Source organism: Paralichthys olivaceus, chromosome 3, assembly GCF_024713975.1.
Source record: "Paralichthys olivaceus isolate ysfri-2021 chromosome 3, ASM2471397v2, whole genome shotgun sequence".
Lineage (NCBI taxonomy): Eukaryota > Metazoa > Chordata > Actinopteri > Pleuronectiformes > Paralichthyidae > Paralichthys > Paralichthys olivaceus.
Window position 1 is genome coordinate 18,155,924 of NC_091095.1, and position 138,736 is coordinate 18,294,659.

General features: G+C 41.0%; 13 protein-coding genes across 28 annotated transcripts in view; 9 read left to right on the forward strand and 4 right to left on the reverse strand.

Annotated features, from left to right (window-relative positions):
- The window catches only part of pip5k1ca (phosphatidylinositol-4-phosphate 5-kinase, type I, gamma a), a 44,331-nt gene extending 19,396 nt beyond the window's left edge, over positions 1-24,935 (forward strand). The window contains exons 6-19 of one of the 5 annotated variants that reach the window (XM_069522299.1): positions 1,255-1,407; positions 4,574-4,873; positions 5,679-5,887; positions 7,596-7,679; positions 7,912-7,960; positions 10,232-10,316; positions 10,743-10,904; positions 11,411-11,552; positions 11,805-11,837; positions 12,104-12,223; positions 14,519-14,759; positions 17,753-17,826; positions 19,386-19,475; positions 21,501-21,710. In XM_069522299.1, coding sequence (XP_069378400.1) covers positions 1,255-1,407; positions 4,574-4,873; positions 5,679-5,887; positions 7,596-7,679; positions 7,912-7,960; positions 10,232-10,316; positions 10,743-10,904; positions 11,411-11,552; positions 11,805-11,837; positions 12,104-12,223; positions 14,519-14,759; positions 17,753-17,826; positions 19,386-19,475; positions 21,501-21,561 — 1,803 coding nt within the window. In that variant the 3' untranslated portion in view covers positions 21,562-21,710. Of the gene's footprint in view, positions 1-1,254; positions 1,408-4,573; positions 4,874-5,678; positions 5,888-7,595; positions 7,680-7,911; positions 7,961-10,231; positions 10,317-10,742; positions 10,905-11,410; positions 11,553-11,804; positions 11,838-12,103; positions 12,224-14,518; positions 14,760-14,948; positions 14,994-17,752; positions 17,827-19,385; positions 19,476-21,500 lie in introns of all 5 variants that reach the window. The other 4 variants (XM_069522300.1, XM_069522301.1, XM_069522302.1 and 1 more) reach the window with 4 other exon arrangements.
- Positions 24,936-25,970: 1,035 nt separating this feature from the next.
- LOC109625461 (ras-related protein Rab-11B-like) lies at positions 25,971-29,486 on the forward strand. Its single transcript, XM_020080684.2, has 5 exons — positions 25,971-26,157; positions 27,098-27,293; positions 27,389-27,582; positions 27,773-27,853; positions 27,941-29,486. Exons 1-5 carry the CDS (start codon positions 26,118-26,120, stop codon positions 28,084-28,086), a joined length of 657 nt encoding a protein of 218 aa, XP_019936243.1. The 5' UTR covers positions 25,971-26,117; the 3' UTR covers positions 28,087-29,486.
- Positions 29,487-30,439: 953 nt separating this feature from the next.
- marchf2 (membrane-associated ring finger (C3HC4) 2) lies at positions 30,440-39,578 on the forward strand. Of its 2 annotated transcripts, none has more exons than XM_020080679.2 (5): positions 30,440-30,830; positions 33,453-33,750; positions 34,422-34,617; positions 34,901-35,110; positions 35,242-39,578. In XM_020080679.2, exons 2-5 carry the CDS (start codon positions 33,569-33,571, stop codon positions 35,398-35,400), a joined length of 747 nt encoding a protein of 248 aa, XP_019936238.1. In that variant the 5' UTR covers positions 30,440-30,830; positions 33,453-33,568; the 3' UTR covers positions 35,401-39,578. The 2 variants fall into 2 exon arrangements, with proteins under 2 accessions (XP_019936238.1, XP_019936237.1); XM_020080678.2 differs by having other exon boundaries at positions 30,481-30,830; positions 34,422-34,626.
- Positions 39,579-40,663: 1,085 nt separating this feature from the next.
- LOC109625460 (ras-related protein Rab-11B-like) lies at positions 40,664-44,089 on the reverse strand. Its single transcript, XM_020080683.2, has 5 exons — positions 43,929-44,089; positions 42,338-42,533; positions 42,049-42,242; positions 41,879-41,959; positions 40,664-41,408 (listed from the first exon to the last, which is right to left on the reverse strand). Exons 1-5 carry the CDS (start codon positions 43,966-43,968, stop codon positions 41,263-41,265), a joined length of 657 nt encoding a protein of 218 aa, XP_019936242.2. The 5' UTR covers positions 43,969-44,089; the 3' UTR covers positions 40,664-41,262.
- A 2,046-nt stretch (positions 44,090-46,135) lies between these two features.
- LOC109625392 (signal-transducing adaptor protein 2-like) lies at positions 46,136-53,817 on the forward strand. The gene is made up of 13 exons (XM_069522306.1): positions 46,136-46,338; positions 48,238-48,309; positions 48,405-48,524; positions 48,607-48,663; positions 48,808-48,956; positions 49,629-49,760; positions 49,933-50,002; positions 50,620-50,722; positions 51,052-51,141; positions 51,873-51,920; positions 52,031-52,066; positions 52,173-52,295; positions 52,956-53,817. The coding sequence occupies exons 1-13, from the start codon at positions 46,255-46,257 to the stop codon at positions 53,024-53,026; spliced, it is 1,155 nt and encodes a 384-aa protein (XP_069378407.1). The 5' UTR covers positions 46,136-46,254; the 3' UTR covers positions 53,027-53,817.
- fsd1 (fibronectin type III and SPRY domain containing 1) lies at positions 53,698-62,788 on the reverse strand. Its single transcript, XM_020080676.2, has 13 exons — positions 62,655-62,788; positions 61,777-61,872; positions 61,512-61,643; positions 60,497-60,598; positions 60,225-60,247; positions 59,164-59,285; positions 57,494-57,703; positions 57,300-57,398; positions 57,064-57,211; positions 56,866-56,948; positions 56,457-56,708; positions 55,434-55,522; positions 53,698-55,352 (listed from the first exon to the last, which is right to left on the reverse strand). Exons 1-13 carry the CDS (start codon positions 62,667-62,669, stop codon positions 55,242-55,244), a joined length of 1,482 nt encoding a protein of 493 aa, XP_019936235.1. The 5' UTR covers positions 62,670-62,788; the 3' UTR covers positions 53,698-55,241.
- On the forward strand, positions 62,777-68,949 carry LOC109625459 (uncharacterized). Of its 5 annotated transcripts, none has more exons than XM_020080681.2 (5): positions 62,777-62,909; positions 65,251-65,592; positions 65,983-66,027; positions 66,311-66,427; positions 68,465-68,949. In XM_020080681.2, exons 1-5 carry the CDS (start codon positions 62,897-62,899, stop codon positions 68,629-68,631), a joined length of 684 nt encoding a protein of 227 aa, XP_019936240.2. In that variant the 5' UTR covers positions 62,777-62,896; the 3' UTR covers positions 68,632-68,949. The 5 variants fall into 5 exon arrangements, with proteins under 5 accessions (XP_019936240.2, XP_019936241.2, XP_019936239.2 ...); XM_020080680.2 differs by lacking the exon at positions 62,777-62,909 and adding an exon at positions 64,893-65,048; XM_069522308.1 differs by lacking the exon at positions 62,777-62,909 and adding an exon at positions 64,894-65,048 and having other exon boundaries at positions 68,468-68,949.
- A 497-nt stretch (positions 68,950-69,446) lies between these two features.
- On the forward strand, positions 69,447-86,781 carry LOC109625391 (semaphorin-4E). Its single transcript, XM_069522310.1, has 14 exons — positions 69,447-69,586; positions 76,896-77,390; positions 77,690-77,832; positions 79,066-79,128; positions 79,492-79,590; positions 81,128-81,227; positions 81,532-81,642; positions 81,794-81,945; positions 82,392-82,564; positions 82,912-83,068; positions 83,179-83,401; positions 83,957-84,072; positions 84,665-84,884; positions 85,064-86,781. Exons 2-14 carry the CDS (start codon positions 77,282-77,284, stop codon positions 85,828-85,830), a joined length of 2,433 nt encoding a protein of 810 aa, XP_069378411.1. The 5' UTR covers positions 69,447-69,586; positions 76,896-77,281; the 3' UTR covers positions 85,831-86,781.
- Positions 86,782-88,380: 1,599 nt separating this feature from the next.
- scamp4 (secretory carrier membrane protein 4) lies at positions 88,381-95,600 on the reverse strand. Of its 3 annotated transcripts, none has more exons than XM_020080883.2 (7): positions 95,182-95,600; positions 94,668-94,693; positions 94,353-94,481; positions 94,100-94,256; positions 91,181-91,282; positions 90,118-90,235; positions 88,381-89,974 (listed from the first exon to the last, which is right to left on the reverse strand). In XM_020080883.2, exons 2-7 carry the CDS (start codon positions 94,672-94,674, stop codon positions 89,786-89,788), a joined length of 702 nt encoding a protein of 233 aa, XP_019936442.1. In that variant the 5' UTR covers positions 94,675-94,693; positions 95,182-95,600; the 3' UTR covers positions 88,381-89,785. The 3 variants fall into 3 exon arrangements, with proteins under 3 accessions (XP_019936442.1, XP_019936441.1, XP_069378412.1); XM_020080882.2 differs by having other exon boundaries at positions 95,104-95,263; XM_069522311.1 differs by lacking the exon at positions 94,668-94,693 and having other exon boundaries at positions 95,182-95,270.
- A 536-nt stretch (positions 95,601-96,136) lies between these two features.
- chaf1a (chromatin assembly factor 1, subunit A (p150)) lies at positions 96,137-107,857 on the forward strand. 2 transcript variants are annotated; one of them, XM_020080879.2, is made up of 16 exons: positions 96,137-96,439; positions 97,886-97,933; positions 98,393-99,024; positions 99,315-99,377; positions 99,507-99,760; positions 99,912-99,993; positions 100,073-100,141; positions 100,619-100,836; positions 102,553-102,721; positions 102,917-102,997; positions 103,388-103,486; positions 103,614-103,860; positions 105,154-105,319; positions 105,588-105,909; positions 106,051-106,135; positions 107,002-107,857. In XM_020080879.2, the coding sequence occupies exons 1-16, from the start codon at positions 96,376-96,378 to the stop codon at positions 107,112-107,114; spliced, it is 2,712 nt and encodes a 903-aa protein (XP_019936438.2). In that variant the 5' UTR covers positions 96,137-96,375; the 3' UTR covers positions 107,115-107,857. The 2 variants fall into 2 exon arrangements, with proteins under 2 accessions (XP_019936438.2, XP_069378413.1); XM_069522312.1 differs by lacking the exon at positions 96,137-96,439 and adding an exon at positions 97,135-97,656.
- A 452-nt stretch (positions 107,858-108,309) lies between these two features.
- ubxn6 (UBX domain protein 6) lies at positions 108,310-113,687 on the reverse strand. Its single transcript, XM_020080880.2, has 11 exons — positions 113,437-113,687; positions 112,835-112,992; positions 112,484-112,542; positions 112,245-112,373; positions 112,024-112,121; positions 111,843-111,918; positions 111,654-111,738; positions 111,264-111,483; positions 110,546-110,676; positions 110,288-110,436; positions 108,310-110,109 (listed from the first exon to the last, which is right to left on the reverse strand). Exons 1-11 carry the CDS (start codon positions 113,517-113,519, stop codon positions 109,984-109,986), a joined length of 1,314 nt encoding a protein of 437 aa, XP_019936439.1. The 5' UTR covers positions 113,520-113,687; the 3' UTR covers positions 108,310-109,983.
- A 6,672-nt stretch (positions 113,688-120,359) lies between these two features.
- Positions 120,360-130,999, forward strand: uap1 (UDP-N-acetylglucosamine pyrophosphorylase 1). 3 transcript variants are annotated; one of them, XM_020081397.2, is made up of 11 exons: positions 120,360-120,498; positions 121,635-121,941; positions 123,210-123,414; positions 123,942-124,117; positions 124,211-124,383; positions 127,199-127,392; positions 127,511-127,651; positions 128,643-128,831; positions 129,084-129,125; positions 130,165-130,231; positions 130,323-130,999. In XM_020081397.2, the coding sequence occupies exons 2-11, from the start codon at positions 121,659-121,661 to the stop codon at positions 130,413-130,415; spliced, it is 1,563 nt and encodes a 520-aa protein (XP_019936956.2). In that variant the 5' UTR covers positions 120,360-120,498; positions 121,635-121,658; the 3' UTR covers positions 130,416-130,999. The 3 variants fall into 3 exon arrangements, with proteins under 3 accessions (XP_019936956.2, XP_019936958.2, XP_069378414.1); XM_069522313.1 differs by lacking the exon at positions 120,360-120,498 and adding an exon at positions 120,853-120,876; XM_020081399.2 differs by lacking the exon at positions 129,084-129,125.
- Positions 131,000-132,655: 1,656 nt separating this feature from the next.
- The window catches only part of ddr2a (discoidin domain receptor tyrosine kinase 2a), a 31,422-nt gene continuing 25,341 nt past the window's right edge, over positions 132,656-138,736 (forward strand). For both annotated transcript variants that reach the window (XM_020080514.2, XM_020080515.2), the window contains exon 1: positions 132,656-132,790. The gene's annotated coding sequence lies outside the window, so the exon portion shown is untranslated. The remainder of the gene's footprint in view (positions 132,791-138,736) is intronic.

A 138,736-nucleotide genomic window follows, 5' to 3' on the forward strand; every position in this document is an offset into this window, starting at 1 on the left:
CATGATTCACTGCTGTGAGCAGTCTAACAAAATATACACACACTGCTTCGTCAGTGTTTATGCATGTTGAACGTGTACTCACCACGTGGAAGAGTCAAAGAGTGAATTGTCGAAACAGGCAGCAGGTGAACGTGTTCTCTTTGATGTCAGTGAATAACAGTAACAATAAGGTCATGTGCATCTTTATCTGTCTGTTTGTGTCAGTAACTGAGCAGGTTAGCGCCTCTTAGCCTGTCTGTCTTCCACCTCAGCCACTTCAGGACTGTTGGGTGACTTTGTGCCTCACAAAAGTGTGACTGTAATACAACTTTATCACATTTGATAAAAACCAATGAGTAACAGTATTTATAAACTAGATTTTGGAAAAGGTAACCGTGTCATGTGTTTGCTTGTGTGTGAACGAAATGAAACTCTAGTCATGACAATTAATGGGTTTACTTCATAGGCGCACATCATTTTAAAAAAGTACATGATAATCTAATTCTCAGTCAATTTTTAATAATGCAAAATGGTAAAAGGCATTTATTATCATGAATTTATTCATTGATATAATTGATGTAATATTGAACATAAAATGTTGATTCTTTGAGCCTACTGGGCAATAGGGATGCACATCTCTCAGTATATGATAACCAAGAAGTATTCAGCCACTCGTGCTACCCAGGAGAACAGTTTTCCATGGTGGTTTTATTGAGTTGCTTGGGAGGAGCTTCTTTGAAAGAGCTTTTATTCATTCATTCATGTGTAAGACGTTTGGCATGTGTGCTGCTTTGGGTGTAACCAGGTTTTTGAGTAGGAAACACAAAATCTTTAAACACGGAGGAAGAAAGAGGCAAAGACTAAATCAAGAGCAACCTGAAACTATGCATGTACTAAATGCAGGTATAACTGATGTAAAATATCCTGACGAGGTTCACATTAATGTTCACAACTCATGTGACAAATTGTCATGAATTAATTAGCTTTTTTTAAATTTGTCAAAAAACCCAAAAATAATTTATTCAAGCCCAATATACTTGTGTTTGCTTCTAGATTGTTTGATTTCAAGTGTTTTTAAATGATCCAGTGATTAAAGAGGACTGTAGGATTGTTTTATCTGGAGATGATGAGCATGGGCTTGTGATTGTCAAACTGGAAACTGGAAATTTCCATAAACACTATACTATGTTTGTTACTAAAATATCCTTAAAACAACTATACTTTTGTCATTTTATTTCCCTAAATCACTGTGTTTGTGTCTGTGTGTCCCTGCAGTACTCCCTGTGTAACGAGCCCCTAATTGAGCTGTCCAATCCTGGAGCCAGTGGTTCAGTCTTCTATCTCACAAAGGACGATGAGTTCATCATCAAGACTGTGATGCACAAGGAAGCTGAGTTCTTACAGAAACTGCTGCCTGGATACTACATGGTGAGCAAAGACTACGTGTGTTACTGGGTATGAGTGGGTGTGTTAACAAGGTGCTCTCGTCTGCAGTGAATCATGTCCATGTCCATGTCTGTATAATGTCAAAGGTTGATGAAAACAAAATTGCAGCTCCTGATTTTCATTTCTATTGTTTTTTTACTCTTACTTTCAGGTTCAGTAGTTTTCCTTTTTTCTCTTCATGGTAGGATTCACACATGGTGTAGGATAATACATGGTGAATAACTGTTGCTCATGCGTACAAATATAATCTCATGCAAACCAATAAGCCTGTCTTGATACCATCTAGTTTTCAAGGCACGTGCACATAAAGTGAACATAGATTCATACATTGGAGAAGCCTGTCGGTTATTACGTTTACATGGATACAAATATTCTGATAAAACCCAGATGAAGACGATAGCCTGAATCAGACACTGCTGTAATGTCGATGTGAGTCATAATCAGATAATGCTCTGTGCCATTTAAACAGGAATATGAATGCAATATTCAATCGGCACTCGGCAGCTCATGTGAATATGATATTAGAAATAATGTCTTATAAATAAAAGGTCAATCTGCGTAATGTTGCTTTCAATGTAAAAATAGACAGTGTTCCTGTGTCTTGGTCTGAAAAGGCCACTAAATACATGAATAACTCAGACTTTCATTTAAATGCCAACTTCCTGTTATGTTGTTATTTTGAGGATTTTCTCCATTTTATGTCTGGAAATCTCTCCTCTGAGCATGAAATCCTTTTTATATAAAGCAGCAGACAAAACAGCTTTTTCTGACTGAAACCTCAGGCCATGCAGTTTCATAAGAGAGTGGCCGGTGTATTTCAGAAACCGGATGTACTCTACTCCAACCTAACAGAGCATGACTTGCACCAACAGTAACATTCCCTCCTCCCCATCTCTACAGTCTGCAGGCTTATTGTGAATGAAGTCAACCAGCAACAGCTCCATGTATGTCCATACTACTAATCCAGCCTCTCAGGGTCACAGCCCTGGGCCTTGTGTTTATTCATGTTCCGTCAGGCATGGCCAAAGACTACTGTGAGAATTCATTTAATCATTTAGGGACATTAAAGGCTCGGCACATTTGCTGTGACCTTTTCCGTCGTTTTGGTTGGTTTTCGCTGGTGTAATTGGTCTGAGAAGGAGGCATAATGAAAGTGGAGATATTGATGCTCATGTAGGATGGCTGTAGCCTCAGGTCAGAGAAGGTGGACTAAGGGAATAAGACTTAAAACATAACATGTACATACTCACAACCTAGTGATGTGATGAACAAAACAAAGTAAGTGGAAAAACCGACAGCATGTAGGCAGTTATTGGTGGAGCTCCACATGTCTTCCACAGCTGACTAGCGGACGGTAGAGGGCTGGCTAAGGAGTCTCGCTCTGGGCAGCATACAGAACACTGTGATGTAACCGACTCTTTTCCTTCTGTGTATTTGCCCTTCTATTCTACCTCATCTTCCCATCCTCCCTCACGTTTTAACGTCTTATCACTCTCCCTCCTGCTGTGCTGCTCTTGGGGTAATTTATTTGTCTTATCTCTCACTCTACCCCATGTTTTAATCCACTCTTTCCACTGCTTTCCTTTCACGCTCCTCTCCATCCCTTCTCTCTGTTCTCTCCTCTCCCTCACGTGTCTGTGCTGTTGGCTCGTCAACACTCTGCCCTCTTAACATCGACAGAAGGGTCGTGCATGGCTGACGACAGAGGATGCTTTCTCTTTCTCTCCCTCTCTCGCTCGCTCGCTCGCTCGCTCTTTTTCTCTAAATCGTTTCTGCTGCTCTCTCTACCAATTTCTCTCAGCTGAAGGTCGTTCAGTGCTGAGCCTTTTAGCCACACTTCCACATTCATCCTTCATCTCTCCTCTGTCTGCTCCTCTTTCTTTCTCCTCTTGTTGTTACTTCCACTCCTGGATGCTGTGTGCTACCGATGTATGGACTACAGCTCTCTCTGTCTCTCTCTCTCTGCTCTCATTTCTGTAATGGGACTGAACTGGCTCAGGTCCCAAGGTCAAAGCAGGTTTTAAACTGAGCACACAGCCCGACTAACCTCATTTGTGTGGATTGACTACTGAAAATCCACACAGAGTCATGTAAAATAGGAGATGGTAGTTTTCGATGTTATAGTAATGGTAGTCTGTTAAAGATAAATTCAATTTTACAGTTTGATAAATGAAAACTACTTTTATTTTAGCTTTTCTGTTGTAAAATGTCAGTTTACTGTGTGATCTATTGAGAGAAACAAATTGATCATCATTTTGAGAGAGAGAGAGCCTGACAGTGACTGACTGGAATGGAATATGGGGTACCTGTCTGAATTTCTCCACCCTCAGGGCATGGTGTGTAACATAGGGCATGGAGGTGAGGTAAATCATGCGTACCAGTTTGTGACCAGAAAAGCAGGAAGTTGTTTTCTGATAAACTGTAAATATAAATATTTTCAGTCCTTTTTTTTGTCCTTTAATCCCATAAGGGGGTTGTGAGATGACAAGAGATACTGAAATAAAACTCATACGTCTCAAACTGGGTTGAAAAGAGGATGTCTATACTAACTCTCCAGTACATAATCCTCCATCATTTTCCTTATTCTGGCTGAGTGACTGTGGCTTGATTGTGACCAGGCAAGAAAGAATTGTAATCACAGTTTGAGTCTTTCCACATGTATCACTGCACCGTGGGTAAAAAAATCTTGGTCTGTGGTTACTCTCAGTTATGTAATGCACTCTGATGTGATCAGATGACAGATGTGACTCTGTAACCAAAGTATGTGTACACAGAGAATCGTGTATTGTTAACAAATTAACTGTTTGCACGATGTTTATCATCGTACTGCTCATTTATTTTTTATTCTCGAGGTCCCTAGGAATGAAAAATGCTTCATGTGTTGTTGTTCCTGGATATTCTGTGAAAGAAAACCCTCTCTGATCCTTCAGAGTGTCAAGAATAATTTCTTTAGCACTGCTTCCTCACAGGTACATACGTACCTCAAACCTCTACAATGTGATAATAGCTTGTGCCAACATTTCCCCGCACATATCTCACATTCCACTGTAAAGTTCTTCCTCAACGTCCTGTCAAAGCACAGAAACTTACACATATTTATGAGCCCCTTTAAGATCGTTTGTTGTCTCCCTCTCTTCTTTCTCTCCAGAACTTGAATCAAAACCCTCGCACTTTGCTGCCCAAGTTTTTCGGTCTCTACTGTGTCCAGTCGGGCGGGAAAAACATCCGTGTGGTTGTGATGAACAACGTCCTGCCCCGTGTGGTTCGCATGCACCTCAAATATGACCTGAAGGGCTCCACCTACAAGAGGCGAGCATCCAAGAAGGAGAGGGAGAAGGCCAGGCCCACTTTCAAAGACCTGGACTTCATGCAGGACTTGCAGGACGGACTGATGCTGGACCAGGACACATACAACGCGCTCGTGAAGACACTACAGAGAGACTGCCTGGTAAGACGAGCAGAATTGTATAGCTGCTGTGTAAAGAATTTACACTTTTATGTTGAAATAGAAATGAGAGAGCCATGGCAGGGTAGAATGAAATTAGCTAAGGGGCAGGTGGCAAGGGTGGTTTTCTAATTCTGAGGATCCATATGACATCCTGATCAAGAGTCCCTAGATATAGGGAGTAGATGCTATGCAAGGAGGTAAGAAATAGAGGGAGGGTATAAGGAAAGTGTAAGTGATGCCAATGCAGTGTCCCAAAGCAAATGAGGGAAATAATAAGACATGAATGAACTCTATAAAAGGAAATGGAGAAAAACTCCAGGGATGATGCTGATGTTGCCCTGATCAATACAAGAGAATGACTGTAAGTCGTAGGACTAGAGGAGGGAGATGGGAGAGAAGAATGAAAAAGAGATAAAGCTGTTCATGATAGTATTTGGCATTCCCACGATCCCTCACTATAGATTTGAGCTTTGTTATGAGTTAGTTTTCAGATCTGGAATCAGGCCGACCATTGACTTGTAAATCACCACCATCTCATGTTTACATTTCCAGAGTGTGTGTGTGTGTGTGTGGGAGAGAGTGTCTGCTCCCACACTTGCTCTCTTACACATGTTTTATTAGCATGTACATGCTTCAGTGTGTGCAGCACTGTGTGCTGTGTGTGGCACAAACATCTCCACTGTTACAGGTCTCCTTCCCTCTAGTGCTGAAGCTGTGATCCACCACAGATAAAACCTTTCATCTGAATTTATACGCCACATTTCTGTCACTCACCGGAAACTCACATGTGTCTGTATTTGCTCAGGTGCTGGAGAGCTTCAAGATCATGGACTACAGCCTGCTGCTCGGCGTTCACAACATGGACCAGGCGGAGAGGGAGAGGCAGATGGAGGGCTCCCAGGGCGGCAGTGATGAGAAGAGGCCCGTGGCCCAGCAGAAGGCCCTGTACTCCACAGCCATGGAGTCCATCCAGGGAGGAGCAGCCTGCGGAGGGTCCATCGACACTGATGACACGTGAGTATAGCCAGAGAGACATTGGGCTGTTGGCAGCGGAGGCCAGTGGTAGATGTACGGCTGGCACATATTAATAATAATAAACATAGTGGGAGATATATTATCAATAATAAACTTTTATTAGTTGGAACTTTTTCATCCTAAGTGCTTAATCTTTAACTGCGGCTCCCTAGAGTACTTTACCTGTAAATTATTAATGCTTCTGAAATCTGCAATATAAAATGAAAATTGAGAAAAGATTTTAAAGGTCATGCTGGAGCTGGTTCCCCTGGTTTCAAGTGACCCTGATAACAAGCTTGATATTTGCCCATCAGACAGTTGGTAGTGTTAAGGCAGACAATCTTTGGTCTGTTGGTTCAATGTGGATGAAATGGTCGATAGATAATTTGAATGCTACTATGGCTTGAATAAAGGAAGTTTATTATAAACATTAAAAGTATTGACCCACTCCAAACGATTACACATTCAGAGTTCCGACACTTTGACTTGCTTTAATAAAAACTACCTCTCAGTTTCCAGATGAATTGGTATCAGATTTTCTGTCAGCAGTTTAGAAGATACAGTAGAGCACGGTATCAGCACCTTCACAGTGCAGTGGGACGCTGCTTGGTTATAGGATTATGGATTGTTTGGTCAAAGTTGAACCCTTACACTGACAAGGATTAGATCAAGTGTTGAACTGCAGGACTGTGTGTGATGTACTGCTGCCTCTTAATCAAGGCAGGTAATCAGGACTTCCATAGATCTACAGTGTGGAATGAATATAATTAATTGGATCGTACAAAATTTAAAAAAACACCATGTGAAGTGATGTAAGTTTGTGACTTAATATAATGCTTAAAATGTGAAACACTTCCTTTAGCTGTCGTAAATTAATGGTAATAGCATCCAAATATATGTACTGTGGGAATCCAATTTAATACTACAAGTTAAATACATTTCAGTCAGGAACACTTTAAATGTTTTAACCATTTATTGCACAAATGGGAATACAGTTATGTTTGGGGCGGATGGCTCAATTCTTTGGATGTTCCCTGGATTAGCTAAGCAGCATGCTAAGATAAAACAGGGAACACGTGCAAAACCCCCGAGTGGGTGTAAGCAGGCAAGATACATTTGTTCAAGATGAATACCATTTACCACAACCATGTTTGGATTCAAAAGGTGGAGGCTGGGGTGGTGGAGCATGCAGCAGAGCATGAGTGGCAGTGTAGCTGAGCAGGGATCAGTGAGGAGGAGGTTGTATTTTAAAGGACCGCTTTATTGAGAGAATGTGCTGCGATTGGTGAGTGACTGACGAGCAACCATGAACCAGTAGCTGACAGCATACGACAGCTGAGTTTATGACTCCGTGTCCTGCAGGAACTAATACGATGCTTCATTAAAATGGTATAAATTCCTCTCAGATTCATATGGTTTAGGTTAAGCCTTGTCACGCATATAGAATAAATGTTTCATATAATGCAAACTAATTAGAAAAAACATGAATTATTAATAACTAGGGTTTTAATACCATACAGAGAAAAAATTACTGCAGGATGTTTGCAAAATCTGGTAAAAACCTGTGTCTGAACTCTGGTTTTGCTGATTAAATTTTGACAGATCAATTATTGATTCACATCTCGCATCAAATCACATCAGCTGAAAACAGTCCTGCAGTCTGATTGACAAACTCAACTGTGCCGTTTTATTTTGCTTCTCATTTTAGGATGGGCGGTATCCCAGCTGTCAATGGAAAGGGAGAGCGACTTCTTCTTTACATCGGGATCATCGACATCCTGCAGTCCTACAGGTGATCATCACAGAGACCATGTGATTATATGTAGTCACTCCTTCAGCTTTATATTCTCCAGTGTGTCACAGGCTTCAGATGTAGGACGAATGTCTGTGTGTTGATACGTTCTCCTGCTGCAGACATTTTTTGTGCATAAACTTAAACAACATAACTGACAGCACGTTTCATAGGCATGTTGCTCATTTGTGTATGTACCTAATACATAGGACATGTTTCTTTGCCTCTGCAGGCTAATCAAGAAACTGGAGCACTCGTGGAAAGCTTTGGTTCACGACGGGGTGAGTTTTTAATAGCACTGTACATAGAGACAGCCAATCAGATGTAGGAACAGGAACTGCTGTATATTGTACACACAAACAATCAACAAACTTCAACTCTGTTGTGATCTAACGATCATTGTGTGTCAGTCCGTCCTTACATTTGTCCATCCATAAGTCCCTAAGTAAATACAAATATATGTTTTATTATGATATTATTCTGACATTATTCATGACAGACCAGGTCCTCCTCTGGGACAGTACACAAAGGAATCACTGTAACCTTTAACTTGTACCAAACGTGATTAACTGGAGCCTCAAGCTTGATTTGTTTTCAGATCTTTGTGTGTTTGAGGACTTTTATTAGCTTCAGCTCTGGCAAACTTTATTGGTTTGACGAAGCTCTTATCTGTCGGTGTGGATTTTCATCTCTGTCTGCTCATCCCCTTCCCCATCTGTCCATCTTACTTACTCTTAACCTGCAAATCCAAGAATATGCCCATGGCACAGTCGCTTCACCCTCCCTGTCTCCTCACACGTTGATTTAAGACTTTCAGCTAACAGGTCTGTTTATATATTCATGTTTATGGGTTTGTTTATTAGAAGCAGCTTTAGGCAGAACTGTGGATTACGCACATGTTGATTATAAGCCTGTGACCAGCCACAGTTGTCTTTTATGAAGCAAATATTTTATTATTGGTGTACACTCCATCTGCATTATTTTCTGTCATTGTCATTAAGATTGGACACGTCTGAGCTTTGTCCACAGTAAATCATCTTTATGAGCAGTCAGCTTGTCACTGCAGTAATAGAGAAAGAGAGAGAGCGACACTGTGTTGTGTCAACCTGAATCAATGGCTCAATCTCCTTCTGTCATGGATAAATAATGCATGATTACTATTGTGCACTTTGATTACTGAAACAATCCCCTTACATTTTGAGAAGTGTGTGAGACTCAAAATGCAACATGGGACATTTTAACAACAACAAACCCTGAGCATATTAATTAAGAAATATAAGTTTACTTCCATAAACAAAGCAAGACTATAGTAGGGATACCATTGTGTGGTAAAGTAGTAAAGTCACGCTAGCACCAGTGTTACAGATTACACCGGTAAATTGTAATCTTGTGGTGTGCTTCAGGTGTGTGCAGGGTTTCCTATCAATTACATAGATTTGGTGGCCACTTCTCATGATAACATAAAGGTTCTTCATTGTAGAGCTGTGTGCAGCGCTCTGCACTGCTGTTGCTTGCTCACGCCTTCTCTCACTTATAAATAAGTTGATCTGTCTGTCGAGATACAGAACCACTGGACCTTAAAAAATGTCCATGTTTTTACTGTCCTTATACACAAAATCCCCATCGCTGTATAAGACTGTATGAAAACTTGTATTTTACAAATTAGAGATTTTTTATTTGATGAGCATAGGCCCTACAGCCGATACACAGAAATTTACCCAATAGGTTTTAGTTTTATCTCATCACCCACAGATCCCTTGACTCCATCGCACCTCCCATCTCACATACACTTGTGAATTTACTCTGCAGATTGTCACCAGTCACCTACTCTCAAGACGCAATCAGCCATATCATTACTCCCAACCACCAATCCAACCAACCCACCCTCACTTACTCATGCTATTCTCCCTCTCTGAGCACACTCATACGCAAGATACGAGTGGGAGAGCAACTAACCCTGTAACAGCCTCCTGCACTATAGTCTTCAATGTGTTATATGCAATTGGCCCAGTTGTGTGAACGCCTTTAAAGATGTTACTCATCATGAACTCCAGCTGTACGTATACAAAAGGCTAATAATAACTGTGTAGGGAGGCAGTGGCTTCACTTCTGCCCCTCTTATCCCTTGCTCCTTTCTTCTTTTCTGTCTAAACCAAACACTAAGTGTCATCTGTCAGTCTGCTGGCAGTGGGATCTCCGTCTGCTGCAATATAAATAATGAAGAGATGTGTCTGTTAGCTTCGTCATTTGTCTCTGTGTGTGTGTGTGTGTGTGTGTGTGTGTGTGTGTGTGTGTGTGTGTGTGTGTGTGTGTGTGTGTGTGTGTGTGTGTGTGTGTGTGTGTGTGTGTGTGTGTGTGTGTGTGTGTGTGTGTGTGTGTGTGTGTGTGTGTGTGTGTGTGTGTGTTGCTCAGTCTGGTGGGTTGACCCAGAGAAAAGAATGACTTAAATGGGACACTCAGAGACTAATAAATAATTTATCTACTTAAAGCTTTGATCATTTTATTCGTGCACCACTTGTCTCATTAATCTCTGTGTTTCTGTCTCTCCTCAGGACACTGTGTCGGTCCACCGGCCCGGCTTCTATGCAGATAGGTTCTTCAAGTTCATGAGCAGCACGGTTTTCAAGAAAAGTTCCTGTGAGTTTAACTTTTCCCTGAGACACTGCCTTACATAGTCAAACAAAGTCATGTGGGAAGAACCACTGAGTCAATGTGGGATGCCAGGCTTTTTGACTCTTTTACTGCCGAGCTTTGACAGGACTATCAGACACAGTAGCTAACTGCCTTATTAGGTGCTGCTTCATGTCATGTGAGAGAACTACATCCATTTGAAGCCTGTGCAGCTTTCTTTTTCATCCCTTTATAAGGATTTTCACACAAGCAAAGAATTCACTGCAGTAGGGCTTCAAGAAAATATGTGATTTCCTGGTTATTCCGTAATGAGCTCCAACTAACGTGCTAGAGAGGGAGTGGTTAGGAAAATGGCTTAATTAGAGAGAAGTAGATTTTTTAATTTGACAGTTTTTTCAAGTTTAACATGTTTAACTTTCTTTTTTCCCTCAGCTCTGAAGTCTTCTCCATCTAAGAAGGGTCGAGTGTCATTGATGGTGCCTAAGTGCGCTGGTCCTGGTGCAGCCTGGTCAGCCAGCCAGCTGCCCTCTGAGAGGGATGAGAACATCTACGACCTGAGAGGAGCTCGCAGCTTCCCAACGCTGGAGGACGAGGGTAAATAACGCAGTCTTGTGAAAACAGTGACATAACCAAGATGACCAAGATGACCAGAAACAGATAGTAGGAAAAGAGGACATGTACAGATCCAGAATTTACCAACTGCAGTCACGATGGGCCATTACTATTAGGAGAGTTTAGCTTTAACTTAGCTTTTGGTCTCTGTACAGGTCTGAGTGAAATATTCAGAAAACGTGCAGCTTCTGTCCACATAACATGAAAATGTTTAACAGTCTTCTTTGATAAACAGTAGCACTGATGATCTTTCCATGCTATAGTCAACAACGGACTTATAGCTTTACCATGGGAATTAAAATTGTACACAAGCATTACAACACCTTAGAAATAAATCTTATGCAAAGCTATAATATTACTGGGCTCCAGCTATCTCATCATCTATCCATGCAGCCATCCATTATCTATACCGCTAATACTTTGAGAGTCAGTGCGGAGTCTGGAGCCAATCCCAGCAGAATAATTTGTAAAATCTCTGTTTCCTCCAGGTCGACCAGATCTTCTTCCATGCACTCCTCCATCATTTGAAGAAGCCACCACAGCATCAATCGCCACCACTCTGTCCTCGTCCACCTCTTTGTCCATCCCTGAGAGATCCCCATCTGACACAGCAGAGCACCCCCGCTACAGGTACACACACACACACACACACACACTTAAATCTGAGCCTTTACTCCCAAAGTGCAGTTGATATTCTATTTATAATTTATTTATTTTTATTATTAAATCCTGAAAGTCTGATCTCAATCATAAAAAACTCACATTTTACATCAATAGTTACCCGTGAAGGTTTTAAGAGTTTCTCCTCATATGCCAAATGTCGGCGTGAATACTGCAGTTCTCATATGCAGCTTGTACTGACACTGTGCTCTCTGTCTCCAGGCGACACACCCAGTCTCTCAGCCATGATGGGAGGTGAGTCAGAACTATGAAAGCTACTTTCACTTCATAAACCATTTCTAACAGGATAAACTCAGCTGTTAAAATGTGTTGAGGTTTGCTAGCTTTATGTTTTCACAGCATTACATGTTGCTGGGTGTGGTGGGAGGTTAGAGGAGAAATGCGAGGACAGACTGTGGGACAGTGTATTTATGAGTAGAGCCATTCTTCCTGTTGCTAGGATGTGGCTGTGTTTTATATCCTCTGTGTGTGTTTTTATAAATGTGTTTGTTTGTGTTCAGAACCCAGGAGGAGCTGCGTGTGCGTGAGGAGGATCAGCAGACCATCACAGTGGAGGTGGAGTTGAAGAGACACGACAGTGAACCCACCATCTCTCTTCCACAGCTTTCACCTCAACCCAGGTACATAAAACAATGGATGGCATTCAGTAGAGCATATACATAGACCAAGGCCGAAAAGTCCCCTTTAAAGTCAATCAAGCTACCTCAAATTGCACACACTTATCAAAATCACCATCATCATATGTTAAAAAGCTCCCTATATCTACACGTGAGGGCCTTTCAGCGGTTTTAATAAGAGAGCCTTGATTGTTTGGGCTCTTCAAGAATATGAAGAGGTGAAGTTTTTGTTTCTGCATTTGTATTTGTTTCACAAGAAAAGGAATCCCTAATCTGTAGCTCACCCTCAAACACTGCAACTTTCTATAATCTTGAATGTCTGTAGATACTAACAGTGGGCCTCATTCACCAATATCTTATATCGATAAACTGTTTTTATGAGAAAATATTCTCTTCTCCAACATGTTCATGTGTTTTAAAAGTGTCATCTTTTGCAGTATAGACCAAATATTCTGTGTCTGTATTTTCTTAAATAATTTTTTTTATGGTAATTTGAATCTTATTATACAGCTGTAGAATTAAAAGTAAAAAAATGCCATTACTGATTATTTTAAAGGAGCATTTCAGCTGTCAATTGTGCTTAAAACTGCTCTTCAGTGTGCTTAGATTTTGTTCTTATACAAGAACAAATCCCAGATAAGGAAACATCGGTAAATGTCAAAATCTTTGTAAAAACTGTGTAAATGGGTTTTAAGAAGAGATTTCTCCTGACACACACAGCTCTCTATAATTTTTACCATAAACAATGAGAAGAAGAACTCTGTCAGCTCTGTCATATGCTCCTTGCAGACATGTGACCCTGATAGAGAATAGATAAGCTGCAGAGCTGCAGTGAGCCCTGCATGACCCAAATCATCAATATGACTCAGTTTGATGTGACTATATAAATAACCTCCTGGCAACCTCACCTGCATCACACACACACACACACACACAAACACACACACACACACACACACACATACAAACAAAGTTTTTAGCACAGAGGTGAACACTGAAAGCAGCTTGACCCATTTGCTTATTGGGCTCAGGGTCTACTGTTCTAGACAGATAAATGCTGCAGGCATCTACTGTACAACAATTAACCTGAGAGTGCGCACATGCATTTTGATATGTATTGCGTGTGTGTGTGTGCGACCGTTAATTTTTTTAATGGGGTGACACTGCGAGGCAGACAAGGGGCTTAAGGAGCCCTGACATGGGGGAACCAGCCATTAGAAGTAGGCCAGCGGGACAGGAAGGCTGGAGGCCTGAGGCTGCTCAGGATGACCTGACTCATTTTAACCTTGTTTTTAATTGATTCGAGTTTATTGTTTTGGGATTTTAGCTTCACATAACTATGACAATGCATCGAGAAAAAAAAAAGCTGGAGACATAACTCCAAAAAGCTGGCAACTTAATTAAAAAATACATTATGAGTAAGCTACATGAAATTTTAACAGGAGATGTAAGCCCCATGGCCTGCACATTGCATAAACTGGCTGTGGGGCTTACATATATGATGGGGTTATGAGGATGAAGGGTGTGGTTGCTGAGTGAAACCAACTGAATAAGTGGGTCTGATGCTGGCTAGACACGTGGCCTGGGGGGTCTGGGATCTGTGAGAGCAGCTAAAACAGACAATCAAATTAAGCGGCCTCAACTCACCTGAAGCTGTGGAACTGTTCGGATGCAAGAGATAAGAGGCAGATCCAGCTGTGGAGTCTGATTTACTGCGATTTACAAATGTATATGTATTGTTTTATGAATATATATTGAACAGAAATGACAGATGGTGTGAAAGAGACTTTCTGCATGGCAACTATCATCCCGCCCCCCCCTCAATTATTCAGCCAATCAGCTCCTTCTCTAAAATGCGAACTCAGCTTTTTTGCCTCAGTGGCCAGCAGACAGGCTTTTCCTTTGGTGGAGGTATGATAAACACAGAAGCTGAGAAATTAATGTGTCTGTCCCTAAATCCTCCCCAACGGTTAGTGATGTGACCAGGCCGCACCAATGAAGGAGTGTGGCAGCACACGGCCTACTGGCAAATCTTTGAGATTAAGCCGCTCAACAACACACATACACACACTCACACACTCACACAGCTGTTGAATTTTAGTCAGAGCCACTTTACTCTAATAGCTTGGACATGTTTCTGTGGCCTGCTGCAGGAAAATGGCTTTCGGAAAGTGACCCAATTAATTAAAATGAGACCTACAGAACTTGCCCAAGAATCATCAGTGTGTGATGTGTGAGTTTTGTCTGAGTGTCAGCCCACAGTGACTTTAAACAACCACACATCTGTTTATTCCACAGTGAGGTTCAGGAAGTAGCCGGCGCCGAGGCTCCTGATGCAGTTGAGCCTTCCACCTGTTCGTCGGTACCTGAATCTGCCCCATCGTCTGCCCCAGCTTCTTCCTCCTCTCCTGGGGCAGCCGGCGCATCCAGTCCCAAGTTGGTGGAAGCGGATCGGGCGAGTCAGGTGTCAGGCTCAGGCTGCACCAGCCAGGCTTCAGTCGACGATGACGATGATGTGCCAATCACAGATATCTACTTTGTAAGTAAAACCACTTCACACATGCACATTTATGTAATCACATGCTTTTAGAAACTGTTTCTGTAAAGATGAAATTAAACTCGACTCAGACAAGCATTATTATTTAGCCATCAAATAATTCCAGAATCAAGGTCAGTGTATTAATGGTTGTGCAGTCACTGGACTGAGCCATATGATGCTCTCCTACAGAGGCGTTGATACAAGGACCACAAAAGCAAGTGGAGAATCAAGCTGGTATGGGAAGTTGTTGCTGTGTGCGTGTGTGTGGTGCATTCCCTTAAACGACATGTTTGACAATTTGAGAAATATGCTGAAAATAGGCTTCTTGTTGAGAGTCCTTTCTTTATGACAAGCTAAGCTACACTCCAGATGTCTGAACTACTCACCCTCATCTCTAATGCTGATAGGGTTTTATTCGCGATCTCGTTCTTTCAGTCACTACCCAGAGTTCGTGACCATAGGTCAGGCTCAGAATGTAGATCGACTTTGCCTTGCAGCTAAGCTGGAGGTGAGCTGGAGGAGCTCCAGGGCACCCGGAGGGAGCTCAGAGACAAGCCTCTGCTTCATCACATCAAAAGAGGCCAGTTGAGAGGATCCAGACATCTAATCAGGCTCCTGAGTGCCTTCCATTAGAGGTTTAAGGGGTAGACCCACTGGAAAGGAGAACCAGTGGTAGACCTCAAACTCACTTGAGGGATTTTATCTGGCCTGGGAAAACCTCACATACGATAAAAATCTCAGATAAGAAAATCGATGCAGCTTCATATTTACTCTCAGCAATAAAATAAATAAGCATATTCCCTCAAATGTCAAACTATTCCTTTAAGCACAGCGTTTTGCAGTGTGCACTCTCGTTTGGAGTGTTTTGAGTGATAATAGCATGTGCACCATCACTTTGTCTGTTCCTGTCTTGTATAATCTTCTACAGAGCCACACACACACTTTTACTAAATAACAACTAAAGCTTTTGCAGTTTGCGTCTGTTCAGTCTACAGCGGCTAACTGGCTACCACCAGACAGTGTTGGGTTGGCAGGTGTCAATGTGCACGACTATAAATTAATGTATGAGTGTCAGTTGCTGCACGGAGAGCAGAGCCGCTGATCACAGATACAGATAGAAATGTTCTCACCTGGCTATACTCCCACTTGGTGTCCACTATCAGGAATCAATCACCGCCTAATGTGGCATGAGAAAAGGCCAACAGATTAGTCAATGAGCTCCCTCAGTTATTTAACAGCCCTCTCAGCTGACCGCCGCTGGCCGATGCCCAAATCATGCTTCTCTGTACACAGGAGCAGGGGTGGGGTCTGTAGTGCTGCATGACGCCAAGTAACACTGCACGTCCTGATATGTAACTACACACACGCCGCAGGCTGTGTGTTCACAAGTGGCCTCGAGGGAATAACCAAGAATGCCGATAAGTGTGAAAGCTGTACATGCCGCGAATATGGGTGGTACTTTTTCTACTTCACTCCTCAGTTTGGTCATTTAGCAGCTCCGTCAGCCAACTCTTCATTTGATCATCCTGTCATCGTCATCACTTCTCCTCCACGACATCCCACGGAAATCAAGTTTCTGCATCATTGCTCAACTGAACCTGCTTTTTCCATTGATAAATGCTTTAAGGTGTTGATTCACAACACTCACAGAGGAGAGCAAGAAACAAAAAAGGTATTACTGCATTTGTATTAGTGAAATAGTTTTACTCGCTTCAGGAGCTTCAGCTACCAGATCTAATCTTTTTTATTACCTCAGCCAAGGAGGACAACAGTGTGTTTTTATCACTGTTTGTTTGTCTGTTTCTTAGTTAGCAGCATTACACAAAAACTACTTAACTGATTTCCATGAAATTTGCTGGTTGAAGGGTGAAGCTATGGCAAAGGGAAGCTAAATGGATGTATCTAAGAACTTTTTTTCTTCTTCATTTTCTATGACTTGGTGACTGGCGTTAGTATGCGCTCTCTCTAATCACCCCTCTGGTTGTGAATTCTATAGGAGGGAAAATTATTTCTCAGACAGAAATCCTTTGCTTACTTCATTGCTGCTTATGCACAAGAGTTTTTTAAAGTTGCAATGAAAAGCAAACACAAAAAGTAAGTTGTGCTGGGATTTCAAAAACTCATTAGAATCCAAGTTCAATTTAAATGGAATGAGACATCTTACTTTTATCTTTCTGTTAACTTGATCTACTTTCCTTTATTGTGTATTTGGTTTTGGTTTGTTTATGTTTATGCTACATACAACATGCACACCACAGCATGCTAGATACACAATCGAAGTGAATCAGGTTTCATTTCTTTGAGCCCGATACTGGCCTCTGTTACGTGTATCAAATACCAGCTGGGGTTAAGAACCATATTTACATAAGGTATGTATGGAGGAACGGGAATACGTTTGAATTTTAATAAGAGACGGCTCGTGTCTAAATTATTCAGCCACTATCAGCACTCTCCACATTCACTTTTCAAGATTCTCTCCATCACGTCTGTTTTCTTACACATTTTATTGTCCTTTTTTTGTCTTTGTCTACTCTCCATCATTTTCACCTCCATCCTTCTCTCCTCTGTTCTCTCATTTCACCCCAAACTCCCCAAAATAATTCTCACCTCCCTCTGTTTCATCTAGTCGTGAATATTTCCTCTCCACACCTCTCTCTCTTTCTCTAACCTCAACTCTCTTCTCCTCTGCCTCTCTGTGGTTGTCATCATGCGTCATAATGACAGCGGTGCGATGGCAGCATGTTGTGTGGTAGGGGGAGATGAAAACAGATTGGCTGCCATACTTGTGAATCTATCTGTCGCCACTCACATTCATCCAGCGTATCTAGGTTACACTGCTGGGTTACACTCATCCAGAACTGTCTTTTCCATTTTCACCTCAGCCTGTTTCCTTTTGTGTTATTTTCACCTTTCCTCACTCCTCTGTCCTTCATTTCTGTTCGTCATGTCTCTTTTTGTTTCTGTCATATACCACGTCCCCCTGTTGTTGTCAGTTTCCTGATGGGAGGACCTGGGTGGTCTCTCCTGTGCGACAGAGGAGGAAATGCCAGTCCAGAAAGCCAGTAAGGTTGGTTGTTGTGGTGTGAGGGTAGAATAGTCCTGTGTACTTGTTTGTTATATGAAACATAAGATGACAGTGTTGAGAAAATACAAGGTTTCCCTGGATGTATCGCAGGAGGCTCATACCTGGTGTGATTTATCCACTGCTGGGGTTTTTGTGATTGTGTTGAAACTAAAAACCAACGCCTACACTCCCCATAGTGAAGACAAAGAAGTGTGGGAGGTTTGTAAAACAAAAGTCTGGCAGCATCTAACTCAGTGTCTGTATTTACTCTTGTATTGATCTTCCTTTAAATTTGTTTCCTCATTCACTGACACTGGCTTCATCCCTCGTAGGACCATATGTGTGTGTATGCTTGTGGTTTCCGATATATATCTTCTTTTTAATTGCAATGATTCCAAAGATGTGTCAAACTTTTTCAGATAAATAAATGTAATTGATATTTTACAGTTCAATTAATTATAAATAGCTATAAATGTAAAGGAAACCCCCAAAACCAACCAAATATATATAAAGCTGGAATTAAGACACTAAAGATGAATGCGAAAATTTTCATATTGAAATTTTAAGCTGGACTCATTCGTATGTGTTGCATTAACAGGTGTCAATGGGCATGCTGCATGCTAAGTGCTGACACGATCGTCATAACACACGCAGTTTCATGCTCAGGATACACGTCATAGCTGGCTTTCATGCTAACATGCGATGCTAGCCATCAATAAAATGCTAAAGAGACGTGAACAGGAAACAAAATCCACAACCAGATGAAAACAGACCAGGTTCTCCAGCTTCCTTTGCTTTCAAATTGACATGATTTGATTGAACGCATGATGTCAGAGCAGCATTTCGGTTGATGCAACCAACGCATATGTGTGAGTCCAACGTTATCGGCCAAACGGTTAATCGGTCGTGCTCTTTCTCTCTCTCTCTGTGTGTGTGTGTGTATTTCCATCACCAACATACCTTGATACCGTGATAATAAACAGACTACAGCTTTCATGGACTCTATAGAAAGAGTGCTTCTGTTTGTTGGAAAAGAAAAGAAAACATCTGCTTGTGTTTTGCTCAGACTGAGGATGCTTTCTGTGTCTACTGTCCTGGCATCCTGGCTTTCTTCCCCTTCCAACCTCTTATTTCCTGCTCCTCATCCACCCCGTTTGGCTGACGCAGCGTCTCATCCCTCGCTCTCTACCCCTCGCTTCGCTTCCCAGGAGCTAAATGGGGCAAAACAACCACCAAGACACATGCTTCTAACAGACCCATCATATTTACCAGTACCGCCAGTTATTTTTGATATGTACATCTATGTTCAAGTCTGCTAACCACTGAAAGGATTAACACATCCTTTGAACATTTGCTCATATATGTTAGTTTCACACTTTCCGATGTGTCTCAGCAACATTTCCTCCTTTATGCATCCCTAATTTTCATTTCCTGTCTTGTCCTCTCTTCTCCTGTGATCTCCCGTGTCTTTCTCTCCTGCCTGCCCCTGCTGCTTGTCTCTGTACCTCTGGCTTTCCTCTGTTCCTCTGGCTCCCTCTACTGTGGTGGGTGTGTAAAAACAGCCTCCAGAGGACAGGACCTGGGTGTACTCTCCGCTACACTATGGCTCAGAGTCTAAGGCCCTGCCAGATGGGGATTGGGAAAGAGAGACAGTAAGTGAGAAGCATCAGACTAATATAACCAGTACAGGGAAAATCCCTTAGACGAGGAGTATGATCAGTGGTCGACCATGTTGTGTTTGGCAGCGATTGTTCATCCAAAGATGGAGAGGATGAGTTGTAACTGAGTAAGAAGCTTCTGCAGCAAATGTACAAAGTCTATTACGATTCTAAGAGTAGGTTTGTTGTGTGTTCAGAAACCCTCCACCACATGACAGCATTCATCTCTCATTGATATGTGGGTGGAAATGTTCACTGGTCGCCTGCGTGACCATTTAGTCCACAGCCAGTCATCCTGTTTCCCTCCGACAACAGGCTGCTGAGAGTTTACTACACCATGATACCGCAACAGCCTGTGTGACGCCATTACACTCATGCATCAACCCACACCCACAGCTCACACTGACTGCTCAATGTTCACAGTTAGACTGCGGACATTAAACCTACAGAGGAGTCACACTTTACTGAACATGTTCATCACACATTTCGCCTCTCAGTGTAAATTACATTATTTCTTAATTCATAATATATTGATAAATTTTTTCTTATTTAAAGAAACAGAAAATACTGACAAATACACATACATAAAACAATCCCGAAACAAGGTCATTTGCCTCATGTTTTAAGCCTTAAAGTCCACAGGAAGTGGCTAAGCTAGCGGACGTAGGTGGTGTTTTGTCCGAGGGTCCGTGAATTTGACCTCATAGGAAGATATCAGCGGACTTTTAGGCTAAAAACACGATGTTAATTACCTTGTTTTGAGTCGAATATGAAAGTCGAGTCTTGCGGACACTTGGACGACAGCACACGAGCAGTATGGAGGCATGTTATTTTACTTCTGTTGTTTTATTACGTCTGAAGAAGTGGTCACCATTTACATCAATTGTATTGGACTCTACTGCAACGCCGTTTACCCCTGAAACTCCGAAAGTGTTTTGTAGACTCATACACTTCTCCCACCCCTCCATCGGCATAGTAGGTCGTGTAATTAAGGAGTATTTAAGGAGGAAATAATGGGTCATTAAGCAGTTATTAAGGAGTCATTCAGTAGTTATCAAGGAGTAATTAAAGAGTTTACTATTGTTTTTGCTGACTCATATCCAGTCTTCTTCTCACACTAGAAACGTGACTCTAGGTTTTTAGTTTCACATGTGACAAAAGATTTTTTTATTTTTGTTATTTTCCAGTCTAAAATTATTTCTAACGTAGATTTTGTCAATCCCAGTAAGATTAAATCCATGATTTACTTAAATGTGGATTGGAATAACGTTGAAAAAAATATTATAAATTAAAAAAAATATAGTATTTAAATTATGCTGGCTCGGGACATCATTATTTTACAGCATAATTTAATCTAAAATTATCCACAAAATCTATTTCAGATGTTGGGGTTAATGTGAACAGACTCAATTGTCTGTCAGACTTCTTCACTTTTCCTGTTTTCAGGTTCACATGGGTGTTTGTATGTTTATGAGGTTTCTTATTTTCTTACCTTTCTTCCTGTTTCTTCTTTTATAAATGCACTTTGATTAGTAGGCTTAGTATTTTTACCAGTTAATGCATGAGAAGATTTACACTGTACCCACAAAAACTGTGAATAAAGATGGACGAGGCATCTGTGCCTCCCAGACATGAAGCGCTCCCAGATGCGGGCGCCACTATCTCGTGCTTTTGACGTCAGTCGTGACGTTTCTTATAGCATCAAATAACAAATTAAACCATGTTACTGGAAAAACGACTTAAACAAACAGCAGTGCGATAAGAACTGAAACCATCTTTGAGAAATTGTATTTGATGTGTACTTTAATTTTTACTTTTATCCATGTCCCATACACTAATATGGATAAGGCAGGGTTAATGACCTATACTGTAGTCAGCCACCGGGTGGCATTCAAGATGCTTTGGCTTCCCTTTTTGGGAGCTGTCATGTCGTCCATCTTTATGAATAGTCTATGTTTACTCTCAGCAATGTGTGTGTGTGATCTGTACACTCATGCGTTCACTCTGTGTCTCCATCAGTAAACCCTGTTCTCTGGCAGAGAGGAGTGGACGTCTTGGTGGAGGGGACTCTTTGGTCTGAAGTCCAGACCTCAGCGGTAGCAGCAGGATCTTTGTCCCACCCAGGATTTTTAACATGCATACAGAACACGAACACACCAAGAGAAAACAGTGACTGAATACCAGAGGGGGAGAAGATCCTGACAGCGATGAAACCCCTGCCTTTCACCCTTAACAAATGAAAATGATATCACTTTAATGAATATGTGTTTGTGCGACATAGTGCATATAAGGCTGTAGTCTTATATGTTTGATATACATGGAAGACAGTTGTACTGTGTGTTATGTTCAACACTAGCACAGCCCTCCAACAGCTTCTAAACAGGCTTCTCCACTCACTCCAAAGAGCAGCACACTGAGATGTGATGTGAGAAGAGCTCATGTTGTTGCCTTTGATTTTCATTATTTAAACTTTGTTTCTGAGAGATCATGTTTTTTTACATAAATGAAACCAGATAAATACAACACAACATGAAAAATCCACATGGCAAAGAGCTGTGACAACTTCAAATTACTTGTTGTTGCATTCCCAACCCTGTCCAGACCTGGTATCAAGAGTTTACAGATGTGTCTGTGTATATATGTCTGTGTCTGTCCGAGTGTGAGCGAGAGCGAGCAGCATCAGGATCGGCTAAATGACAAAAAAATAGAAATCATTATTTTGTGGTCAGTGCTGATATTGTGGCCGCAAACAAATCAGCATATGGGACCTGCGAAGTGTAAAAATATGATTCATTGTGAAACTGTTGCGGATGTCAGCTGAGTTAGAGGTCCTCCAGGACGGATTTGAGTTCTCACAGAGAAAAGAATGTGGTCTGAGTGGTTGGATCTCAAGATGCACTGAGGACACATTTGGGTGCATCCACACATGGATTTAGCGCTTGACATTTGTGATGAAATCACTTGGGACAGAGGTTGATACCAGGTCTAACCAGGGTCATAGTTTCTGAATGAATCCAGAATCTGAAAATTCATAATTTTATAATGGGGCTCTGAGATCTGTTTCATTGACCCCATGATCATTAGCTCTCCGCTGCCGTTAGCAGTGCATGTACGATTTCTATTAGCTCAGTGATAAGATGTGAAGTTTCCAAAATGTACACATCTAACATCTTATTTTAACATTTGCTGGTTGTATCATTAATCTAACATTTACTAAGACAGTTGTTTAATCCAGGACATCTAAGCAGTAGAAGTGCTCATCATTATTGTCAGTGAAGACAATGTGGGGCTAAGACTTCCTGTGGCGGCTCCTACCACCTCACAACTCCACTAACGCTCACATGTACGAGACGTTTGACCGTTCAGGAGGAGCCATGGTGCTGCAGATTTCACGCTGTGGTGAGGAGAGAGTGGTCAAACCTGCAGTGTTGGAGGTCTGTGCCTGTGATCATAGAACCGGAGTTAGAATGATAACCATGGTTAGACCAATCAAAAGAGACCATCTAGACGTAGTACGTCATCCTCACATTTCCAGTAGTGAAAATAAGCAGCTTAGTTAATAGAAGAGATATTTGAAACACTTGATTTCCTTTAGTGACTATACGTGATAAGACGTTTTTTAATTCATAATCATTTATAAATGATATCAAGTTTTTGCAACATTTTTTATTTCTGATAATTCAGCTGTTATTACTATTGTGAAGTTTTATTTGTTTATCTGTCCGTGTTTTATTATTTTCTTTTAATCTAAACTGTTACTTTTTACTTTATAACACTTTTTAGAAATGTTTTTTTGAATTTGCATCCAAAGAAGTTACCTTTCAGTTTTTACAATCTGTTCACTGCAGCTTTTCACAAGTAGTTTGTTTTAACATCACGTTTTGTTGTGTGAATTCAGTGTTAATACTTTCTTCACTGCATCTCTTGTGGAAACAGCTGAGGCTTATGACTATTTCCTTCATAAGATGGAGTTCACTACAACGCTGAGGCAGCAGACTTTTCAGTCATCACAGTGATGATCACATCATTACAGTGTCTTCCAGTGTTGCCCTATATTTGGATCAGATGCACACAAAAAAATACGTCTTCATTTAAACTCAAAAATGACTGAGGGCAAAGCCAACGTTTGTGAGAGTAGAGTTTCACTCTTCTTTTGTAGATGGAAGAATTATCAGTAGATGAGTGGCATTTGCCGTATCCGATCGCGTCACCTCCTCACAACGACAAAGCCACTGACTGGGCCATTTCTGATGTTTGTAGACATAGAGCAGCAGTTGTCGTATTTGCCGTCAATATCGTAGCTGTTATCTGTATATTCCAACAAACGTGGTGCGTTGCAGTGATGATATGTTGAGACGCAGCGGTTTGTTAAAAAAAAAAGGAAAAAAAAGGGTGAATGTTGTTTGCACTTCTTTAGAGGACCTGAAAATGAACTAGTGATAGAGGCCAAATAAACATTACATCACAATATCACACTCTTTCAGTTGTTCGATAGAGTCTCTGCTCACAAAGCCTGGTGTTCAGACAGCGTTTATTTTATTAACTGTGTGTGTGATGGTGAATCACAGTCATTGTAGGGTTGGTGTTTACTGTAGTCTCTCTGTGGCTGACGTCTCTCAACTACGTTAAACTGATTTATTTATTGTAACTTCAAAAGGTGTGTTTTTCCGTTCCTCTGTGTGTTTGTGTGTAAAGGAGGACACATCCATGTCAGACATTGTAAAAAGAGAAATCAGCTCATTCTCATGATGTGCAGTAGCCAGTTGTGATCACTTTGCTGTTGTTCAACAGATGGAAACCATAGCAGCAATATTTTGTACAGTTTTGCTTTTCAGTTCATTTTGATTGCCTTATTGAGAGATCTTACTAGTAGGCCTATCGTTTGTATTTTTTTTTTTCACGTGCTGTTGTATTTATTTGCTTTCTCATAGTTGTGCTCCTGAGAATGTGTACATAAAATTATAAATACATATATAAAGATATACAAATATATTTTCCATTTGAATCGGAGAATATTATTTTTATTTGGTTTTATTTTTGCTGCTGGGCAAGAGACGATTGCAATCTACATGATTTACTGTAACATATTTCAGTGTGTTTATCGAGACGCAGCTGCTGTATATTTATGGTATATAAACCACAGCTGTTTCTTTTTAAGATATCCAAACATGGAAACGATTTGTGGGTTTTTCTGTACATGCAAATCAATAGGGATTCTTCCAACTGTTCAGCTGTGTTGTGTACGTGTTTTCAATTTGCGGTGTGCCCTCATCCAATAGGGAGATACCATTGCAGAGACATAGCATGATTTCAAAATGAATATGCATATCAGAAGTGTGTATTTATGTATATCTGTGTATATTCATCTATTTATACCTGAGGATAAATAGATGGCTGTATGTGTGTGTGTTTGGACTCATTCAGAATGAATACAAAATAAAGCAGTTCTATGAATTGTTGTCCATGGAGATAATGACATGTTATATTTTTATCTTTCTCTTGTCGAAACCGGAAACAAGTCACTTCTACCAGTGACCTCAAATTTGGTAAATAGTGTTTCATCATTTCAACTTCACTTAAGAGGTTTATCAGTATCGACTGCATTAACTTCTACCACTGGGTTCACAAAAAAACACTAATTGGGTAATATAAGATCAATAACTCATAATACAATGTTTGATCATCATTACAGATCTAAATCACTTTTTCCTTCCAAGTATTGTGGAATATGATGAACAGATTTTTAAAATTTGAATTTGCTTTAGTGTAAATCTTAATAGTCCGGTCGATGTGTGTGTGTGTGTGTGTGTGTGTGTGTGTGTGTGTGTGTGTGTGTGTGTGTGTGTGTGTGTGTGTGTGTGTGTGTGTGTGTGTGTGTGTGTGTGTGTGTGTACGTACGTACTTCCGTGTGCGTGGGTGGTGTGGCTGTAAAAGAGAGAGTGAATTTGCTGATGCAAAACACAGAGGGGTTAAAGGTCGGACCACATGAAGTTATTTCTGTTGAGCACAGATAAAAGACCATTAAATCTCCATTCCTAAGAGATGAGAGTAAACTCAACATGACAGAAATCCAAAATAAATATCTTCATGAGATTGGATCGTCATGTAAAATGTATACAACAGCAACAGAAAGAGCAAGAACACATGGTTGTAGCCTCTTATATTGTTTGTTTTCACCATAGACTGTATATAAAATGTATTTATATTTTTTTATTTCACATGGGCCTTGAGACTTCTGTGTTTGGATGTGGCTCATCTGATTTCCTAAATAACACAGACATGGTGTATCCACAGTACAACAGGGTGAGCTGTGTATTCCAAAGTGTGGTGGGTCACAGTGAACAAACTCATCCAGCATGAACACATGGGGCGTTACAGTCTGGAGAACAAAGGGTGCACTGCCTCACTGCGTCATCTCCCGCGCATGGTGATTGGTTCGGCTCTTTTCAAGGAGAGCACGTGATTGGTTAGTCTACCTGTCAGTCAATAGGATTACTTCTCCTATTGGTGCGAGTGGACGTTGCTGACCTCACGTGCTCGTGCCCTGTATCTGAGGGCGGTGCCTGATAGTAGCCGGTGCGGAGGGTTGTTGTTGTTTAGAAAGTATTTGAAAAGTCCATAAAACCGTGTCTTGAGATGGGAACTAGAGATGATGAGTACGACTACTTGTTCAAAGGTGAGTTCTTCTGTAAACGTGGACGAACGAGCCTCCTCTCTGTGGCTGTCCGATGAGGAAGTCCACCAGCGAACCAGCGCTAATGCTAATGTTAGCTCCGCCAGTGGCAGAGTGGTGATCGATAGCGTGATTTCTGCTGACCGTCGAGCTAACTGCGGCCGCTGCTACACGCTGCTCCGCCGTTCACTTGTACGTGACATCGCTGCCACTCATGTTCAGTGGTCTACACTTTAACATCGCAAACCGACCAGCCCACTGCTGCTGGTCTGCGCTAGTGAATCAGCAGGCTAACGTTGAGTTTAGTTAAGTCGCTAGCATGCTAACATGGAAGCTACATGCCTGGCCTCGTTAAAAACAACCACCTGACACCACAGAACGTTCACCTGAAGAGAAATACAATGGCTGCTCCGTACATGTTGTTTCCCTCAAGAGTTAACTCGTGTAACGCCCCCTGCATGTCTGTGTGGCTGTCGATCGCTAACTTCTCACTTCCTGTCAGTTTATTTTATATACAGTAATGGATATAGTCCCTGTGAGAAGTGGATGTGACACAAATCATAAAGAAAAAACTGAAATTAACTCAAGCTCAAACCACAATGTAAAAATGACTCTTTTTATTCCAAGAAAATTTAATTTATAAAACAATTACTTTATCCAATTTATGAGGTCACCCCTGAGGATTATGGGAAATGAGGTCCATCTCTTCAATACAATATCAACTAGAATGAAAGGAAGACCCAGGACCCTCCTGTGTGTAGATCTTGTTTATAGTCTGCAATGGTCTCATCTTTAATGACTTAAGTTCCTCACAGGCTGGACTGAAGCACTGTTATTTTTTTAATTGGGGATCATACTGTTTAACTAAGAGCTTTAAAACGACATGAGAACAATTTCTCTGTGACGTGTATTAAAGGAGATGGGATGTGTATTTTGGCTGTAGTTGTACTAATTGGAGACTCTGGAGTGGGGAAGAGTAACCTGCTCTCCCGGTTCACAAGAAATGAGTTCAACCTGGAGAGCAAGAGCACCATCGGGGTGGAGTTTGCCACCCGCAGCATCCAGGTGGACGGCAAGATGATAAAGGCTCAGATCTGGGACACAGCTGGGCAGGAACGCTACAGAGCAATCACCTCAGCGTGAGTTTGTGTTTTTTATATGCGTGTAAACAAGTGTTAACTGTGGGGAAAACCAATAGAGTCGATGTACTTATCTGTTTTTATGCTGTAACCAGGTATTACCGGGGAGCAGTCGGGGCTCTTCTGGTTTACGACATTGCCAAACACCTGACGTATGAGAATGTTGAACGCTGGCTGAAGGAGCTCAGGGACCACGCTGACAACAACATCGTCATCATGCTGGTTGGAAACAAGAGCGACCTCCGCCACCTCAGGGCCGTGCCCACTGATGAGGCCCGAGCCTTCGCAGGTTGGTGTTGCTTCTACACTGCTTTTAGAATAAAGTCATGTGATTAAAGGAGATTTCAGTTATCAAGAAACACTCTTCAGTTACACCAATTACACAAAACACTTATTTAAAGAATTTTCTGTTAACCTCGAATGTTCTTATCCGAGGTGTTCACATTTAGATGACATGTTTTTCTCTTTCTCGTCATCAGAAAAGAACACCGTCTCCTTTATTGAAACCTCAGCCTTGGACTCCACTAATGTAGAAGAAGCCTTCAAAAACATCCTGACAGGTAAGAAAAGTGTTGAAGTGTTGGATATGATGTGCAGCTTGACGTCAATCAAGCTTGTTTAACTCCCTGTTTTTATTTTCATCACAGAAATCTACCGTATTGTATCTCAGAAGCAAATATCGGACAGATCTGGACATGATGATTCTCCAGGCAACAATGTAGTGGACATCAGCGTCCCCCCTACAATGGATGGGCAGAGGGGCAACAAACTCCCCTGCTGTCAAAGCCTGTGATACTTGTATTTTCCTCTTTCTGTCAGTCCCTCCTTTCTTTGCCTCTGCTTTACTCCTTCTGTCATGCTGCTGTCAACATGATCCTCTCATTGGTTTAGATGCATCTGATCCAAGACTCTTGTAGCTGACATTCCTTTTTGCTGGTTTCTTCTTTGATTTTCATTGTTTATTTGTCTTCCTCTGAATTCAGGAGAGCCTGTGTCTCTATAATTGTATGGCCTCATTAAAGCCTTGAAAGGGGGGAAGTGTTTCCTATCATGGGGCTGATCTCAACGCTGTAGTAAACTACAATTCTTTTTAATTAACTCACCTCTATGGTCCTATTGACCCGCTCCTGTTGCAGGAACGGTGAAGGATTACTTGGCATGTTTACCAGTGCTCCAAGTCGTTTCTACTTGCCTCCTTTTCTCAGCCTGAGGATACAGACTCATGACATGATCTGCTAAAGTGGAATCCCAGTTTAATGTCTGGTAGACCTGACTCTGCCAATCATGCAGTACGGATGGAGAAAAGGAGATGAGAAACCTGTGATGCATCAGTACTTTGGAGTATTCATTTAAACTCTTTCTGAAGTTTCTGGTCGCCTCTTTAGTTTTTATTTCCACCTCCCAGCCCTGTGCCCACCGTGGCATTAAGTTAGCGTGAGCCAGGGACCAGACTGGCTGTGACTGTCAGACTTACTATGGGCAAGTGTGTTTTTATTTGTGTTTGCATGTGTGAATGTTAATCTTAGTGCACAAAGATACCAAAGGACACAGATGCAATTGATATCAGTTTTGGATTTTCTCTTGCAAGTGTGTTTGCAGCTGCTAAGATGACAGATAATCTGTATTTGGCAAAAATGTAATGCAATATAGCAAAAGTATTGTTAAAAATTGTGATTGTTTATTGTGAAATGATTAGAACCCAGAAGCTACACTAGGTAGTTCCTGTAAGTGAGTTGGCTCAGGTCCAAATTCTTTCATCAGGATGTCAAAATGAAAATCTTTCTTGCACTTATGTACAAACATTTCAGTGAAACAAATCACCTTATAGTTTTAAATACACTCTTCCTTCCTTACAACTTCCTTATTAGGTGACATTTCCTATAGTTTTTGAGGGAGGCATTGGCTGAAAAGAACAAAATGCACTGTTATATAGATTGAAAACACTTCTCTGAAGCCAGACACAGTTTAGCTGGAAAATGGAACTGAAAATGAGAAATGCAAATTGTTTACATGGTTGGCTGAAATGCCACTCTTCACCCATCTGCTAGAAATGCTGTCATGTGTGATAAATCTGATGCATCATGTCTGTTGTGATATTTCACATTTCTTCAAACAATATATGTAAAATCAGCAAACCTAAGATTGTTTGCACAGAAGATACTGAATCATAAATAAATCTAATTTACATAGCCATATTTGTTTTTGTTTTACAAGCCTTTTTTACAACCATTCCTGTAGAATGAACACCACACAATGTAGATGACTGTAGACAGGCTTATTTTGGGATGCATTACTCACTCTGTACCCAGGGCACAACACTGTGTCTGCTGCTGTTGTTTTAGCAACTCAAGTGTCAACTGGACGTGTGATCTTAGTGTCAGTGTTTGTACACAGTGTGCTGCCTCACTTGACAGTCTGACTTAACTCATCTGCACTTATAATAACCTGCCACCATTACAGCAAACACAACCATGTAACACTTCATTACCTCTATGCACCCAGGACAGGCCTTTTACAATTAGGATAAGATAAGGTAAGATAATTCCTTATTGGTCCCACGGTGGAGAAATACGTTGTGTCGCAGCAGCAAAGGTGACAGTCAAGTGGTTGATTCAAGTATTGATAGTTGGTTTCAAAATAAATACTGTAATTGCAGTTCAACACTGCTTAATTTGAACAAACTAGGTGTATTATGTGAATAAATGAGTTGAGTTTATTGCTGCCTGGCTTTACATGATTTTGTTCATTGTAAATAATAGTTCATATTTATTATGCAGATGTAAAACCAGCTCTATAAAATAAATATGTGAAAATAGTGCGTGTTGACTTAGAATAAGTGAGGATACCCTCCTTAAAACATTATTATTTTTATAATAATCTTTGCCTCTGCTATTATTGTTAGAGTCATGATTATTAACATTAATATTGCACAGACAAATTGCCTCTGATATTATTATTATTAAAATTATGATATTATTCTTAATATGGTGATATTATTCTTAACATGATGATATTATTATTAACATGGTGATATTGTTATTAACATGATGATATTATTATTAACATGGTGATATTGTTATTAACATGATGATATTATTATTATTGTTGACCTGCCTCTCAGTGAGGCAGCCCCTGGTGTGTTTTGGCCCCTCCCTCTGTAAAGCTGTTGTTATTCCCTGTGACGTTTGCAGTGGTGGGTCTGATCCTGGCCGACTGTCAGTGTCTCAGCGTCAGTGTCTGTGTGTCAGTGTCTCACAGTCTGTGTGCATGTGTTCTCTGCAGCAGTCAGACAGCTGGTGATGAGCCTGCTGTGTATTTAAAGCTCGGGGGGAAGCGGAAGTGTGGCCCGCTCCGTGTTATCAACCGAGAGAGCCGCTAGCTGTGTTAGCACGGAGCTGCACAGGGTTTCTAACATCACCCGGCGGACTGCTGTCACGCTCACTAACCACACACAGTGATATGAGACGAGGACACGGTGAGGGGACAGCGGGGCGGTGATGTCTGTCGAGGTGAAGCATCAGTGAGAAGACGACACGGGTGAGTGGAGCTGTGTTTCGGTTCTTACTTCCTCAGTTAGCAGCTCAGTGTGGCTAGTGGCAGCTAGCACACAGCACAGATGTGACAAGTGAACGCGTTTATATCCCGGGTGATGCGACCACATGTGGACAAACTCGAGCTGGTACAGCCTGTGCCATTCACCTGTAAATCTACAGCTCCGTTAGGCTCAGATCATTTCGGTTTTGCAGCATTTCGAGATATTGACGTGATACAACCCTCTGCGCCAGATGATAGTCTGATCCAAAGCGGTAACATCTGGCTGCTGCGCCAACAATAGCTGCTTTTAGTCGCAATGGAAGTGAGAATGTTTCTTTAATCTGTGAGCTGGGTCTATTTTTCCAGACACGTGTCCATCACTATATTCAGATGTAAGTCACATTCTCATGTGTTTGTGGAATTCGGGTCAAGTGTATGGAAATACTGTATACGAGTTGTTGAAGTTGTGTATTTACATTACATGCATCACAAGGTGTGAATACAATGACTTCAGATATGGTTCCCCCCCTTGTTTTTCTGGGTCAGGGATTGTACCTGTTAATTAAGTGTCTCCATTCAGTGATGTGCAGTCTTAACACTTTAACATCTGACCAGGGACCTGTGTAAGGTCAAGTTCAGGCCTTCAGGCTTAAAGTTCCTATAGATCACTTCACAATATAATTCAACTCAATATTTTTCAATTTGTTATCAACAGTGAAAGGTCTTAAAAAAGTATTTTAAAATGTTCTTTTCAATATAGAGCTGTGTTTTTTGAGTTATTTCTCAAAAAACTTTATTATTCAAATGTATTTTTAACATCGCCACCCAAAAACTGCAGAGGGGCTCTCCCAAATATTTTTAAAGTATCCCCTAGAGGGCCTACACTGCCTAACTCATTACTATAATGTTTTCTACTTACAATAATCTATGATGTTTGCATTCTATTGGTCTGGTATTCAGTATCTAAAGCATCCAAATGTACATTTAAAGATGTAAAATAAATGACGACAATGATGAAAATACTGAATGCAGTACACTAACTATTAACATAATGTTTTTTAACCATTTGAACCTATTATTTGTCCGTTCAGATGAATATTTTACCTGATTATCAAATCATCACAGCAAGGTTATAAAAACAGCTATGGAATGAAAATTCTTCTTTTCATTCTTCATCAGGAGGTTTAACAGACTAAAGGCACAAATCCCATAAATTAGCACCAGAATTTCTGCACCATCTGCCATGTTAAACCTCCTGTTTAAAAACACGCACAACAACAGCAGCGTTAAGTACAAAGGATCATATAAAGACTGGAGTAATGCAGCAACGTGTATTCAGAGAGTCGGGCCTAATGTGAACAACAACAACCCAGTGTTTACTCCTGACCAATACACTGGTTTGTTTATTACCATAAAAGTTAGTGTTCAACATTTCAAAGAAATACAGACTCAGGCTGTTTGTTTTATGTTTTATTATTATTCCTGCTGTGTTTAATATGTCAATACAATACACATTACACTTGGAGGAATATCCATTTGTAATGAATCTGTCACTGTACAGACAACACTATTTTTGCAGACAGTAAGATGAATTAACTACAGGCTGTAGAAAATTCTGTCGTCATTGAAGTTCTCTTATCATTAGTGAGGGGGAAGAGACAGCTGTTTATCAGTCTGCTGCACTCACTGACACACCAACACACTTGCTTTTATAATGGATTAGCAGACGCTTTGGGCCAATTGGCCCGACTCCGACTGGGCAGCTTTCTTTTAAATGACTGTAGATGTTCGGAGTTATTTCCACATGTCAGGTCACTTTCGGTGTATTAAGTCTTAGAGGAATTATGTCATAAAGCAATGTGAAGCAAGAACTGGACTGAATTGACAAAATCATAATATTTTCACACTAGTGTTAATATAATAATAATATGACTGCTGGTTTTGATTATCATTGCTTTCATACAGTATTTAGCTCAAGCAGAAGAGTCAAGCAGAATACAGTTTCACACAGGAATGGAGCATCGAGGACCAATCATAATATTGTTATGTTATTCTGTTATAGTTTGATATTAAGGCAGCGTGCAAATATCGTCTCACTTTAGCTTCTGTATTATATTATAATTTATTGCAATTTTATACCGTCACTGTTGTCCTGTAATATTATATTGTTCGTTGTATTGTCCAGTTGTGGGGATTTTTGTTTTTAAGTAAAAGTATTTAAGTAGCAATTCCATAGTGTAAAAATATGTATACATGTACTTAAGTACTCATTTTGCATTTTATCTCAAAATATGCTGTAACTGAATTGTAAATATTGATACATCATGTGTAAGGATCAGTTTAATGTTGTTCCTGGTGAAGGCTAATTTTAATTTTTCTAAATGCTGATAGCTCTAATAATGCATAATGATTTATTTGTTGATTATTATATTTATATTGACAACCAATCTATTAAGTAGTTAATAATTAAAGCTATGAAATAAGTGTATCACAGTCCATTGCTCTGAGGAAATTGCTAGTCAGGCTCATTTATCCCCAAATTCTTCTTGATAGTATAAAATAGTATAAAACAACACTGATTATATGAGAAAGCTGTTGACTCTGTCTGTTTTTCTCTGTTTATAGAAACAAACCTAACCCAAGCTGCAGGAGAGCAGAGTTTGTACGTTCTGCTCCCTCCTTCATCCCTCTCGTCTGACCCTCACCTCCATCTGGAGGGCCAGTATCAGGACAGCGTAACCATGACGACGGGTGGGTGTTGCCACCTTCCTGGCTCTCTGTGTGACTGTGCCAGCGGCACGGGTCTGTGGAAGAGCGTGGAGGAGTCAGGCAGTGACGGGTGCCAGGCGCTGTACGTCACCCAGGTCACGGCCATTGATGGACGGATGCTGTCGTCTGTGCTCAAACCCATGGCCTCACAGAGGTAAGACTGTCTGAGGTTGTTTGAAGAAGGGCTTGTAGCTGATGCTGGCATGTTGTCAAAATCTATTGTATCCACAAAACTTTTTTCCAAAAAGTATTTGGAACTAATGAACCGATGTATTTCTAATGTTAATTTCTTTTCCACTGTATTATCATGATGACGTCACTGCCAGCAAAATGAACTTCCTCGTGGTTAAAACATTACTTAGTCAAAGACGAAGAAGACAGTCCTGCGAGCCTCTTCCACTTCTTTGTCTCCTTCGTCTATTGTTTATATCCTGTCTCAGGTTCCTGCAATTAGTCCCAAACTAAACAAATAATGTTTTCACGCTGCAAACAAACCAAACCACGGTGCAGTGTGATCCGGACCAAGGCCTCCACTTTTGGTCAGACAAAAGTTGGTTTTAAGTTTTCTAGATTTAATCTAATTTTCAGGATGTAATGTTGTAAACAGTAATGATATTTTAGCACTACACAAAGATATATTTTGTGCTGTATCACACCTCCTGATTGATAAATGAGCTTAATGAGCCTAGACACAAACAGAGTTTTCGTTCTTCTCGCTCAGAGTAAGTAAATATACATTGATTAATTACCTGGTGTGGAGTTGACTCAGTGCTGTGATTGTATTTGCTTGAAAAGCTGTTTCAGATTTAGTTTTTTTTGCCACAGTGATGGTCCCATATGTCGTATCTGCCACGAAGGAGGCAACAGCGAGTGTCTCCTGTCCCCCTGTGACTGCACAGGCACCCTGGGGGCGGTGCACAAGAGCTGCCTGGAGAAGTGGCTGTCATCTTCCAACACCAGCTACTGTGAGCTCTGCCACACAGAGTTCAGCATCGAGCGCCGACCACGGCCTCTCACAGAGGTAACAAAGGTCAATGTCCTTTGCCTTGTCTGCATCAATCTTCCTTATTTCCCTTTTTATTCTCATTGGCTGAGCTGCCGTGTGAAAAGAATTGTGCTTATGTTAAATGTGAAGCAGCTTTTTTTCTACTTCTCATCTTTCTGCTTGCTTGCTTGCTGTTTTATAACAGTACGACTTTTCTGTTCTTGAATGACTGAAGATCTGTTTCTCCTTGTCTTCCTCCCTCTCTTTTTACCCGGATATATTCTCTCTCTATTTTCCTGTCCAATTCTAAATCCCACAGTGGCTGCGGGACCCCGGCCCTCGTAATGAGAAGAGGACGCTGTTCTGTGACATGATATGCTTCCTGTTTATCACACCACTGGCAGCCATTTCAGGCTGGCTGTGTCTGCGGGGCGCTCAGGACCACCTTCAGCTGGGGAGCTGGCTGCAGGCGGTCGGCCTCATCGCCCTCACCATCGCCCTCTTCACCATCTACGTTCTCTGGACCCTGGTAAATGAATTCACAAACATGGCTGTAGTATTACTGTCATGCAGCCAGTATTACCCTGAAAAGGTTTTAAAATACATGTCAATAACGAATGTCCTGTTCTTCCTCCTTTTCCTTCCTGGTTGTCTGTGCAGGTGTCGTTCCGCTACCACTGTCAGCTGTACTCTGAGTGGAGAAGAACAAATCAGAGAGTACGGTTGCTCATACCTGAAGCCAAGGAGTCTAACTCTTCCCAGCATTCTTTGCTCTCCAGTAAACTGATGAAGAAGCCTGCCAATGAGAGTATAGTATGAGACTGAGTGGGATTGGTCGATGGAAGAAGTGTCTTTTGTGAGTGTTGGGGCTTATTCTCAGTGCGTCATGCCTGCCAGACTTTTAACGAGCACTCGTGGGCCTTTTATTTGATCTTTTCCCTTTTATTTCCTTATCCCATCAGTCCCTATTTTTTCACATTTCCTTTTTTAATAAAACCTGTCCTTGTGTGGGTGTTGCACTGAGCACACTTAAATAGTCTGTCATTGACAGAGCTGATGCAAAGGCACTGAAGAATGGAACAGTACCAAAGCGAGCAGAGACATTAACAAAGACTTGTTCAGTCTTATGATCCACGATGTGATGGTTACTATAGCTAATAATGAAAGTAAAGTAAGGGATGGACCAAACTCACTTGTATAATGGACGTTCAAATGTTCTGCTTCAGAGAGTAAACTTTTCTATTCGTTGTTGTGCTGCAGCGATGAACATGTGTAACCTTTAGATTCATGTCACATCTGGGCATGCAATACATAGGAGCTATTTCAAGCAGTCATTGAAAAGCTCAGCTCTTTGATTTACTCACGTTTCACAGTACAGATGTTAGTACGCTGTCGGAAATCAGACTTTTTGGGTTTCGCACTTTTTGGCACGTTTCAGTGTTTTCTCTGCATCTGTTTTCATATCTCAGCTGAGAACGGATGGCAGCGCAACATTCGCAAAGCCAGAGATTGTGCAATAAAAACACTGTGGACTCCGAGGTCGCCACAGTACATAAAGAGACCTCCGCCAACATGGACAGTCATGCAACTACTGTCTATAATTATTTGGGGATTTTTCTTTTTTTTTTTTACTGTGTAATTAGTCTTTTTTAAACCAAGAAGAATGAACAGATTTACTATTCCTACTGAAGTAGGGTTTAACAATGTCCTCACAGAGGTTCTTGTATTATCAGCACTTAACAAGTAGGTCTTTATATTTATATAAATTGAGAAAACTCCCATCAATATGGCTTTTAGAGGAGCATTTCCACGAGCATTGTTTGGTGGCTGGTACTGTGTACTCAAACATCAGTATTGATGGCCTGTTGAAGTACTTTGAGCTCTTTGTTTAGATTTTGCTTTGTTTTTTATAAGAATTCATATTTCTATACGTGTGTAGTTTCCATGATCACAACAATCAGGGATATAGATGAAAAAAATCGTACGATTTCGTCACATCAGGTCATGTTTAACCATTGTTTCTGAAGTGGTGATTTTTAGTGCTATTGCCAATCTGACATAAACTTAACCCACCAACCATGACTGTGATCGGTGGACACATTATGCAAGCACCACAAAGGCCAAATCTGAGTAAACTTTGTTTTGTCTTTTCTTTGAAGCAGGCCACTAGATGCTCACATGCTCTTTTAAGTCCATTTGATCAAGGTTTTCACTGCATAGAGAATTGCGAGGCCGCCGCCTCTGTCAAATTTCATGCCGCCTCCACCTCCCGACAAAATTCTAGTACATTGGAAACTGCTGAAAGTCATCACGTTTGTCCGGGGCCAAATTCATCACTGAAAGAATTGCTTAGCTTCTGTATGACAGTCCCGGAACTTGAGGGAATGATCAGACACGTGTGTAAACTCAGACTGGGCAGAAAGGGCTGGATTCGGTTGGCAGTGCTGAATGATACACGTATGGTAGCTTAAATTACTGACGGAGCTGGTGAAAACTGTAAAGAATCACTGTTTTATGGTCCAAATATGTATGAAAAGACCCAAAATGAACATTATCAGCAGACTGGCTCCCTGAGTGTCTGCTCGGGCTTGTTACCCCCTGGTCTGACGGCTCAGTACCACCCCCACCTAATTTTCGGCCAGGAAAAACCCTGTTGATGGATGTTGTCTTCTTGAGGAGGTGTTACATTGTGATGTTACTGACCAGAACAGCTCGTTCTGGCTGTGATTGGGACGGCAGAGAGAATTCACTTCTCTCTCTTGTATATAGTTTGGTGCAGCTGTAAGTCAGGTCACTCAGAGTGGCTGATAACAGACCAGTCAGAGAAGATATTCTCTGATTTCAGAGGCAAAAAAAACCTGAAACCAGAGCCTGGTTTCCAGATTTCCACGTCATAATGTGGTCGACTTTGAAAGCATTTATTTCTTCATTCCATGTAATTTGGTTTATGAGGAGAAGGTTGATTAAACACAATGTGAATCATCCACAGGGTGAGAGGGTTAAAGGGGAAAACTCCAATAACATTTGTAAAACAATGTTAAAATGAAAATGATTCAGTCCATGGACCTGATGCAGGCCATAGACACTAACACATGGGCTTTAAGAAAACAACACAGCATCCTTTTAGAGGACATACAGGTGCTAAGCTCAGAGTTCAGTATTACTGTGTATGTCTTACAGGGTTTAGTTTCATTTATAGCTGCGCAATTCTGTTGGATGCAATTTAAAACATGCCTTAACACAGGAGGCATTGAGAGCAATGGGGCGAGCTTTAAATCTGTAATGGCTGTTATTGTTACAAGCTAAAGTTTAATTTAATTCAAAATAATCATTTGCTTTTGGATTTCATTTTGTCTTCAGTGCAGTGGCAGTTATAACTTTGTGACTTTGTTTAATTTTTGTTTTGATTAACATACTCTTATCATGCTTTTGCTTAATTTTGTTTTATAAAAGTCCTGTAGTCTGGATTTTATGCACATTTGCGTTGATAATGTCTTTAATTTAATGTATATGTATTTCTTTATTAACAATCAGGCTTGAACAATGTATTGAGTTAAACTGGTATGTGGTGGCATGGCAAAGTCACAGAGATGTTTTTAAAATGTCAATTCAGAGTGAATTTTGGTTCGTGGCTGTCTATAAGCATCCGTAGGTTTTTCCTCCTGCACTGTGATGGCTGTCAAGCACTTTGTGTTCTGAAATTTCAGTACAAGTTAAGTGGATCTTTGTGGCTGTTGTGCAGCGTCACTGGAGCGCAGTGCGTCACAGTGGTGGTGTTTGATGGGAAATTGACCAGATCTGTTTGTTATGTGACACTACCAGTCACTTGTAGCTGTTATTTCTAGAGCTCCCCTTATTGGGGAGTAAAAAATTTCAAATCATGATATACCAGCTGATTTAAAAAAAAATGTGGCAATGATTCCTGAGATGTTGTCAAAACATTTTGACAAAGAAAGGTGACTGAGGCTTGATATTCTACAGTTTGAGTATAAACTTTAATATGAATAACAATAAATTAAAAGAAAACTACCGATACAACCAAATATACGGATCTTAAAGAAAATAAATCTAATTTGTCACATTAACGTTAAACGTGAATACTCATCTTTTCTGCATTGTTTATTCTTGAAAATAAAAGCTTAATACAACAAACAAAGCTGATACTGATATGTTCTTGAAAGGCACATAACGGCGGGTCATCCAACAAATGGGTCTGGCTCTAGTTATTTCCCTGCCCTGGCTTCACCAGACTAACATCACCCTTTGGAACATTGAGCTGATGGTGTGGTGTCCCACATTCTGCCCCAGTTAATCTTTTGTTTGGGTTTTTAATTGATCGAAGGATTATATCCTGCAATACTCCGATGCACCCGGGGCCTTGCCTGCTTTACAAGCTTATGAGTCATTTGATCATCCGTGTTTACTGTTTGTCATAAACAAGGCTTTGCTTCAGGCATTAGGGTCGACTGGGGCACTGATTCACGGCAAAGAGGTGATGATTTAAAATAGCTTAAAAACAAGAAACTGGATTTTAATGTAGATCGATGGTGTTTTCTGTTTTGAAAGTTTCCCTCAAATTATGCAGAACTGTCCCTCCTTCAAATACCTGTCTGTTCATGTCAGAGTTATCAGAGCTCCTCATCTCTCCAAAGAGTTTCATAACACATTAACCATGATGCAATTGTTTCTTTATATAGATTCCACAGCTCAAACTCACAAAGGGATTTTAAATCGTTTATAACTCAAACAAACATGCAGATGTTTCTAATGTTGTTTTATGATATGACATTTGTGTAATATTTTAATTCTACATGTCTTTTTTTGGAGGGTGGAGATGTTAATGTTTGTATCATTTGTTGCAGTTCAGTATTCACACTTGCCAATAATATGCTGTTTATGGTGTGCTGTGGAAAAAAAGAAAGATGTCTTCACTTAACCCTGGTACCTGCAATCAGCCAAGAATTATTTGCAAAGCAAATAAAAATGATGAAAAATGATGGGTGAAAATGAACTTGTGCATTTTGTTTTCTAGTAGTTCTTTGCTCTGTGGTTGTATTTTCATGTGAAGACCTCTGTGTGGCAGAGTGTGGTTTATCTTTTACGCTATAGTGTAGACTGTGATTTTTATGATACAGCTGTTTACAGATCATCGTCTCAGCCCAGTGAGGATGAGACATCATTAGTGTAAGTCTGTTTTTGACCACAGCTCTATGAGGCCATTAATCCTGATAGAAAAACAACTGCTGATATCAAGTTTTGCTAGATCCATGGAGAGTCACAGAATCTCCTCGTACGATCCGCTGCATTTAGCAGACATAAGCAGCTTAGTTTAGAAAAACACTATTTCATGTTGGTCTCTTCGCTCCATGAAGGAAAAACCTTCCAAAAATCCTGGAATGTTTCCAGTGGCTCTGGTGATAAACGAGGATAAGATCAGCCTCTCTACCTCACTAGTTTACCCTCAGATATGGAGGATACACACTGTACCATAACCTTGAGCCGAGTACCCTGATGTAGACTGTGGAATTACTTGCACAGGTCCCATGTTATCAAGACATCTTGTCTTATCTTATTTACTAAAATGCTGAAATCAGCTTGACAGAGGTTCTACTGAATCACAGTAAGGTAACATAGTATAAAATATTCCAAATATTCCCGACTTACAAACTGTCGCAACCATTGTCGGGCAATTTTGGGTTCAGTGTCTTGCTTAAGGACACTGAATGCAGACTAGAGGTGCAGGGGATTTAACCAGCAACCCTCTTGGTGGTGGACAATCCTCTCTATTTCCTGAATCAGAGCTGCCTCCAAAGTGTAATCCAATTCTTATAACTGATGCATTAGCAGGCAAGCAGCGTTTTAATGTTGTCAATGTCAAGCTTATTTCTCCTAATTTATTCTTGTAGTATTGGTGTGTTTAATCTAACACTGCAGCATATTACAAAAACAGATCACATTTTAAATCTTGACCTAAAAAGTAACCACTACTAAACTGAACTACCATACTAATTTCTGAATAAAGTGGAATAAAAATGGAAATTCTGCAAAATAGAGGTGCTCAAAATATTCCAAATACACAAAATTTGTACTCCAGTACTTTTATTGTAAATTTTTTTACAGTTCTTACACTGAAAGTAAAGCTATGACAAATCAAGCCAAGTATTCTTCAATAAATACTTCATGAGGATGTTTTTGGCATGACAACTTAACCAATGTAAGAAGAGAGTAAGAACCACACTGTCAAAAGGCATAATACTGCTTCACCAGGTTGAAGTAACTGCCTATGGTTTATTTACACAGCACCATCTAGTGGTATCCATTGAAATGAGTGTCACAACCTCCCTGTGCATGACGGTGAGTCGGTAGAGTTCAAACAACCTCAGGAATCTCTAAGACAGCGACGCCCGCCTCTTCCCTGCATCACAGGAACCTTCACATTAATTCCAGGAACAGTTCGACTGACCAAGTGACATAAAGGCTTCTTGTTTTCTTTCATGGCAGAAGAGAAGAGCAATGGGTGAGTTCAAAAGTATGACACAAAACAGAATGAAAGAAAGAAATATACAGTGATATAGGAGTCAGCTGTGAGCAGAGCTCCAGTGATAGAAAGTGCTCAGGTGATGTGATGTCAGCGTGGATGTGGAGTAGAGGATGAGTGCCATTGGATTGTGGGATTGAGGGTCACAGGCTCTGGCAGCACTGGAGTTTGTCGCCCTTCTGCCCGTCAGTGGTCGGTGGGACGCTTATGTCCACCACATTGTTGCCTGGAGACTCATCATGAGCAGATCTGTCCGCTATCTGCTTCTGTGACACAATGCGATAGATTTCTGCAGTGGGAAAAGCAAGGAAAAGATTCATATTATGATGCATTTCATTTGTTTATACTTGTTAAAACTCATCCCACAAGTGTACATCCCATTAGAAGTAAAATACAGAAGAATGGTTAAACATTAACCTAAGTGTTCTGCTTGTTGAATGTTGAATGAGTTCTTAGATTGAAAGTCAACTCTATGGTAGAGAGACTACATTCTCCTGAGAATTACATTAAGTATAGAAGTACACAAAAAGGAAGTGATGGTAACTAATATTACAATGAGATAGAATAACACACCTTCAGCATACCATATTATCAGGGGTGGAGAGAGCACTACAATGTGTTACTAATGTAAAAGTAATTACTGTGAAGAAATCTCACTTGCATACAAGTAAAGTACCTAATTAATATGCAACACTGATCTTTAGGGATTGTTCTAGGTGCATTACATGATTTACTGCACTGACTCTTTGGTTTTTCTACCTGTTAAAATGTTCTTGAAGGCTTCTTCTACATTTGTAGAGTCCAACGCTGACGTCTCAATGAATGACAGAGTGTTCTTTTCTAATGTGGGAAGAGAAGAAATGTTTAGTTTCAACATGTAACCAAGTGACTCCTCTTTCTTTATAACTTCAGGACTTGGTGTGATTTACCTGCGAAGGCTCGGGCCTCATCAGTGGGCACGGCCCTGAGGTGGCGGAGGTCGCTCTTGTTTCCAACCAGCATGATGACGATGTTGTTGTCAGCGTGGTCCCTGAGCTCCTTCAGCCAGCGTTCAACATTCTCATACGTCAGGTGTTTGGCAATGTCGTAAACCAGAAGAGCCCCGACTGCTCCCCGGTAATACCTGGTTACAGCATAAAAACAGAGAAGTATATCAACTCTATTGGTTTTCCCCACAGTAAACACTTGTTTACTCGCATATAAAAAACACAAACTCACGCTGAGGTGATTGCTCTGTAGCGTTCCTGCCCAGCTGTGTCCCAGATCTGAGCCTTTATCGTCTTGCCGTCCACCTGGATGCTGCGGGTGGCAAACTCCACCCCGATGGTGCTCTTGCTCTCCAGGTTGAACTCATTTCTTGTGAACCGGGAGAGCAGGTTACTCTTCCCCACTCCAGAGTCTCCAATTAGTACAACTACAACAACAAAAAGAAAAGAAATTTAAAGGAAAATGTGTCTCACAGAATTCAATAATTCCAGCAGTTATTGTGCGATCATGTGGAGCACATTTTACTCAGCCCATATTCACCAGCAAATGCCTCATGTATTACTACTACAGCTGATCCTCCACTTAAGAGTTAACATTAACTGACATCAATGTACCAGATTGAGCTCATTTATAACACTGATACTAACAGTTACACAAAATGTTTCAAACAACTATGATGATATAATGCACAGTGGGTAGACAGGTTGCCTTTCATTAATTGCCTCCTTAGTCAAAGCTCTGACTTGAGTTGCAATCTTCTATCTTCGCAGACTTTGCCCTGAGACGTGCAGGGAGAAGCTGCCAAAAAAACCTCTCTGGGAAATCTGACTCAGCGGCTTTTCAAGGCCTCTTGTTCCTCTGCTATTGTTACAGGTCGCCAGTATCTTCCACTGAGTTACTGCAGCCACGGTAGAGCTGAGCCTCTTTTTCTGCTGGGCTTAAAAACTGCATTTACAAGACAGATGTGACAAAGCTTATGAAAGTTAAAATCCCAGTGGTTGATCATTGGCTGGAGGTAAATTAATCTTCTCCCAATAACTGCAGAGCTTAATCTCATACAGGTTGTAAATCAGTGGTAAGAGCTTTTATCTTTTCAGATCTAACCCTTCAGAGCAGGACAACTTAAATCAGGTTCCATCATCTGAGTTTGACAGCAGGTGAGTGTTGGAATATAATAACACAATAACAAGCTGAGCACTAATCAGGAAATGTGCCTGAATAAACTTAGAGAAGTGAGCAACATTTGTCAGGGAAATGAACTCAAGGTGTGACTGGACCATGTGAATAATGACAGTCACAGATCAGTGCGTAAAAGAGGAAACATGCTCTGAGGTTGATCCTCTGAACAGGCGCTTCACCAGAACACTCAAACTGAGTTTCCTCTTCGTGGAGGAGTGAGTTTCTGCCCTCAGGTGACCGGCTCACATCCCGAACTTTCACCTCTTCCCCGCTCGATGACAAAGTTATTGTAAGAGACACAGCTCCACCCGTTAGATTAGCTGCTAGCATGCAGGGCTAACTCTCCGCACGTCCTCCTCAATGTGAAACACATGTAGCCAAACACAGCGTTAGCAGCACAGTTTGAACACACGCAGATAACGGCGGCTGTAGACCTCATGTTGAATTAAATACGTTTATTAGAAAAACCGAGTCGGGAGCGGTTAGCTAGCGGCTAGCGACAGTTAGCTGCCACCACCAGCTGATGTTATCGAGACCACTGACGTTGACGCAGCTACCGTTGGCATGCTAGCCCGAGCTTAGCTACCGCTCAGCTCGCTATGATAAAGGAAGGTTATTTACAAGCGGATTCGGTGTCTCCCACCTTTAAACAGGAAATCATACTCGTCGTCTCTGTTGCCCATGGTCAGATGTGATCACCTCGCCGAGGCTGCGCTGAGAGAAAACACTCCCCTGGCACAACCAGGCAGCTGCGCCAAGATGACAGGAGACAATACGCACATAGCGTAGGAAGAGCACGTGACTCCCCGGTACGTACGCTACGTAGCTGCAGGTACAGGAAGTTACAGAGGAATAATCCATAGTAATGATGTGACATGGCCATTGACATATCTGTATTTAGATGTTCATAATACTGTGTAAGAGATGAGTGTTTTGATTAATCCATGTCCAGGCTCAAGAGCTGAGAGAGCTGAATAAGTGACTTTCACATTTTCATCACACACTATATTCTCTACCTGTAATCCAACCCAGGCATAGCTCAGGACGCTGATAGGTTCTGCATTACTTTGGTTTGAATGTGTGCATGACTGTGTGTGGGAGCTGACCTTGCATCCTCAGTGAAACTGGCAAAAACACTGACATACAAGTGTTGCAGTAAGGAAAGCAGCTGTTAAAAGCCAGCTATCAGTAAAAGACATTTTACTTGAGAGTTTAACAAACATTTAGGCACCCCGATGCAATTATGTTGCAAAGAATCAGAATAGCTGCTCTACATCTCTACATGCTATGGAAAGAAAGTTCCCTTTTGCAAAATATAATGTGTACAAAGAATGTTTTTAATTCTTTATTTGCCTGCCCCCTGAACCCTTAGTAGGCACAAGCAGCTGTCTGTGTTGTCACAAACAACAGAAAGCTACTTACAATAAGTTAAATTTGCAGCTCTCTAAAATATCTGAACTCTATACTAAAGGTAATAAAGGTACAATTAAGACTGTATTAGTTTTAGTTAGGTGTAAACTCACAAGTGAGTTAATTTAGTCTGACAAGTCCATTTGCAGAACCAGCAGAGGGGGCCATCATCATGCTTAGCTCCCACTCGCTGAAGTCCTCTCACTTATTCACTAGCATATGAACAATTCACCTGTCCTGTTAAAATATGAAATACAGCAGTTAGCATCTAGACCATGATCCTGTAATGTTCTGCTTTTCTTTATCATTCGCATCCAGTACACCACCACTGCCCTGTGACATTCCAGCTGTATAAAGCAGCCGATGTTTTCCCACTGAAACAAGGAAGTGACATTATCACGTGATGTTATAAAATCTGACCCTTCCCTAATATTCTGAATAAAGGTTGACAGTAAATGACAAGCTTATCTAATTTATAACTTTACTGTTCAGCCACAACACCTTTGAGTTTAGATCACAACACAAGTACAATCACAACCACACCTTGTATGATGTGATATTATACTTTTACCAGATAAAAATACCTTGCTGCAAATTAATTACTCAAAGGCTTTTGTTGACAGACTTAGTCACTGTATAAGGTAATAATGTAGCTATAATAATATGATAATAATATAGAACAGACCCAGTAGCTATATAAGCTTGTAATATAAAATACACCCAGTAGCTATATTAGCTAATGATGTAAAATAGTCTCAGTAGGAATATAAGCTAATTATGTTAATAGTCTCAGTCACTATAAAAGCTAAAAAAAATGGACTCATGTGAGCTAATAATATAAAATAGACTAATGTGCTATATAAGTAAATAATGTAAAATGGACTGTGTAGCTATAAAAGCTAATTAAACAGACTCAGGTGCTATATAATCTAATTATATAAAATGAACTCAGGTTCTGTATAATCAAATGATATAAAATGAAATCAGGTTTTGTATAAGCTTGATAAAATTAGTGTTTTCTTTTTATATTCTGAACATTTATTTTCACTGCTCGGGTTCTTTTTTTTATTATTTGCAATAGCAATAAGTACAAAGTTACACTCCTTTTTTACCTTTTTGTTGAAAACAATTACCTCCTAGAAATACTACAGTATTTATAGCATCTCTGCTGGGCTCTACATTTAAAAACCAATCCAAATGAAGACTTGAGAGTCGGTCTAAATTAAACACAAGTTTCTCTAGTCAGTTTGAGTTCAGTCTTAATGATTATAAAACTATAAAGTAAGAAAAAGATCAGAGACGCTCTACACCATCCTTAGTTTCAGTGAGGCCTAAACAGACAGGTTATTTCCATCCTTCACGTCACAGGTACACTCACCTGTGGAAATTTCAAATAACATCCACCCACTTCACACACTGGCCAATCAGCATTCGGGCTGTCAAAGCAGCAGCAGGCACATAACCTCTTCCCTCTCAAGGAAACTTCAGTGAAGCAGAACCTGCTGAGGTGTTCATGGAAGAATCTACCAAACAGGTTGTTTTATAGCGAGCACCTTGACATGGCCAGGAGAGCAGGGCGACAGAGAGGCCAGCTGCCCACTTACTATGAGGGTTACCTGGAGAAGAGGTCGTTCAAAGACAAGGTAACTTCTCAGAGATATGTTATTGTCAACTGCAGGAGAGTCAGCACAGGTTGTCTTTGAATGTAGCATGCAACAGCTGAATGGATTGTGAACAGACACTTATTGTTATTGTTGATTTTTAAATTATTTCACATATAACTTTGTGTCTATTTTCTGTATTTTTTTTTGTTGTAAAGCTTTTTTATTAATGTTTGTATGGCTTAATGTCGATTATTAAGTCTGCTTCTAGCAATTTTTTACAATTATTTACATTGTCGCATAATAGTTAAAGTGACGGATGATGCAGCGATGAAAATAACTGAAAAATTCAAAACTTACTAAGTTACTTTTAAGCCTAAAGATTGTATGTTGATCCTGAAATGTAGACTGAAGTGTTTTGTCAAAGATAGTGTGGTTTAATGACCGTAAGGTCTGCATGTATCAGATTTTTCTAATCCATCTATCTTTTTTGATTTTGACATGTGATGTCTTCAGATTGTTTGTTTTATTCATTCAACATAAAAAAAAACCTGATGCTTTGTATATCTTCATATGAGACAAAGAAAAGTATGAAAGCTGGGTATCCCAACAATGTGCAGTATAGTTGCCAGGGAAGTGCTTAACACTTCTGTCAACTTTCATACTTTTTATATGTCAGAGCCATTCATCACCTGTTGACAGACTGTGTGTGTGTGTGTGCGCGCGTGCCTGCCTGCCCTCATGTTGACTTTATCGGAGTAGTTTTACTCTTTCATTCACCCACACCAGCTTGTTCTCAATCTCAACATTACAATACTGTACAGTAACAGTGTAAGACATTTTTAATAGTTACTAACCACTGAACCAGTGCAGTGGTCTACACCGTGAACAGTCCTTGCTAAATGCCGGTGAAGTGTTGTTTTCTCTGGGCGTAGCAGCCTGTCATTATGTAGTTTCTTGTAAGTTATGTGGACTTTGTCTTCTGCAGACTATGAGCAACGTTTCCGCGTCTCTGACTGGTCTGACTGCTTTTTTGACCCCTCTGTGCCATGAGGATTTGAGTGAGCTTGAACCTGACAGAAAAGTAAAGAAACAAACTGGCAAGGCAGGCTTTACAAATAAGAAATCCTCTGGGTTGTTCTGCTGTCATCACTGATAAGACACTCTACACTTTCAGATGAAAGCTCATGAAATTACAGGGGGGAAGGATTTATCCAAATTTACACTTTAGGTGTGTATACTTAATGAAAGCAGGGCAGCTCAGTTACATCAGGGGATTTGTTTGTGACTAAATTGGGACCATCCTCTGTGCAAACTTACAGTAATAAATACTGGACTGGAAAGTTGTTGGATTACTTGTACCACACAGCGCTGGCGGCATTGTGCCCTGAGACAGACAATGGTGATCTTTAATTATGATTCATGCCAAATTCACACTTACACTCCCACAAATTAATCCAGTGATACAGTTATTAGCAACTCAGGATGAAGCATTAAATGTGGTGACAAACTCTTGACTCATCAAGTCAAATCCAAGAACAGATTCAGTGTCCAAACATTTGGCAATTATTTCTAAGATGTACTTATCAGATTGTCATGACAAAGAGGTGTAATTGATGCTGGCTATTTTACAGTTAAACCATACATTTTATTATAAATAAATGTAGGTAAACACAAATACAATCAAATATAAAGCCATTAAATTAGGAAATAATAATTTCAATGTAAAATGTAAACATAAATGCATATCTTTTCATGATTGCTTACTCTGTAAAATGTATGTTTTCATATTGTCTCCTTCCTGCAAACATAAACACCAATATGTTTTTGAGAGGCTGATATCTGCCAATATTTATCAGCTGACCAATGTCCGTTTCGATATTTTTCTGTGTCTGATGTGTTATTTTTTTACTCAGTATGTTTCAATGTGTGTTTGTGCAGACGTCCCGGAACCTGTGGACCTGCCTGTGTGGAAACATGCTTTACTTCTTCAATGACAAGAGAGACGCTGATGTAAGTTATTTGGGTTAATCAATGAATAACAGGATTATGGTTTTTTCACTAGAAAATTCTATATTGAGCCAACCCTTGTGTGTGTGTTTCATCAGTACATAGAGAAACTGAATCTCAGTGGAACGATCTCAGTAAAAGACGACAGCAGCCAGGATCGTAACCTGGACGCAGCCAGACTCATCCTCATGTTGCCAGATGGAAATATCAAATTCACTGTGAGGGAACATTAAGGAAATATCCTGTTCATCACTTTTATTTTATTTCCTGTTTATTCACAGTTTGTTAATGTCTCTACAGGCTCCGAATACAGAGGCTCGTGAGTTGTGGAAGGGCTATATCCTCTCTGTGTCTCAGGTCTGTGATGCATAACATTTAATGAACATTTTCTCATCTTCAATCATGTTTAAATGGTTGAAGTTGGGTTGGATGAGACTTAAGATAGTTGGGTGCATTTGTATCACATGACTAACAAGAGACAAACTGTGTGTTTCCCTGCAGCTGTCAGTGCCCTCCTCCCTCAACCTGCTACCAGGTCAGTTCCACATGCTGCAGGAGGCAGTGGAGAAGGAGAAGGAGAGATTAAAATGTGTCGCTCCACCTGAGGTCACCTCCAATTACTACATCAACCTCGAAGTAGAGTTACCACCGTGAGTACACAGACTCCATGAGCTGATGTTAGTGGTGATTTTCTAATATAATAGCCATTTTAAAGAGCTGATACCAGGATTAAAACATGATTAAATTAATATCTGAAGAGAGAATTGTGAAATTGAAAAGGTCTTTATGGGTCTGACAATATTTGATTTCCTTCCAATGTGCCTCTCCTAAATTCTGTAACTTACTTACTACAAAACATACAAAAGGTACATATAAAGTTAAAATGACAAAATATATAATGTAAGCATACTGGTAAAACATTAATAATTCACTTAAACTCTTATTTGCATTCTCATGAAAATGTGTGAGGTTTTTCCTGTGGTTTTTCCAAATATTCAATGAATCAATACATGACTTGAATTAATCAGGGAATGTAGAGTCAACCTCAATGAATCAAACTCATAGAAAAAGTAAAAGTAAAAAATCTTAAATGAAGGTGTTTTAAATCTTTGATTGCTCTTTGTGAATTCAGTTTTTATTCATGTTTGAGCATCAAAAATAAATCTACAGACTGCGAGTACATATATACCTTAGATCGTATGTAGGTTTTAATTCACACTTACTTCACATACGTACAATCTGCCTGGGAGTTCTTGTGAACCGCTTTTTATTGATCTCAGTTTTAGATGAGTGATGTTTTTCCTTTCGTCTCATCTCTGCAGTTGTTACCACAGCGTGTCTCGTCTGGAGGCAGAGCTGCTGCTTGAGAAAGAGTGCAAGAGAGGAAACCTGCTCATGAGGCCTGGAAGTGACGGAAACTCCTTCGCTATCACCACCAGACAAGACCATAACGGGTACACGCACACACACACACACACACACACACACACGCGCACACACACACACACACACACACACACACACACTGCAGTTTGTCATTCATAGACCTAGACAGTTTGTAAACTTTTCAATTGTTAATTTGTTTCCTCTGTTTTTTGACTGACTTTTTGACTCTTTCTCCTTCAGTGCTATATTCAGTCACTACCGTGTGACTCCTAAACATGAAGGGGGCTTTTCTATTGATGTGGACAATCCTGTAAGTGTTTCTACCGCCCCTCTGCTCTCTGCAGTGTTAGTGTTGCAGTTGATATTGACAGTTGCCCTTGAGTAAAATGGAAAATAAAGTAGCCTGACGTTGCCTTTTTGTAATGTTATATCTGCTTATCTAAATGAGCTTTAGCAATGCCAAACATTTGACAGGGAAGTAAAGTAACAAATGAACCAGTTGTATTTTTCTATAGGGCTTTATCATAGATCTTAAGTAACGCTGCATATTTGACCTGCTGGCAAAGAAGTGGATTATTATTGGCAAAAACAGTGGAGCAATGAAAATACAATGTGACAATACTTCACAGAGAACAGTGTGAATGCAGCAGATGTGATGCTGCTGCCACTGTCACTTTTATGACTCTCTGCTGATATAAAGTTATGCATGTTTATGTGTGTGTGCACGTGCAGTGGAAGGGTGTTTCCAAACAAGTTTTCCTTCTTACCACTAATTACTAATGAAACATTTTCAATCATTGATGAAGTTGGCAAGAACGTGAACACACGTTGTGGTTAATGACGCTTTATCTGTGTAGTGATACCAGGGTCAGAGCCGTTTTGTTGCATGTGCTGAATGTTATTGAGAAAAAGCTGCTCCCTGTGCAGGTTCCCTGCGGCACACTGCGAGATGTGATCAACTACTTGGTGGAAACAACTGATCGAGCTCTGTCTCCGCTCATCATCGAGGAACAGTATGAGAAAAACATCTGTATGTACAACTACAAACTCACTCAGGTTCACTTGACTGTGCAATACTCATTCCTATCTGTGCAATTCAATGACTAATGTGCAATCTGGTTATACTGTATACATCCTGCTGTATATATACCCTATATATTATTTCTATTCCATCTATATTTGTATATTTCCTTGTGTTCATATTGCACTTAATTATAAAATGTTTGACTGTCCTCTTTGCTTCTGCAACACAGCACATTTCCTCAATGTCATTGAGTAATAAAGGATTATCTTATCTTATCTTATCTCCATTCACCAAAGATTTAAGTTGTGGCTTTTCTTTTTTTTTTTTTTTTACAGTTTTTATTCGGTCTGACAATGAAAATGGAGAAAAAAGTGTTCAGCAGGCTTTGTCAAAGCTAAAGGTGCCAACTTTGCCACCAAAACCAGGTACTGTGTCAACTTAAAAAGAATAATACGCATAGTACCTACAAATAATAAAAAATAATACATTGTCAAAAAAACACAAGCACCAACACACACTCAGCCACTCAACTGTTTGTCAGACCTGTTTTCTGTGGTTCAGGTTAACAGACGAGGAAATTCCTTCCCTACAAAAGGGTTCACCTTGGAATCTTTTAACAATAGTGTTGTATAATCTTCTATTTTACATTATAAACCCTCTCTGTTTGATTAATTCACTTTGTGGTTGTACTTAAAATAAATATTCCAGTTATCACGTAGAGGTACGATTGCCACACAATCACTCATGTTTTCTTGTTAATCAAGCAGGAACAAATACCTCTCCAGAGTTTTTGTTCCGCTCTGGACTTGATTCAAGCAGACAAACAAATGAGAAGTCTGTGTGAGACTTTCTCCACAGGTGGCATTTGTGTAGTGGTTGTGGTTGAACCAACATGGTGGATCAACCGACAAACAGAAATATCCATCCCTAGAGCCACAGCATGTGCACTATAAATCTTGTTATCCTGTATTTTACTTTATATGCTTTTCTCTAAATGCTCATTTTCAAAAACCACATACAACCAGTTGACTTCAGAGCAGCCTGATAGTTTAGGGTTAGGTGATTTCACTGTGACAGCACTTGTTGTTTACCATATTAGATTTGATATCCACCCTATCATAATCAATTATTAATAATAACATGTTTTGTTTTGCAGTTTATTTAAAAGTACAGACTCCTGAACAAGCACCAGCGCCAGTTGAGTGTGAGTTTAACTCTGCCAGTCAGTCTCTTTTATTTATTTTTCTGTCTTGCAAACTAGTATGACTCCATTTTTTTCATGGCTGCCGCTTATGTATGTCTCTGTTCAAACAGTGAAGGTGAGAGAGCAGCCAGCTGTCCCTCTGCCAGGTATGTCCCTTTTTCTTATTGCTCTATCTCACAATCCATTTATCTGCCGCGTGACTGAAGTCCCACTTGATTTTGAATCCTGTTGTTTTGTTTTTGTTTCCCATAGAGCTAACGAAACTTTCCAACCCCAAACCACCAGTTCCTGCTCCTCGCAAATTGACCCTGAATACTTCAGCCTCCTCAACAAGAGATCTGAGGGGGAGAAGCCACACAGACCCTCTAGGACAGAGTGAGTCCACATGAAGACATTTACCAACTTTACACAGATGCATCTGTAGGTTCAATTCATAATATTTAAACTGCACACCAGCAGCAGGACAAGCAGAGTGTTATTTTTGCCCATGTCTGTGTGTGTAGAAAATGACTCAACAATGCATGAAAGGATTTTCACCAAACTTACTGGGGATATTACTTGGGGGGGTAACTGCAGATGATTAACTTTTACAGCTAATAGGTCAAAGGTCAGACCGATTAACCATAATCAGAAAAAATTATTTTCCAAGCTATCTCTGTTAAAATAATAAAAAATAAAGTTCTAAAGCTCATGTTGATAATAAAATGATTCTCCAACACATCACGTTGTGCAAGTGACATCATGAAGAAATCACAATGAAGTCAGAAAATGATGTCATGCAATGTATTTGTATTGTAGGTATTTCTGCATCATATAGACACGTCCTAAAGCTTGTATAGATTGAAATATTATCGTGACATTACAGGAATGACATCATCGTGACCTCACTATGAAGCCAGAAAATTATACATACAAGTATTAATACCTTAACTTTTGCAACAAGTAAGATTAGAAACATCTTTTTTAGATGAAAATTTGGTTGATTTGATTGACTATTAAAGCGCGTCATCTGAAATGCTCGGTTTTCTCTCGTAGCGATATCAGAGCTGAAACTCAAGTTTGAGCAGAAGGCAAAGTGTGAGAAGTTTCCTGGTGGGAGTCTCTGAACGCCTTCACTCACACGAAAAAGGAGCCACCTCCCAGTCTGTCCCTGCACGACGAACTGATACGGGGGAACAGAGAAACGGTGTTTCCACATGAATGACTTCGTCCTCTTGTGCATCGAGGTTCTGCTCCTCCTCTTCCTACTTCTCGCTAGCTGCCTGTCAGCAGAGAGGCCTCTCTGAAGATTTACACTTTATTGATTCACCCTTTTCCAACAAGCATTAGCAAATGAATGGACTGTAAAGAGGCATGTACCTGTCACATTATCTTCACGTTATTTTCCTTATCAGTGTTGTTTTTTAGTTACTTCTTTAAAAGTGCCATTATCATGTGCAATTTCATATTTTTTTCAAACAACTACGAACAGGATGTTCTGTCTGGTTGGCATGTGATGTTTATATGTAAATACATGCATAGTGTTTCTCTCGAAATGACTGTCTCTTTGTATAAGCCACGAGTGAAGGAAGAGATGAGCTGCTCATTACAGTTCATTATGTAAGTGAATAGTTCATCAGTGAAATCAAACTCATTTTCAGAACAAGTGATTTTAAAATGTGCGAGGCAGAAGTTGGAAATAATCAGGCTGTTTCCAATCTCCTGTAGCTGCTCTACTTTTTTGTTGCACCTCTTTTTAATGCTTTACTTTCCTCGTTTAAAAGATGAAGTCTATGAGCAAAGTGATCTCACTCCTTTATTACCTCAATAGCTGATACATTATAGTGGAAAATTCAAAGTATTTACAATAAACTGTGACATTTTGTCCACATGTGAAATAAAGGTAACATAAATCTCAGCTGGACGCTTCTTAAAACATTGCAGGCTACACTTATTCAGGAGATGCATTCAGGGGAACAAAGAGCAATAGGGCAAAGTGACACTTTTACCATGTGTTGTATGACGTGGACGCTACTCAGAGTGCACAAATAAGGACTTCAAACATCAGTAAACAATTTCCAGAGGCCACCACTTTCATTTCTATCCCTGGTGGATCCTAAACCTTGCTTATCCTCACACCAGAGTAAGTTAGCTGTAGCTACTGGCAAGCTATTTGTTATTGTGTGACGACAGACACACCCACGACTCATAAGCTGGATCTCTCTGCAGATTTAGTGGTGTTATTAGGTACAGACACATACATACTATACATACAAGTATTAGGGTGCAAGTCAAGTGAATATAATGTATACAGTACAGTCATTTCCAAATTCCTGAAGCCGTGTCTGACGGCTCTGACTCCAAGTTAAGACATTAGCATGAGGAAAACCCCCTCGAACTCTGTCAGATGAAGCTCAACACTGACCCATTTAAAACTAAGAGAAGCTGAGCAGAAGGCTGAAGGATCCAGTAACTTACACTGATTGTGGGTCCTGACTACAAAATGAAATGTAGTAAATACTGATAAGTCTTCATGCCATTGCAAGAATTCAACTACAACATCCCTATAATGTGTGTTGTTCATTTCTCAAGATCTATTAGTTGCTGGAAAAGTTGAATAAATCCTGATTGAGTGATGAACTACATTCTACTGAGCAGCTCTGTCTAACAGCAGCTTGTTATTTGGGTTACATAGAGGCAGATTCAATAGATGATATTTACCACTAAGCTACAAGGTTATACTGACACTGACACAATACGTTGTTTTAAACTGAAATAGGGAGACCAGGTCTTGCAGTGAAATATCAGCATGAATGTACGGATTAGATAACCCGATCTGGCCATTCAGTTTGGAAATGACAAAGAAGGCACAGGGAGAGAGCAGGCAGGACAGGGCTGGACCCTGCACCTGCAGCTGGCTGCATGACAGTACAACTGATAGTTTTGGTGATGGAAAGACAGACAGGAAGGAAGGAAGGAAGGAAGAAAGGAAGGGCAGCGGCCAGCGCTAAATCTTTGCTCTAGCAGCAGTGGGACAGTGCTAATTGAATGTGTAGAGAGTGACAAACTAGTATGACTACACCTAATGTGCCCCAAGCAACCACAACAACCAGAGTCCCAAATATGAAGGATTATGTCACTGACGGCGCCGATGACTCACTTGTTCCCAAAACCACATGTTGTCATGCACAGACATGAGAAACAGGCTCAACCATCGCACTCCAGTGATGTAACTCTTCCATGATATGGTTTTGACAGGCGTCATGATGAGATGATGTTCTGCAGCGGGTGACAGTGATCAGATCGAGCTGGTGTAGCATCGAGCTGTCCGAGCTGATGGGTCTAGGTGAGGCTGGCGTTGGAGCTGCTGGTGCCACTGTTCTTCCTCTGACCGCTTTGCACCATGCTGGGAACCTGTAGGCCTGTCACTACTGAGAAACTGCCGTTCCACACCTGCAGGGGGCAGCAAAGTGACAGAGAGGTCACAGGATGATACTTTGAGGACACAGATGCTTCTAAAGCAACATTTCTCACCATGAAAGCAGGTATAACTGGCTGCGGGAACTTGGTTTTGAAGGTGTGCATCAGCTGCTTAGTTTTGGCGTTGTAGAAAGACAGAGCACCTGGAGAGAAAAAAGAAAGCAAATCCCACTCATGTACTTCAATAAAAAGGTAGGACAGCAACGAACATTTTTTTTTAATTGTTGATCTACCCGTCAATTACTTTTACAAATAATTAATTTGTTTATTTTACTTTATTGAATGTTTATATAAAAGGGCTTGGAGTGATGTCTTAAAATTAAATGAAAGGAGTTTTTCAACTGGTTATGAAACATTCTCATTTTAATATTGCTGCCTCTTTATGACCTACAATAGCAAATAAGAAAATCAGGGAGAAAATTGGCTTTTTCTATAAACTATTCTCAATGTCCGTGTTCGGGTGGATTACCCACAAAGCCAACAATCATACAGCAACAAAAAGATACACTATCTCATTGCTTTGCATCCTGCAAACAGCTGTGTGTCTTGTTTCACTCCTTCAAAAACAAATGTAGAGGTTTTTACAGCAGGAGAGGTGGAAATATCACCACTTTTGTCCACTCAGGCACCAGCTAAAATGAAAAGGTCCTTGTAGGGCTTTAATTTGCCTGATCAAAATCTGACTTTTTTTTAAAGTTTTGTATTTTTTGCCTGGTCAACCTTACAAAATATGCTTTTAACCTTCATCTGTTATTTTACTAGATGAATAAAACATTTTGAAACTTCCTTTTTGCAGTTGTCAAAGCTGTTGCTGAACAATATTCTAGCTACAGTGATAAAAAAATATCCTACACAGAATAATAAAACATAGACAAATAAATCATCTGCCTTGCAGAATTTTTAAGCAGCTTTGAAATGTAGTGCTATAACTAAAAATCTGTAATCTGTATTTTCTTTGTTCAGCATCAGTGAGTATTTCTGCTATGGAGAAAAAAACACTGAAACACCACAGTTCAACAGACCAGCAACGATTCTGTCTCTAATCAAACACCAACTGTGTGAATGTGATTATCTCACCTTCATCGTAGTTGACGTAGACTCCTATACTGCTTGGGATCGGACAGTCCAGGGTTCGAGCCTTGTTGTTGTGCTTGGCTGTGAGACTCTGCTGCAGCCAGTTGTTCAGATGGATGCACCAGGAGGCGCTGCTTTTCCCCAACTGGTCAAATCGGCCGAGGGTCCGCAGGGCCACCCCGACAGCAAAGGCTTTGCTCTCCTTGTCAAACCGCACTTCCCAGTACTGTTGGCCAGCGTCGATCATGGTGTCAGCTGTAAAGACACGAAAGCCCAGATACCTCAGGTCAGGAAGTACAGTATCAAAATTAAGTAGATTGACAGTTACACAACAATTTACATTTCAGATGTTTTGCTCCACTCGGTGAAGTTGAACCTCGAGCACTGAAAAAAAATAAATTATAATTCTTACCGAGCACTGTGTAGGACTCTGCTGTGAACCTGTCTCTGCCTGGACGGGCCGTCTGTGCTCTTTTAGGAGACATGAGAGCTGACCTGATTATAGACGAGTCAGAGGGTAGAGGCTCAAAGATATATATATTCCTGTGATTTATTCATAATGACATTATTGACACGGTTTCAGGACCTTGCAGTCATCATCCATACAAACCTGGCTGGAGAATGCATGGGGGAGTTGGTTCGGTTTTTCTCTTTGCGGATGTCCTGGATCTTTCCTCCGCTGCTGTCCCACTCCACACTCAAGTCCTCCACCTTTAGGTTCTGATGAGCCGAACCAGAGTCCAGCTTGAAGGTGAAGGCTGGAAACCAAGCAAGAGGCAAACTTTTGATTAACTTTTAAAAAGTCTTAAATGGTTGTGACCTGCTGTTTATGCCCTGTATTCTCACCATGAGTTTCTAGAGTGACTGGCTCAGAGAACTCTCCTGCCACGGCTTTGTTACACGCTCTCACTCTGAATGTCATGTACCTGGTGTCAAAGCGCAGACCTGAGAATAATGAAAAACAAGACTATAATTTATGAATCGGCTTCTTCAGAGTTCAAACAACAAATGCCAAAGGTCTCTTCACAGTTTGCTCGTACCCGTCAGTGTGTGCTCCAACTCTCGTATCCCCTCCACCACCATCCAGGGGTAGTCCTCTCTGATGCGTGGTGGACCCTCGTGGTTCGTCCGTCGATGTTCCAGTATGTAGTGGTCTATCTTACTGTCAGGCTCCTGTAAGGTCCATGCTACAGTCACTGTGTTGTCACACACCTGGCACTCTGACACCTGGATCTCTGGAGTGGCAGGAACTGAATGTGGAAGAGTAGAAACACCATTTCTGTTACGAGGGACAATGTACAAATGTAGGTTTAATTGTAACTCTTCCTTTCATTTGGTCTCTATGGTTCCCCATAGTGACATTGGTGGAAAAGATATTATTGTGTGCCACGTGTTAATAAGATCCATCCAAGAAGCATCTGCAGTTCAGTATACCTGGTATTGTCGGTGAATAGATTTGCATCTAGTGGCCACAGATAAACTATCACTCTATTAACTTATCAATTTAATAATATTTCTTCCGCTAATGTCCCCAGTGGGACTCTGTGGGGCTTTAACAGCTTCTGAAAAGAAAGAATCTGGCTCTTCAAGCTTTAACTTTCCTCATCGGCATAGAGCAGTTTTAGCTGAGCTTTTCAGCTGCTTGCAATGAGCTCGATACCTTCAGTAAATACATGAGCTGTAAAACCACACGAGCTCTCGAAAGAGGTTAACAAGTGTCATAGATCTGTCAACCAATCTCTGGCGTGTGGTTTCATTGCTCTGAGCGAAGCCTTACATGTGATTTGACTCATAAGTATATACAGTAAAATACCGATAATTACGTTTAAGTGGAAAATGTAAAAGTCAGTCTCACCAGCTGTCTGTGAGATGGTTTCTATTCTGACAGCTAATATAACATGAAAGTAAAACAAGTACCAGACTGACACACTGTGAATAATAGTACTGATTTAATACTAGAGATTTTACCTGCATTTATTGACTCCTCTTTAACTTTCAAATATCACAACCTACTCCATAGACTACAGTAAAAGTAAAGTAGTTCCAGCTAAAAGTAAAGTATCAAGAGTAAAAATACTGTAAAATGACCAGATTTTCTTGTTCATGTATTATATAACTAGATTTAAAGTAAAAAATTCTCTGTATCTTGAATTATAAGTAGTGTATATATTTATAAGTCTAAGGTGCAAAGATTGATCATCATCAATTGACTATCATCAATCACATTATACCACTGTATAAAAATCTGCCTAGTATTTGCAGCAATCAATTAACTGTAATGGATCAAAAAATATTTCCTTTTGAAATGCTGTAGCTTAAAGTATAAAGTAGCATGAGATGGAAATACATGGTATTTCATAAATAAAGAACAAGTACAACACTGATGTAAATCTACTTAGACACCTTTTCAGACATGAACTCTTTTCCAGAAAGGAGATCGTCTGGGTCAGAGAACAGAAAAATATCAAGCAAGGGCGTCTGGGTAGAGCATGCAGGATAAGACATATTGTTTACATGGGCTTACTGGGACATTATCCGGAAATTTTACTCTGGCCTTGCAGGAAAAGTTCCAGAAAATGTCCAGAGCAACTGACTTGGACATTTGTGTTCTCACATGCAGCCCCTCCAGATTTCAGTGCATGTCTGAAAGCAGCTTTATTTACAACATGCTGTCTACAAAAGTTCACTTTGTGATAAATGTGGAGCAGACCTGGCAGAAACTTGAGACCCTGCAACATCTCCCTCTCCTGGCTGAAATCCACCATCAGATGACTCATGATGTCACTGGCTTTAGCCTTCAGGGAGAGGCGAAAGGCCGGAGCCATTGTCACGCTGCAGACAAAGAGACGCACAGAAAGACACAAACACACGGGGTGGAGACGAGCATGGTGCATTATTCAACTACATCAGAGAAGGGAAAACAAATAGGTGATTCTAGTACAGCTCACTAAGAAAAGGCCACTAGCTACACTTCTGTTACTACCACTGGCCTCATCATCTTGGTCAACTCCTCCGCCCAGGTCACACTGGGTGCAAGTGCAGCGCGTGTCGGCTGTGTTGCTTATCTGCTGTTGTTCACACAAATAGCGCGTCTGCAGCTGCTACGTGACATTTCTGGTACAACTACTATTTGCTTAAATGAAAGTGGGTCAATGTACTCTACTAAATGTCAGGACTCCACAGTATGAAGAAAAAACAAAAGCCACAACAAAAAAAGTAAATGTCAATAGTGCTTTACAGTTTTTACTTTGTACAGGAAGTGATGCAAAAATGTATGTCTGAGAAATATTCAATACGTAGACATTGAAACTGTGGTGAAAGATCATTTTCATTTTCATGAATTTCATTTTGCTGTGAACCGCGCGCATGACACGTGGAGAAAATTGGCGTGACCCCCGATTCTCTTGAAGAGCAGCACAGATTAGACATGTCTCATGTGGGCAGTGTGGCCACTCTTATCCGATAACATGGGTGCCAAAATGAAAAGCAAGACTCCGCACACACACCGCTCACTTATGCACTGTGGCCCGGGCGTTAGGAAGCAGAACTAGAGAGGGAGAATTTATCCAGGGAGGGACTGACAGCGGATGGTACAGACTTTAGAGGACAGTGGGAAACCGAGACAAAAGAAAGCTTGTCCATGGTGCTTATTGTCTACAGAATGGATGTGGTGGCTACACGTTTGAACGGTTGCATGCTAGATGATGAGATAGCTCATTGGTTACAGGAGGCTATGACAAAAGGGAAGCAAGGGATGGCTGAGTACTATACCTATCCTTAATGTCTTTGGCCGCCTGGAGAGGAGAAGCAGAGGGAAAATGAAAGAGAGAGAAGAGATACGGAGCAAAGACAAATCTGAGTTGTAGCCCATCATGTTTTCATTTTACACAAAAAATGTGCAGGTGTTAAGATAACATGACATCAGAAGAAGCATGAATTCAATCATATATACGGACACTTGGGTTCATGGTCAATCATTAAAACATTCAGGGAGCAGGGGAACAGTGCAGCAGCACCACAGCAGCAGAGCATCGCTCAGTTACCTGAGTGAAACCGTCCGCTTCAGAGGAGCACAGTGTCTGATTGGCCAGCTCCAGCAGCTCCTCCGAACTCTCCAGGGCTTTGGAGCAGGCGCTCAGCTGACTCTAGGCAAAATATCACGTCACAGAGTCAAACATCTGCAAACTCACAGCCGTTTCTCTGCAGAATAATGGGACTATTATGCTCCCTGCACAGGCTTTGGTGTTAGCGGCATCATTTGAGAGTCATGGCTTTGTCCTGAGTCTGCAGAGATCAAGACTGTGAGAATATTTAAATATGACAATAACATATAAAACAGCTTATTTCACAGAAGATGACTTGAAACAGTTTTATAGTCATTCAGAATACTGACAAAAATCAGCCCTTTGGTGATTAAGTTCTAAAATCAACAATTCCAGAAATGACATGAACTCTCTTTAAACTATTTTACAATTTTTTTAAAATTTATTTTCAGTATTATGTCCACTGCCTTAATTCGTATTTGCATCATTGAGAAAGATCTACTACACAGAGACATTACAAATCGAGTATGGCGCCAAAACATTTCTCATAAAAAAAAGTCTAAAGAGTGATGGAAGTAGAGTTAAATAAAAACTGACATAATTAAAGCCTACCTAAAATACTCACAACATAGTGCTTGTTATTTTTTTTACAATATTTAAGATTTTTAAGGCCTTAGATTCAGATTATTGAGTTTAGAACGTCATAAGACCCTGCAGAAAACCCTGGTGTAAAATTATGTTATGTTTGATTCTGCAGTAAGGTTGGTGACATGTTCCGCCACAACAGCCTGATTTTAAGTTATTGCTTTAAAACCGCATTTTGGGTTTTCAGTCAGACACTAAAGCACATGATTCATTGGGTTCTCATGATATGTTCAGATATGTATGATAAGAGAAAAAGAAGGAAAAATAAAGCGCAGCTTGAGTAAATTCCAGATGTTTTTCAGGTTGTTCAAAATAACTGCATCTTACAAACATTCATAGTAATTGTAAAAACAGATACAGCAGTGAATACCTGTAGTTCGTAGGTGCGACTGGCTTTCTCCTGTTTGATGCGTGTCAGCATGGTTTCCTTCATCTGGTCCAGGACTGAGTGGAGGGCGGTGAACTCTGACTGCAGGTCGTCCTGCACCCGATTGGAGTTCGCCTGGTGTCAGAAGAAAATAAATTAAGTAAAAATGGGAAGTAGCCGTTTCACCTGAAAGCTGGATGAACACATGGACAGAGGACAGCTGCCAAACTGTGAATTAAATGGATCAAGGTTTTGTGTGACTTCGTACCTCCAAGTTGTCGAGGCTCTGTTTGAGCGTGCAAATGAAGTTTGAAATCTCCTCATTCTTCATGGCCAGCGTGTGGGTGATCTTACACAGAGATTCCTGAAGGAAAGATACAAAAATCCCATTTGTACATTTGATATTCTGTTGAATCAAATCCTTTCAGAGCTTTAAAGCAAAGCGTGCACAGTTAAACATCTCCATCGGTCGCCTCAGATCCTGCAGCACAGAGGATTGAATGGCTCCAGGTTTGTCTCCCACACTGAACCAGATGAGCTGAGGTGCAGCTGATCATAAAGGACACGAGCAGCTTTGGGCTCTGATCTCCTTTATGCACATGATCACATGTGTTCTTCAGATGGGATCAGAGGGGACTAGCTTCTGAGCACAGGGAGGACACTTCACGGGCGGAAGGATGTGCATCCATAATTCAATAATGCGGCTCCACTGGACTGAACAGCCCACTGCAAGAGGACTAGATGGATTATTAACCGAACTACACCTCTGATATATTACATCACTGATCACATCCACTCTCACGCTGCTGAGTCACAGTGAAACATCTCATTCATACGGGAGAACTGTGTAATGTTTATTGATGCGAGAGGACCCGCACCGAGGCCCCCGGTCCTGTCCGGTCCGCCGCCGCTGCTGCACCGACACACCGATAACAAAGTCGTCGAGGGCGCGGACATGATAAACCTTCCCCCGCACAGAGTCGTAGCAATGTAAACGACACGGCGGTGAAACACGAGCTGCTCCCACGTCCACAAACTCCCCGGGTTTCTGCAGCGTCTCCCCCCCGCTTCCTTTGTAACACTACGCCCTGAAACAGGCTGCTTCTCCCCCCATCACAGACACCTGTTCCTCGGGCTCCGGCTCACCTTCTGGTCGCCCATCTCGCCACCCCGATGCTCCGGCGCCGCTGGAGCCGCAAACGCCACCGCTGCTCCTCCTCTGTGCGCCGGTTCCCTCGGTTTATTCGCGCGGCGGAGCTGGTGCTGATGCTGCCGGGGAGAGACGCATCTCTCGGACGGACACCAACCACCAACGCCTCTGGGCCGTAGTGCCTAGAGCGCATGCGGCAGAGGAGGATTCTGGGTAATGGCGTTTGTGTGGCGAAGCGATGCTGCTTTCAGGTACTGTCGGAGAGATCGCCTGACAGTCATTACTTAATTGATGTCACAATTAAAGCTTCAGCGTGTAGAATTTAGTGATATCTAGTGGTGAAGTTGAATGTTGCATTGGAATACCCCTCACCTCGCCCGCCCCTTCCAAACATGATATATAAAAACTAAAAAGGTGTTTTAGTTTGTCCAGTTTGGACGACTGTAAAAAAAACATGGTGGCCTCCGTAGAGAGGACCCACTCCTGATGTAAATATAAAGTGTTGAAATATGAAAGGCCCTTTCTACAACAATTTGCACAATTTAAATGATTTCAAACAAGTGGAATCATCAATCTGATTATTTTATGTTCAATTTCTTCCAATAGACCCCTTTCCCCTAAATCTTACACACTGGACCTTCAATGAGTTTTTGGTTAAATTGCAGAATAAGCTAATGATGGATGCAAATTGGCAGAAAATAAATACCACACAGAAGGGCTTTCATTTTGTCAGGTCAATGAATAAATGAATGAATGAGTAAATACTTAATTAATAAATAACGTTCAAATTCAAAGATTCAAAGATTTTTATTGTCAAATACACATGAGAACACACATTCCCCTGGAATTGAAATTCTTGTGCTGTCCTTTCTTGAATACCAGCCGACCAAAATTTACATGAAAATACAATATTTACATAAAATACAATAAGAATATGAAACATGTTTAAAAGTTAGGCAAAAACAAGGCGAATGAGGTGAATAAGGTGAGGATTGTGCAAAACTGAGCAGTGCAAATTGAACATTAACAGTGAAAAATTTAATAAAATGTATGCAATATACATGTAAACAGTACAAATGGAAATACTATATGTTAAAGTGCAATAGTATGGGGAAAAAAACACAAACACACAAAATTCAATCAAAAATAAGAGAAAAATACTATTTAGTTTATTATTGTAAACAGACTTAAACATTTTCAACAACTCACTTCATTCACTTTAATTTTTCACTAAACTTAACTTCCTTAACTTCTGTGGTTGTTAAAATCACCAACCTTTGTCATTAGCTACATAGAATTTTTATTCATATGCTTCTAGCCTATTACAAAAACAAAACGACAAAGCCGTAATTTTGAAAATAATGAGCCAAAACCATTTGCACATAAAACATTCCAAAACAAGTGAAGGTGCCATATTGATACGTTACATTTCAGTCAAATCTATGTAAACTACAGTCATACAACCAACCAAACAAAGATTTAATTCCATTTCTTTCATCCCAGACAGTACCCACTTTCAAGATCACGAGGTTGAGGATTCATAGGAAATACACCACCTGTAAAGTCAGCTGTTTTTTCATCTTCACTGTTCACTATCATATGACTATCATGAACAAACAATTCACAGTTACTTATTATTATATTGGTACTTTATTTGACTTAATGAACATTTGTGTCAGATATCATTGTAAATTAGTGGAACTGTTTTTTAATACTGTGAAATGTGAAATGTCAGAAACTCAGAGGTCATTGTGTTTTCAAAGCTCTTATCATCTCATCCTGCATGAAACTATAATTCTTTGTCTCTCACCCCCGATGTCTCTTGAGTTGTTAGTTAGTAGGTTGTGACTGAAGATCATTATGTTATAACAACCATAGTTGTGTCTTGTCACAGGAAGCCAGGTTCTACTTCTACTACTCCAAAACCCAAACCAAAACCCACAGGGGTTTCACAATCCCCCTCATATTGTCACTGTGCTCCATGCTTGTCTTTTTTATTATTTGACAATGTTCAGCAAGTCAACACATAAGTCTGTATCTCATTTGAAACCACTGTGCAGAAGTGTGCAGAAGTGTGCAGGATGTACATTTTTAGCAATGGCATAGCAGTAGGCCCCTCTGATGTCTTTAAATTAAGACAATATGTCATAACAAGAATTGAAGCCCTCACAGAAAAGGCAAGCAAGCAGGGCCACCTCCACTTCAGCCTATTGCTTTTCACTTCCTGTCTCAACCTTATCCCACCTACACACACTTTCAGAGAAACAAGTTCTGAGAGAAGTGAAGACAGTCAGGCGACACAGATAGGATTAGCTTGTGAGAAGAGAAACACATCTCTTGCGATAAGATGGAAAAGTGGCTGAAACAGTCGACTTTGGTGCTGCTCACAGGTGAGACCATATAGACTGTTTCTAAAGAGACTATTGCAATAATGAAAGAACAGACTGGAATTTCACATGTGTAGAGTTACGGAAACATCTTCCTGTTTTTAATTAGTGTTACTGAACATTATATATTATTATAATACTGATCTATCTATCTATCTATCTATCTATCTATCTATCTATCTATCTATCTATCTATCTATCACAGTGGCAGTCATGGTGGTCTCAGGTAAAGTATATGTGAATCTGGATAAAAAACAGAAAGTGGACGTTCCTTTTGGTTCCTCCCTGACTCTGCACTGCTGTTTGGGGCTGACGGATGAGGATCAGAGGTTTCGAGTGCGGTGGTCCTTTATTTCTTCTGAATCTGCAAACAACAAGTCAATAAACATTTCTGAGGGGACATTTTCTCGGAACTCCTCGGATGAATGGCGAAACCTAATTTTATCAGATGTTACCCGCAACAACAGTGGACGGTACTTTTGTGAAATCATGGTGGATATTCCCAAAATTAGCTCTAATAAGAGCAAGGAAACACAAGTAGTTATTGGTAAGTATGTGCAGTATGCAAACATTAAATAAATGGTTTATGGCACAATACACTGTGGTTGTAAGCAGGTGTAAAGACATTTTAAGTGCATAAATGTACTGTGTTTGTCAATGTTGTCACAATAACTTCTCCTAAATCTATTTGATATTTTTGGTCTCCACAGCGGACACATTAGAAAAACAGTTTTACCTGCTTGCAACTGTAATGTAGAGGAAAATAAACCATTTTATATATTTATGTGCTTCTTAGAAATGCTACTTAACGTCTTGCTATATAGCCTGTTATGACAAAACATGATATCATGAATGTATTCATAATAATGTGATTACTCTGACTCACTATTATTTAAGCAATGTTTGTTGAAGTATTATTTTGTTTCCTCTGTGACAGTGAAGAGCTTAATGGAGGCTACAGTGTACCCGTCACTAGTGACTAGTAAGCAAGCTGTGTGTGTGTGTGTGTACTTGTACTTGTACTTGTACTTGTACTTATCTATATTATCTATGTAAGGACAATTTTGAGCTTATACCTTACGGAGGAACATTTTGGAAAAGTAAAGACATTTTGGCGACCCTTACTTTTCAAATTGGCTGTTTAAGGGGTTAAGACTATTTTGGTTGTTAGAAAGTGTTGATTCTCAGGTTTTAACTTCAGTTGTCCATCCGTCTAATGGAGGATTATTTTTTGCACTTCTTCTTTCAACACATCCTGTGATCAGACGACCCTACACCCATTGACTGGTGGATGTGGATCCTGTTGGGGATATCGACTTTCATCCTGATCATCCTGCTGGTCATATGTGCAATGATGAGAAGGAGATGCCACAGACGCAGAGGTACACCTCTTCCTTTTCAGTTCGAAAGCTCGGACAGTTATTTGGACATATAATGACACAACGGCAAACATCAACTGTGGATTGTAGATGTGTTCTGTGGACAAGAGAAGCTGTAGGACTGTGATGGAAGACATTGTGCGAAAAAAGTACAACATGAGACAAATAATATCACGGAAAACTTTGCAAGACCCAATCAGTTCAAAGCTGCTTTAAGATCTGGTTCACTGCAATTAAATTGAATTTAACAAGAAAAAACTATTGTGTAAGATTTAGGTGAAAGGGATCTATTGGCAGAAATTTAATGTAGAATAATTTTCATGATGCTTTCACTAGTTTATTTTATCTAAATTGAATGAATTGTAGGATTCTTTACCCCAGAAAAGGCCTTTTATTTTTGAATACTTTATATTTACATTGAGGGGACCCTCTCTACGGAGGCTGCCATGTTTATTACATTAGTCCAGACTGGACAAACTAAACACCTTTTGAGTTTTTATAACAATTAAAGGCTACCACAGTTTCTTTTTCAAGTTTGGAAGGAGAGGGTGAGGTGAGGGGTGTTCAGCTACAACATGAAACTTCAACACTAGATATCACAAAATTCTATACACTGTACATTTTATATTTAAATTCATGTATTTCTGACTGTTAGAACAGAAGAGAGAGTGAGCACTGCTCATATGATAGCAAGTGTTTACATCTGCACAAGCTCTGGAGGCAAAGTAACCAAGGATGTTCAGGTTAATAGCACAGCTATGGGGATCTTAACATTTCATCTTCAGATGTAGGACAGCTCTGACTGTCTGTCATCTCCTGTGTGGTTTTAGCAAAAATGCACAAAGACCCGAAACAAGACGAGGGGCGCCTTTGCAGACAGACCTCAGTGCAGGAGCTGCATATCTAAGATTTGGTTGGACCAGTACTGAGAATATCAGCTACTTGCAGAAGTAATCTACCTAATCGAAAAATCTACCCACACTGTAGTGTGATAAAGAAAAATTATATAATATATATCTCATAGATTAAATCTATAACTGACATATAAAATTAATTTAGATGTAGAGTTTTGCTGAATGATTTGCTTTTTAAATGTGAGCTTCTTTTGTCCAAAGCCCTTAAAGTTGCATCTCACTTTTCCAACACTAAGAGTGTTAAATGACACCTACTACCATTGGACATGTTAACGGTTAGATTCCAGCAACCCATCGGCCATTATGTCTCAAAGACATTTACACCACAGATGACTAAAATGGATCTGTGTATAGATACAAAGATTACATCTGTGGTTTGGCAGAAGAAGAGAAAGTCTGTCAGGCCAGGAAGTTAATAAATAACATATAAGAGTTTGGCTGGCAGAGACTATGGACAACCGTGATATCTGATAATTAAGTGACTGGACAAACTTTTAAGTTTTAATTTATTCAATAATATAAATACATATTTTCTGATGGATTTCAGACATGACAGATGTTGGGCCTGAATATTATATGTCATTGTACTTGAAATTTGCTCCAGTATAAAAAATGAATATTTATTAATACACAAGCAACTAGATGTTGTGACAGTAGATTATTAAATCCAAACTCTTTACATGACAGTGCCTATTTTAAAAAGAAACAATATAAAACTAGTGACCCAGAAAATTATAGGTTATTTGACTTAAGAACATTGTTCTTCACATACCAGGTTTTTTGATGGAAATAAATCGGTTTGTTTCAACTTTAAAAGGTCAAACTTACTCTCCTCATCAGTCTTCTTGCCTGTTTCAGTGAAATTCCACGTAAGGCCGACTGGTGAGTTGGCCGTGATACAGTATTCCATCACATGGGACCTAAACAGGAAACCAGTTTTGGGAGGGTATTTGACCTTGTTCAAAGGAACTAAGTCAAGAAGCAGAATCTTAGTCAAACAGAAAACATCACGATGAAACAAAATGAAATTTAACATGGTATACGGCATATTTGATTAATACATTTACTTGCAACCCAGCTCCTGGAACTCGTCCTATGTTCATGGTGCTTTTACTGTTTAATCCAGCAGAAGATCAAATCTATGCCAACACTCATCCTGTGCCCAACAAGCAGCCGTCGCCTCGGCCTCGTCAGCCTGTGAACAGCCTGAAGAAACATCCGTCCTCTGAAAACTTCTGGACCCCGGGGACCAACAGGACATATGCCAACGGTAAATGGAGGCAAAAACAGTGAGAAGGTCATGGAGCTTTTTCCTTAAACGGAACATTTGCATGTAATGTTGATTCATTTCTTTCTAGTACAACCTATTCAGTAATAAAAAGCTATACGCCACTAGATGGCAGATGGTGCATTCTGTAAACTTAAAACATTATTTTTCTTTTCCTTTATTTTTGAACAACTTTGAATATCTTTAATGTTGCCAGTAATAATAGATTTGTATTCTAAATAAGTGCTATTTTTAGTGTAAATTAAGTAGTGATGGGAATTAAATGTTTTTATGCGTTAAGTTCTGCTTGTTTTTATATTAAAGTTTAAGATGTTAAACATGTAGTTTTCTTGTTATGTAGTTTGTAATTTTGAACGTGTGATTGATTTCCTCTTATAATAGGCCCGCTATGATTTAATTTAAACACACACACACACACACACACACACACACACACACACACACACACACACACACAAACACACACACACACACTCCATGACTTCAGAGGACAACTTCCCAAACCCTAAGCCCTTACCCCAACCTTAACACTAACCTTATCTTAACCTAAACCTTAACCTAATCTTAAAACATGTCTGCACTTTAAACTTTAGAAATTAAAGATATGGGGACTTTTTGTCCCCGTAAGGAAGACAAATCCCAATAATGTGTAGAGCGATTTAGGTCCCTACAACATGAGTAACTCACAGACGAATGATGATGATGACAATAATTAAAAATCATTATTTGTGAATTCAGTTTGCGGTCTCGTGTGATTGGTTGCAAAGTGAGTGCGCGCTCGTGAGGAAAGCTCCAATCAAAAGTCACATGATCAGGCGCTGCCTACCGAGGGAGCAGCAGGATCATCTGAGCCTGCAGGAGTTAGATGAGGAGTGAACGTTACAGGTGGAGCAGGAGAACAACGGCAGCCTGGAGGGTGTTTTCTGCTGCACGCAGCCCGGACAGCTCAGCTCAGCCCCGGTGAGTGAGGGAGACATGAGCCGCTCCTCTGACTTTTACGCACGGACTTGTTTGCGCGCAGGTTTGTCCCGGTGGATAATGATTGTTTGTTATCCACGGAGGACGGGGCTTGTCAGCCTGCGTGGCTGAGAGGGGTGCATGCAGACAAACAGCACTGTGTAACTTCTCTGTCTTATCTCAAGATTAAAGGATCCTAATCTAATAATAGCAGGTGAAAGGCAGACTAAGCAGTAGTAGGATACAAACACACTTCACCCACCACCGCCGCAGATGGTGTCGCTGATCCAGGGCGGCGTCAGGCTGCTGGGGACGCTGCACGGTGCAGCTTCGGGACACACACACGGGAGTGAGTGTGAGGTGAAAATAATCCTGCGGGAACATTTGTCTGGACCACAAGCTGAACTACTTTCACTAAATGTACGATCATGGAGAACCAACCGTTGAAACATTGGATTTCCAGACCTTTAAAGGCAAACAGATAAACACATAAATGAATACAGTAAAGACACAAACTGTGGCACACCTTTTAATTGGTAAACCTTTCTGATAATGCTTATATTCTTGCGTAATCTAAAAATCAGTGGTTCATCAATCATTAACTAACAGTCCGCATTATGACTGAATGTAACTAGATACTCTAAAGTTGGGGGGCTGGGTGATTAAACAATATCAAAATGAATATGCAATGTGTACACAAAGTGAGAAGGTATATTATTGATCTACCTTAAATTTGCATTGGTGAGTCAAGTGTTTAAAACCTCAACCTTTTGTTAAGAGCAAAAATATTTTTAAATCTAAAAGAAATAAAAATGTAACATTTATCGTGATGATTTCTGATAAGACTGATACGATTTTTAAAGCTCTTAACATCATTACTGGCCATATCACCCAGCCCTTGAGAGTGATAGTTTGAGCGTCTAAGAGAATCAGAGCTCATGATACATGCGTGTGAATGAGGAAGCAGATCTACAGAACAAAGTGTCACCACACTTGCAGAGGGTTTGCACAGGGGGATCGCCCAGATTCAGCTATACACCACAAATAACCCACCAGCCCCATGGTCTCACCTGACATTTGCTTTTTATGCTTCACTTAAAAATGTTCACACACTTTGTGTGTGTCCACTTTTGGACACACTTTTGGTAATTTCTTTGAAATTGCAGAGGTTTAAATCATAAATTTCATTCAGGTGCTCGTGATCGGAGGGGTAGTTACTAGAATTTTAACATTAGAGAAACACCACAGGAGAGACATGTTTATGGTTTTGTTTTTCACATGATCGGCTCCCATGCTACTTTGAGGACCTAATAGGCAACTGATCCCATGAAGCAGGAGGTTTGATCTGTAGGTGCGAGAAAACAATCAAGTCGTTTCGTTATCCACAAACACTGAAATGGGTCACAGCAGACATTTGCACTATTAATCAACCATTCTTTCACCACTACACCTGAAATAAGTGGCAGAGATTAATTGATCTACAATAAGATAATTGATGACTTTTAAATAAACGATTAATGTTTCAGGAAAAAACTGAAAAATGAAAAAACGGTTCCAGCTTCTCCAATTTTATTTTATCCCAGATTGCAAACTAAATATAGATAGAGTCTGTCTCAGTGTGATGGAAACAGTTGTTTTGATTTCAGCTTTAAGTCGTCAACACAGTTTTGTTTTTTGGGTGTTTCTTTGTGTCAGTGAACTTGTCACACATCACTGGTGGAGCAGGTAGACGTGTTGGGCTGTTCATATTTTCCTTTTGTGGCCAAACTCCTGCTGGGACTTGCCTGTGTGTGCGTGCTTATTCAAGCTTGCGTTTACACTCAACCAGACTTGTCTCATCAATGAGAAGTAATTTGTCAGAGCAGGATCAACCACCTTATTGAACAGGTTGTTGAGGTTGTTGCATCTTTATTCTGTTGCCTGCTTGTCACCTTCAGTTGTGTTACATGCTTTGAGTGGTCATTTTCCATTTGCTTAATGATGCACACTGTGACAGGCTTGAAAACTGCACACACGTCATGTTTTTGAAGTAAAGTTTTCCGCTAATTACAACTCGCCTGCGCATCAAAAAAAAAAAAAGGCGGTAAGCTACTGTCCTTATGCTAAAAAGAGCAGTTTGTTTTTGACCATCTGAGCTTTTAAAAATATAACCCGGTGCTGAACTGGGGTGTGTTTTCCAATGTAAGTTTCACAACAAGAGTTTGGTGACACGAGAAGTGTCAAAGGTGAAGCACCCTCCCACAACTGGTTTCCTGTTTAGGCCCCATGTGATGGAATACTGTATCACGGCCAGCTCACCAGTTATGATGGAATTTCACTGAAATGGGTAAGAAGACTGGCAGCAAGCAGTCAACCAACCAACCTGTGACTCACCCTGCAGACAAGTTAGTCAGCCGTTCGACTGAATCAGTTGGAGCCCGGAGGAGGAGGCCTTCTCGTACAGTACAACGTAACGCCTGTCACACGAATGGGCGTATGCTCGACTCACAGAGTCACAGTTCACTCCAGCTGTTTGTTCACACAGCTTTTTAGGATCTGGATTTGTTATGACTCATTGTGATGACAGCAGGGTGCCTGTCTGTGCACGCTTGGGGTTTTACTTTGTACGCAGCATGTAATTGTAGTGAGACTCCATCGTAGGGGTGTTGTAGATACAGTGGAAGCTCCTGAACAGGCTATAAATATCCCCCGTGCTTCAAGTGGTTGGAGTCTCTGGAGACGCTGCTGTAGGCCTTCTCCATCGTATTGTACCAGTTCGTGTGCAGCCTTTGAACCTTCTCATTCTGCTGCTTGTTTTCACATGCAACCAGTGCTTCACATGTCAGTGTGAGTGTTTTTTTTTGTGTTGTTCACCTCATGCAAAACCTGTTCTCTTCTACCCAAACAATATCAGTCATAAGTATTTAATTATCTTAATGAGGTGCGTGTTCAGATGTTGTATAATCTCACAATGGGGTGGACATTGAGTTGCAATGTCAAGGGATACAAGTCCTATGTTCTATCTAGAATATAGAGCTGTGTTAAACGGCTGTGTGCTTAATAACTGATCTTTGAGCAGGTTTTGCTGGATTTACTGGAATCAGCATAGATCCAAAGGTGTGAGAAAGAACAGAGTGTTGACACCTGAGCAGCAAGTAGAGCTGGACAATATGGTTTAAGTTTTTTTTTTTTTTTAAATGTATCAACCGATATTGATTATTGCCAAATATTAAATGTTCCATTAGTATTTATTTTAAGTTGTGGTTGTGGTTTATGAGCAGAAAATGACAAACACTTGATAAACAGCAAAACATTTCACAAATATAGATAGATAGATAGATAGATAGATAGATAGATAGATAGATAGATAGATAGATAGATTCTTTATTTGTGCCCTTTGGGAAATTGGTTTGCAGCAGTAATCACTAAGTATTTTTTACACCATAGCAACAACATCAACAGACATAACCAACACATACAATACACTTAGATTTACATTACATGACACAGCTCTGCATTTACAGAAGTGGACATTTGATCCAAACCAGGTGAACATCATCATTTTTGTGTTTGTTTAAGAAGTTAACAGCTTGTTGAAAACAGAATATTTTCAATCTGTTTCTTAAAGAAAATATAGTTTGGCAATAGTGTCAATCTGATGAGAGCAATTTAAATGAGGAGGCAAGAGGATGCTTCTCATCACCCACAATGATCCTTGCACTATTTTTAAAACTCTTTATCTCTATTGATAAAAAATTATTGATATTATTGCACAGCCCTACTGAGAAGTAGAGTGAAATTGTGTCACTTTACAGAGAAGACTTAACTAATAGATAAAAATCAATAAACAAGAAGCTGTTGTTAATGTAGCCCCATAGTTATTGACCTATAGTATTAATAAAGCTGTGTCATTAACAAAGGGTCATAAGCAGCTTTGTTATACAGCATCAAGTCTGCAGGTATTAAGACTATAAGCCATTGACTAAATGGATTTTGACAGTGATGCGCTGCCTCTTTTCACATGGGACCAAATTACTCTAAATGTCATTGTGGTTCATAATCTGGTTCTGTTGTTCATATACATATATTCTTAATTTACCCAGGTAAAAGTCTCATTGACACCAAAACCTTTTGTGGCCCAGGATTATCACACCAGGGCATTAACTGGAAATTGCAAAAGCCACAACACAACTGCAGATGTCACACTTTGCTTTTTTCATTGTCACCACCTGCTGTCAGTCTGCCATTGTGGGTCGGTTTCCGTTGTGTGGCTTTTGTTGTTGTGGCTTTTACATTGGTGTTCTCTTTTAAAACGCTTGAAATGCCAGTTTAGTGACCATGAGGGCTATCTTCTAATCTATTAAAACTGACCCCCCCCCCCCCTTTTCCACACATGCTGCACTAACCACTGTTTTTATTTAAATTGTGGTGATTTTCAAAAGTGAGTATGGAACTTGTTGCTATTAGCAACAAACCCACAGTGAATCAGAGTTCAGAGAAGAGCTTTAGCTTCTCATAGCTCATTGTTTATCTTCAGCTCTGATAAACCTACTGTAAACTACCTGTTCAACACCAAACAACAGAGAGACTTGAAGACTGGAGCTGGTGACCATCTATCAACACCTCTCGGCTAAAGAGCAGTTTTCCCTGAGGAGCTGGTGAGGACCTAAGCACAGTGAAATAGAGAGTAAATATTGGGCTTATTTTTGTTTGGTGGCCAGACACTGGGCTCCACATAAATGTTGCTCAGTGTCTGCTGCGTGTGTAAACAGGAGGCGGAAATATTCATCTTACAGTGTAAGATAATACTATGCCAGTGTTGTTTTCATTTTATTCTGTTGCCCCCAAGTGGCCAGAAACAACAGTTAATGCAGCTTTAAACTAGAATATCACTTACCAAGGCCCAACCGTCGTCTTAAATTAAATAAAGCTGCACACTCATAAATATCATTCCCCTAAATGTGCCAGATTTTATTTTCATCTAGATCCATGAATTATTCCCAGAAAAATTGCTGAAAATTAAAAAAAAAACCAATCCCTGATCTGCCCCCTGATCTGCACCAGAATTTAATGTGCTCTTTCCTGATCCTTCCACCAAGTTACATGGTCATCCATCTACCTCCATGGCAGAGGTGATAAATTGTTTACTAACCACTGTTAAAGAAGTTGTGCCAAAAACATTTAAAATCACTTGAAAGATTCTTTTTTATACTAAATGTTTTATGATCTTAGTCCGAATGTAAATATGAAAACATAAGAGAAAGAAAAAGAAAAGTGTGAATGAACTAACAGACAAAGCACAATGGTCTGAGCTGTGTACAGCAGACTTGTAAAAACCTTAAGTGCTCACCCATCCACCCCCCACCCCCAAAATACACACAGACACACAGACACACATGCACATGTCAGTGTGTGACATGTGCCCTGACCCTGGATAAACAAAGGTAGAGAGAGCAGGGACAACTGCTGCATGCTTCTCTTATTATTGTAGCCATACCTGCCTGTCTGCACCGTGTAGAAGTATCTGTCACACACTGTGAAAGCACCTGCTCAGTCATTCCGTCCAGTTGTGGCACTCAAACCACAGGCTGAGGTGAGGTGGGGGGGGTGCTCTTATAACAGATGAGGCCTGTACATGCAGCGGCTCGTCCTGCTTTGTCAAGTAACAACAAGGTAGGAGCGCGGCAGCCTGTTGCAAAATCCACCGTTCAAACCCGAGGTTGCTCAGAGTGAACAACAAGCAGCCTCTCGAGGAAATTTGGATGCTGTCATTTTTGGTTTTTGTCAGCAGGCGCGGACGTTTCAAAGGCTTCATCTCCATGAGATCTGCTGTGGTTTTTTTCCTCTTGGAGATAAAATCTAAATAACACTCACAAAGCAACTGTGGGATGCTGCTGCTTTGAAGCAAAAAGATAAGAGTATAGTTTTTACCTTGTGAGACTGCTCTTAAGTATGCTTTGTGTGTTATTGTGAGGGGAGGAAAAAAAAGTGCCTTGATGAATTTTGAATGAGGCTGCGCCACTCAGTCAAAACAGTTAGAAACTCGCCAAAGAAGCTGTGAAGTCTCAATTCAGCATGAATCCCTGGGTAGGGATGGGGCGCTAAAGCAGTGAATTACTGTGATCTGTATGCATGCCCAAACCTGAGCTGATCCCCCTCTGCTGCCTGAACCCCGCTGAGCCCAGAGGAAGCAGGTTCTTATCGGGGAGGAGGGCAGGAAGAGACAGAGTGGAGGAGGAAGAGAAGGGGGGCAGCGTGGCACTCGGCAGATTGTCACTAACATGAATTGATGCGGTGAACTTGATTGTTTACTGCACAACTTTTCACACTGTTAAGTGATGCTGATTTCTCTGGTGTAACAGTAAAATCTTATCTGTGCCTGTTTTTCACAAACCCCTTTTGAAAACCAGTAAGCAAGTAAACAAAGCATAAAGTCACCATCCCTCTGCTCACAGTTTTTAAACTCTGTTTTTGTATCTTATAATTTACATTAATTTACATTTTGGGTTGTTCATTTAGGTCGAAAACTTTTTTCCTAACCAACTGTCCGCTCATGAAACCACATTTTTATTCACTAGATCCATATTTTTTACTTGGATCTGCACCAGATTGCACATACACATGGATATCAGTCCCATGGACATGTTTGGGTTTTTTCATCAACATCCATGAATTATTCTCTGAGAAATAAATGAAAAAAGAAACATTTAAAAAAACCGTCTTATCTTGCAACGTTAAAGAGAGTGAAAAAAATCCAGGATGGATGGTTTCTTTCTTAGTTCATGTCAAGTAGTTTTTGCATAATCCTGATAATTTATAGACAAAAGAAGATGAAAACATAAACTTGATGGGGGTCATAAAAACCTGGGGTCTAATTGAGGATGCTCCTGAGTTGCATTATGGGACATGTAGGATTCATTGTTTTTGGAGTTCGTTGCATACAAAGGCCTAAAATTCAAGATATCTCAGCTTGACCTCTCTGTTTGTGATTGTTGAGTTCAATGCTATGTTTTCTGGTTCTTCCCTTTAAAGAGTCAGATACTTTTTTATGGTTGTTCTCTAGAGAAAGATGAGAATGATCATCTTAGTCTATCTTTTTCTCATTCTTGTTGACTGTCACACTGTGAAGTTATGCAAATACTAGATAATTAGAGCAACAAAGATGCAGCAGCATTGTTATAGACACAGGACTATCAGAACCTTTCTCTGTAGCTCTACGTTATGATCACCCAGATTCATCAAACAGAAAAAGTGGAAAAAAACAAGATGGCAGAGGCAGAACAATGTGTCTCATTGAACATTTAATTCATAAATGTTTTCATGTCTTTTCTAGAGTGGGACCATGACCATGATCTCCTCCAGCATCCTTCACCAGTAGCTGGACAGAATGGCTTTTGCTCCTCCTTCCAGAGAAGACACCAGCAGCTCATTAGCTCTGCGCTGGAGGCTAACACCGACATAGATACACACCACGCAGGACACTGACTCACACTCATAGCAGGCAGAGCTGCACTCTACAGGCCTGGTTGAAGATCTGCGTGAACTGCTGTGAACACACTACTCGTGCCTGAGCTGCACATGTCCGGGGCAGCGGCGTCCCCTCAGCGTTACAACGTCTGGACTGAGACCGTGGACCATGTTCTCTCTCTGATTAATGCTGCGGTGGCAGAGCTGGATCGTGCAGCTCTTCCACACTGAGACAAACCTGGACTCTGAGCCATGTCTCTTCTCTCAGCGCTGAGCATCGTCTGTGGATTGATGCTCCATGTTGCACTCAGTGCACTCAACACTCACTACTGTGCTCCACGAAAGACTGTCCCATATCAGAGTAAGTCACTAAGTCTCACCGCCTCTACACTATATAATGACATTACTCTCACTGTGGTGAATAAGTGCCTCGTCTCCTGCTATGGACCAGTAAACACCAGAATTGTTAGCAGAATATTTCAACCATGATACATGAACAAGTATCTCCAGATGCTTGGAATATATTCTGGTTGGGACACGCTTTTTAAATTCAAATGAATTTCTGTTCTGGTATTGCTGTTGAAGCGCTTTTCCAAAAATGCAGCAGCTAAAAATATGAGAGTAAAATATAAGTGTTGATTCAAATGTTCTCCTCTTCAGATGAGCTGAAGATTTTCAGAGAGGAGGGGATCTCCAACTACTCCACTATGTTGATGAGAGACGACCTGGGCGTACTGCTGCTGGGGGCCAGAGAGGCCATATATGCTCTGGACATCGACGACATCTCAGTGAGAAAGTCTGCGGTAAGTAAATGCAGAGCTCCTATATATTGATAAACTCATGATATTTGGTTCTTGTTACAGATTACAACTAGAATGGCACCCAGTACAGTTCATACCTACACCAAGGCCCCCCCATGAATCCACATTTAAATTCAACAGACTCGACTGATTTATATTGTGCTTTTCTTGTCTTATTGATCACTGCAAGTGCTTCATAGCAGCAACCCCCGTTATCCCTGGAGTTGGTTGAAGCATACAGGAATATTTATTTGAACTAAAAAAACACAAACATGTTTCTTATGGTTCTGCTGTTGCTACTCTGTCATAGAGATCAAGAGGGTCAAGATAAGTAAATTAAGATTAAATCAAGAAAATTAAAAGGCTGATTTAATTATATAAATAAGTTGATTGACTTTTTTTATGACTTAATATTATGTAATAGTTCTGGGTAGTATATGCTATTCCCACTTGCTTTTAGATTTCATTTAAGTTCTTGTGATCCCCCTCTCAGTGTCATGAGACCACTAGTTAGGGAACTGCTGCTGTATCATACAAGTCACATTTACCCATTCACACATTTATACAATAAAATCTTTTTTTTTTACTTTTATGAGATTTTGATGTGACTTAACAATTTGTAGAGGCCCAGTAAATTGAGGAAAACGCCACATTTCTAAAAAAGTTTGAACAAATGCATAGTTCTGTGTAGCATAACTAAATATTGTTGCATGGTCATTCTTTCAATCATTCTAGGACCCCTGGGATTTTTCTACTGGGTTGAGTATCATGTAAAACGCAACCTCTGTCTATGACTAACAATTTGGAGAGATGTTTGCAGCTCTTATCATGATGCTGAAATCAGTTCATCTGTGTTCCCTGTGAATCTGTCACTGTCAACTTCCAGTGTTTTTCGATAAGGTGGCCGTCTGCCAGTTAACTGCAGTGTATTCTGGTCAAAGATAAGATTACAAACCGTACATTGGATGCTCTCGTTCCCCACTGTTGTCTGTTTGACCTGTGGGTATTTGCATGAGAGAGTATATTATGAATACTGGTCTTGTTGAACCTGCTACAGTGGTCTGTTGATTGAGCGGAAGAGGAATTTGTCCCTGCTTGCAGCACTGACTGGTCTTGATCATGAGATCAACTGATGTGCGAGTGTAAACAGAATTCAGCTCGGCTGTCATGCTGTTGTGGGGGTTGCGACATCGTCCCTGCGTGCTTTGACAAAACACTCTCTCTGTGTTGATGCAGGTGTACTGGCGAGTGACCGAGGAGAAGCAGAGGGAGTGCACTTACAAGGGAAAACACGCTGAGGTTTGTCTACCACCTTTCAAAACACAGCCCCCATACGCTAACTCTCATACGTCTGGGGCAAGAACACAGGCTTTAAGGATGACTCCTGACTGAGAACGATTTACTCCCCACGCAGTTTATCTCTGTGCATTTGTAAATCATTTATAGGGGAATGGGTTTTCAAGTCTTTGAAGTGCTGTAGTACCAGCTTCGTACTGACAGACCAAATAAAGGCATGAGAAGAACAAGCCTTGACCTCTTGGTCCCCAGTTCGACTCCTGGCATCCCGGGCAGTCACTATATGTTTGTGGCATGTTTGTATTTTTTGCGGCTGAACTAACAAAGCTCTGACCTTGGTTTTCTCTGGGCTGGATCTTGTTGCAGGTGGAATGCCGCAACTACATTCGAACCCTGCACCGAGTGAATGACACCGCGATGTATGTGTGTGGCACCAATGCTTTTAGCCCCACCTGTGATTATATGGTAAGTGTAGAATATATGATTAGATTAGAGGATTTAAAAAATCTGACCCTGTTTATTAGCAGATGAATTTAGTGTCACTGATGAGAGGATGAAAGACTTATTAGGTTCAGTAGTTTTGCCAGTTTTAGGTCTGTGCAGTTAGTTTTATATGTTAGTCAATCACTTCTATTCTTTTTATTGTCAACAAATGCCATGAAAAAAAACATACAAAGTGTTACTCCTACTCATTATTTCTGACTTCTCTATCCTGTCTGTGGTCCATGTGTTCCTACTGAAGCTTTTAATCTTAACAAATGTCCCAAAAATATTGTTCTATAAAAAGGTTAAACTATTTCACAACACAACTGGGCAATGTAGTTTTTACTACTACCACTGAACTACTCAAACAGGAGCAAACAGGACATTTATTTGGAACTATTTTAAGTTGTGGATGAAAGTAATTCTGACTAGTATTTCGGCGAGGACAACTGCGTGTGTGGGATGATGTTAGGACCTAAATCTGCTTACACAGTATCATTATGGGGACTTGTCTTCCTCACAGGCACAAAAACTTCTGTAAATCGTGACGTAAACATGAAACTTACATTTGAAGGTGAAGACGTGCTTTAAGGTTAGGTTTGAGTTTTATGTTTAGGTTTAAGTTTAGGTTAGGCAAGTAATAACTATGGCTAAGCTTCAAGTAAGTCTGCAGTAAATTAATGTAAAGTCTTTTGAACTCTTGGAGACACAACTCTGTGTGTGCGTGTGGAGGGGACTTGGATACATGTAATGGTGTGGCTAAAAAAGTGTTTTATTGCTTTTTGTACAGTAGATGAATAGAGGGATTTGTGAAGTCTATAAGGCTACACAGACTTGAACAGGCTTGTAGCATTGTTTCTTTGTTGGTTTCCTCATGTGATGTGTTGACGATAAGAAACATCCCCTGATTTATCTTAAGTCATGCAGATAACGGTGGTTACAAGTTGCTGTCTCTATACAATGCTTCTGTTGTTAATTTAATGGTCGGTGTGTGTTTGTTAATTATTAAAGAATTATTAGACTAACTCACATCCTTTCTCTTGTGAAAGTGTCACCGCATTCTCTTTCCTTTATTCTACAGTGTGTTTGGTTGTGATGCATGCAGTCAGTGTTTGCTTATTTATTGTCTTGTTGGGTTTTCATTGTTCATCAACACGCAGCGGCTCATGACTGCGGTTTATTTTGGCAGCGAGCTCAAACCTCAGAGGACTGAACACACTTGAAAGCATCACCATGGAGAATTGAACGGTTCCTATGTTCAACTGCAGAAAGACAACAATGTAAATTTGATGAAGAAATAAAAGCAGACCTGAGGTTCATTATTTCCTGAAGCAGATCTCTAGCATCTGCATGGTTCCATTCTAAAATAACAGGTTGGAGAAAGGTTGGCTTTAGTTGAATTTGTAAATGGTGGGCATTAGTGTAGATAGTTAATGTACTGAATCTTGATAAGATCTGAGTGTGAAAAATGGCTCAGTCTTTCTTTTCTTTGCTCTCTCTCCCTCTTGTTTTTCGACAGACTTTTGTCAGCGGACAGCTGAGGCTGCAGGGAAAGCAGGAGGAGGGGAAGGGGAAGTGTCCTTTTGATCCCTTCCAGAGATACTCCTCCCTCATGGTTGGTGAGTGTCTGAGTCACGTTTGCTGCCAAAGGGAACAAAGCACAGAATAAAGCTGAACCCAAAGTGCACCAACTGAAAAAAAAAAAAAAGATAACTGTGGGCCGACATTAAAGACCACAGGACCAGGCTATAAATGTAACATCTAATATCTCTGCTGCTGCTGCTGCTGCCTCCTCACTCAACACATGCACTAAAAGAGGCGGTTCACTTCATTAGTTGCCATATAAACGAGATATTGTTCTAACTTCATGTGAATAATTGATTTCCAGGAACTTTTTCCTTAACTCTTGTTCCTGTCTAACAGGAAATGACCTGTATTCTGCTACATCCATCAACTTCTTGGGCTCCGAGCCTGTGGTTCTGCGCAGTTCAAACTTGGCTCTCCGCACTGAGTTTAAGAGCTCCTGGCTCAGTGGTGAGTTCCTCTGCAGCAAAAAAAAGTTCTGTCCTTTTAATGTTTTATATAATGAAGTGCATAGTTTAGAAGGTAATGACTGCAGCTCGAGAAAGTATGTTTCTCTTTGCATTATTTGCATTCATCCTGACTTCATGTTTTGTGATTTCAGAGCCAAACTTTGTCTACATGGACTTTGTTGGGGAGAGTTTTGACAGTTCAGATGGCGACGATGATAAGGTGTACCTGTTCTTCAGCGAGAACGCCATGGAGTATGACTTCTACAGCAAAGTCACAGTGTCACGAGTGGCCCGTGTCTGCAAGGTAGCAAATATCACACACACATAAATATAAGTTTCCTCATGTCCGATTTTTTTTTTAATCAAGATCCATGAATTATTCTCTGGGGAACTGGCGTAAATGCTGAAAACGCCTCTTTCTTTCTTTAACGCCTCTCGAAGTGTTAAAAAGAATTCCTGGCTCTGCCCCCTGATCTGGATCCGCGTCAAAATTGAATTTGTTCTTTCTTGGCCCATGTCCCATCTTTCCACCAAGGTTCATGGAAATCCATTCAGTGTTTTATGCTTAATCATGCTGACAAACAAACAAACAGACAGAGGCAAAGACATAACCTCCTCGTGGAGGTTATAAAAAGTAATTATTTGTTCGAGACAAATAATCATCATCTTTAGAGATCCCTGTCGCAGGTCTGCTTGTTATTGTTGAAGGGAATATGTGCACATGACTGAGTGCTCTGTCTCTGTGTTTAGGGGGATATGGGCGGCCAGCGGACGCTGCAGAGGAAATGGACGTCGTTTCTGAAAGCTCGTCTGGATTGTTCCCTCCCTGAACCCAGCCTGCCCCCAATTGTCCAGGATGTCTTCCTGCTGAAGCACGAGGATTGGAGGAAGAGTGTCTTCTATGCTGTCTTCACGCCGCAGTCGTGAGTAAATACAGTCAAATCCTGTGGTTTCATGTTCCCCACATTAGAAGAAAGTCACTTTGGAGAAACAACAAAGTGTCTTTACACACAATCATTGGGTGTTGAGTTTGTATTAAATAATTTATTTTGATATAAGGTATTTAACACCTAATATTTGTATTCATTCAAGATTTAAACATTTATTCTCCAGTCTTAGTCAAATATACCAGTTGTGTTAGTTTATATACTTTTTTATCACCACTGTAAAACACTTTGTAATGGGGATTTTGAAAAGTGCCCTATAAATATTATTTATATAGTTATAATTATTGTTATTATACCAAATGTGTTTGATTGGGTGTTTCCAGGAGTTTTTCCCAGGTATCTGCTGTGTGCGCGTACAGCGTCTCTGATATCAGAAATATTTTCAATGAGGGAAAGTTCAAGACACCCGTTGCCGTGGAGACCTCCCATGTGAAGTGGGTGATGTACACCGGAGAAGTGCCAGTCCCCAGACCAGGAGCGGTGAGTGTATCAACTGTTGCAGCCAGAAGTGATGCTGGATTTTTAAAGCGTATGAGTCAAATCCACAAGAAAAAAACCCCACAATCATTAACTGTGGTTATGTGTTGCAGTGCATTAATAATGTGGCACAGAAAATGGGGATGAACCGCTCTCTGGACCTTCCTGACAAAACCCTCCAGTTCATCAGAGACCGTCCCCTCATGGACGAGGCTGTTGGTCCTCTGACAGGAGGGCCGCTGCTGGTCAAGAGAGGAGCTTTGCTGACTCGGATTGTAGTGGACAGCGTGCTGGCGCTGGACGGACAGAGATACGCCGTCATGTTTATTGGCACTGGTAAAGCACATTATATAACAAAGCATAACAACAGAGCTGATGGGGGGGGGGGGGGGGTCTTCCTCAGCTTAGTTTTCCAGTATGAATATTCTAGATGATTAAACATGGAGCCCTGAAAATTTTAGTAGTTCTCTATAACATTAACATTTCATCAAAGTTTGGAAAAAAAAAATTAAAATATTAATTATTGAGTTTAAGATAAAAAAAAAGTCATCTGCTTCTATGGACTATGCGGGTGTTGTTTGATTGACAGTAGTGGCAACATAAGTAATATATGACTTCATCCACTTCAGACCAGTGACAACCACGATGAGAAAGACAGAAAACCATAAATCTTATTAGATTGTTGTTGACAGAAGCCACATAAGCTTTATGTTTTTAAAACAATTGTTCAATCAGTTCCTCTTTCATTCACTGGCATAGATTTTGTCTAAATAATCACAGGGCCCATCAAAGCTGTGATCTTGGGCAAAGGTGTTTGTTTGTAATGTTTTTCTATGATTTACTTCTTTTTTTATTACACGTTAATTATTATGAATTTTTGTCTCCTGATAGAAAATGGTTTTGTTCAGAAGGCTGTTAACTACGCTGGGGAAATGTTCATCATTGAGGAGATTCAACTGTATGAGAACCATGAGCCAATCAGCATCCTGCGCCTCTCATCCACCAAGGTAACTTATGTCCAAGTTAGCTCAGGAAGTTGATCAGAAGTTGTGGTCATTTACCGATTTCTTTCATGGAAAATATTTTATAATCAGATTAAGGGCAAATTTCACTTAATGCCACTTACAGACTAGTAAGAGGCTTCGATTGTTTTACATTTCAAGTCAGAAAAACAATAATTTCTCAGTAAATACGATCAATTATCGATCTCTCTGACATCGTCTGTCGGAGCAGCTCTGACACTAATCTGAAGCCCCTTCAGGATTTATTTACATAATGCTCTGTGCAGGTTTCTCCATATAGAACTCACCATTGCTCAATGTTTAAATGGCTGAACTGGTTACAACCTGAATCTATAACGCAATTTCATTAGGGTCAATATAGCCTCAAATGTGTTCGTCTGTTTTTAGTTCCATGTAGATCTTCATATGCACTCAGACACTTTACACATTAAGTGTGTGTGTGTGTGTGTGTGTGTGTGTGTGTGTGTGTGTGTGTGTGTGTGTGTGTGTGTGTGTGTGTGTGTGTGTGTGTGTGTGTGTGTGTGTGTGTGTGTGTGTGTGTGTGTGTGTGTGTGTGTGTGTGTGTGTGTGTGTGTAGGGTCTGCTGTACGCAGGTTCAGAGTTTGGTTCTGTTCAGATGCCAGTCAGTAACTGCAGCCGCTACGACACATGTGTGGACTGCATCCTGGCCAGGGATCCGTACTGTGCCTGGGACTTTTCCACTGAGCGCTGCTCCTCGGTCCACAGCTTACCCCCCTCCTCAATTAGTGCAATGCAGAGTCTGAAGGAGGGAGACGTCTCACGCTGTCCTCAACCAGGTATGCTCACATACAGTGTGTTGTTTGCATGCATCACTGGGGAGATTCTTTGGATGAGTTTTCATAAGAATGCAGGGAGACCAACCGTGTGTGTTTGTGTGTGTGCGTGCGTGCGTGCGTGCGTGCGTGCGTGCGTGCGTGCGTGTGTGTGTGTGTGTGTGTGTGTGTGTGTGTTTTAGATCCAGTTGCAGCTGTGGACTTCACCCTTGTCCCACAGAACAACATCCAGCTGTCTTGCCAGCTCCACTCCAATTTGGCACAGGTCGTCTGGCGTTTCTCCGACCAAACACTTCACTCCAACCACAAATACTACATCTACGGCGGAGGCCTCCTCATCTTGAGCGCCTCTGAATCGGACGCTGGTCTTTACACCTGTGACTCAGTGGAGCAGATAAACGGCAGAACATACAACCGAACTGTGGCGGTTTATCGTTTAAAGCTCTACTCTGACCCGGGAGTGGGGGACAGCACCACTCCTGGCACTGAGGTGACGAATTCCTGGGACTCTTCTCACACTCTGAACACAACTGCTCTGGTGCCAAACCAGGGTGAGGACCCGTCGTCCCCGGAGACGCACAGCGACACTGGCAGAGTGACTCGTTTGGAGGTGGCCGTGGCTCTGCTCTCGCTGCTTTGCCTCTGCCTGATGGGGGTCATATTTTACATCTGGAGTGGAGGACGCTGGGCGTGCTTTAGATTTACGCCGGTGCTCCAGAGCCCCAGTGAGAGTGAGGGGAAGCGGAAGACGTCGTGCGAATACATGCACATCCAGAACAGGACGTCAGAGGTAAAGTTTCTGGGGCCTGAATCTGGGAGCACTTGTGCAGCCAATAATAATCACACTACTGTGGACTTCAAAGGGAACGGCGAGCACCACTTCACACCTATGGCCAACATTTCAAGTCTGGATGGTCTCGGATACATAAACGATGAGTCAGAGATTTGACTCTGCTGAGTTATGGGATTCAGTCGGAGGCCAATGCCAGTGCACTAATTATCTTTCTATAGGTGTACATCTGAAGAGAGACGGTTCTCAGAAAAGACATTATAAATTCTTTTGATAGGTGCTCTGGTTCTCCGCGCAAATTTCCTGCACTGTCTATCATTTCCACACTGTAACATGGCAGCTGAGGTTTAGTGTAAAGACTTTCTCTGGTGGGATCTCCACGCTTGGAAAGACATTTTTATATATAAATGTATGTATTTTTTGTACAATGACAACTAAAGTGAATACACTTTGTGTAACATATTTTGTAATGTGCCAAGACATTTTCTTTTTTTCAGCTATTTATTAGTCGCACCGAAATTTTTATTTCAGCTTCAAACTCTTAATAAGTCCTGTAAATATGGTCGACAACAATGAACAAGTAGCAAACACTGTGACCTCTCCTCCGTTCCCAGTCACATTTAATTTTATGGATACTACTGTTTATTTAAGACAACATTCATCAGCATCACTGGCTGTTAATGATTAATCAGTTCTCTATGCTGCTCCTTTATTTCATGGTGGCTGTTAAAGAATTAATGCCACAACTTTGTATTTAAACATTCAAACGACGCTCAACTGGTGATACAGAGCATAAGTGAACTTTATAACTCCTCTTTCTTCCTTAACCAAAAAAAAAAAATAGATGATCTTACTCAAGTAAATGTTACATAATCATTTACAGTTCAATTGTGTAACCAAGGTTGTTTTAGCTATATTTTACATTCCAGGCATATTCTTACTGTGAAAAAAGATAAAATGTCTTTGGGATGTAGATATGCGGGTGAACATTTCTGGCAGTGAGTCAACTCAGAGAGACACATCTCAGTTAAGTGATAGTGTCAAGCTTTGGAAAATGCGGTCCATGTTCATAATAATAATAATAAAAACTCATTAGCCGTTTGGCGCATATGCTGCTCTCAGTGTCTAAGAATTGCATTTGAAAGCAAAGCCAGAACGAACATGTCTTGATTTTTGCAACACACACACACACACACACACACACACACACACACACACACACACACACACACACACACACACACACCTTGGTTAACACTGTGAGACAGACCAACTAAATGACAGGAATCTGCTCCGTGTTTTTCACACTGTCATTAACAACAGCGCTCAGAGAGCTGCCTCATGTTTCATCTGAAGTGCTGTAGATATGAAAAGGATGAAGTGGGTCTCTGCTCAATTATTCAACAGTGCTGTATAAGAAAATTGGTCATGTACTAAGTTGAGGATATATATATATATATATATATATATATATATATATATATATTATATTGGTCCTATCAGGTGATAGATTAATAAAATATTGCCAATGCTGCAGAATAGTTTTTGCTGTTAATGCTTTACATTTACTCAGGGGAATCAAGACTTGCCATGTTATTGTCTCCAGTTTCTTTATTCCAAAAACAGCCATGGGGCTCACACTGATCTGTTTTTAAGTTTCAAAACTCACTGTCGATTTTTTTTAGCTGCCCCCTCTCTACAATTCATCACTCTTCATTTAATGAGGTTTCTTTTCATACTTTTACTTCAGGCTTTCTTATGGAGTTCTGCAATGTTGCTCACAGGCGTATTTTAAATCCCAAACCCAGTTTCTTCCAATATGTCTGGCTTACACTTCTGAATATATCAATGTGACGACATTATCTCTTTGCCGGGGTGAACGATTTTAGTCTAAGGATGAGAAATACAGAGAGAGAAAAAAACAGCAAAAATGGCCCCTAACAAGAACAACCAGACACCACTTGGACCCACAGAATAACAGAGGCTGCTTAGCAGTGCATTTTCTCACTTTATTAGAAAAGCATATGGATGTTTATCAGTTGTGAATTGTAACATAGTACATTTACTTTGTTACTGTAATTAAGTAAAAGCAATTGTAGCTGTAGTTCACTTAAGTTGATTTATTTGTATGTACTTTTCACTTTTACTTAATTAGATATATCAATAAATATCTCCTTTCTACTCCACTACATTTTTACAATGCACTGTGTTAGATTTTTTTAGGTGATCAATATTGGGAGGGGGATAATTGGTCCATTGATTCAATCAGAGCAGGCAGATAACATTAGGCCTCCTTTAAAATAGGAGACTCAAACATAATGATGTAGTATTAGAGTGTTACCTTGGGAAGAGGCTACATTCAGCAAGTACTTTTACTTTTAATATTTGGTAAGTGTATTTGGAAGAAAGTATTTACTTTTACTGAAGTAGAAAGGTTATTGGGATACTTAACTTTGATCTTTTTAAATGTAATATGTAAAAAGAATTGATTTTTTCCCCCATGAAAACTTTGCTACCCAGTTGCACAAGCCTTGACATTCAGACTTAGTGTGGTCAGATGGGCTGTGCCAGCATTTTTTAATACTTAACTAGACAGTGAGGTGGACTTTTGAGTTTATGAATCATCAAACTCAGACGTGCATCACAGGCTTTTTATCAGATACTGAGTCATAAATATTCCCGATATGTTCAATTAGGACAAACACAACGTGAGTAAGAATATTTATTGAAATGCTGCAATATTTAAAGATTATTTTAACATCTGTAATAGTTTGTCACTTATCAAAGAACAGAGAAAAACAAAATACTACATTTGGCAGTCGGCCATGAAGGACACTTTGTAACAAAAAAAAAAATAGTATGAGACGGACACCATTTCCTTCCAGTTGGTGCTCGTGCTTCATATAACTTTGATTTGATGATTGAAACTAAATCAAAGTGAGCTGTAAATTAACCTGCATTCAAAGCCACATCCAAAGGTTTTGATCAGATTTTTCACTTTGATGGAATTCATTATCATACAGTGACACATGCAAGATTTCACCTTAGTGCAGTTAAATCTTTTTTTCTTTGAGTCAGTTGAGATGTTTGAGTCAGTTTATATTAGTTACATGATGTCAATATATTTGAAATGACAAATCCTATTTAGTTCTCCACCCATGATTAACTGCATGCAAACAGTCACAGCAGTCACTAAACACAAAATTTATCTGAGGGAAAAGTGGGTGGAACAGTGACAACAGCTGATAAGGTGTTTCACAGCAGGGCACTGACCACTAAAAGCAAACAGTGGCGATTTGGAAACATAGAAACTGAGAAATACTAAAGCAGAGAACAACACGTGTCAACTTAGGGCGTTGTACAGGTGTTATGGCACATCAGGTGCTCACTGACCAATCACAAAGGAGGATCGTGCACCAACAATTTTTGAAATGTTTTCACATGTTGCTTCACTGAAGCATGAATCCAGTTTTTAAAAAAGCAATCATTAAGGCGACAGTCATTTTATCACATGCGTGATAATGTGCACGTAATAGCAAGGCGCATTTCAAGAAAGCTAAAGCAGACAAGCGTGAAGATATCAAGCACAATGAATAAAAGCTAAACTGGAATACACAAACAGAATAGTTCATCCCAAAAAAAAAAAAAAATCGTGCAGTTTTAAGACTATTGTTTCAAAATAAAAAAATAAACAACCCTATTTCTCAGCTCTCTACGCTGCCTAGCTGTCAACACACAAAACACTCGTCACACCAATGTCCATAAGGCACATGTCCTTGACATAATATCACAAATCTGTTTTCTGAGGGTCCAATCGTGTGTTTACATGACATATGTCTTCTTAAGCTAATTTCTTTTGAAAATAAAATAAAATCTATTAGTGTGTAAACAAAACTGAAATTGAAAAGTATATATTGAAGAAAACCATTTTGCAGAAGTGAAGGGCTTTAAAAAGCTCTGCTGAAATATCTCACAATCTCGTTCAAAAAATGTGAATGCATTATATATGCATTTTTTCATGTAAAGGTTAAATGATGCAGTACTTTTGTGCACTTTCACGTGCACCACAGAAATGGCCAGCTATCTGTCTCCATCTAGAGGCAAAGCTTGGCTATCACCAGTGACCGTTGTCAGGATAGCTCGGCACTGCTGCAGGGTACTGGGGCAAGCTCGGGCCCTGGGCTGTCTGAGACACAGCGTTGAACCCTGCTTCCCTCACTGGAGCATTTTTCCACAGGCCGGTGCTCCACTCCTCCTGAGCGCGCTCCAGACTGCCGCCACCGCCACGGTACAGTCTGTGCACCTGCCATGGGAAAACGAAGGTAAGAAAAGTTTATGTTATGTGTATTAATGTGTGTTCTCGAGTGTATGTGTGTGTTTATAAGCGCAGGGGGGGGGTCTACATTCACAAGTGTGTGCATGTTTTCAGAGAATGTGTGTACTCACCCTAATGAGCACCAGTGCCATTAAAGCAGTCACCAGAGTGAAGAGCAGAGTTGCAATAAGCATCACTATAGCGGAGCCCACATTTTGGCTGAAAAACATCACCGTGGCAATCCAGCCGCTTTGATGTGGTGGTGACAGTGAGATGGAGTAGTATGGGTTAGTATACAGCAAAGTGAATTCAACACAAACATCAACCAAAATTACTAAAGTGCCATTAAGAAGTGAGGAAACACAGGCTGGGTAACAAACAGCAGATGATCAGTGTACAACTGAATTATCACCACATGTCTCTTTAGTGAACAGTGATGTTATCACAAGCGATGTTCAGTTAGTGGCCTTGAAGGCTGTTTTAATTTCAATTTAAAAAAAAGAAAATGTGGCCTTTGAATAAGACTCATGTGGCAAACACTATGTCAGAAACTCAGAGACAACCATAGAAAAAAGAATTCTGAGTAACAATTTGCAGATAGAGTCTGACTAAACAATATGGTGTTAACAACCTCTTCATGTGTTCATTTAATGGTTTTAAACAGGCAGACACTTTAGTACAGGTCTCAAAGATAATGAAATCCCTCATCTTTTGGCTCATCACCACCACATTATCATACGTATCAGGACTTATTGCATAAGATAGAGTCACTTGAACTTTGGTGAACTGCAAGGATAGGTTTGGTTACATCTGTGTGCTGTTCAAAGAGGTTTCGTAGTTTCTCAAGAAACAGTGAGATTGTTTTTTGGAGGAAGTGGAACTACAGCGAGCACAGGTTCTTCTTGCTGCTCATTCCCTAAAATAGATATAACTTTTTCTTGAAATAATTACCATTTTCATTCAATTATGACTTGATTCTTTTAATATTATGACTTCCTTTTCAATTGCTAATTTATTCTTGTAACATTAATATTGTTAAAATCTGAATTTTTTTCCTTCAACATAGCCCTGATACCCTCTTAAATACTCAAGGCAACTGGGAAATGTGCTTTTCATCAAACAAGTTTTCACACAAGACGCAGTCTGGTAAAAACTGGGATGCACAGACTTCAAAGCTGGTTTGATTCCACTCACCATGTTCCCCAGTTAGATATGCCTATAGTCTGGATGAGGGCCAAGACACACTGGAGAAAGAATATGAAGAAGAAGGCCATGAAGTTGAACGAGCTATCAGCCCTGCGAAAGAAATAAAAAAGAAAACTAATTCAAAAAAAGATACAGTAGAAAACAAATAATCCTAGAGTTGCCCTATTTGTGTTGCACTGCTGTGTCCTCCTACCGGTTAACAACATGTGGGTCAAACTGGCAGCAAACTGGTGAAATGATGATGATGCGTTCAACTGAACAAACCACAGAAAAGCTAAATGTTCTTAGTAACCACGATGGGTGCAAGTGCAAATCATGAAGCAAGAACCTCCTTCAGAAGAGAAACAAGCATGGTTGGACTCAAACTTAAGACGATTTCAGACATGAAAGTCGTTCCAGACTTTCTCTGGAGATTTCCTTTCACACATGAACAGCAGGGGACACTTTGCTCAGACTCCTTCACAACAACACAGAAATCTCTGAAGTTTTCAGCTGAAGGGTGGTGCAGCAGACAGACAGGATGTAATGTATTAATTCCACTGTGGAGATAGCACATTTTTGTTTACATCACATTGACACTGGTCTCTGCTTTTATCACCAAAAGCTCTCTTGACATCTCCGTCAGTGTCTTCTACGTGTATGAAACCTCTTTTTCATCCTGAAATATTTGTTGTTTTTCATTTTGGTGTCTGTCACATTTTAAAAATGCTCGAGGTGATTCCTTTGGAGGATCTCCTGCTGTGTTCTCACATGGGCTCATTCAGACATTCTGCTGAGTTTTTACTCTGGGACTGGCCGGAGAAAGTCCAGAGGTTCTCACTCGAAAATTTGTGTTCTCACATTCAGCCCCTCTGGAGATTCTCAGGAGTTTCGTGCATTTCTGAAAGCAGCCATAAAGATGCCCCCTCAGCCTGCCAAGACAATACCTAAAAACACAAGGATAAAGCTGCTTTCAGACATGCACTGAACTCTGCAGATCCTCTGTTTTTCCTCTGGAGGAGGTGCAGGTGTGAACACAAAGGTCAGAGTTAGAGGCTCTGCAGTTTCTGCAGATTTTCTCCGCCTGGCCTCCTACTATAAAGTCTGTAGAGATTCAGGAGAATCTGATGTGAGAACACTGAGAGCGAGTGGGGGGGGGGGTTGATGACGATTCTAGACCCAAGAATGAAAAGAACATAGAACACACCCAGGAAGACGTCAGGAGAGTTTGTGGCCATCACCGGTATCTGTGCGTTGTTACTTCCTGCCTCTGTCTTGATGCTGTTGTGAACGCGTCAGAGAACCTTCCGCTGCGTTGTGCACATGTGAAAGGCAAACTGTCTGATCCATGCGCTTTAATCTAAGGCAAACTCAATTCTAATGGAGCTTGAGTCATTTCATAACAGAACTTGTGACCTGTGCGGACCACATCATTATAATTGGTTAATTTTAACAGCACATCTGATGCAGAGTGGAGCGTTCACAACATTACTGAAACATCAGATTTTTCTAAGGCCGTCTCTGAGCCCACACACCACTGACCTACTTCTACTTGGTGGGTTTCCTGCCTGATCAGTTTCATCTTCTGCTCCATCATTAACAGAACCTGGTCCAGTGATTTCTACTTCGACACTTTAAGACATTCAGGGTGAAAATGACACAAAACTACACAAGACATAGTTTTCCATGCCTGAAACCTTGCTTGTGTAGAAATGTGATCTCCTGCAGTCTTAGTTTACCCATTAGTTATCTCTGAATGACATAAACCAACATCAGATTGTTATTTTAACAATGTTGATGAGAGCAGTAAAATCATCAAAACCACCCTTATCACAAAGGCTTCCAGTTTATCAGCTTTTCTATTGAAAAATAAACCGGACATATCCCACCCTCCCACCCTCTGCTGCACAGTCATGTTCATTACTAACCAGTTGGATACAGTTAACTGGATTTGTTACAAGTTGTGACACATTCACATTTGCTCTAGATTCAACTCAAGTCAGCCTCGTAAAATAACTAAGAAAAGGGAGCAATCTTCTCAGTATCATCAATGATTCAACCAAAGTGTCAGAAGAGGAGCCATCTTCACTTCCTGCTGCTGTCAGACTTTAAAACCCCAACTGTTCCCATGTTGACCTCATACCACACAATTCTGACAAACAACGGCAAAACAAATTCACTCAGGTGTTATTTCATAAACTGTCAATGCTTCAATGTTTCTTCGTTGCCATTTTTATATTTCTCTTATGTTTATTAATTTTGAATGATGCTCCCTATAATTTCTGTTCCATTTGTTGCAAACACAGCAAATGTCTTTGTTGTGGTACTTGTCTCTTATTTTATCTTCTCAGTTCTTCGCTTTTAAAACAGCCATAGCGGACCTTAATTCTGTTAATTTACTCTACACAATTACAGACCACACTCAACTCTCCCCTCATGTCAAACTCTTAGAAAAGGTGGTTGCATGACAAATAACAGGCCATTTGTTCAGTTACAATCTTCTTCTATTCTGTTCAGACACAAATACTCAAAAATATTCATAACTGCAATGATCAGGATAGAACTCTTATTAACTGCCATCAATCATGAATCATATTGGAGATGTGTACAATAATAATACAAGCTGCATCTTACTGCTCTGAAGTCACACATGGCGATCCACAGGGATCATTTCTTGGACCACTTTTGTCCATCAACAGATGTAGAACAGCTTCCTTTATATGAATACCCACAGGGTGAGGGTCAGTTTTTATTTCATGTTCCATAAACCAATATCTACTGTATGTGTGTCTTTACATGCAAAGTCTTACTGCTGTGTGTCTGATATAAGACAAAGTGGACAGAGACTGTTTTGGCAATGAGCAAGTTAAATAAACTGACGTTAAAGTGCAATCTGTTGTTTGTGATTTTCACCAGATGACAACTAACCTGAAGGCTTTGTAGAGTGGTCTGAACCAGCAGGTGTAACTACAGGGGCTGAAGAGGATGAGCCAGAGCAGGGAGAAGCCAAAGTTTGTGGCACTTCCACCCCCGGCCCACCAGGCAATACACGCGATCACGTTCATGCACAGCGTGCCTGAATACACTGCAGAGGTGAGAGGACGGGAGGTGTGCAGAGCGGTTAATGACGAACACAAAATTAGAAATAAAAATAAAGTGTATGCAGTTTCGGAAGACTTACTCATCCAGAGAATGTAGACTCTGCGCACCAACTGCTGGTGGGGTGCAGGGATTTCCTCCTCAATGTTCTGGTAGAAACATGGTTTTATTCTCAAAATCTGAGGCAGGGGAGGAAAGTTATTCACGCGCTCTGAAACAAAAGGGGAAGTGTCTTCATTATTTTGCTGACTTACTTTTCTGACATTATTTCACACATACAAGGAATCTGCCCAGGTTTTGTGCAATCATAAATACATGTATACAATACAGAAGAAAATAGATAAGATAGATAGATAGATAGATAGATAGATAGATAGATAGATTTGAAGTAACAAACCTCCCATTTTTAAATCCCAGCTATCCCTGGAAAATAAGAATACACAGAATAGACAGTTAACGGTCGAACAGGCTTGAAGTCTAAATTATTTTGCACTACATATAATAGCCATGATTACTTGTATGTATGTGCTTCATGATCAAACGACAAACAAAACACATGTTAATGTTATGTTAATGTTAAACCTCAAACCAGCTTCTGTAGAGACACATTCATTTCAACATGTTTCTACAGTTTGGATGCACATTCCAACTTTGGTCAAACTATTAACTAATCTTAACAATAAAACCTGGAAGAGTCCATTTTCCTTTAAACTGCAGCGGTGTGAAGTTAGCCTGTGTTAACTTTGTGTGTGATGTACATGAGATAGTAGCTGAAGCTCAGCACAGACGGGCTAACTGTCTGTTCTGTGACGTCCCTGCTTCATGTGACTGACCTGATCGCTGATGACAAACCCTGGAGACGCTCTTACGGTTAACGCTCGTAACGGAGAAAGCACAAGAGGCACATTTACCGGAATAACGTTTATCTCCTCACGTTTCCGTCGACAACCGCAGGATCCTGGAATCATTCAGATTAATGCGCGACTCCAGCACACTGCGCCTGCGCCGCACCGCTGAGCTTGTAGTTCCCCAACTGTTTACATGCAGCGAGCCCGGCGGCCGGAAGAACTACAAGTCCCAGGGTTCGCGTGAGCGGCAAATGGGAGACGCGTGATTGTCCATCCTTCACACCCGTCCGCATGAGTCCCACCCACACACCATGTATCCACATTGGACTGTAGTATCCCACCCGTGATGCCAGTCTTTCACCACGTTAGAGCGCGTCCTCTACATCGTAAAGCAGATCGACTGAACCATTCTCGGCCATAGTCAGGAGAAGTCTTTACTCCACGTCCATGTTTGACAACTTTGTCACAGATAGAAACAAAACTGACAGTGAGCGACACTAATGTTTGTGTCTGTCTATGTGTATGAATATATGAAGCAGTGTGAGTGTACATATGTTAATAAACACTGCACCCTGCCTTCTTTCAGACTCTCTTCATTCATTTCACTGCATATGTGTAAATCATCCGTATTGTACTGTCCCACAACATGGCAACCCTGACTTCCCGAAGTCAAACACATCGACCAATCACAAAGGCCGAAACATCTGACAGAGGGCGTGCCCTGAGAGGCAAATGTCGGGTTACTCCACATGCTGTCCTCGATGGGGTGGATAGTAGGTTTATAACAACAGATAACAGATCCAGAAGAAAATCAAACCCGCATAACTGATTGTTTGTGTTTCGAAATTCAACTGTCGCAGAACACTTGAAGATTTGATGTGGTTACAAATCGCCCAAAAGCGCTTCAACGCGTGGAGCACCGAGCACGGTGCAGCTCCGGTGTCTAAATCAAACGCCTCCTGCAGCGCACAGTGACTTGGCGCTGACCAATCGGAAGAGGTTATTGAAGCGAGCGACACACTCCCGCCAATTCCGACTGAGCGCGAGGCAGGCATCGGGGTAAACCGAGGAAGAGAGTGGGAGAGGAGGAAGGAGCCTGCGTCATGGTTTCTGTGAAATAGATTAGAAATACACGTCGTCGAGGTAACCGCGTAGCTTTTTGTTCAGCATCGGGGTTGTTCTCGGGTGTTTCCACGAACGGTTCCGTTGTTTCGCCGGAGAAATCGCTTACGAGTGGAGCCCCGGTCAGTGTTTGGGATGTTGGCGGCGGAAAACCCATCTGTGGACGGCCACTTGGCAGCATCGACACCCCGCAGAAGAGGTAACGCTAATGTCACGTCCAGCAGGCGTGCAAACGCTCTGAAAAGAGACCAAGATGTTTACTGCTGCAATGCGAGGGGCTGCACTTCCTTATTGGTTGTATTTGGAGAACCCAGACTGGTGACAAAGTTACTATCAATTAAAAACACTCCGCCATTAGGAGCTCCGTTAAGTAAGGCCAACCACCTCGTTTTCACAACGACACCAGTCAGAGTTTGCTGTTGTCACTGCTACGAGACAAGTGTTAACGGATTTAATGTGCAACTCTGCCGCTAAGCTTCAAACATGAAGACTAGCCACGCACAGCTAACCTGCTACCCGGCCAGGGGTTAGTTTATGATAGAAACATCACCACAGAGACTTGGAAGAATATAGCGATAGTGTCAGAGTGAAGATTCAGAGAAAGGTCAGAGGAAACGTACCAGACTTCGAAACAACACCGGTATTCCTAAATGCTACTTTGGATCCGTAAACGTCAGTAGAATATAACAAAGTAAAGTTTATGAAACTTCCTAACACACACGTTTTTCTACCATGCTTCTGTCACGTTGTGGTTAAAGTGTGTAACCTGGTGGTAAACTTTGTTAGCCGGTTCGCTTTGCTGCTAGCTCGTAGCTCCGGCCAAGAAGTGCTTAGCAAAGATGCTAGTTTTGTTAGGTTAGCACACAGGCTGCTAATGCTAGCGCCCCGTGAGGTGGTTAACGTTAGCATCAAACATGGAAGTCTCATAGGTGAGCTCCTCCACAGCTCAGACTTTGTCGTAGCTCGTTCACGCATCCACATTCACCGTGGTCGTAGCACACGACGTTAGAACCCTCCATTGTTACAAGAGGTTTTCTGGGGGTTCTGATTGTAGCCAGGCGGACATCCTTTCCACCCCCGACAGCACTACGGTGCTCGCCCTGCGGACCAGACCGGGCCTGCTGCACCGACGACTGCCCCGGTTGGCGGGAGAGCAAACCAAACACAACCCTTACATTCATTGTCACATTGTGACCGTAACACATCGGCGATGGAGACTGTTCTGGCATTTCATGAAACACCCCGAATAACAGAACTGTGAGCGCTGCCGGGGCGCGCTATAGTTTCACATTAAATACATATGATGAGGAGATTAACGCACTGCAGTAGCTTCTCTGGCATGAGGTCATCACAGCAGCACACTAAACAAACAACACGGATTGGAGTCAGTGTGTCAAATGTGCCGTCTGCACCAAGGTTCTGTTATTTCAGATATATGTGTTCTTATGAGTTATAACTTTGAAAGCTTTATTTGCAGTGACAGCACCTTCAAGAAGTGTCAGTCTGTTCACTCTCATTTGATGTTTTTCTTTGACCACTTTCCATTCGACTTCATTATTTCTGTTATCTGTCTCTAATTATTGTGACGTGAAGTTTTGACATGATGTATGATTTTCTGATGTGCCAATGTTTTTGTTCTTCTCAGGCATGGATTGTAACCCAAGTAAAAATGCCAACAAGAAACTTATACAAGGTAAAAATCTAACATAGATTTTTTATTTTTCATGGGTTTTGACACAGTTTATAGATGATTCAGAGTAAGACCTCAGATATTGTTGATCTAGCATGGAGGGTTCATAACTTTAATACAATCCAAATCTAATAATACCTATATTTAAAGTAGCTTTGTATAGTTGGCCTTTCCTCTTGATTATTCTCCACTGGTAGATTTTATAATTACCTTTTAGAACAAGCTCAAAATGTGGAACTTTTAGTTCTGCTAATACACAGAAAATCTTTGCAAGTTGTAATTCGGTCATTCTTTTATTTAAGTATGTAGTATTGTGCAATGTTTAAATTGAACTGTTTTAAACCTTACAGATTTCTTTGCTCCCTGACACGAACAACTTTGAATTGACCTCATCATCTGTTTTACATTATATTGACTCAAACAACACAAGTGTGGTGGTGACTATTTTTCTTCTGCCCGCAGCTCGTCTCCCATTCAAGCGCCTGAACTCCGAACCTAAAGAGAACCATCCACATAAACGCCCCTGCGCTCATGTCTACCCCGAACCTTCAGACAGAGAAAACGAGAATGAGTCCTCTCCTCTCCCCAGACCACCCCTGGTTAATGGTCGCGGGCCCCTCGATGGCTTCTTGAGCCGAAGGCGTTCCACATCCTCTAACAAGAGCATGGTTATTGATCTGACTGAGGACAACGCCTTGTCTCCTGTAAAATGCCTTGTTTCACCTGCTCCTCCTTCTCCCTGCCCCCCAACAAAAGACAAGCATCAAAGCACAGACAAAACTGCCTCTTCAGAGAAATCCAGCAACTTTGATCAAACTCAGACACACACTGTAGACTGCACAGTCGCCAATAATGATGAAGTAGAGGAGGAGGAGGAGGATGATGAAGAAGAAGAAGATGTGGATCAAACATCTATTTCACAGATTGACACAACACAGGATTCTGACAGTGAATCAGAGGAGCAGAATGAGTCAGGAAATGTTTCCAGTTTGGGAAATAAGTCCGTACTGTCAGCCTCATCAGTCAGCTCCATGTCTGAAAGTTCTCCAGAGAAGTCCAAGACTGATGACCCTACACCCACTACAACACCTACAGTATGCATATCTCTCTGCTTTCTGTCAATCCCACTGAGGGTTGTGTAAGATTTGCCGGTATAACTGGGGCTAACGATGTTATTTTGGACAAATATCTATAATCTTTGAAGATGTTTCAAGTACAGAATTATTTTAGATAAATACATACAAAAACATTTTGTGAAACACCAGTTTTGTAATGGTATAAAAAGCTCTAAAAATAAGTATTATATATAGTACAGTATCAATATTATTGCATTAATAAATATGTCGGACTGATTACCAGATTTGCCCCCCCCCCCCTCTCATAGGAGCCAAAGACCACCCCCAAGATACCAGAAGATCAGAAAAAGATCAAAAGACGCTCATTGAAGGTGAGAATTCTATTTGTCTTTTTAAAAAAACATTGATTAAAACACAATGTGATTTGCTACAGGTTGTATTTGCCACCCTCTTCATTATTTATTAAGTATGAAACATTTTCTGAAATTTTGCAATTGCAGACTTTACAAGAACAAGAGGAGAGGCTTCGTTTGCGCCAGGAGAAGGAATGCCAGAAGGAAGAGGCTAAAGCTGCAAAAGAGAAAAAGAAAGAAGAGGCTCGCAAACTGAAAGAGGAACGAGAAAGAGAAAAACGGGAGAAAAGGGAAAAAGACGAGCGAGAGAAACGAGAGAAAAAGGAGAAAAAAGAGAAGGAAGAAAAGGAAAAAGCGGAGAAGTTAAAAGCAAAAGAGGAGCTACGGAAATCCAAGCTAGAGTGAGTAATGCAAAGTTCCTGTTACTCTAAAGCCTATTTTTTTATCCATCCATTGGACAATTTTCGGTTCCATAAGTCTGTGCAGGATAAAAGTGGTTTAGCACATACTGTATGGATTTTGTTGAGCTAAATGTGCTGAAACTTTCCTTAGAGCCAAGCTTGAAGAAAAACGGAAGAAAGAAGAGGACAAGCGAATAAAGGGAGAGGAGAAACGGTTGAAGGAAGAGAAAGATGTAAGTTTAAACAGAAATGTTGCATGAGCTTGGTGGATTTTACCGGAAAATATTTTGATCTACATGTTTCTGTTTACAGCGCCTCAAGGCTGAGAAAGCAGAAATTACACGTTTTCTGCAGATATCCAAGATCCAACAAGCTCCAAAGGTCAGTGGATCTCATAACAAGATGTGAGATTGGTTTCACTTGAACTTTTCTTGGATTAGGACATAACTACATTGTTCACGTTGTTGCCCCTGCTGTGGTAAGTTGTCTACCGGTCTTCTTGATGGCCAGTCTGACCATTATAGGCTGTTCCATTGTCAATGCGTTAATGAGAGAGAAAGAGCAGGGAAGAGACTGGCTGAGCAAATCACTGTGACTGCCTACAGCTTCACAGTGAAAGAAAAATGTACTCTTATTGTTAAAGTTAAAAAAACCCATATATTTCTATAGATATCAATAAATGGCTCAGTGTTGATATTTTAGTCTGTTCATTATGAAACTAGTTGAACAAATTAGACTAGTAGGTTGTATCAGTCTAATTGTTGGGAAAATGCTCTGATGTAATGTATCAATAAGTGAAATAGCATTTATTTATTACTACAAATATTTTAACTACAGCTTGTCCCTGTGTTGTTTCAGACGCTTGCAGCTGCATGCGGGAAGTTTGCTCCTTTTGAGATAAAAGAAAACATGTATCTGGCACCGCTGTGTCGGGTTCAGTGTGCAGACTCTGTCTTGGAGGATCTTGACCAGTGTTTGTTGAACCCCAGTAACAACATAAATGGACTGAAAGACTGGATTGGACAAAAGCCTCGTCGGTCAGGGCCCACCAAGCGCAGGCGGACAGACACACTCAGGTGAGACTGGAAATTATGACTTACTTCATTAGAGGTGTGCATCTTAACTAGCCTTACGCTTTGATTCGATTATGATTCAGCAGTCAATGAGTCAAATGCACACTGATGCATCAATGCATCTTGATACTTTTCAATGTATCACATCCTTACATTTCTATATTACTGCACATGGCTGCTTTTTCATCAATTAATACAATCTGTCAGACCAATATGACTTCCTTTTTATTGAGAAAGTGCTATTAAAACATGATCGATTGTTACTGTTATTAAAAGTGCTATAATATATAAAATATGGTTTTGAATTAAAAAATCAGACAACAGTAAGTCTGACAGGGGCCAGTGCTCTCCACACTGATTTGACATTCATTCAGTTTTGACTTGTGTGTTGCACATAGGGCTAGGCAATAAAACGATTGCGTTCATTATTGAGTATATAACTTTTCGATAGAAATATAAGACATGGTTGAAAGAACATCAAAAAAACTCATCCCATCCTTTTTTTGACAGACAACACGACTTACAGCCAATGATAACGGGAATAGCGCCGTGCTAAACCAATCATGTGACTGGAGAAGAGTTAAGCCTAGTTTATGCGTCACGCTGTCGTTGAGCATTCGAAGTTCTGCGTCGAGGGAACGCGTTGTTGTGTTGTAAAGTAAACAACAGTAAACAATGGCGACCAAGGTGGAGTAGCTGTATTTGGAGTTGGAGCTTATCAATATTGAAGAACAAATGCTTATATTGCAAATGTTGAAGCGCAGGCGACAGAGAAGACGTTTGCAGAGGTGGTCTGTACGACCACTAAACCGGTCGAGGCTGGGAAATTACGTTCTGAGCGGATCAATCACAGCGATTGTGATTTGCGTCAACGCGACATGTAGTTAGGATTTTTTGGGAGGTGCAAGTCAGGCTACGGCGTAGGGGTCGACATGAAGCAGAAGCATAAACTAGGCTTTACAGCCACGTTAGGCAGAGCGTACGAGGAGCAGCAGCAGCACGTGGCTTATGTGTGGGCTGCTGCACAGAAGTGGACGACTGCATTGATGCAGTGCAAGAACATAATGATTTATATTTTCTGCTATGTTCATTGTTGCAGCGCGTTTCCACCGCTGAATAATTACAACCACTGCTGCCTCAGGATCAGGACAGTCGCTCAATAAAGTTCCAGTCGTCCTGTATGTGTCAGAGTAGCTGTCGGAGCCTCCTCCTCACTCCCTCTCTGACCTGCGCTCACTCCACACTGTAACAATACAGGACTGTTGTTTACTTTGTGTTTGTTTGAGTCGCTCATGAGTTAATGAGACACGTTTAAACCTGCTACACAGCACGAGACGTAATGTGACATGCACAGACAGGACATCAGGGTTAAAGTGACCCGAACGATCCGGAGTCATGATCCTACATCATCGATTAATAAATAAATACACGTGATTATCAGTTTGTGTGTGAAGAGGGACAGAGACAAGCAGACACACTCACACAAACACACTCCTGCAGACAGAAGTTCTCTGTCACAAATTATGGTGCAGCGCTGTGTTTTAACTTCCTATATTGCAGAAGAATGCCACTCAGTTTATCCAGGAGCATGAATATGAATTCAGCAGGTTTAAAGCATTTTAACTGTTTGATAACTAGTAGACATCACATGTTTGTTGCTATATTTTCTTTTGTATTTATGGTAAAATTTTTCTCACCTCATGAGTATTATTTCCTCAGTGAGTGTATAACAATGGAGGGCCCTAAACCAGATGGAGTGCCGGACCGCAAACGTTATGGACCCATGAAGCTTTTGCGGTTTCACGAGAACCACCGTCCAGCATACTGGGGCACCTGGAGTAAAAAGAGTTCACATGTCTCACCTCGTTGCCCCCTCAGACAGGACAAGGTAAAAATATTTTCTAACTGCCTTTGTCTGTTTGATTACACTTGCAGATGTTTAAATGTAACGCAGAGGTCTGAATCAACTGATAACCCAGATTACATTATCATGCTTTTTGATCACAAGAATTTATCCCTTATTTGATATTAGAAATAATGTCTATATAGCTTTGGTGCTAACAGCTGTGTTCTGACACCACAGGAATTGTTGGACTATGAGGTGGACAGTGATGAAGAATGGGAGGAAGAGGAGCCAGGAGAGTCTTTGTCACATAGTGAAGGGGTAAGTTTCATTGGAGGATAAAAAAATTAGGGTAAATTCTTTATTATAAAAAGTTTTCTATTGATGATGCATCTACAGTGGGGATCACGTCAGCAGGTTTCATTACATTAAAAATCAGCTTGTAGAGCAGTGACAATTTTTATAGAATTCAGAACAACTCAGAACGTATGGATTTCTTGAAAGAATTGTGGTTGGGCCGCTGACAAGTTTGCCTTAAATCTGATTGTTCTGAAATTCTGAATGTATTTACTATGTGAAGGGAAATGGGTTAAAAATATTCTCCTGAACTTGAACATGCAACAAAGTACACAGTGTTATTATTGATGTTGTTTTCACATAAAGTAGATGAGTGCACTTTATAAAACATTTTGAACTCTTGATCGTTTTCAGGAAGATGAGGAGGAAGGAGGTGAAGATGACGATGATGACGATGGCTTCTTTGTTCCTCATGGCTACCTCTCAGATGATGAAGGGGCACTGGAAGAGGAGGTAGGGCATGCATTTGTTTTTATAAATTTGAATATTTCACCCCTTAATCTGACATACAGTTATTTCAATATTTGTGTTTCAAAATTCTTTCATTCTGCACCTTCTAACCTCTCTTATCTCCCTGTAGAGCGGCGACCTGGAGAATCAGAAACTGCGTCAGAAAGTGAAAGCAAAGGAGTGGGACGAGCTAATGTCTACCAAGAAGAAGATGAAGATTCTGGAGCCGGTGGTGAGGGGCTGCATGTGGGAGGGAGAAGGAGCCGTTCTGGAGCTCTTCCAGCCTTATGCTGTGTGTCTGGTTGAGCCTTTACCCAAAGCAGACACCAGCCTGAGCCCAGAGGAGCTGTCGCAGAAGTGTCAGAGAGAAGCACAATGTAAGTGTGTGTCACAAGATTTACTGATGCATCTTTTACGCTTAAATTAGCAAGTATACAAATTATTCAATTGAAAATTGACTCCTTTACCATTGCCAGTAGACATTTAATTCAATAACTTTAGATTTTTTTCACAAAGTTCGGTCACAAACCTGATTCTCCGTGAATCTCTCTTACCTACCTGTCTTGCCAGGGTTGTATCTTGCAAAATGTTCATGAGCGGGGCATGAGCATGGCATGAGCGGGGCATGTGCAACGTGGAGCATCTTGCTTTTCATTTAGGCACCCATGTCATTAGGTTAGCACAGCCACACTGCCTGTGTGTGCAGCGCAGCTCAGGAGTGTGAGCCATGCTGCTCTTCTGGAGAGTTTAGGTCTCGCCTATTCTCTCTGCATAATGCGCCACAAAAAACTTTTACTATTGTTTTAATGTCTCTGTTCATTCCATTAATTTGTTTTAACAAGGTTTTGTTTGCTATTGCAGGACCAGAAGAGTCCTGGCATTTAGTAGCATATGTAGCTGTACTTTAATTCGAGGAAATACAGCAGTCATACCAAAAACCTCACATTACAGCTCTGCTGCAGATACACACCAGAAATGCTGTCTGTGAACATTTGAGCCCATAACACGCATGTCTCAAGTGTCAATCAAGTGGTCTTGCACCCAGAGATTCCCCGTATTTCGCACTCATCTGGTCTGTGTCTGTACTTTAGTGAATCGTCTCCTGCTGAGTTTACACTCACATATAACCTCAGGCTGGCCCCGCCTCATCACTACCTCACTGGCCCCTGTACACACCTATTATTGACATCCGTCCCGAAAGATCCAATCACTAGTGGCCAGTGTTTAGTACGTGTGTTCACACCAGATGTTAACATATGTCCTGCATGTGTCTCCTGTGACCACTTGTGATTGGTGAAACTTGCAATAGCCGCACCAAAAAGTCTGAATACAGGGTGTCACTAGTGCAGCATCTCAGGGTTAAAGCAGCAGCAGTTGGTTTGTTCGGTGTCTCCTGTCTGGTAGAAGTACAAGACTGTCAATTGTCTGTGTGTTGCTTTGTTTTGCTTACTTGTTTCTACTTCCTGGTTTATTTATCATAACATTTGTAATTCAATAATTAGTCACTCTAGTAAGCATAATAATGTTAAGTAAGTTTCACTTAAATTTAAATTTCAGATAAACTTAAATGATCCAGTTTTAAGTAAATGAATCTTAAAATGTGTTTTTGTTCATCATTTAAAATTTGATTTCGCAATTTCCTAAAAACTTGACCCTGTTCTTTCTCACAGTGCTCGGTCAGCTGGTACCTCTGCTGCACGGCAATGTCAACAGCAGCAAAGTGATCATCACAGAGTTTCAGGAGTTTTGTCGTCAGCAGATTTCATCCTCTTCATCATCATCATCGCCACCTGAACAATCCAGCCCCCAGAACTCAACAGAAAACATTCCCACCAGGTTAGTTTAAGACTGATTATGTGGCATAAAATACATAAGATGAATAGATTTAAATAGTTAAATTTTCTAAGACAAAATGACATGTAGATTGTATATGAACGCCCTGGTAATTTCCTCCCTCCCTTACTAATTAAAACAAATATCCTAAAACATCACTGTCACAAGAAGTGTTATTCTAAAGCATAGATATGTGTTAGACTCAGTACCCTTTGTTGTTTATGTTTTTTTTTCAGTTTTAAATAATTTGATTTCTTTCCTCTCGATGCAGAATACAGGTGAAGCGCCTTATCAAGAACAACGCTGTTTATGAGAAGCGTTCAACTTACAGGCGCTGCTGCTGGTATGTGCACACAGACGTCCTGTCCCGTTTGGGCCAGGAGGCTCTTCCACTGCCCTGCCAGTGGACCTACCTCACCACAGGCGCCCGAGAGGAGTCCAGAGAAGAACCCCAGGCTGCCACGGGCTCTCAGGGAAATTCTCCTACTACACCTCAGACCTCCTCCACCACATCTTCATCCTCCAACAAGAGGAAGAGCACAGGGAGCATGTCAATCACCAAGTTCATGAAGAGATGTACTGATCTCGAGCAGGTAGAGAAACTGGTCAGCTCTTATCCACTTTGCGGGCCATAATTAGTTTGCTCTTATAATACATTTTTAAACAGATTAGTATCTCATGAAAGTATGAATTTCCCTAAGTTTATTACGGTCTCGTCTCACTTCTCTGTCCAGACGGAAGCAATAGAAGCTGACGGTTTTCAGGCTGACACTGAGGAAGATGATGAGGAAGACTGTGTCATTATCTCCACAAAGAGTGGTGAGTTACACAGCAAGAATAAATAATGTCACAGTCTGCTTTTATTGTTTAGTTGGACATTTTGACTCACATAAGAAGCTTTCACTGAACCGATTTTCATGACAATTGGTAATCATCTCTGAAGAACGGAGGCAAAGTTGATCCAACTACAGTTGGGAAGTGTTTTCAAAACAGGAGATAAGCATGATCCCATGTTTTTTCTGAATAGAGATTTAATCAGTTGCCATAATATCATCAAAATCAAAGGTAGATTTACCATAAGCTATGAGAGCCACTAATCCATATGAAAAGCATGTTTTATTTGCAATATCGACCTCCGGACGGACTTCCTGCACCAGAGCCGTTCTAAAAGTGGGCTGTCACTGTTACCCTCTATTACCCAAACTAAAGGAGGGAAATATAGATCCAATGAGTCAGGCTCTCCGAAAAAAGAAAGAAAAGAAAAAAAACGTATAAGCACAGTTTAAACTTATTATTTCAGCTGTATCTCATTGATACGGAAGAGGATTAGGGCCAATGTGGGGGGAAAAAGTGAGTTCTGACTTTTCTCAGAAAAGCTCACTGAGGTCCAACATTTTCGGTCCGCACGTAGCTCTCCCCTCCACTCTAGTGCGCCCCCGAAGTTGGTTTGCTACAGGCACCCATACTTCTGACTTTAAACTCAGAATTCTGAGAAAAAAGTCCGAATTCTTTCCTTTTTTCTTTTTTTCCCACAGTGGCCCTAATCCTCTTCCCTACATTGAAAATGTAAAAATAGTAATTATTATCTGTATTATTTGCAAACTCTTCGTAGAAACCCTTTTCAAAATGGATTCATGCATTTGGTTCATGATGTAAATGAAACCTCATTAAATGTTACTCTCCAGGCCCAAACAGAGAGAACTCCTCCAGTGATGGAGACGTCCTAATGGAAGTCAACCCCTCCGACGCAGCTGCTCTCCCTCTGGCCAGCGCCGCTCCTGCACTCGCTACTGCCTGAGAACAGGATGCAGTCTCCCCCAACCAAGCTACTCCGGATTCCTCATCAATTTCTCCTTCCTGCCTCTGAACTCTGTGGTGCTTCATCTTCGAGCAACATGAATCACCACACCCTGGTACAGGCACCTCGCAGCAGGCGGCATCTGCTCAGTATCGTGAGTTCCCACTCACCTAATAATTTTTTAAAGAGTCAGGAGCCATCTTGCCTGTAAAACATAATTGTGCATAAAATCAGTGTCTGACTTGACTTTTGAGGGCAGGTGTGTCCAGTAACTATGGGTCTGATTTTTTGCATTAGAGTTTCAGTTGGGCATGTTTGGCGTGGGCCTCTTTAAAGGGGAAGGTGGCGTCTTTCTTGCACTGCTTTAGCTACAGCAGATCGAGTTGAACAGAGCAGAATGGAAATACCGAATTTTCTCGAAGAAGCACCCAAGATGTTGAGAACAGCATTATTTACATTTTTTGACATGTTGAATTAAAGACATGGGTTTTTTATGCTCTAAATGTATATAGTTAACCAGAAATTAGTTGGGAAATGAGAGGCTGAAATTTTCCCTTTTGGTTTCAGTGGGTGCATTTATTCTGCAATTTCTGATTCTGACAACTCACTGGTGTAGTTGCTAGATCTGTACTTGTACAGTTAGGTCCAGTGTCACGTGTTTTATAAATATGTATTTTCTGTATTTTCAAGAATACTTGAACAGGATAAATTCATTAAACATGAATAAAAGTACTGCACTTTTATATCTCTCATTCCTTCAGCTTCATCTTGGTAACTTTGCTTATGTGATGCCATCACTTTTTCAGCATATTTCTTATTAGGAACTGTTTTTAATGCAGGACACTGATCTTCTGTGACGAGACAGCAGTGTTTTTTAGGGATCTGTCACACACACACATTCAACCCTTCAACACAATATTTTGTAAATGTATCTAAAGACGAATTTAGTTTTCGCATACAATGTTGAAAGTTGAATCAAGTACGTATGGGTAAATTACTTGGTTGCATTTTCACATTTAATGTACCAGACACTCATGAAACCCTCTGTTTCTGAAGGGTTTGGTTTGTGTTCAATAGTTTTTTTTGGCGGGGGGGGATCCAGACCCAAATATTTGCTCTTTAGTTTGTCATATATGAGAAGTCGTAGAAAAGCTTCTCTTTAGATACACAATGCAAACAAACAGTCATGCCTCAGTTCTGCTTTTTAAATAAGATGCAGTGCAAGCGATCTTTAATACAGGCAGGTTAAAACACAACATCTGGATAGATCACAACAGCTCACTAAGTGTTAGAATAAAGTTACACTGCTGAGAACACGTTTGCACCCTTCCATTGAAACCTGTGGAGTGCAGAACTCTTGCTCAAGGCAGACTTGCCCTCAAACGCTGGAACTAAACAAAAAAACAATCAAATCCTTAACGTCAACATAGCAGGTACGTCAGTGTGTTTGGTTCAGTGACAGTGGTACAGGTTGATGGTGGTGACAGAAAAGTTCAACACAGGCCAACACTTTCAGAATCTATGTTGGTTTATGACTCACTGGAGATGTATGGTGAGAGGTAGGTCGTTGTCATCTTAACCAACCACAAGCAGGGGAAACTAATTAGCTTGTACAGGTTTAACGGTTATACTCATACACAAAATCTTCTCTGACAAAAAGGTGGATTTAAAACATACAACAAACATTCAGGGAATAATTTTGTTGCCTTTATTCCGCAGTGGATTCAGTGAAATGTTGTCACGAAAACCACTGTGTTTAAGTTTAAACCGTTTTAATCTGAATTAAATGTGTTTGATACAAACAAATACAAAACTCAGTATGAATTAAAACCACCTCTCTGGACGACAGGATCCGTGACATGAACTTTTATTAAAACTAATTCATGACTTAAGACAGAGAACATGAGGCTTTTGCAGTTTAACTATTAAATCACTTGGGGAATTCTATACCAAGTCTTTCAAACAGCTTAATATAAAAGCACTTAAATCTGATCAGATCAAATATTTTGGTTTAAGAATTGACTTAATACTAATAACTCAGTCTAAGGGGTTAAATAAATATGTGCCTCAGTTTTAAGTCAAACCATCAACAGAAAACATGTTTGTTGATCTGGGCTTTTGTGTTTGTGTAAGCAACCACACAATCCTGTAGTACAGCACTGAGGAGTGTGAAGCCACTGCAGAGTAGAGCACAAGACAAGCAACAGAAGCTTGTGTGTGTTTACAGAGACAGACTTGTTATCAGACCAGTCGACCATCAGCTGACAGATTAAACACTGAGCGAACCCACAACACTGCCAAACAAAACATTAGTCTTAACGTTAGCTTTAAGGGGACTGTTGGGACTTGGCGGAGGTGAGTGCTCTGAGAACCATACTAATTTCCAGATTCAACAGTTGGAAGCAAGATGGACTGAATACTTTAGACAACAACAACAAAAACCAGAGGAGGAAGTGATGACAGTTGAAACAAGGTCTCTCCACATGCCACGAGAAGTATACCTGACAGGTTGACTGAAGGGTAGAGCACAGACGACTGCAACCAGTCTGTTCACTACACAGCATGTACATTCAGGATGCTTTACTAAACCACACTCGTCCCTTGCTTTCTCCTTAGATGTCTTAGAAGTGCTTCTTCAGCAGAGTGTGTTGCTGAGACACACTGCAGGGTGACATTTACCCCACAGTGACAAGAGAAGGGTTACGCTCAGCAGAACACACCACCAGGATGAAGCTGCCCCTAGTCTATCGCTGCTACTGACTTCAGTTAGTAACACTCATCACTAGTCATTGTGGAAGGAGCAACTTCACCCCCTGCAGTGCCAGGGAGGATCGTAGCAGGAAAGAGTTTGGGGACAGAATACGTCTGCTCAGTTCAGGGTCTGAATGGCTTCCAGCAGCCCTGGTTTGAGAAGGGTGGGGTTCTTTCCACCTGCAGCTGCGATATCTGCCTGCACGGCTGCATCCCAGGAGAAGGTGAGTAGAGCTGCAGGGACCTGAGACGAAACATACAGACATGAATATTAACTGACTGGAGCAAAGGGCTGATACAGGATTTTCAGTGACAGGGTAGAGGTTAATGAACATCAGCTTGATACATGACAACAAATCTGATCTTGATTCAAAGTACTTTGCGTAGGCCAGTACCATGAGATGCCGCTTGTTACAACTCACCAGGTTCCGTTCTGCAAGAGCCACTTCATCTTCCTCTTGTAGTTTTACACCTCCAGGTGCAATGAGCTGAAAGGGCTGCCAGCCGTCCACCAGGGACTCCCGAACAAACCCAAACAACACAGACAGACGGTCCCACGCATAAAATGTGCCTGTGATCACAAATCATTCACAGACTCATCATTTACAATCAGGGACAATGACAACTTTAACAACTTTGTTCATGAATGTTGGTATTTAAAAATAGGAGGGCGTTCTTACCCTGCAGCAGGTTTCCATCAGGCAGTCTGATCCTGAGCAGGCTGTAGTTGTATTTCCTTCTCTCCCTCTGCTCCTCTCTCTCCCTCATGGCTTTTGTGCGTAGCATGGCGTTCTTCTCCACCAAATCACTCCTGACAAAACACACATAAAAACATGCTGGTTCTCTGAGAGGTTAACTACTGCAGATGGATAAACACCAACAGTCCACAGTCGTGGTATGAGTATGAGATGCACATGTTGGAGAGATGACTTCACCAATCCACAAATTAACAGTTGTAATTCAGTCTTTGCACCTAAATTGCTCTGCACCACTGAAATCCATTTACTGTGTAACTGTTTATTGTTAGCTAAACAACCCATTTTGATTTGAACTGTTTATAAGGAACAATGTAGTTTTGCTTCGCTGCTTATTTTAACTGCATATGGCTTGGGTTGGGTTTGGACACAAAACAGAATGCATGTCGGGCTATGGTCGGGCTTGGTTAGTTTTCTCATGGGCTTGAGTCGGGTTCAGACCTATGGTTCAAATGCAACCTGAGTCGCTCTAAATTCTATACAATTGTCATGTCCGCTGAATTATTTGCCTGTCTCCTGCAGCTTGATGTGTAAGACTCTCGATTACAAGACAGTAAGTCTGCACAATGATCCGACAACTTTGAAAGTCATGTAGTGTGAACTTGTTTTTTGACTGGAGCATCTATTACCGAGAGGTCTGTACCTCTGCTGTTGCTCTTTCTTGAGCTCCTCTGCTGACAGGTTGTAAAATTCTGGCGGCAGCTCGAAGCGTTGGGCGTTGGGAGAGGGTCTGAAAGCTTGGGGCTGTCTGTCCAGCTGAGCTCTGACTGGCTCGCCTCTCTGGAGTCGATCCCTTCTCTCCTTCATCAATTCCAGGGCCTCAGGACTCTGCTCTGGTAACACCAGGAACTCCTCTTCCTCCTCTGTATTCCAGCAAACGTGAGCACAGGTGAAAAGATGTACTGACTGACTGTTTTAATAAATTATATTCGCCAAGTAATGTTGTTGAATGTGACATGAAAGCTAAAAACCATTGGACAGTGCACAGGAAACACCCTGATGATATTCATCAAAAGCATCAGGACTAATTTACCTTGACCCTCTACAGGAAGCATAACACTTGTGAAGCCCAGGGCCTCCAGGAACTCTCTGGTGCCCTCCAAAGAACGCACTTTCTCCTAAAGAAAAAAACAGGAGGAATAAAATGAAATGAAAAAATCTTTAAGGTTATCAGTTCTGATCCAACAAAGAAAAATGGCAATGAGTCCAGTTTCTTCCACACCTGGAACACCTTGTTGCTGAGTTTAATCTTCCTGTATTTCTCCTCTGTGGGACACTTGCATATATTATCCACATACCTGATGATGAAGCAACAAAGAAAAATGAAACTGAATTCTTTGACTGAAGTTTAAAAAATATTTCCTCTGTTATTAGTATTGTTATCAATCATTGCAGTGTCTTACTTGCTTATGATGTCCACAGCGACCTTCACTTTCTCTTTGTCTTTGTTAAATGAGTGGACCATCATAACAGAGGCCTCAACTGCATCCTCCTCAAACCGCTGACAGTGAACATAGGACATGTTTTATCAACAGGACAAACTGAGACATGATGTAATCTCACTGCAAACACATTCTAATTTGAGCACAAACAAGAACTATTGATGTATATCATGGAAACATACCATAAAAATGGCCTCCTTAATGTGTACTTCCCTCTCACTCTTAGTTAAAGTGGCTCCAGTTAGTGGACAGGTAAAATACACACCCGACACAGAGAGACAGGTGGGATCTCTCACTGGCACTGTAAATCCCTGGGAAGAAATGAGTCATTTCAACAGTGCCAGACTAAATGCTGAGCAAAACATCATATTAATCGTGTAACTTCAGCAAGCTTCATTTATCCTGACAAATCACTGCAAACCTCTGCTGTCGCTGCTTTATCCTTCTCAGCCAGTGCCGCCGCCTCCAGCTCCCTTTTAACTGTGATCAAAAGCAGAAAAGCTTGTTATACATCTTTTCAAGACACCAGTGTTTATGCTTTTGTTGCAGTAATTACTTGAACACATAATTGAATTGTGGCAGTCATCCAAACTAAGTCAAAGGCCCCTCATGGAAACCTTAAACTATGCTCTCTGCTTCCATAAGAATTTCAACATGTAATATTTCACACTAGCACATGTTCTTCCCAACAGTGAGCTGTTTAGATTATATAACATAATGATAGTATCATACAGTAAGTTGTTTTGAACGAGAGGGCAGCAGCGTGTCTCACCCTGGTTCCTGATGTGGTCCTGAGAGGTGTGCACCTTGGGCCGGGGATGCTGCTCAATCCTGGCCAGAGCCGCGGCCCCGGCCCGCTGGGCCCCCTCACTGGCAGCATGGCGGTTGTGCTTGGCCCCGGAGCTGCTCTGCACCGCCTCAGGCTTGGCGCTGTGTATGATGAAGGCAGAGAAGCGTGGACATTGTCAGACCTCAGCTGACTCATGGCGCTTCACATGCTAACAACAACGTTAGCATCGTTGCAGCACGCCGTGATTAATGAGCAGCTCAGTCACGCGGGGTTGAGCCAACGCTGCAGGTGAAGGGGACTTGACTTCACCTATTGACTGAGTAAGCTTGTCGAGGGATTACTTGTTAGCCGCCCTCATCTTAGATGCAGAGTGTTATATAATATGGTTGCTAACACGTAGCAGAAGTCAAACGCTACCGTAAACCATGTGAAGATCGCTGGTCAGCATATCTCTAGTTAGCTTCACGACAAGCTGCTCAGTAATCAGTAAACACCAGCAGCTGACTACCAGCTAACCTGCTGTAGCACACGTTAGCCACCTAGCTGTTGTTAGCGCTTTAAGCTGAGAAAAGTTCGCTACTCGCCTGGTGTCTTCTGTTAGCTTCTTCCCGGGTCCCGCTGATTTAAACTTGATGTCCTTCTTGAAGTCTTCGAATAACTTCTTCATCTCCTCGACTTGTTGGTGAAGGTGTGGCCGGAGAAGCAAGGCTGCTAGCTAACGTTAGCCTGGAGGAGGAGGACCCACACTATCTGTTTTGAAGGGGAAACTGGCTCCTTGTCGCCGCCAGGCGGCTGAGCTGAACACTGACGAATTCAACGGACGTGAGAAACCGATGCTCGTGTTTGACAGTGGTGGAAGAAGTATTCAGATACTCCACCACAAATAAAAGTCAAGATATTAGTTAAGTAGAAATGTGTAAGTATCAGCAAAATCTATACCTAAAGCAGGTAAAGTACAAGTTCTTACAGTGCAGTACAAAGTTCTTCTATTCTAACATTTTTGGATAAATATTATAATACATTCATGTGTACTAGTGCAGTCTGTTCTCTTGTCCTGTGTTGATGATGCTCCAGGGCTACTTCAGAATGTCTCCTTGTCATTAGTGAGTCCTCCTCAAACAATTCTTTAGTTACTGTCACTTCTTATTGTTTGTGTGCCGGAGGTTGTGTGCAATGCTTTTTATAAACAGTGTATGGTGCAGAGTGACGTTAGATTACTTTGTGTCCTACCTGGTTCTTTTGACCTTTAAAGTGTGTTGTTTATTTACAAGTTTGAACAGTTTACTAATGCTGTTTTTTCTTTACATTGCATGTTGGCTAATTCAGAGGTCTGTTAAGCAATCAACATTCTTCAGACCTGAATTCACATTTTTTCAAAATAAAAGCTCTGTCATTCAGCCCCATATAAAACATGGCAGCAACAATACGAGTATTGTGCTTTAATTTTTGTTTAACTGTTTCATTCCTTTTTTTTCATCAATATTGAACGTATCACATGTCCAGATCACACTAAATTCAACACTGCACTTTCCTGGATTATTATTAATACACATACCAAGTGTGTAGTCAATGAGGTAAATGGTAAATTATTGTTAGGTTTTAGCCTGCAAACATTTCCTCAAGAAATTTAAGACTCACAAATATTAATTATACTTTTGCAAATGCTAATTGCACAGCTCAACTGTAAACCATATTCTTTCTTGATTTTTTGATTTGTTGATTATACTTTCCAAAGTTAATACACATAAATGCAAGTTTTCCAGTCAAAAGACCCTTTTTTATGTTTAGATAAAGATAGAGTAATGATTAAATCCTGTAACAAAGACATTAAAAACTGTTATGTGTTGCCTATAAACTGTGTATTTTATAATATTATCATTTTATTTGAATTAAAAATTAGTTACCTACTTATTCTATCTTATGTGTTTATCTGGCTGTTTGTTTGATTGTATTTTTAAGAAAAAAACAAAAAATTGTTACATCAGACAGATGGAACGGACCCAAATGCAGAAACAGACAAACTCCCCATTCCCATGTGAGCTTGGCGTCAAACCACACATCCCAAAACCTGAAGACTTTCACTTGCTCTAGTTTTTGTCCATACATACTGTGTATCAACACCTCTTTTTCTAGTGAACATGAACGCTTTAGTAGTTTGAAGTTCAATGAATATGACAATTTTTCTACCACAATAACTGCCTCTTGTATTTTACCAGTAATTTGCTTAATATTCCTTCCCCTTTTCTACCATGCTTCATCATCAGCAAAGAGCCACTGCCCAATATCACCCTGAATTTGAAAGAAAAAATCATAATGGAAAATAATATTGGACAAATGACACTACCATTTTCCACCATATATCTTCCTGATAAAGCTCTCCCAGCTTTTATTTTAATCAGTCCTTCCAAATCATATCATATGCCTTTTCTACATTAAAAAAATTCTGTTTACAAGCCTATGACATGGTCCATGGTCCCTCTTCCCTCCAAAATCCACTCTGATGTCGAGATAATATTCCTCTACTTTCCATTTAAAATGCAAATCTTTCTGTAGTCAGTTTTTCCATTACTTTTACCTTATGTGATGGCCTATATTTCATTGGATTTGATGGAACCTTCCCTGGTTTCCTGAACAATCAGCGCCTCTTTCCAACTGGCAACTTCCCATACCTTATTATACAAACCTAACACCTTAAGTGATGCTACCATACTTAACTGCTTTAACATTGCATAACTGCCCTCCTCATTTCTCCAAAGCTAATGGATCTTTCATTTGCACTGTTAGTATTGTCCCATTTCTCAAGAATCCCAGAATGAGCGGATTCCATCCTTGCCCTTCTTCCCTTGCCATCCTCATTCAAGTTGTCAGATCTATGGATTTGAATAAGTGCTTTCGCTATCATCTCTGCCTTCTCTTCATCAGACACTGCTGCATCCTCCCCATCATCAGTAATGGATACTGCCATTCCTTTCATGCTCCTAATCATGCCCCAAACTCCTCCCAAAGGTGTTGATCTCCCTATTTTTATTGCCCACTTTGTTTTTTTGCTTTTCATACCATTTTCCTAACTGCTTGCTTGCACTTCTTTATATGTAACTAAATTCTGTTCTTCTTCTTCTTCCTCTGTTTGGTTTATTGGTGAGTAGCAACCAATGTCAAGGTGCATTACCACCATCTACTGGATCTCAATTGCTCTGCCATGAGGTTCTTTAATCTTTATTTATGCAGGCAAGAGTTAGGAAAATAGGACGCATCATTTCCTGCCCTTTAGACCTCTTTGATCTTTGTAGCTGATACGATCTCTTGAATGTAAAGACTTTGGGGAAGGAAGATAATGCACATTAATCTTGGTACCTGCCAATAGACTGAACGAAGAAGATAGTTAATGGATAGAATTAAAAATATTCTCAAGAATCCATTCTGATACAATGACATTTCTAAACCAAGAAAGTGACAATAACTGCACCCAGAGTGACAACCAGGCTCAAGCCTATAACAAAGGACCAGTCTATAATTCCCAGTATCAAGGCTATAGCCCTTTAGACCTCTTTGATCTTTGATCTTTGTAGCTGATATGATCTCTTGAATGTAAAGACTTTGGGGAAGGAAGATAATGCACATTAATCTTGGTACCTGCCAATAGACTGAACGAAGAAGATAGTGAATTGATAGAATTAAAAATATTCTCAAGAATCCATTCTGATACAATGACATTTCTAAACCAAGAAAGTGACTATAACTGCACCCAGAGTGACAACCAGGCTCAAGCCTATAACAAAGGACCAGTCTGTAATTCCCAGTATCAAGGCTATAACCAGGGACCAGTCTATTATCACCAGGATCAAGCCAACAACCCGGAAGCAGCCAATGGCCTGGACTACATGTCACTCCTTAGGCTAATTGGTGAAAAGGAGAAAAACATAACTGCACTGCTGAAAAGGAGGGTTAACCTTCTGAGTCAGCTAAATAATTTGCAATGTCAACTAACTGAGGCAAACCAAGAAAGAACCATCTTTGTTGTTGACTTGTCCAAACATATCAAGCTGGAACGGGATATTGCCCTAAAAACTAAAATACTGGAGAAGGAGCTCATTGCTCAATCCGACAGGAGAAAGGAGGCTGAGGCATGCCTTAGCAGACAGGTGGAGGAAACCTCTAAAAGCAAAATTTCATTGGCCCTGGCCCAACATGAACAAGAAAAGGCAAAAAGCCAGTGGGAGGATGAGCTGTCACGTCTCATCTGTGAACAGCATCAAGAAGTCTCCTGCCTCGATGTAAAGATGATGCAGACACAGGAAGATCAGAATAAGGAGAGACTCCAGTGGATAGAGAAGAGGTCTCACCACCTGGAGATTCTAAAGAACACCGAGCAGGTTTTGGACAACGAGAAGAAAGAGAAAGAGAGCTTCATATCTAAGACTGAAAAGTTCTGGAGATCCATGTTCCAGAGAAATAAGACTCAAAGTAACAAAAAGAAAAACTAAAGAAACCGTCATATTTGACACAATTTCTCGAGCTCTTGGCCTTATTCTGTTGTGTACCTCTTACATAACTTCTCTCCAAATCCTTCTCCAACACCACGTTCTCTTCACCCACCAGATTGGGTGTGAGGCCATGATCTTTGAACTCCCCAATGGAGCCAGTTATGCCCCCAGCTGAAATGTAACTCAGCATAACAGAGAGAGCTAGTTTTCTGGCTGTTTGGAAGGCCAAACTCCTTATGCTGAAATATTTATTGAAGCTTGGCCAAGGAGAAAATCAGAATTCATCCATACAACATCTATGCATTATGCTCTCTCATATGATGAAGTCTGCTTTCCTGTAGTCAGCCTTTAAACCCCAACAGATCATTTAATCTATGGGTGTGCTTGTTGCTAAACAATCAAATGTATTTCCTAGTTTTGGAGACAGTAGTGCCTGCTTACGCAGTCTCATAGCTGTGATGTCTAGGGAGTGAAGGCTTTGACCTTCGCCAAGCTCTCGCACTTCCCAAATGTGACGAGCCCATGACTGACATAACAGACCAATGGGAAGAGACGCCACAGAGTGGGAGAGCGTGAGGGGGCGGGACTTCCGGCAGAGCGGAGCCGCTGAGAGGAGACGGCAGGTGCAGCGCGGGAGCCGAAAGAAGAAAGTTTAAGAAGTCGAGCTGAGGAGCTGAGTTGCCGTGGGTCGCGAGGAACCGGAGGACGGCTGGCGTGCCTAGACGAGAGGACGGCGTCAGAGTCACGGTGGGCGGCGGTGGCACGGCTGGCTCGAGTGTGTGGCGCGGGACACGCTCTTTTCCCCTCTCCCCTCGTGTCTCCTCCTGTGTGAACTCTGCCACGGACGTTCTCCACACGTGCGCAGGGCCGTGAGTTTGCTCCAGCTACTAGCTACAGATGCCACGGAGCATCTCCCTCACCAACTGAAACGCTAAGTGAAATGGAAACTTTTGACTGACAACACAGAGTGAAGTGCTCGGCACCAACTCTAGGGACAATTCTCTCGCGATATTTGGACTGCATGCCCGCGGTGGTACAGTGCCCCTTATTGACGTGTTGTGTATTATTCGTTTGCTTTGTGTTCACTGTTATATATCGAATATATACTGTATCAGTTGAATTGAACTGTGTTATAGCAATAACTGAGAATACAAAGGTTCGATTATATGAATGACACATGTGAGGAGTAATTATTCTTCGTATAACTGTTGGGGATTTAGCAGTTGTTACACAAACACAACAGCCTGTTGCACTCTTCCCCAGAGAGGACAAGATACAGTGTCTTATGAAAATTCCATAACATTAGCCAAGCAGCATGCCAAGATAAAACAGGGAACATGTGCAGAAGCCTCAGAAGAATGGAAACCCAACACCAAGCTAGAATAATGATGTCTATATGAAGCAGCAAGCATACTGCAAACCTGAAATTGTTGGCTAAGGAATGCAAGCATGCATCCTGCGAAGGATGTTGCTGAACACGCAATGGTTGGACTGGTTTGTCTCTGGCTGTCATGGTGGGAACCCCATGGCATGGTCTACTGCCACACTGGCGCCTGAACAGGGACCTCACACAGCCAGAGACATGGACTGGGTAAAATCGTTGGGGAAGGGGACGGAGGAGATCCTGAGGCAGACGGAGGAGATCCTGAGGCAGACGGAGGAGAGCCTGAGGCAGACGGAGGAGATCCTGAGGCAGACGGAGAGGATGAGGCTTGGGCGTCTCACCTGCGGCACCGAACTGGAGAGGACGGGGAGCTTGGTCTGAACCAACATGATTTACAGAATCAGCAGCAAGTGATGAGGACGAGCTTACACCAGGGTTACATGAAGCACTTTATAGTTTAGCTTTTTTGACAGCCGGGCCTTCATCATTTGTACATATGTAGTTCTACATTTTTCTTAGAGTGCGAACTTGCAGGCTCATCATTCCCCCTAAATAAACAAAAAACTGTGCCTCCCCCACCTCAATTAGAAACATCTTTTCTAAATAAAGAAAAATGAAGTAATTTCAATATCTGTTTGGGGAATGATACATTCAACATATATTCACATAAAACTGCAGCTTTTTTAGAGTTCATCAGTTTCAATGACAATAATTATTCTTTCAAAAATACAATTAAGCTTGGGGTGCTTTGTAGAAATGTTTGGTGAGTACAATCAAATTATTTAATTATAATTATATTTATAATTGTTGTCCTCCATCATATTACCATATCCACTTTTGAAAGTCCTCACAAAATAGACTAGATGCTTTACAAGAGAATATCAGATGTTCAGTTGTTTCTGTCTCTGCCTTACAGAATACACATGCATTAGAGACAATGTTGACTCTGAGTTGTAAAAATTCACTGCAGGGATAAATGTCATTCATTGTTTTGGGGGGCACTTCTTTAGCTTTAGAAGGAGCAGGGAAACAGATATTTACATCTAACTCTCTTAGAGATCACAGTGGTGTATTTCTGCCATGTGTCCTCTCTCTCTTCTCATTTAACACCAAAGTGTATCACGGCCATCTATTGTGTCTTCATTTTAACTGAAACTCTAACTGTGTAGTTTGTACTGAAAACTTCTTCTTTAGTTTATTGGTGGGTATGTACTCTCTCTAGAGTATAGCTTCATCTCGCTTACCCCACCCCACCCAAAAAAACATATATTCTATTACCAGCCACCACCATAGGGGACCCAAGGAAGTGAAGAACCAAGCTGTAGTTCAATGCTTTGTGAAGTTCTATCACCACTGCCTAGTAGCAGACGTCACATTGCACTAAACATTGAACTCAAATTGATGAAGTTGTTTTCTTAAATTGCATGTGTTTTTTCTATTTGCACGCATTTTCTTAATTTGCAATTTGCATTAAATTGCGTTTGAATTCGCTATTTGCATGTGTTGAGCTGTCTCGGCCACCGTAGGGATCGCTTTTCGCAGCCCAAAAAAATCACTCGGCTCGTTAAATTTACGAGGAGTACCTGAAGGCGGCACGCGCGCTCTGAGGCCACGAGCTGCGCGCACGCTCTCTGCAACGTCGCTAGTGCCACGTCAGACGTGACGTACAGGGAGGTGTAGTCCGGGTGGGAGGCGCCGCCGCCAGCCGCAGCACAAAGTAAACTCGTCCCCGCTCGCTGACATTAAATGGTGCTTCACGTCGGAGGAGAGGCAGCGAGGTGAGTTTAATGTTTAATCTCGGATCTGATGCCTTTACGGAGCGGACACTCGCAGAGCTGCTCGGCTCAGCTCGGGCTGCTCTCGCTGAATTCATCGTCCGACCTCACTCACCGATGACTGGGACTTGGCTCTGACAGCCCTCCAGCTCTGTAGAGTTGATTTCGTCCTTTATCATCTTGTATTTCATTCATTCACTCCGCCACGCCAGCAGCGGAGTCCTCTCTGCTAAGAGCCGCACGTCGCGTTTTGGTTGAGGACAACGTGGCATTAACTTTAAACCTCCTGGAAGAGTCGACATGGCCTCGTGGAAACGTAAAGTCTGAATGTTTTCCATCGAAGAATTGAAGTCATCGTTACATCGTGATTGTGTCTGACAGGTGTCCACTCACACCCGGCGTCACGTCCCGAGAACAGGAACATTTAACAGCCACTCACAGAAATAAACAGCAAAATAGGATTTGATAGATAATTAGAAATAAAGCACTAAGATGTTGAAATGATGCAATAACGTGAGGAATATACGTGGGGAAACTTACACAAGTGAAGAAGTCATAATCGGGAGATTTGAAATGACTTTTAAATTTGTATTTAGTTCTGAATTTGTGAACTTTAAGTTCAATATGGTTGTTGTCCACTGTGACTGGACAGATGTGTCAGAGGAGAAATCTAAAGTGAGGATTTACATCAGTTCAGGATTGTGTTGCTTCAAAACAAAAGCGTCCCATTCAAATTGGTGAGAATCACCCTCCAGTGTTTGAGTGATGTTTCCTGGTACAGCAAGCTACTGGGTGTTGGTTCATTAGAGAGAGCACATTCACATTCCAGTATTTATTTGTAATTAACCTTTTACCCACACCACCCGGTTCAAGATGCAAATGTCAGACTGGGTGTAGTTTTGTGTTGTCACCAGTGCTGTTGGTCCAGTAGCCAGGGAGGATTGTAGGAATACTAACACCACCAAAATAAAAGGCCATCACCCAGACTTCATCTTTTTTAGTACCGGGTGTGTTGAGTTGGCGTCATGACTGAACTTGTGTAGTTTCCCCTCTAAATTTAATCATAATTAGTTCAATCAATGTCAGGATCCTCCCTCTGCTCATCCCATGTTCTCATCTGTGTTTCAATGTGGTTGTAGAGTTAATCAAAACCAACAGCCATCATGGACGCCAGTGTCAGCGGACTCACTCAGAGATTGGCCGAAGCCGACCAGTCCCACCTCCTCCAGTTTTGGAGCGAGCTGAGCCCTGAGGAGCAGGCCAACTTGACCCTTGACCTGCAGGGAATGGACTTCAAAGAGATCAATGGCTTCTTCAAGAACGCCATGGAGGTGTCCAGCAGCAGCAAGCACGAGAAGATGGACGCCCGCATGGAGCCGGTGCCCCGGGAGGTGCTGGGGAGTGTGACGAGGGACAGGGAGAGTCTCAAAGAGTGGGAGCAAACAGGTGAGCTCCACTCAGTGTGTCTGCCTTAAGAATGTTCATTCATCCAGGTACCACCTGAGGCGTCATTTGGCCATAGTGGTATATGTCCCAAGGACACATCATATCTTATTTTGGCAGTGTTTATTTTTTTATTGGCACTATAACAATGTCATGGAGTTGGAGAGAGAGATATTGTATGAGCAATTCCAGTTGCTAAACAAGTCTGACCTGGTTAGAGCAGACACGACTTTCAAGCAGTGAGGTAAGACAGAGGAAGATGGGATTAAACATCACACGCTAACCCAAATGCTATGATGTTGAGATGGCTCAGTGAGCGTTCTGATAATGTGAAATTCCAGAGGTAGGCCCTCATAACAGCCTTTTTTTAAATCACCTTTGTAAGAGCTTATCGTTAAGTCCTAGTTGGGTCAGAACATTAGAAACTCCCAGTATGTCCTCTCTGTGGTTCACAAACGATTCCCAGCCTCCCTCCCGCATAGATCTGAAATATGAGTATGTCTGCTTGTGTTGTTCATTATGTTTTGCGCAATCCCCCCCTTGCAGTGGGGGTCTGACCACTTTTACAGAGTCTGTTGGATTTTTCTTCTTTTTTTTTTTCTTGGTGGATGATGACAGTGGTGGTGTGCAGAGGGGAACATCTGGCTTTGATTTGGGCCCTGACGTAAAAAGGAGTTTTTGCCTGACCCTCATTCATGAGGTCACACTGCTCTGTTGGGACCTCGGTCTGGTGTTTGTGAACGTGTGTGTGCGAACGTGTGTGTGCGAACGTGTGTGTGCGAACGTGTGTCTGCGAACGTGTGTGTGCAACGTGTGTGTGTGGGTGTAGATTTGGGAGGGTAGTCAAAGTCTAGCCAACCTGCCCATAAACCTTTTAATGACGTCAAGTAGAAAGATAGATATTAAGAACAGCAGTTTACATAAGTTAAACTGGAACAATTATAAACCATTGAACCAATGGACCACAATAAAGCCAGTCACAGGCTTGGGCAGGGTTATTAGTTCAGGGCTTGTGATGTGATGTGATCTTACCTATGTCCTGGAGGACTGATCATAAAATGTTGAGTGGTGGCTCAGTAAACTGTCGATACATTTTAGTTCTGTTTATTGTTATTTATCAGGAACAAAGGTGCACTATGACCATCAATACAGATTAGATATTATGGTCGTCAATTGGGATCATATTCCATCATATCAGTACATCGACATGTTTCCCTGCCATAACTCTTCTGTTTACTACAGTTCAATCTGTTGTGCTTTGCCCCCCTCAGGTCTTCACCACATCTCTCAGAGAAAAGTGGCAGTCCTACTGCTGGCTGGGGGCCAAGGAACCAGACTGGGGGTCTCTTACCCAAAAGGCATGTATGACGTGGGGCTGCCGTCACACAAAACCCTCTTTCAGATCCAGGCCGAACGCATTGTGAAGCTGCAACAGCTGGCTGAGCAGAAGCACAAAATCAAGTGCTGTATTCCCTGGTAAGACATGCTGTCATGGTTTGGGAGGTCTTTGAGGAAGAGTTGAGGAAGACAGTTTAGTTACTGTGCCTTTCAGATGAATCCTTATTTAAGAATAATAAACACATCCAAGCCTCCAAATACTCTTCTTTCTTTATTCATTATGAGCACCAATAAATACATGTTGACTAACTGCTCCAATCACTGTGAGGGTAAAAGGAAGCTCAATTGAGGGAGTTGTGTTACTAGAAACAGATAAGTTTCCTGTGGAGCAAGGAAGAGATCAGGCCTAACAGTAACTGCAGCTAATGTCAGAAGGTCTGATTCTGTAAAGAAGTTTATTATCAGTCATAAAGATGAGCTTTTTCTTTCCCTGGCTTCAGGTGATGTCAGCTTCTTGTTTTTGTGAATAGTCTCTGAAGAAGATTTTGAGTTACTGAACGTACTGGATATCCCTTTGTCCCACAGCAATACCGTTTTACTGTTGTATAATCGATTTGAAATAAAGGAGATCAAATAGTGCCAGGTTCCTTCTCTGTTGCCTTCAGGTACATCATGACCAGTGGGAGGACAATGGAGTCCACAAAGGACTTCTTCTCAAGACACGACTACTTTGGCTTGGACAAGAGCAACATCATCTTCTTTCAGCAGGGCATGCTTCCAGCCATGGACTACAATGGCAAGATCATCCTTGAGAGCAAAGGGAAGCTCTCCATGGCCCCTGGTAAACTCCCTCAGGATTTGTGATTTTGGTTTTGGTAAGTGAGAGTCTCTTAGTTGCGGTGTTCAAAAAAGCCTGTCTGTGCTTGTGTTTCAGATGGGAACGGGGGTCTTTACAGAGCTCTGGGGAACCAGGGCATCATGGATGACATGGAGAGGAGGGGGATCCAGTTCATTCATGTGTACTGTGTAGATAACATCCTGGTCAAAGTGGCAGATCCCGCATTTGTTGGTTTCTGTGTGCAGAAGGGAGCAGACTGTGGAGCTAAGGTTGGTCACACATGCACTTTCATGCTTTTTCCCTTTGGAGCTGTCTTTTCCATTTCTGATTTGAGATCAGTGCATTCTCCATAAAGATTTCCAATTGCAGACTTATTATGATCCAGCTATAAAGTTGCTGGATACAATGATCCCTTGTTTTTGAGTGTGCCTGTAACACTGATAACATCAGAGTTACCTTTTATCAGACCAGGAAGTTATCATTATATTATAATGATGAATGTATGCAAAGATAATGTTATTTTTATGTTAGTTAGTTATACTGAAGTGTGTAGTGAGTGCACAGTGCAAGTGAACAAAGTACATCAGCATTGGCTGATCCAGTCTGATCAGTCAGTCCAGTTTAAATTCCAGGAAGTGTGTGTGTGTGTGTGTGTGTGTGTGTGTGTGTGTGTGTGTGTGTGTGTGTGTGTGTGTGTGTGTGTGTGTGTGTGTGTGTGTGTGTGTGTGTGTGCGCGCGCTTGTGCGCGTGCGCGTGTGTACACAAACACTCACAATGAATTAAGTGCCAGGTTTCTGCACAGCTGCACCTTCCATTGTTTCACCACTGGGTGGCGATACAGGCCACTTTGTCTCCTTGTTTGGTTTTTATAGGCAATAAACTCATTACAGCTTTCTAGGAAATTTGAGGGATGAGCCCAGAATCTTCTTCATCACCACTTTTCATCACAGTCTCAGATAACACGAGTGTTTCAAGAAGCTGACATATTTTCCTAAACTGTCTGTTTGGAGTGTGGTCTCATTTCAGGAAAGGAAAAAGACTTTTCAGGGTGCAGGGGTTGGACTGGAAAACTTTCCATTAGCAAATAAACTGTTCTCATAATTGCAACTTTTCTTAGTTTTTTTTCATAATCTTCTAATTTCTGTTTGGCTAATAATATGTGTCAGCCACTGCACTGTACATAACAAATAGATGAACAGTTGGTAAGTGACACACAGATCACTTTAAGAGGATCCATCCACAAAACAATTTTTTTTGTAGTTACAATAATTGGTTCTCCTCTAGATATTTAGTTGATAAAGAAAGCAACAAATGACTCCACAAATAGTAGCATAAAAAAGGTAAACATGATTAAAGATTTACAACATAATCTATTTTGTCTTAAACTGCATTAAGCAATATTAAATCGATACCCTCTATGTGATACTGTTGTTGTAATTGGAAGAACTACCTGACTTTTACTAAAAGCTTGTAGGAGCAGACCAGGATTGTTGTATTGTTTTTCATTTTATAAGCCCATCAAAACTGTTGAGGTAGTCTCTTGTGGGGCTTTATCAGAATTGCAGTAGCTACTTCAACTGTATTTGTGAAGCCTTTGTAAAGTTGTTGGGACTCTAGTGGTGGTGGTGGGGGGGGGTGTTTATGTGTTATTCCATCTCTTTAAAGGTCTTTATTGTTAGGTAAGACTGTATATAAAGATAATGGACACGTATCTAAGTGCTCCCACTATCCAGAAATGTAGCCAAAATAGCCTGGATAAGAACTCAGAGAGCTCAACCAAGTCAATCTCTGCTGTCGATTATGAAGTTTCACATTTTTATATAGCAACAAATAATTAATTAAAATCAAACTCACTGAGCAAAATAAGCACTTGAACATACAGCAGTGTGATTAAAAACTACCTCCTGCTTTAAAAGTCTTTTGAGTAGTAATAAATACAGAACAGACATGCAACCATTTGAGAACATAACCAAATAAGTGTTTTTTGAGGCTTTGTCTAAAAAAAAGTCAAAATATATTGTTGTCATTGTCCATGATCCCCCTGTTTTGGCAACAGGATGTGAAATTTATGACTAACAGTTGTTGCATATGTTGTGAAATAAATGTCTGGCAACTTTATTCAAATAGCAAATTTAAGTTTCCTCGTTCTCATGGCAGTTGCATGTTTAAAGAGAAAGAATTGCGCGTCAGAAGTGGTTGTAATTCAGTCTAGTCGTGTCTAGGCACGCTATTTCTTAGCAATACCACAGTGATATATATATTTTTTTCATTCTGAGTATTTTCACCATATTTCCAGCTAATACAGAATATGTTGAAATATTTAACTGCAGATCATCCAGACCCTGCTCCTGTTTGACATTATGAGACGTGCGGTGGAGCAGGGATGGAGGGATCAGAGCAGGAGCGTCCCACCCTCCCGTCATAAATCACTCAGCCCCACTACTGTTCATGTGGCTTCACCACCACCCCCTTTTACCCCCTCACCCCACCCCACTCACCAACCCCCTCATCAGGACTCCGCTCTGTCATTATCAGCCAACAGATGAGGAGAGGGATTTTTTTTTCTCCCAGTGCAGGCTCTAACATGCTGCTGTAGAAAGTGGAAGTTTTTGATGTCACAAGCCCCATTTTAATAAATGTATTATTTTAGTGAATAGTTTGATGGTAGATGCACTGTATTCATGAGCTCATTCACCAATCAGAGCTCTTCACTGCACATCATCCACACACTGACAGAACAGCTGTCAGGGGCAGTTTGTGGGTTCAGTGTCTTGCCCATAGACACTTAGGTATTTGTATTTTGGGTAAATTGTCCTGTATTCGGACTACCAGCTCCTCCCCTGGACAGAAAGCACAGTTTCAGACACATTTGTCCCCCTGTCCATTGTGTGCTATCTTTTTCCGCCTCATTGAACTTTGTTTAGTATTACACTACATTTATTTTTTCTATGCAAATGAATGTTAATATATTTGCTGCTGTTAATAGTGTTTTATATTGACACTGTGATGTCCAAGGGAAATGTCCTAGTGGTACAATAAAGTTCCACAAATTACAAAAAAAATTCTTCCTGTGACATTTCCCAGGTGGTGGAGAAAACCAATCCAACTGAGGCCGTAGGTGTGGTCTGCAAGGTGGATGGGCATTATCAGGTGGTGGAGTACAGTGAGATCACCCTGGCAACGGCTGAGAAGCGCAGTTCCGACGGTCGACTGATGTTCAATGCAGGAAACGTGGCCAATCACTTCTTCAGCTTTTCCTTTCTCAGAGACGTAGTACAGTAAGTCAAAGGCTTACCGAACATTTTTCTGTAGTTCTGGTTGCCTCTAGTAGAAGAGTATCATGCTGTCATTATACAGTAAATGTGCAAAATATTTTTTTTTCTTTTTATTGATCAGGAAGTACGAGCCAAGGCTGCAGCACCACGTGGCCCAGAAGAAAATCCCGTTTGTGGATTCACAAGGTCATTTAATCAAACCAGACAAACCAAATGGAATCAAAATGGAAAAGTTCGTCTTTGACATCTTCCAGTTTGCCAAGTGAGTTACAGTGCATTTTTTCCACAGAGTGTGTGTATTGGTGACAGTGTCAGCAGATGGCATCGTACCTCAGACTTAAAGTCCTTAAAGTAAGAAGAATACAATGAATATCTTATGCTTCCTTTGAGAGGCAGCTTAATTGCATATGTTCTTCTGGCAATCCTCCGAGCTCGGGGTTTGACTGGTCCTTGATCTGTTCCTCCACACATGAACCAGCCCCTTTTTCCAGTCCTGATCTGTATCCACCAGCCTCAGTCATGCCATTGCTCCGAGGCTTGGTCCAGCAGCCCCGGCCTGCCAAGCTCTCTGCAGGAGGATGGAGGTTTTATGAGCTGTTCACTCATTCCACCTCCACCAGTGTTACATGACATCAGCTCTGAGTCATGCCAGTACTAATAGAACTTTACATCTAATGAAAGGATTCCCGTAATGATTGACTGATGGAAAAACACTGCAGACATCTCCAGCTTGATTCAAGGTTTGTTCACTATATTGCAAAGCAGGGGAGGAGGAATAGTTTTCAGTGTTGCCAAGGAGATGGATTACGGTTGTGCTCGCACTGACCGACTGGCACCTCCAGCAGAATCCAGACGGGCGGATTCACTTTGCTGCCCAATTTCAAAAGGTCCTACTGTTTTCTGTTCTTCCCCCAGTATTGTTTGATCTTGGGTCTCACTGGCCCAGTTCAGAGCTGGTGTTGGCATCTGATTCAAGTGATCCGATCACAAGTGGACAGCTCTGAGTACCTCAGTTGAGCCTGCCTGTGTGCACCCTTCAAGTGCTCTCACTCCTTACGTCTTCAGCCGGGTAGACATACACTGCTTATTTCAGGAGCATTTTGATCACCCCTGAAACACAATCTTAGCTTTAGACATTAAACAGCTACATGGGAACTACTGAAGAATACATTCCTTGTATAATATTATAAATTATAGTTTGTTACTCTAATAGCTGTGTCTGATGTCCTTCTGTGCTGATGTGTTTCCAATAGGAAGTTTGTTGTGTATGAAGTGCTGCGGGAGGACGAGTTCTCCCCGCTGAAGAATGCAGACAGTCAGGATGGAAAGGACACACCCACCACAGCCAAACACGCCCTCATGTCCCTCCACCACCGCTGGGTGCTCAACGCTGGGGGCCACTTCATCGATGAGAACGGCAGACGTGTGCCGGCCATACCCAGGTGACCATAGCCAGCCGGCTAAAACACGCCATCACAAATGTCACGTCTCACACAATGTGTAAACACAAACAGGTTCCAGGTTCCTTGTGGTCCTCCTCACCTTCCGAACACTCGCCACTCTTTGTTTTATATGCATTTGTTTTTTTTCTTTTGGTTTATTCTAGAGACATCATATTCTTTTAGCCTCACACTCTCACTTCCCCTTCTCTCATGCTTGGTCCTGCACCTGTGTGTCCCATGCAATGTTTCCAGAGACGGAGCAGCAGGCAGTGTCACAGAGGATGGCAACAGAAAGTAATTATCCCCCTGCAGTTCTGAGTGCATGGTGACGGGGTTCTGGCTCTCATTTTCCCTCTCTCTTAGACATGTGAACGCTACATCTGATCCTTGATGTCCTCTTTCCTTCATAACCACTGAAAAAAAGGAACCCGCATGGACAGATTCCAGGCAGCCTCCATTTTTCAGTATCTTTACCGTCTGTTGTGATGAAGTAAATGACAGCGACAATAAGCTCAGACAACTGAGAACTCAACACTCTGGCGTCCTGGTTAGATGATGTACAGTCATAATGGCCTGCTGACAGGATTTTTCCCTCAGATGGTTGCTACTAATACACATCATGTATTGCATGCTGGGTAATGGGCTCCCGTCACACTTTATGGCAAACAGCAACAACTCCGCAGTCCCTGATGAAGCTTTTATTTGTGTGTTTAACAGTTAAACAAGGGCAGCAGAACATTGCTTGCTAAACTTCCTTAGCGTCAGTCCACCTGCTTGTTTTGAAAACTAAAATAAATGAGCATGTGCTTCAGAAACATTCATGGAATCCATGAATGTTATTCTGGCTCTGACTGTTTATGGGGTGCTTCTTCCCTAATCATTCAGCTTTTCCTTTACTCTTCTGATACAGCTATGTGGGCGGCCGCTCAGCCGAACATCTGAAACACCTGATGTGTGATTAGTGATTGTCGTCTGTAATGATTATCTAGAAATAAACAATCTGAGTGACGGTAATGTGGTGCAAAGCTCCTCCAGCTAACCAAAAGCACTGGGCGGACATGCAATCATATTACCTGTAATTCATGTGTTTTCTTCTAGAGGAAGTCTGTTACGGAGTACGGGACTAATCACAGGTTGTGTTTGGGAATAATGAAACTCTGATTCTCTGCCTTTTGAACTCTAATCACAAGCTACAGTAGAAGAACAGCTGTGTCCAGGATTCACAGCTGCTTCTCTCCGCTACTGTCTCTCTACTCTTTCTTTAAGGAGACAATCACTCATTCTGTTTCCTTTTATCTTCTGATCTTCACCTAATTTGTCTCTTCTAACGCAGCCTGAAGGATGGAACAGACCTGCCAATCAAATGTGAGGTCTCCCCTCTGGTGTCCTATGGGGGAGAGGTAAGGAGGCAACGTCTGAGGCTTGAAATAGAAATTCCGGATGTTGTCTGTACATCCCCTGACAATGACCTGATGGTGTCTGTGCTTTAAGGGCCTTGAAGAGTTGGTGAAGGGACGAGAGTTTCATCCCACACTGACGATCGACGAACATGGGGTCCATGAGCTGGTGAAAAACGGAGTTTAAACAATGAGAGAAAGAGAGACAACCCAAAGACCAACCTCCCTTTGTCTCTTAACTTCTCGATCTGTAGTTTAATAGATGTGCAATAACAGATGTCATGTGCATTGGTTCCTGAAAAATTACTTCCCCGTCCTAAAAAATGAATGAATGAATGAGAAAGATGAAGTGTACAGTGTTGTTTGCATCATATGTCGTCATCACTCTCAGTTCATATTTGTTTTGAAGAACACTTGAACACAGCATGAAATGAAGGACAAAATCCCTGTCATAGTGACTGGATGAAGCAGTCTTCAGGTGCATCTATTTATTTTGCTTATGAGACTTATTTTTATATGCATCGATTGATGCTTTATAGGTGGAAATTACCATCTAATCATTTTACCTGATGATTTTTTATAGAATACTGGACATGAAATAATCATAGAGTGATTTCTTACTAGCATGTAATTAAGGTACATGGTACGGGCTGTGGGGGGTATTTATAATATCTTTTCTGATTGTAATCATTAAAGAGTCGGTATTATTCAGCTTTAAGACTAACTGTGATTTCTAACATCTTTATTAAACAAATTTCCTACTCGGAAAAACTTATGACTGTTTTTAATTTGTTGCTTTTTTTGCATTATAGCCCTTGGTATCTTGGATCAGATATTGCAGCAAGTGGTTTATTTTTAAGTTGGACTGGAAAATGCAGCTCTTTTGCAGCTTTTCAGTCACTCTTATTTGTTGTTCCATTGTGACTTGTTTCCTTTCTCACTCTGATGGTGTCCTAGTTTGCAGAACGATATTTGAGCGGATGATTATGAAATGTATGAAGATCTACAAGGATCTACAAGGATCTGATTTAAATCTGAGGATCTGAGTTTAAAGAAATGAAAAGTTATTATCATGGTTTTCATTAGTTATTATTTTAGTTTAAAAAACATTCTATATACAGTATATTGTAGGTGCTCAAGCTCAATGCCAGTTAAATGCTAACATGGCTACCTGCTCACAATGACAGCACTGTCAAGCGAATGTTTAGCCAGTATACTGTTTATCTTTCTAACCAGTTTAGCTTAGCATGTTGACACTTAATAAAAACCACTTGAAGTCCAGAGAACATTGTTTGATGCAAAGTCAGGCGATCACCAAGTTATTAGAGGTCATCCAGAGCAGCCCTCTGTGCCAGACAGTGACTGTATATAGAGATGGATGATGCATGTTCACTTTGTCGCAAAATGTCCTGGATATATTTGCTGGTATCTTGCGCCTTTGTTGTATTTGGATCCAGAGATGGAGCTGCTGTATCGAGGTCTCACCGATACACACGCTGGACCCAATCACAAGTCAGTCTCAGCTGTCAATCATAACGTTTCCCCTCATTTTTTATTAACGTGGAGGAAACAGGGTTAATGATCTATACTTCAGCCAGCCACCAGGGGGCAACAAGACGATTTGGCTTCACTTTCGAAGCTGTTGTCTATGGTATAAAATTGGAAATCCACCCATAGCTGTCGGTGAAAAAGTCAGGTCATCACTTAACTCATCAGAAGTGTCCTTTTTCTTGCTGCTCTACAAGTCGCTTTTCACACATCAAGAACCAGGAAACCCTGATGTCAGAATGTGCTCTGATCAAAATACTTTCTTCAGTCTGGTAAAATGTTTCAGGCCACATCAGCTGCAAAACACACATTTTATGACCTGATTAGAAAAAAACCTCTCCATGACACTTCACTCACACTATTCATGGATCTGGCTGCAGTAAAGGCCCCACCACGTTTGATATATACACAGTGGATTGTTAGGTGCTTGTATGACAAATCAAAGATCAGCTTTTTTATTTATACAAACCAACTCAACAGGTGTACTATAGATAGTATTCGCAGCAGTTTAAACCTGACATGGAACCTTGATGTGAAAGGGTCTGGGACAGCAGCAACAAACATGTCCTACAAATGTGTTCTGAAACGACTTTAGAGGGAAGCAACACAAACATTGCCTCGGATTGTTGCTCCAGCGTCTAGCTGTCAAAAGAAAGACTCTTTTCAGGAGGAAGAAAGCTTTTTGATTGAGCGTTGGATTCTGCCTTAATTGAAACCTTATGTGAGGCATGTGGAATTCTGGGACTTTGGCATGCTCCCAAGAATCCACAGAATGTGAAGTTTTTTTCCCCCCTACCTCCCTCTCTCTCTCTCCCTCTCTCGCTCCTCTCCCTCTCTTTTTTTCCTCTGTGCAGGGGTGTCTTACATCAGCCCAATGAGTCCTGCTGAAGGCAACTGACGAGAGAGCGAGCGAGAAGGGCTCGGGTTGTAACATCCAGCCGTTTGACTCTCACTGGGATAATCTGGAACCATCTAGGAACAAATGGTCTGAAAGGACAAAAGAACATCTTAGAAGTAAGTCAAGCTTTTCTTTTATACTTCTCATCTTTAATATTTGATCCTTCTTCTTTTGTCTTTGTTTGGACTGTAGTTGGGACTTGAGACAGTAACTGACTTTCTTGAAGCGCTGTGTGTGTGTGCCATAAACGTTCCTTGAGTACTTCCACTCTGATTGTCCTCTTTGCACGTTTGAACTCTTTGTACCTTCTGTGTGAAGTGGCTGTTTTTTCGCATGGCAGTCTCGAGAAGTGGAGAGCAGAGCAGAGCGGAGTGATGCTGTGCCAGATTCAAACTCCTCTCCGTTGTGCTGCTGCAGATCCAGCTGTTTCTAACGAAGCTAATACATGTTGCTTTACTGTGCTGTGGTTGCCTGCAAATGTGATTAAGTCTCATTCCTTTATTTAAACACTTTTAAATTCAAATAATGATCAGGGTTGGAGAAAATCATTTCAATCCTGGACTTGTCTGTTTTTAAAAATCATCAAAACTCAAGAGGAAGCAGATCTCTTCAACCTTTTAACTATTTTTTTCAGAGCATGCATAAAATTCAGTATTTTCATTTGTGTTTAATATATTATTATTGATGTGTGATTTTGTTTGTCTGGACTCTTGTTTACTTCGTTATACAATTGACTATACTGTGCAGAATGCTGGAACTGTCCTTTTTTATGGAAAATAGAGGAGCAACTAAATGAAAATGATGTGACTTTTATTTTCTGTTTCAAGCTCAAACACATTTTTTTGTTTGCCTTACTGTGGCGGGGAAGTTAGAAGAATGTTTTGGAAAAGTTAAACAACTGACTCATCTATGGTTGCTCAGATTTTCTCCGAGTTCACTGTGGTCAGCTTGTGAAACATTGAATATTCAAGTAACGGCTTTGGAAAAGATTCTCGTCACTGGAGTACACATCCTGCTTTTGTGTCATAGAGGTGGTGTGTATGTTGTTTGGTGTTATGTAGGTGTTACCTAGATGGTATGTAGGTGTCCTGCCGTGGGTGGGTACGTGGGTGACAGGTGTCCACACAGAGGCCTCTGTTCTCCCTCGCTGAAGTTATGTGGTGAGTTAACCCGACACAGAAGAGTTAAGGACATGCACAGTGTGAGCTCACAGCTCAGACATCTGATGCAGCACTCGATGACCTGAACAGTTGACGGTAGACTGAGCTGAGGAGGCGCTGATCAATGGAATAATTGTTATGTAGAGGTCAAGGTTATTCTGAGATCATTCATGATAGCTGTGTGTGTGTGTGTGTGTGTGTGTGTGTGTGTGTGTGTGTGTGTGTGTGTGTGTGTGTGTGTGTGTGTGTGTGTGTGTGTGTGCTCGCGCGCGCACGTGTGCGTGTATGCGTGCGTGTGTATGTGTGTAGGCTGTCCACAATGAATGGAAGTCCACACAAAGTCCTTTTTAGGATAGGTGCACAAAATAGTTGGGCATACTTTATATCAATATAGACGACTATATACAGATTATAGCCTTACAGAAAATAAACACTGATGCTCATCTCAATATCAAGATTTCATAACATGACAACTGAAATACACAGTTAAAAATCTGTGCAGTATGCTACAATTATTCAGTAAGAGAAGTCTATATAAATAAATAATCAATTACAAATTTGACTTTGAGTGTCATTTTTCGCACTCTAATGTGAAGATATACTGTTTGTACCATAATTGCTGATTTTGATAACTTAGAAATCTATCATCATCATCATTGTTTCTAAGCTATTGTTTTGAATCTACAGATGAATTGATAATGAGTATAATAGTTTGTTGTAGGCAGATTTACTCTTTACCTTCATGTTATAGTTTCAAATTTCCACACAACACACACATGCAACTCAATCTTTTACGATATGGAAAATGTTTCCACTATCTTAAAAATCATTAGTAATCTTTTGTTCGTTTGGCCCTGGTGAGAGAATATTCAGTATATTCAGAGAGAAATCCAAGACTGACGAAGGTAGTAAGAGTCATTGCTGCACAGAAATCAGCAATAGTAAAGCAGAATGCAGCACGAGTCCATGACATATTGTGATCTGAGGGAAGAGTTCACCATGTTCTTTCTGACTTAGAGAAACTCACTTTCCTCCTCCAATCCTGTGATCCATTGTCCTCCCTCCACTAAAGTTCAGCCACTTTCTCTGTGGTGTCCCCAACTTCTGGCAAACGAAAAAGCACTGAAAGTACAAGAAGACAAAACAAGTTTCATAAAAAAAAATCAGAAAATGCTCTGATAACCACAGATTTAGAAGGACTCACATTTTATCAGAGTATCAGGTCTGGTTTTTTGTTTCTTTACGTTCGCTTTGTTGTGCGCTCGCTGAAAGGGAAACAGTCTTTATTAGGGTAAAAAGGTTCTTTGTCAAAGCAGAATGGAGGAGCCATCGCTTCAGGGAAATATATGAAATGCCTGTGGTGGATGTCAGAGGGGAGTGGATAATGTTCTCATATTCAGTATTTTTTATTTGTTCAGACAGCCAGAAAATGGAGGGAGGGAACTTTCACAGGGAATTTGATCCGAAGCCATCACTCATTATTTGTGTGTAATTCAATTTTTATATAGACCGACACCCACACACACACATACACGTTTGTACTTCTATCTTAGTGAGGACACTCATTGGCATCATGCATTCCCTAGCTCCTAACCCTAACCTTAACCATCACAACTGAATGTCTAACCCTAACCTAAACCCTAACCTAATCCTAACCCTAACCCTAAAACCAAGTCTCAAAATGTCCTCACAAGGATATCTGTACAAGAGCACACACACACATGCAAAGGGGTATGATAGAATGAGAGAGCGTATAGATGCAACCACATTAGGAGTGTTTTTTATCACTGCGTCTTTCTAACATGTCATTTCAATTAGCAGCCCCTCCCTCTGGAGGCTGACTGACATCCTCACATACAGACCCTAATCACACGCCACAGTCAAGGCTGTAATTTCAGCCCCACATTCAAAACACTGCCCTGGAGGCACCCGGTGCTTTAACTGTAACTCGACACTGACGTTGTTTGATTGGAAGTGTTTTCAAATCAATGCCTCTGGCAAGAGAAAACCAGCTGTGTGCTCGCTCCAGCTGAGGTGCACGCTGTAATTTTGGTATATATATAGCGACATTTTGGGGGAACATCGTCCCTAAAAGAGAGCGCTGTTGACTTTGCCTCCCACGCGTGCTTGAACTTCGACCCTGCCCAAACCAGCACCTCACTCATCACCTTCTGTTTGAGATGGGTTAGGTTACATGTAGCTGTCCCTTTTATTTCTGAGTTTGAATGACTTGTTTGTCTCTGACTTGAGGTCCACTTCCAAAACCAGAGATGATTTAGCTCCAGAATACAGGACTCTACATTTGATTTCTTCCGTGATATTTTCCATTGTGGAATAATTGAAGAAGAAATTACAAGGTTGGGTGGAACAGTGGTTTGCACTGTCGCCTCATAAAAAGACGATTCTGGGTTTGAATCCCGGGGTCTTTCTGTTTGGAGTTTGCATGTTCTCCCTGTCTCTGTATAGGTTTTCTCTGGGTACTCCAGCTTCCTCCCACAGTCCAAACACATGCATATATTGGGTTTATTGGAGATTATAAATTGACCATTGACAGGTTGTACAAAGTCATCTGGGATTGGCTCCTGTGACCCCTAAAGGATAAGCGGTATAGATGGATGGATGGATGGATGTTTGGTTGCTGCTTTGATCCAGACTACAGAAGAGGCTGCTCCAGTAGGCAGATGATAGGCAGTGATCACCAAACCAAATAATTATAAAGGAGCAAAAAGACAGATGTACACACACAGTAATACACTGTAACACACAGTAGCCAGTGCCTGAATACTCCACTGTGTTTACACATGTGGCCTTGGTGTTTTTCCTCAGTCATTCTTCATTCGCTCTCCTCTGTTTACATGTGGCAGCTTCTCTCTGTTTATCTGATGCTCATTATCTGTGTCTCCACCTCTCCTTCTCTCAGTCCCTGTCTGTGCTAATCACAGGCTGTCAGGGAAGATGCAGGGTAATATTTCAACATCAAAAGGACCTCATGACACGCTGCAGGCTGCCACTGTGCACAAATGACAGCCTGCTAGAGCAGTGAATGAGTTGTCACTGCTGATGTATCACGCTGCATGGACGACACTGGGCTTTGACATTTTTTCACAAAGCTATTACTTTCAGCTATGTTGTGTTTACTAATTTTGTCTGAAAGTGAAGGCACATTCAGCCAAGAACTACAATTTAGTGCAGTTTTGAAATACTTCAACTTCTCTTGAGTATTTCTAATATCTCTAATTTCTCTTTTCTTCTTTCAATTTCAGAGTCAAACATTCTACTTTTTACTTCATCACATCACCTGACAAAACACATATGGTCACTTTATAAAATACAATGTATTGTAACAGATACCGGTGCTTCCCAGTCTTTCTTCTTGTCACTCCTTGGTGTAGTATAGTTGTTGGTTGGGGCTGCCTTGTCTTGTTCCAGATTTGTTAGCAGTTCCTCCAAAGAAACTTCTCTGTCATGAACTTTTCAGACAGTTTTGTTTAAAAATAAATTCTATCCATCCGTTATCTATACCACTTATCCTTTAAGGGGCACAGGGGGAGCTGCAGCCAATCCCAGCTGACATTGGAGGAGAGGCAGTGTACACCCTAGACAAGTCCAGGTCCAAATTTGTGCGTATCGCCACACAACTGTGCTGCCATCCTGCAAAAAAAAAAATTCTAATTATCCTTCATTCAAACAATATATTATATTTATGAATACAGTACGCCTCAGATCTGTGTTGTGACCCTTTGGAGGGGCTGGACCCTCATATATGGTAAACATAATATATAAGGTGATAGCTCCCACTCCTTCAGCTATAACAGTAAAATGCCAACTACATATTGATGCATCAATATGTAAGCTAAGAATGTCATATACAGTATGATACTATATCAGTTACAGGGGCCAAAACTTGCAGGACAAGTACATTCAGCTGATAACACCTTTGCTATGAGTATTTTTGCACTTTTGTTATTCATCTACTTACTAAAGCAAAAGATCTAATGCCTCTTCCACTACTGTGTGTTACTATGAGTGCATGTAATGGATATGAGTATATTATTTCATTCAATACTTTCCTGCAGGATATGGTATTGTCCCTAACAAAGGTAAAACTCCGTCCTTAGTTCATATAGTGGTGAGTGTATAATCTGATCAGATGCAATATAGAGTGCAGGTATTTAAGTCATATTTGTTTAAGAACTCAGATGTACTTTTCCTGTTGAAATTTAAGAAAGTACTTTCTTGTAGTTGAATTGAGGAGCAGTGTGCTGGGGACGGATCTCAGCTTTAACGAAGGAAATGGAAAGAAAAAAAAGCTTCTTGGCGTCAGCTGCTGTTTTTCCAATCTGACAGTGTAGCTGTAAAGTTCAGGGTCTGGATATTAAATCAGATTAGATTTCCAGTCAAGGTTTTTAAGCAACTCTCTTTACATAACAAACACAGGCCTGGTCACTGCATGATATTCACAATGAACAGTTATGTTGTTGGTGGATTTTAGCAGTTAGATTAAATACAGGGGTCAGTCTGTGCCTCTCTTGTGGTTTCTCATTTTCGTTTTCCCTTGTGGCCCCTGAACATCAGCTGGTAGCATTTACGAGCACCTGCACGTGGGCTTGAACGGTTCAAATCCTCGGGCGACTAAAGGTCCCTGATGGCAGCGTCAATGAGGTGCTGCAGCAGGTGTGCTCCTGCTCAAGTGTGTCTAACCTAATGAAAGAAGTTTTCAGTTTCAGTGCCGCCCCCCTCCCCTGCTTTATTGCATATTATATGCATATAGGAGAAAGTCATCACAGTGCAGAGAGTTTATCCTTCAGGACTCTTATTAATGTTCTCATGCCAGCACGCTATTCATCCATCAACCCTTCATCCATCCACCCATCCTTCATCTATCCTCCCATCCTTTTTTCC

What these genes read in the sequence shown, in the direction of transcription:
- LOC109625461 (XM_020080684.2), top strand. Translation starts at nt 26,118, where the DNA reads ATGGGAACTAGAGATGATGAGTACGACTACTTGTTCAAAG. An exon ending in TACAGAGCAATCACCTCAGC is followed by an intron (nt 27,294 to 27,388) that starts GTGAGTTTGTGT and finishes TGCTGTAACCAG; the next exon opens with GTATTACCGGGGAGCAGTCG. An exon ending in CTTCAAAAACATCCTGACAG is followed by an intron (nt 27,854 to 27,940) that starts GTAAGAAAAGTG and finishes TTTTCATCACAG; the next exon opens with AAATCTACCGTATTGTATCT.
- marchf2 (XM_020080678.2), top strand. Translation starts at nt 33,569, where the DNA reads ATGACGACGGGTGGGTGTTGCCACCTTCCTGGCTCTCTGTGTGACTGT. An exon ending in CTCTCACAGAGGTAACAAAG is followed by an intron (nt 34,627 to 34,900) that starts GTCAATGTCCTT and finishes TAAATCCCACAG; the next exon opens with TGGCTGCGGGACCCCGGCCC. An exon ending in TCTACGTTCTCTGGACCCTG is followed by an intron (nt 35,111 to 35,241) that starts GTAAATGAATTC and finishes TTGTCTGTGCAG; the next exon opens with GTGTCGTTCCGCTACCACTG.
- LOC109625460 (XM_020080683.2), bottom strand. Translation starts at nt 43,968, where the DNA reads ATGGGCAACAGAGACGACGAGTATGATTTCCTGTTTAAAG. An exon ending in GTATGATTTCCTGTTTAAAG is followed by an intron (nt 42,534 to 43,928) that starts GTGGGAGACACC and finishes TTGTTGTTGTAG; the next exon opens with TTGTACTAATTGGAGACTCT. An exon ending in TGAGGCCCGAGCCTTCGCAG is followed by an intron (nt 41,960 to 42,048) that starts GTAAATCACACC and finishes TTCCCACATTAG; the next exon opens with AAAAGAACACTCTGTCATTC.
- LOC109625392 (XM_069522306.1), top strand. Translation starts at nt 46,255, where the DNA reads ATGGCCAGGAGAGCAGGGCGACAGAGAGGCCAGCTGCCCACTTACTAT. An exon ending in ATGACAAGAGAGACGCTGAT is followed by an intron (nt 48,310 to 48,404) that starts GTAAGTTATTTG and finishes GTGTTTCATCAG; the next exon opens with TACATAGAGAAACTGAATCT. An exon ending in ATGGAAATATCAAATTCACT is followed by an intron (nt 48,525 to 48,606) that starts GTGAGGGAACAT and finishes ATGTCTCTACAG; the next exon opens with GCTCCGAATACAGAGGCTCG.
- fsd1 (XM_020080676.2), bottom strand. An exon ending in AAGCGGACGGTTTCACTCAG is followed by an intron (nt 60,248 to 60,496) that starts GTAACTGAGCGA and finishes TCTCCTCTCCAG; the next exon opens with GCGGCCAAAGACATTAAGGA. An exon ending in GCCAAAGACATTAAGGATAG is followed by an intron (nt 59,286 to 60,224) that starts GTATAGTACTCA and finishes CTTTGTCTGCAG; the next exon opens with CGTGACAATGGCTCCGGCCT.
- LOC109625459 (XM_020080680.2), top strand. Translation starts at nt 65,006, where the DNA reads ATGGAAAAGTGGCTGAAACAGTCGACTTTGGTGCTGCTCACAG. An exon ending in GACTTTGGTGCTGCTCACAG is followed by an intron (nt 65,049 to 65,250) that starts GTGAGACCATAT and finishes TATCTATCACAG; the next exon opens with TGGCAGTCATGGTGGTCTCA. An exon ending in GAGATGCCACAGACGCAGAG is followed by an intron (nt 66,428 to 68,464) that starts GTACACCTCTTC and finishes TGTTTAATCCAG; the next exon opens with CAGAAGATCAAATCTATGCC.
- LOC109625391 (XM_069522310.1), top strand. Translation starts at nt 77,282, where the DNA reads ATGTCTCTTCTCTCAGCGCTGAGCATCGTCTGTGGATTGATGCTCCAT. An exon ending in TAAGAGCTCCTGGCTCAGTG is followed by an intron (nt 81,643 to 81,793) that starts GTGAGTTCCTCT and finishes TTGTGATTTCAG; the next exon opens with AGCCAAACTTTGTCTACATG. An exon ending in CTCACGCTGTCCTCAACCAG is followed by an intron (nt 84,885 to 85,063) that starts GTATGCTCACAT and finishes TGTGTGTTTTAG; the next exon opens with ATCCAGTTGCAGCTGTGGAC.
- scamp4 (XM_020080883.2), bottom strand. An exon ending in ATATCTAACTGGGGAACATG is followed by an intron (nt 90,236 to 91,180) that starts GTGAGTGGAATC and finishes ACCACATCAAAG; the next exon opens with CGGCTGGATTGCCACGGTGA. An exon ending in TGGCACTGGTGCTCATTAGG is followed by an intron (nt 89,975 to 90,117) that starts GTGAGTACACAC and finishes TTCCCATGGCAG; the next exon opens with GTGCACAGACTGTACCGTGG.
- chaf1a (XM_020080879.2), top strand. Translation starts at nt 96,376, where the DNA reads ATGTTGGCGGCGGAAAACCCATCTGTGGACGGCCACTTGGCAGCATCG. An exon ending in GGTTGAAGGAAGAGAAAGAT is followed by an intron (nt 99,994 to 100,072) that starts GTAAGTTTAAAC and finishes TTCTGTTTACAG; the next exon opens with CGCCTCAAGGCTGAGAAAGC. An exon ending in ACAGAAAACATTCCCACCAG is followed by an intron (nt 105,320 to 105,587) that starts GTTAGTTTAAGA and finishes CTCTCGATGCAG; the next exon opens with AATACAGGTGAAGCGCCTTA.
- ubxn6 (XM_020080880.2), bottom strand. Translation starts at nt 113,519, where the DNA reads ATGAAGAAGTTATTCGAAGACTTCAAGAAGGACATCAAGTTTAAATCA. An exon ending in TTAAGGAGGCCATTTTTATG is followed by an intron (nt 112,122 to 112,244) that starts GTATGTTTCCAT and finishes GTTCACTGTCAG; the next exon opens with CGGTTTGAGGAGGATGCAGT. An exon ending in GCTTCCTGTAGAGGGTCAAG is followed by an intron (nt 111,484 to 111,653) that starts GTAAATTAGTCC and finishes GCTGGAATACAG; the next exon opens with AGGAGGAAGAGGAGTTCCTG.
- uap1 (XM_020081397.2), top strand. Translation starts at nt 121,659, where the DNA reads ATGGACGCCAGTGTCAGCGGACTCACTCAGAGATTGGCCGAAGCCGAC. An exon ending in ATCAAGTGCTGTATTCCCTG is followed by an intron (nt 123,415 to 123,941) that starts GTAAGACATGCT and finishes TGTTGCCTTCAG; the next exon opens with GTACATCATGACCAGTGGGA. An exon ending in ACAGAGGATGGCAACAGAAA is followed by an intron (nt 129,126 to 130,164) that starts GTAATTATCCCC and finishes CTTCTAACGCAG; the next exon opens with CCTGAAGGATGGAACAGACC.